This window comes from Anoplopoma fimbria, chromosome 11, assembly GCF_027596085.1.
Source record: "Anoplopoma fimbria isolate UVic2021 breed Golden Eagle Sablefish chromosome 11, Afim_UVic_2022, whole genome shotgun sequence".
Taxonomy (NCBI): Eukaryota; Metazoa; Chordata; class Actinopteri; order Perciformes; family Anoplopomatidae; genus Anoplopoma; species Anoplopoma fimbria.
In genome coordinates, this window is record NC_072459.1 from 19,073,830 (window position 1) to 19,218,008 (window position 144,179).

General features: G+C 40.2%; 5 protein-coding genes and 3 non-coding genes across 8 annotated transcripts; 3 read left to right on the plus strand and 5 right to left on the minus strand.

The window, feature by feature from the left end:
• Positions 1-15,463: 15,463 nt before the first annotated feature.
• Positions 15,464-15,536, minus strand: trnak-cuu (transfer RNA lysine (anticodon CUU)). Its single transcript has one exon. It is a non-coding gene; the product is annotated as a tRNA-Lys (tRNA).
• A 354-nt stretch (positions 15,537-15,890) lies between these two features.
• trnak-cuu (transfer RNA lysine (anticodon CUU)) lies at positions 15,891-15,963 on the minus strand. The gene has a single exon. It is a non-coding gene; the product is annotated as a tRNA-Lys (tRNA).
• Positions 15,964-16,795: 832 nt separating this feature from the next.
• On the minus strand, positions 16,796-16,868 carry trnak-cuu (transfer RNA lysine (anticodon CUU)). The gene has a single exon. It is a non-coding gene; the product is annotated as a tRNA-Lys (tRNA).
• A 2,135-nt stretch (positions 16,869-19,003) lies between these two features.
• Positions 19,004-35,729, minus strand: copz2 (COPI coat complex subunit zeta 2). Its single transcript, XM_054607485.1, has 9 exons — positions 35,629-35,729; positions 30,390-30,458; positions 29,505-29,589; positions 28,472-28,563; positions 27,346-27,401; positions 25,814-25,891; positions 25,484-25,535; positions 23,654-23,692; positions 19,004-20,618 (listed from the first exon to the last, which is right to left on the minus strand). Exons 1-9 carry the CDS (start codon positions 35,644-35,646, stop codon positions 20,571-20,573), a joined length of 537 nt encoding a protein of 178 aa, XP_054463460.1. The 5' UTR covers positions 35,647-35,729; the 3' UTR covers positions 19,004-20,570.
• A 2,737-nt stretch (positions 35,730-38,466) lies between these two features.
• praf2 (PRA1 domain family, member 2) lies at positions 38,467-46,301 on the plus strand. The gene is made up of 3 exons (XM_054607171.1): positions 38,467-38,645; positions 41,139-41,356; positions 43,000-46,301. The coding sequence occupies exons 1-3, from the start codon at positions 38,467-38,469 to the stop codon at positions 43,137-43,139; spliced, it is 537 nt and encodes a 178-aa protein (XP_054463146.1). The 3' UTR covers positions 43,140-46,301.
• Positions 46,302-47,620: 1,319 nt separating this feature from the next.
• nfe2l1a (nfe2 like bZIP transcription factor 1a) lies at positions 47,621-66,632 on the plus strand. The gene is made up of 9 exons (XM_054607186.1): positions 47,621-47,671; positions 50,433-51,096; positions 51,197-51,376; positions 58,350-58,511; positions 60,959-61,027; positions 61,559-61,705; positions 61,827-61,998; positions 62,356-63,069; positions 63,224-66,632. Exons 2-9 carry the CDS (start codon positions 50,815-50,817, stop codon positions 64,234-64,236), a joined length of 2,739 nt encoding a protein of 912 aa, XP_054463161.1. The 5' UTR covers positions 47,621-47,671; positions 50,433-50,814; the 3' UTR covers positions 64,237-66,632.
• A 1,658-nt stretch (positions 66,633-68,290) lies between these two features.
• On the minus strand, positions 68,291-82,446 carry cbx1a (chromobox homolog 1a (HP1 beta homolog Drosophila)). Its single transcript, XM_054607082.1, has 5 exons — positions 82,190-82,446; positions 73,736-74,045; positions 73,246-73,417; positions 72,964-73,058; positions 68,291-71,137 (listed from the first exon to the last, which is right to left on the minus strand). Exons 1-5 carry the CDS (start codon positions 82,398-82,400, stop codon positions 70,987-70,989), a joined length of 939 nt encoding a protein of 312 aa, XP_054463057.1. The 5' UTR covers positions 82,401-82,446; the 3' UTR covers positions 68,291-70,986.
• A 12,799-nt stretch (positions 82,447-95,245) lies between these two features.
• On the plus strand, positions 95,246-108,888 carry LOC129097959 (NACHT, LRR and PYD domains-containing protein 12-like). Its single transcript, XM_054606878.1, has 10 exons — positions 95,246-95,308; positions 95,520-95,623; positions 97,246-99,097; positions 100,833-101,006; positions 101,320-101,490; positions 101,774-101,932; positions 102,323-102,496; positions 102,597-102,770; positions 105,026-105,072; positions 106,698-108,888. Exons 3-10 carry the CDS (start codon positions 97,299-97,301, stop codon positions 107,222-107,224), a joined length of 3,225 nt encoding a protein of 1,074 aa, XP_054462853.1. The 5' UTR covers positions 95,246-95,308; positions 95,520-95,623; positions 97,246-97,298; the 3' UTR covers positions 107,225-108,888.
• Positions 108,889-144,179: the final 35,291 nt, after the last annotated feature.

The following is a 144,179-nucleotide window of genomic DNA, read 5'->3' on the forward strand; positions in this document are numbered from 1 at the left end:
AATTAGAGCCGTGTGCTTGTATATATGTGTGATATTCAACCGGGAAAATGGAGCATGTTCATCCTTTTAATTCCACACCATTGTTTTAGCCTTTGAAAAAAACCCATTGTGTTTCACTTACTGTAGTAGCTTGAGAGATACAAGTTGCTGCAGTAGTGAAAAAATTAGGCAAAGGCTTGATTTGTTTTTTCTTGATTTGTCGATTGTTACCCCTTTATTATCCTCTCATCCTCACACAAGGGTTCGTGTGTTTTTTTGTTGTTATTCGTGCGTTTACCTACAAATGTCCAGAAACACGAGCGATCGGTGCCCCTTCACAAGATCCTATATTGTTTACGCAATAAAACTATTTGGTTAGATTTTAGGAAAAAGATCTTGGGTTAAATTAGCTACTTAAGTACAGTGGTTATGTGACGAATAAGTCACATGGACTTCTGTTTTCCTACATCTGTGTCCTGGCTCAAGATTACATACGAATAGATTACGCAGGGGTATATACAAAATGTAATGCATTACTTCATAGGTACAGCTACAAACAGTGTATGAAACCGGCCTGATGTGTTGTATAAGTACTGTACTGGTACATTGTAAGTTTGGAAGAATGAAGTAGTAAGGACCACTTCCCCTGGGATTGTGATTTAGTCGACATTTGTGACCTCAAATGAATATCAGGAACTGCTTTGCAATAGATACGACATCTGACCCAGGAGACCACATAGGAGTCAACTTTTATTAATTTGTCACGTAACGCTCATACTTAAGTAACGCCACCTCCGTAGTTATTTTAAGCCAAACCACAATCTTTTCCTAAAACTAAGAATAGTTTTGTTGCCTAAACCTAACTAAGTATGTTATGATCCATTCCTAAACCTAACTAAGTATTTTTGTTGACTATAAACATAAATAATTATTTCCTAATCCTTTTTAGGAAAGGTTTTTGCTTTCCTTAACCTAACTAAGTTTTTGCTTTTCCTTAGCCTAACTAATGAGTGGAAATTCACATATGTTGCTGAAGAGGACCTTTTTCATAAGATATCATACTAATAGTTGTATGAGGATACATCGCTTCCCGCTGTAGTTGGTTCAGTATAATGAATACATTAATGGGAACTAACAGTATCTTTGGAAAACATCTAATTTTGTGTAGCAAAAACTGTGTTTTTCTTATCATGTTAATTGGTCTTGTGATGCTGCAGAACCATCTTGTGACTCCTCTGAGGGGGGTCCCAGCCCCGGGACAGAGCGTCTCATGGTTTATGTTATAGTCTGCATATAAAAACACTCACCCACACAAACAACGGCAGACAAACACACAAAGTGATAGGATATGATCACACACAGACAAAATGAAGGAGTACAGTCATTCATGTATGGAGACACACCCATATACAAAACCCTTGTATACACACACACTCAGAGTACACACAGACACAAGGCCGCCAGTTTAATTAGCCCGTAATTCCCCTGGATGCAGAAAAGACAGTTTCTGCTCCCTCAGCGGGGCGGATCATCCGGCAGACTATGAACATCATGAGCATTAAGCTGCTGCCACAGTGAAACAGCCTCAACTCTTCTGGTTCAGGCTTTCCACCAGTTTGTGTAAAGCTAGGCAGACGCCTTACAGATTGAGCCTGATTTTAACCCTGAATTAGTTTGGTCATTTTTTGGAATCGGGATGATTTTCTGCCAGATCGGTCAACACGTTCTCATTCCCAACTCCCAACTGCCAAAAAAGTTGCATTGCAAAACTACAGTCAAGTAAGTCAATGTTGACTTGATTTCCTACGGGAAACAAACAGTGGTTTCCTGGGTGAAAGTCCTGTGTTGGTTCAACCTGGCCAACCTCCCCTCCAAGCGTCCCGACATGGATTTTTTAGCTTTTTTTTCTCCACGGTTTTAGTTGTTTTGACCGTCTAATAATTACGTATGCGGATGAGTATTTTATATGTTGTGGTGTGTGACTGCTGTACTGTAAAACTAAACTTCAGAGCAGAATAGACATCACATTATCTGAAACTTCCAGCTGTCTGCAGCTCTGTTTTCTTTTTTCTTACTGCCTGTTCAGAGTAGAACTGCACGAAATAATAAAGCTTCTCTTTTCTTGTAAACGGCATTGAGGATGTGGCCGTGTTTGAATAAAATGTATTAGAATTGTCAATGGACGATACATTCAGTGTGAGCACCACGTTGTGATCATCAAATGATCGGAATGTTGAAACAGGAAATGGACAAACACAAGTTGGAAGAACACTGCTGTCTACATGGCATGTGTCATCCTCTGCTGTCAAAATAAGATTTCCTGTAAATTAACTAAGGGGCTAGCCTAAAGCATTAAAAACTCCGGCATAAGAATAAAGTTTCATATTCATGAATCATGTTTCAGAAAGTGACCACTTTAAACTGCTGTAGTGAAGATAGCATATGTGAAAATGAAGCCTTTGATTTGTGCAGAATTACAACAACTGTGTTTGCATTGTATTGACGCACATGTGGAAACTCTTGAATTTATTTGGGCCAATCAAATTCCATGGCTTAATGTTGCACACATGTGAGGAGATCCAAAGCATGTGGGGAGTCCACACTATGTCTTTCTGTTTGGACCTAATGTTGTGTTGGCAGGTTCTACAGACAAAAAACACTCTGCCCAACGCCCTAAAGCATTAAGACGTAGACTCCACCAATAAGTGTGTGTGTGCAATCTGAAAGCAGTTTTCCCTGCTTTAAAAAAGCCCCAAACTTAAGCATTTATTTATTGAAAAAAAAATATTTATATATAAAGATAATTCACATGCACTTTCATGCAGGAATTCAGACACACACACACACAGTGACTTTTTATTAAACTGTCAACAGAAGCCATGGTGACAGTGATGGATGGGGGTGGGAGTGGAATGACCTTTCCACCAATGAGGAGCTGGCTGTGTGACCTTTGGACCAATCACAGCACTTCCAGGTCAAATGTGACCGGAGGGCGAGCGCCAGGACAATCCATGTCCATCTGGGAATGAATGGATGGAGGAGAAAATGGAGAGAGGGAACTTCTGCAGCTATGACGAAAACGGGGGTCTGTAAACTATCAACGGTCAGCTCACAGGGGACTCCTTCTGACACTGCAAACTAAAAATTCTAGAATCAGTCTCTATAAAGACAAGTCAGAACAGTTAAGACTATCACATTAATGAAGAAGAGCTCCTGGCTAAAATACAGGCAATACAACCAAGTATTATTCAAAGTGATCCTTTGAATAAAATTCAAAAACGTAGCAGCCATAAGTGTAATACATATCAAAATGATTCAACCTCGTTCGTTACAGTTAATAGTTGCATTAATGAAGCTTTTAACTAACTGTAAAACGTCAACTTCAACCAGCTTAATGTCTTAATATAAACACCGTTAGCATTTCTCAGCTCATTGTTTTGGTTGTGTGGCCCTCCACTTAAAGCTCTTCGCTTCACTGTCATTGTGATCGTCTCCAGCAGCATCAGGCTGTTGTTTATCCTCAGGAGTTGGTGGAGACCAAAATAGAGCTGAAAGTGTGACGGTGAATATTGAGATTTTATTTGATTATGATTGACTAGGTGGCTAAAGGCTATAGCTTGTAGGCCTTCAGAAAGTCTAACCTTGGGAGCAGGGACATTTAGGGGAAGGAACGATTTACTTCAAGCACTCGAAGAGCACAAACGATACACGGATTCTAGCATTTCAGTACCCATATCTGTAAAAAAAAAAAAGCTATTTGATGGCCAACACACAATAGCTAATGGCTAATAGCAAGCTAACTGTACTAACAGCGTAAGCAGCGCTGACAACGGCAACAGTGCTGACAGAGCTAACAGTATTAACATTGGCCACTGTGGGTTGTGGGACAATGTTATCAAAAGAAAACGCTGTATGGCGCCGTGCAGTGTGGCGGCGATTAGCTAGTCAGTGTTACACACAAGCAGCCACCATTAACATGATGGGTATCGACTGAAGGGCGTGGATTCGGTATCACTTTAAGGGTACCTGTATTGGTACTGGTATCGCTATTTTATTAAAAAAAACACTCTGCCCTTCTTGCGGCTGGCACTGAGTCATCTTAACTGCCAGCATTTGATGCCCCTGAGCAAGGCAATTCAACCCCAAACTGCTCAAAAGTGACCAGCTGTGGACCCCTGAACATATGTAGATGTGTGACAAACAAAAAGTTTGACTTAACTGTGTGTGAGTGTGTGTGTGTGTGTGTGTGTGTGTGTGTGTGTGTGTGTGTGTGTGTGTGTGTGTGTGTGTGTGTGTGTGTGTGTTGGTGGGAGAGTTAGCTTGGACACACAGCCATGTGTTAAACATTACAACCAATCAGGGGTGATACGCACACACACACACACACACACACACACACACACACACACACAGATTGAGTAGGCAAATCACGGCACGTGGATTGCAGCACGGTCAAAGTGATGGATAGATGCCGGGACTACTTCCCTGCTTCCCATTCCACACCAGGCATATGGAAATTGCACACACACACACACACACACACACACACACACACACACACACACACACACACACACACACACACACACACACACACACACACACACACACACACACACACAGGTCTGTTTATTTACAGCTAGTGTCAGGCGTTTGAGATTGATTATAAATGAACACTGGCTCATGATTAGCTTGAACATGATGATGTGTGTGTGTGTGTGTGATATATGCCTCTAAAGTAGTTGTACGTTAATGATGGGCTATACATTTATGCTGGGAATAATGACTTACTGTGTGTGTGCGTGTGTGTGTGTGTGTGTGTGTGTGTGTGTGTGTGTGTGTGTAATATGACACAAGAAGAGATGCAGACCTCAGCCTTTAACAAGTGGTTGCAATTAGCTGTGTTTTGCTCATAAATTACACACTCTCTCAAACACACACACACACGCACACACGTACAGGCGCACAAATGGCAGAAGTCAATCAGTTTGCCACACACACACGTGCACACACACACACAACAAATTGACAAATTTGTCAATCACAGTGTCAGGAGCCGCTATCATATCATCATCATCATCATCATCATCATCATCATCATCATCATCATCATCATTGGGACCTGCTCAGGTTACTGTTTGTTTCTGTGGAGTTAGTTTATAATATTGTTATGCATAAAAATAAGTTATTAATTTTTAACTTTGTTAGGAAAGGCCCAGTGTAAATAAAGTTATCTTCATTACATCATCATCATCATCATCATCATTATCATCATCCTACATGTTGCATGCTGAGTACAGGTGGATGAATCATGCTGCCCTGCATAGTAACGCCTGTGTTCATGTAAAATAATGACAAACTACAAAACCCTGTAGATGAGCAGCAGCTGTTAAAGGAGTAGTTCAACATTTCGGGAAAAGATCCATATTACTCTCCCGTGTTAAGTCGAAATGTGTAATAATCTGTAGTTGGAAATCATCCCCATTAAATATTTCTTACAGTTTGAGGGATTCAAAAATGTCAGTGGCAAGCAGTTTTAAGAACTTACAAATTAAAGTATGCAACATGAAGTATGGTCGGTGAGCACAAATTATGGTTTTGGCCTTTGCACAGACCACAGACTGTATATAAAAAGTTTACGTAGTCGATGCGACGTCACCCATTGGTTTGTGGACTGAAGTTATGAAGCCTTGAGTTTGGCAATTTTGCCGTCGCCATCTTGGATTACGGCCGTATCGCATCTGATGAACCGAAGTTACCATATTTGGAATGCGGAGGAATGACGTAGAGACATCGTATACGACCTGTCAATAACAGTAGGCCCGCCCTAAAGCATATTCTGCTTTATGGTCTATTTCACTCTAAATGGACCATAATTTACTAAATGAACATCATGTTGTATTGAAGACTTGAAACTAGAGATTGAGACCATAAACTATTGTTTACAATGTTAACTGAGGTAATAAATAAACCTTTCTTATAGACATCCATTTATTCTGACTTTTGTTTTGCAACCAGAGGAGTCGACCCCTGCTGGTCAGTAGAGAGAATACAAGTTTTAAGAAACTTCCTCATTGACTTGACTCAGCAGAACCGGAGGTATCCGCCTGGATCCCATGAGAAAAGGATTCCTCTATAGTGTTAGCAGGTTTTTAGAACTGCCCCCGTTAATAGCGGCACACACTTGTCCCACTGGGATTGTGCACCTTAGTTTAAGATGCTGGAATACATTCAGTCGTGCTGCTGCTTTTAGCTGCCACGGGCTTTAGACAAACGTGTGCCTTGTCGTAGGCACACGTTTTACAAAATAGTTGCATCAACAACTTTGGTACATGTTGCAAATTCATGGGTCACATGGGTCAGATGGATCAAACCAAAAAGTTTCTTAATCCAGGAGACCGATGTTTGTGTCCCGTGGAAAACGAGAAGTCAACGATGATTTGTTTGGCATGTCACTTCCGTAATCATTTTAAACCAAACCATGATCTTTTCCTAAAGCTTATTAAGTCGTTTTGTAGTTTCCTGGGATGACTGAAGTTTATTTTGAAGAGACTTTATGCGACAGGCGGTGCTGAACTTTTGTAGGAAAACGCACAAACAAATGAGGAGTAAATTTGTTTTTTATTTTACCGTTGAATGAGGATACTTTGGTGGTTGTTCTCATCTCAGCATAAACCTCACTGTCACAAAGAGAGGAAGGCACTTCTTTCAGAATAAAAAGGCAATATGGAGGTGAAATAAAATTAAAGAAACAGTTTGATGTTTAATTTTCCTCTCTGCTAGTCTGTACTGAACAACAGTGCCACACACACACACACACACACACACACACCAGACTCAACTGTGAGGCGGTGCTCCCACACACTCATCCAGCTGCCATCACATGTCAGTCAAAGTCTGCCATGACCAATCACAGAGGCCTGTCACTCCCCCCTCCCCCCTTTGTCCTGGACACCCTTTGGCCACTTTAGACAAGCAGAACTGACAGCCTTTCAGACAAGCGTTTGTGTGTTTGTGTGTGTGTGTGTGTGTGTGTGTGTGTGTGTGTGTGTGTGTGTGTGTGTGTGTGTGTGTGTGTGTGTGTGTGTGTGTGTGTGTGTGTGTGTGTGTCCGTGCGCGTGACAGAGTGGTCACCATTGGATCAAAGCTTACCAAAGCGCTGCGGTTGTCTCGACAACACATAGCAACAATGTGGTTACACCATTGCATTGATTCATTTTACCAGTTTTCCCATAAAACCACTCCCCCTGCCTTAAGGTGCACACACACACACACACACACACACACACACACACACACACACACACACACACACACACACACACACACACACACACACACACACACACACACACACACACACACACACACACACACAAAGAGACATTATCTTACTGGCTCTTTCTCAGTTCTTTTTTTTTGCATCCAGAGAGTTTAGACAGTGGTTTATGAGGTACACGCCTCCATGTTGGAAGAACCAAACTTTGAGAATGTAACAATCCCTTTTCATTACAGTCTGCCTTTTGTCACGTTGGTCAGATGAAGTCAAGAATGGTGGAGAATGAAGTGTCAGAGGAGGCCGAGGTGTTCTGACTGACCAGTCCAGAGTGACATCATCAGGGTTATTTTGTTCAACTTTAGTAGACTCGTTCAGAGTGGAGGATATTGAATAGATTAACTGTTTCACATTTACTAGTACTCCATATTACCCCTATAATAATCAGTTCTTATAATTGTCGTCATAGTTTATTTGTCGGGCCCTAATGCTCACTGAGAACCAGAACTGTAAATGAGTTAGCCTATAGAGAGTGATCATAATATTTCTCTATGCCCGGATAATGAATAGCACCCAAAAATAGAATAAAACATCATGTCTTATACAATGAATATATATAACGTATAACATGATAGATATTATGCACACTGATATTCCTCAAGAAATAATGCCACAATAATAAGGTAATCACCTAAATTGCATAAGGTAGCTTTTTGGTGTTCTCAATAGGGAACGATTTCTAACAAGCCATGAATCTTACTCAGTTGATTGTTACATTAAAACTATAATTTTTTGGTAAGTTTTCTGAAATGTTATCTTAATATCTTATCAAATATCTGCTAATTTGCATACATTTTCAGAAGAGAAACCTGAACATTGGATAAAGACAGGTTTAAAATTATTGCTTCATGTTTTTTGTCATATTAGACTCAAAGGTTTTTACTGAGGGGATTTTAAATATCTCTTAGAATCACTTCATGAATCAAAAAATACTGTCAACAGCCATGAAAAAATCTGAATTTGTTATATTTGGGGGACTATAATGTACTAAAAATCAGGTGATGTATGATATATGAACAAAGCCCACTGAATAAACCTTCAGAATATAGATAGTAATGAAACTGTAAAGTTTGGTGTATGTAAGTGATACTGAAGTGAAGCTTTCTGGATCAGAGTCTGAGAAAAAAACTAATTTAGAGAAAACGGCCTTTAAAGATGTGTTTTGTTAAATTACATACATTTTGAGACACTACAGGTGAATAGGGTAAAAAAATAAATAACAAATAGATATCACCATGAAAAGCTTGATTACGTACATTACGATATAAATTTGTTCTGACGTTTGATGTTTAAATTTGCTAATGAGGCATTAACTAATGGTAACTTTTGACAAATTCATTAGAAATCTACAGACACAAATAGACAAAGTAGTAAATATTACACATTATTGTGTATTTTGGATGTTTTCTTTCAACTAGTCTAGGAGCAGACATGTTATAGAAGCAAAATAGCTCCAAATCTCTAAATTGGTGAATGTTTTTGCCTGTAGTGTTTCACCTTAATCTTTAAATTTAAACTTGTAGCAAAGCCAAAAGAGTTGTGTTTGTCATAGTCATAGTTTCTCTTTATACGTGAGCTTCATGCCTGAAACATAAACCAATAGAATAAATCATTGGATCAATGAACCCAATGCAGTTTGGTTTTCAGAACCCATCACCCAGCAGAAACAGCATTTTTGCTATTTTGTTGAACAAGAAAAATCCAAGCGGGAGAAACAGTTATCACTATGTATTGTCATCTAGAATATCAACTTATGAATATATAAATATATATAATAAAAGTACGCTTTCTGTGAAGATGAACCCTCCAATGAAGACAGAGTTACCCAACCTGAGGGCAAAAAATCAGGGTAAACAGGTTTACTTTGTAAAATCATTATATCAGCCTACTATAACATTTGTACTGTGGTCCTGTGCTTTATTTACAGATCATAAAATAGAAACCCTGCAGTGTATGTCTAGTACAACAGTTCTTGTGACGTGCACAGACAGAGAATAGTGACTCTATGGCTGTAGACTGGCTTTCTGCTCCACCCAGTGTTCAGAAGGAGGTGGTGCATAAATGACACAGTCGCTACACCATTACTGTAGTTTTTACAATTGGTAAGTGTTTCTGTTAGAGACAAATGTTGTCAGTGTTCTGGCTCAAGAGTTTATCCTGAGGTGTGTAAATATCAAGTGTTCTGGGTTGCATTAATGCATTTTGGATGTGAGATTAACTGTTGTGCTGAGCTGCATGCTGGGAAAGAGAAAGTTTTGAAAACGTGAACTCAATATAGAAAATCTACAGAAACACTTTGTCACTCTTTAACGATGACATGAAAAATACTCATGTAGAAGTACAACAGTTCTAGTCGACCCTGCATTTTTATTTATTTTTATTCCTTTGAAGATGCAGATGTATCAGAATGCTGCACATTTAATTGTAATGTACAGTCACTTTGGGTTTTGAAAATATATGCAAAATGAATTGTAAATACACAGATGTGTGGGCTGAGTTTAAATTATATTAGTGTATCAGCTGAATAATCATTGATCAAACAGTAAATAGATCATTTTACAAGCAATAAAGAGGTTTAATAAAGCAATTTAACTAATTAAACTACAGGAACTGCAATGGTAAGAAATGTGACTTTAATTTGCAAGCAAACTAAAATATATATATATATATATATATATATATATATATATATATATATATATATATATATATATATATATATATATATATATTAGTTTGCTTGCAAATTAAAGTCACACATTTTATATATATATATATATATATATATATATAAACGTTGCTCAGGTTATAAAGGCTGAAGCAACGGAACAACACAGAGAAGAAACCTCAGAATGTCCAAACCTGAAAGAAATATTTAACATCTAAAAATTCACACTCGCTGAACAGTATCCATGACTGTAGTTCTTTGTTTCCAACACTGGCCATGATTTTTGAATTTAGAGTTAGGGAATAAAAACATCAGGTGGAGCTCTCTGGCCCCGCCTTCCCTCTCCTCTGTTTTTGCTAACTTGTCTCTACGTGTTTACCTTCACACCGGGAAGAATGACTTTTCTGTCGCTGTAATTGCAGCATTCGTGTTTTTGCTGCTGGCTGGTTTTGTGTTTCTCCAATCAGAGCTCTGAGATCCTGTATGGAACCCCGTTTGTTTTTTCAGGCACAGGGGCATCATTTGTAATATGTGTGTGTGTGTGTGTGTGTGTGTGTGTGTGTGTCTGTGTCTGCTAAATTACTGTAATGTAATGTAATGTAATGTGTGTGTGTGACCCATTTTCTGCTGTCTCATGGGTCTAAAATGTCCCACCGAGTACAGCAGATCCTAAAGAATGATACGCCTATTTAAAGGCCTCATACATACGGTTAGAATTACACTAGATGTGCAGGTCAAAGGTTGAGTGTAAGATCAAGTTTAAAGACGTAAAGCCAGAGGGTTAGGGTTATACTAGGGTTTTATGATAAATAATAAATTCAGGGGGAAAATCCTGTCTACAGTGTGGAGTTGTGTACATTTTGAAGCCATGGAGGGACGTGTGTGTGTGTGTGTGTGTGTGTGTGTGTGTGTGTGTGTGTGTGTGTGTGTGTGTGTGTGTGTGTGTGTGTGTGTGTGTGTGTGTGTGTGTGTGTGTGTGTGTGTGTGTGCAGTGTGTGTGTGTGTGCAGGGTGGGATGGCGTTTAAATAGTGAGTGATTCATCTTGTAGATGGCCAGATGGTGGCATGAGAGGCCCCTCGGTTCGCTCCAGCAGACCTGGCTTATATTTATTTAGTTTTTATATTTATTTGGGAAGGCGGCGCGAGGCCCAGCGGTGTAAAGGCCATGTGTTGTGTTTCTCTTTTCACCGCTGAATGAGAAATGACGGGAGTCCGGTGATGAGGCCCGTGTCCGGCCCGCTGGGCTGTAAGAGTGAACAAACACCAGGTAGAATCTGGTCTAGACCAGATCCAGTCCGACACCAAAAGGGAGTCATCCATGGGGGTTTGTGAAAGAGATTTACAGTACAGGATACGTCTGTTCAACCTTCCTGGAAGTCACTGGAGTTCAAAGTTTTGTTGGGAAAATCGCTAGGTGTTTTTTAGTTATATGAACGTTTTCAAAGACATTCCAAAGATTTACAGATGTATTACGGAGAAATAGGGTAAACAATTTAACTAATAGATATCACCATTAAACTTCACCCGTTGATGACTTACATTTGTGTATAAAAACTGTTCTGGAAACTTTTAAATAAGCATATGGGGCATTCTCTTATGAAATACATACATCTCCAGAACATTAATCTATACATTGGATTAAGCAGGTTCAGATCTTGTTTTATTTTGTTGATTTACTAAAGTCAAGGTCAAAGGTTTCTACAGACAACATTTTGAATATCTCTTGAATCAGAAAATACTGTTAACAGCCACAAAAAAATATATTTGTCTGCCACGTTTTTAAGAGTAAAATGTTGTATAAATGAGGCTCGGAAAGTTTGGTGTATATAAGTGCTACTGAAGTGGAGATTTCTGGCTCAGAGTCTGGGAAGAAATAGCTTTTAAAGATATGTTTTGTAAAATTACAGACATTTTGAGGACAGTTGAATAGGGTAAAAAAAATATTATGAAACTTCACCAGTTGATTACTGACATTAAGACAATCATTTTTCGTATTTTCTGAGGTTTTCTGAGGTATTATGTTTAAATATGTAGGTGAGGCATTATCTAATGGTAAATTTTGATGAATTTAGGAAAAATCTACAGACGTAAATACAAAGTAGTAAAATACACACCTACATTTGTACAGTAGGCTGTTTTTTCCAGTAGCCTAAGAGATGTTATGGAATAACAATAACCTAAAATTTCAAATCTGACCAGTGCATGAAAAACACAGTCTCCCCTTTAGAAGTTTTGAAGGTCTCTACATGTTTTTAGAGGTTCTAGCTTAGCTTAGCACAAAGATGGAAGTTTATGGGACCAGGAAGAGCTGCCAAGCAACCAATGGAGACTTCGGGGTAGTTACTGGTCCCAGCAAAGAAACAGGCTGCCCATAAAAAACGGTGAATCAGCGTTTTTAGAACAAACAAGAAATAACGATTTAATTGGTGAGCTTTGATGCTGTTAAGCCAGTACCAGACTAGCTGTTTACCCTCCTTTCCTGTCTTTATGCTAAGCTAAGCATACTAAGCAACTGTCCGATGGCTCCAGCTACTTATTTACCCTAGAAACATAAGAGAGACATCAATCTTCTCATCTCACTCTCTGTAAAAAGGTAATAAAGCTATTCCTTTAAGGTTTTTACACTTCTGGGGGTCTCTAGGGGTTTTCACATTTGTCGGGGGTGTATGAGTCTCTCTGGAGATCTCTGGAGGGTTGTGGAGGCCGCGGCCGCCGGCTGTTGTTGGCATTGACCCTCCTGCTGTCACTCGACTCCTCATGGTGTCCCGGCTTGGCGGTTTGGAGGTGCTAATTAATTTTTAGAGCCAGGCGTCCAGCTGGAGCCCGCTGTAGAAAAATAACACAATTACATTTCCATCATCACATTAAAGGTGACGGTTTGCAGGCTCAACGTTTTTGCCATGCAGAGACAAGTCTATTAATGGAAAGCTAAAACGTCTACGTAAAGTTACACCACCGGGTCAGTAATAAAGCTTATGTCATAATACCAGACATCATACAACACCAGGGAAACAGAGAGAGGACAATCCCTCACAAGAGTTCCTGCAGCTCCATCAGCCCTGGCACCACACGGGCCAGCAAGCTTAGTCATACAGAGATCCTTTTTGTGTTACTAAGGATGAAAAAAATGTCAATGGAAAGTCAATTAGGAGCCTTATTTGTGCTGGACACAAAAAGACATGCATCCACGTGACCAAGCAACAGTGAGAGCGATTGATGCACTTTGTGTTATCCAAAACGACGACTATTGGTGTGTGGAACGTCAGTGGGTCCAACAAACAGGACTTTCAACTAGAAACCAAGTTGTGGTTTTGTTGCCTAAACCAAACTGTTTGTGGCAGTTTTGCTAAACTTTACTCTTCTTGGTTGAACTAAACCTATCTGTACATAGTTATTCTAAGCCCGACCATGATGTTTTTCCTATACCTAACTATGTGTTTTTTGTGCCTAAACCTAACTTTCATTTTTAACGTAATGTCCTCCGGGAAGAAAAAGATGTTCTGAGTGACAAGAAAAAACCCTGCACAATTCATGTCCCTGTACATTAAACCAATAGATTGCATTCCATATTTCACAAACTGCTGCAATACTGCTGAATGTAGGCATAGCAGCGGCTTCATTTAGGTAGATGCTTACCGACATCTCTATTCCCTTGGCAACATACTATGTCTGAATGCATGGTGGAACCAACTGTTATTGAACCTCCATCAAACTACCGGTAAGACAGCCAGCAAATAAATCCTGAAATCTACAGATTTACATCTTTAAAAAGTACCCATGGGCAACGAGGCAAATTTGACAATATAGAATGAAATAGCTTTTAATGTTGTGGTTTATAGGGAATTAAATATATAGGCTAAATGAATACCTATCAAAGAAGAAAAATAACTTTTGGTAGTTCAAAGGTTGAGTCTGTAAAGATTGTTTTTTTTCTTGGATATTTTACCCCCATTTTTACATAAAATCAAAGTGCAGCCAGTAAACAGTGAGGTAATTCAATAACTTTGTTTATACTCCAGAAAATAATGACTGGCAATACTCCTCTCTCTCTCTCTTTCTTTCATGTAAGTGCCTGGTCTCTTTACCATTTTCATCCCTCCCACTTATCTCTCTCTCTCTTCCTTCGTGGACCTCTCTCTCCCCTTCTCTAGCTCAGCCCACATTCGGTGACATCACACATACTCTACCCAATCACCTTGGGGGGCAATTTGTCACTGTCAAAGCCCTGGCCAATCAGCTGCTGTTTGCTAACCCCACCCCCAAGCCAATGGCAGTGCTTGTTGCTCTGATGGTGCATATATAAACCAGGCCAGCAGTGAAACAGGACACATCAGGGCCGAGAGGAAGCATCACTGTTCGCTCTATAATGCCCGCCCATGATATTTGATTGACAGGGGTGGGCGGGGCGAGAGGAAGATGAAGTGGAGGCAGAGGAAGAGAGAATGGAAAAGTACATTTATTTAGCAACTCATTTCATTCTGTGTGCTGTGGTTATGCCTTCTCAATGAGAAAACTTAACCAAATGACCCCCTCCCTCCACACACACACACACACACACACACACACACACAGACACACAAATTAAACGCCAAATCAAACATGGTGAGTCGTTTTAAATACGACACGCCGGCTGACCCATAGAAAGCCCCCTCTGTGTTCTTACACCTGATCTGATGAAAGCCAGACCATCTAAGAGATGATGATGATGATGATGATGATGGACCTATTTCTTTCTGTTGAGTCAGCACCAATTCAAAATCCAATCATTTCCCTACAGCCCTACCCCACAATTTTTTTTCCTGAGCATTTTTTTTCCATTTTTCTGCAGGACTCAGCGTCATCTGTTACAAAATTTGCTCTATGGAGTGAGGCAGTACAACCTGAGACAGACCCCAAATTAAAGAGCCAGTGTGAAGCATTTAGGGGGATATATTGGCAGGATTTGAACATTATGGTATATGTATGTTTTTCTTTAGAGTATCATAAGAATCATTGTGTCTTTGTTCATCTCTACATAGGGAGTGGGTCCTCTTCACAGAGTCCGCAATGTTGGACTGCCAAGTTTCTACAGTAGCCCAGAACAGACAAACCAAACACTGGCTACACTGGAGTACCAAACCACATGGTGAAACATTTTTCAGAATGCTATTCAGCAGGCCTACATATAAATAATGTAAGACACTTTTTTTTGGATAAAAACGGCCCTTTAATGTCAAAGTGAGAACACTAAATACATGGTTGCAGAAGTTTTCACGGGAAAAAGGATGGCTTCAAGACAACATGTTAATGGCCTAGGGGCTTTCCCTAATTCTCAATACAGTCTGTAACTTCACCAGCCCATCTTACCATAAAACTCACACACACAGATAAATAAATGATGATGCATTATGTTATATATTTCTATACAGCAGCAATCCATGTTCACAGCTTTAATTCGGGAAATTACCTTCATTGGTTCTGTTATCGAGTCAAAACACAGACGCCCAACGTGGGGCTCGAACCCACGACCCTGAGATTAAGAGTCTCATGCTCTACCGACTGAGCTAGCCGGGCGGTGAACATTGCCCTCTGGTTTGAGTTTCAAAACTTTCATTCATGTTTTCACAGAATACTTTTTATAAAACAAAAAGTAGAAATATAGAGCACTGTAAAATACAGTGCAGAAAACAAAAAGTAGAAATAATTGAGCACTGTAAAATACAGTGCAAATGTATTGCAATATATGCAGAAAAAGTGCTACACTCTCACTTTACCTAATCCACCATACCATAATTATAACACAAACATGTAAATGATTGAAAGACTGAATTTTTATATTTCTATATGCAGCAAGTCCCTGTTTCTGCTTTACTTCGGATATGGATGAATATGGCTTCTGTTGCGAATGCTTCCCTGTCAAAAATTTGACGCCCAACGTGGGGCTCGAACCCACGACCCTGAGATTAAGAGTCTCATGCTCTACCGACTGAGCTAGCCGGGCGGTAAACACTGCCCTCTGGTGGTTGTGATTGATGGGTGTAGTACGGTAACGATGCAGTGTACCTTCTAGTTCTATAAAACACCTATCAGATGCTAGAAAAGCAAGCGTATTAATGAGTGTTGAACGTCTAAATTGAGTTTGAAAACTTTGCTCCACTCATGTTTTCACAGAATACTTTTTATAAAACAAAAAGTAGAAATATAATATAATGAAACAAAAAAACAAGTATTATAAATAAGCAATATAAAACAGTAGAAAATCAACAATAACTGAAATATTATATTTACAGACAGAAAAAACTATTAAAGCTATAATTGCGCAGTGTATTGAATTGCACATATGTCATGTGGCCTGCAGGGAGCAGAGCTGGTTGTGCAGCCCGACAGCAGCAGGAAGGAAGGTACCTCTCCTTCACACACCGGGGGTGAAGCAGCCGGTGGCTGAAGGAGCTGCACAGAGCTGCCAGAGTGTCCCGCATGGGGTGGGAGGTGTTGTTCATCAGGGATGATAGCTTTGCCATCATCCTCCTGTCTCCCACCACCTCCACCGTATCCAGTGGACACCCCAACACACTGCTGGCCTTCCTGACAGGAGGATGATGGCAAACCTCACCAACCGTCCACAGTATGTGAGGATAAGGGAGTGTGAGTCAGATCTGGTGTCCTGCTGCAGGACACTTTACCTAATCCACCATACCATAATTATCTAACACAAACATGTAAATGAATGAAAGACTGAATGTTTTTATTTTCATATGCAGCCAGTCCCTGTTTTACTTCGGATATGGATGAATATGGCTTCTGTTGCGAATGCTTCCCTGTCAAAAATTTGACGCCCAACGTGGGGCTCGAACCCACGACCCTGAGATTAAGAGTCTCATGCTCTACCGACTGAGCTAGCCGGGCGATGGCTAACACCATATGGTGGTGGCAATTTATACTTGTAGTGTAACTAGATTTAGGTGTTTAATCAATTTGTTTTCGTTTTTGTGATTCCTTGCCAAACGTAGGTTTTGCTTTATTGCAGGAATATGATACCGGTGTAACCGTGGTTTGATAAACTGAAAAAAGAATAATAATAATTTTAAAAAAAATAATAAGTGCAGTAAATTGTATTTCTGTATATTAACAATTTATAAATCAGCAACATAATAATTATTTACCGATTTCAAAGTCAAGGTAAGCTTTCAAGTTGTCCCATGTGTCCCTGTCAGCCTAGTTGGTGCTGCGGGTGAAGCAGAGGAGGATGCTGACGACAGGTCCTGGTTGTGGTGCCACAGAAGATGACACAGGGACAGAGCTGGAAGGATACTTGTGCACAGAAATGAAAAAGAAATGTTATAATGCAGAGTACAACACCATCATGGCTTCACATCATAAATTGACATAACAAAATACATAGTATAACTCAGCAAGGCATATGAATAACATTTGTAAATCAGCAATTCCAACAAATCTCACTCATAATATTATAAAGCAGGATGCCATCATAGCTTGTATAACAGAGTGTGTTCATTGCAGTCACATTAGTGGTTGGTAAACATGTTCAAGTTAAACCTTGTGTCACAACAGATACAGTAGCTGGACACAGCATACATGTCATTCATAATGCATGCTAAAGCTGCAAGAATATGCTTCTAGGTTTTACTGTACAGTGCAGTATAAAGGACTGTGTACACTACTATAACGTTAAAAGTTCAGTATAAGGATACAAGTAGTTACTTAAGTAGAATAAGGGTGCTACAGTAAGTTATGATACATTGTGATAGTTAATCCCAGCGACTGTATCTGTCTGTATCAACATACATTGACACAGGTTACAACGAGCTAGCTAGCTACTACGGTACCACAAAAAAATAACACGAATAACCCCGATAGCCACTTCTTATCTGTCATGAATATAATTTAGCTCGTAAGCTAGCTAGATAACTCAATGACCAGATGCAACACAATATTTCCATTATTTTACCTTATTATTTTAGCGGTGTAGCTAGGGCAAGCAGAGAGTCCTCCTGATTGGCGCTCAGGCAAAAGATGGAAAAGCTCTACGATGATTGGTCGAGAATTCAGGAAAAGGGCCTTAGCGATTGGCTGTGGATTCTTGGAGAAAGCTGGAAATGCCGAGCTGTGATTGGCTGTCGGTACACGCTCCCCCGCCTCCGACTGGCAGAGGGACTGTTTACCGAGAGCGAATCACTGCTCTTCATATCCATCTTTCTCCAGAATTCACAGCCAATAAAGGTTGATTCAAATAGTTTAAAAAAAAGTTTTTAGTGTGTGGTACGATGGTTTTAAAACCCCAAAAGCTGCTCGTCATATTTCAGTCTTGTTCTATTAGCTCATTGTTGTATGTATTTCATTAATAATGCCTTAAAGTTTGTTATCAACAGTTTTGGTGACTATAGTCTGGCCTCGTTTCCCGGTCAGATGAAGCATTTATTCCAAACAGGCATGAATTCCCAAACAAGTTTGTTTTGTGATATCTGCAATCCAGAATACTCATAATTACTCCACAGTGGCATCAAATTGGGAATTCAACACGGTATATCAATTACAGGATTAAAATATCATACTAGGAAATTACCAATAGAGGTCAGAGGCACTGGCTTCAACAAGTAGCACGTTGTTTCGGTATGTTACTCAGTTCAATGATTGATTGCTGCTATTTTTTAGCAGCGTGACAGATATTTCACATATGTAAAACATTGCTAAACATGGAATAAACCGCCTACATGTCTGAGAAATAGCCACACGTTATACAAACAAATTATACATTTCTATCAAAATGATCACACATCCATCATGTAGGCCCTTCATAGCCTCAGTGGATTTAATCAACATGCTAATCTGCTGACCTGTTGATAGGAATAATTCTTTTTTTTTCTTTTTTTTAAATAGCGACTTAATTACTTTTTTGGATCCGAATATCAAAATGTACAATTAAAGGGATAGGTATTTAAAAAAAAATCATTATCGATCCCTACTTCTAATATTTTATCACTGAGTCAGTCAAAAAAATGTATGTATCAATAGTGGGATATTTAATGATAATTATTTGAAGGTCTTAATGATATGAAATGAATAAATAGATCCTTAATAATCTTTATTTGCAGCCAACCAATCACATCACCCCGGAGGAAAACCAGAACGAACCATTGGCTGGGGGAGTTCAGGCATGTGTCTCCTGACGTTGCCTGATTTCTACCAATAACATCCCTGACCACACCCACCACATTCAGCTACATACACCGAGCTCATTAATATTCATTAGGGTCATACAGCTGAATCCTGATTGGATAATGGGCACACAGAGGGCAAATGAATTGTACTTTTGTAATTATTACACTGTTTTTGATTAAGAATAAATGAAGATATAGATATAGATATAGATATATATATATATAAACCAACAGAACAATTCATAAAGAATACGTTATTCTTTTATTATCTAATACATTTATAATCAGTCTCTCAAATGGTGGAAAGACAAAACTTCATCAGACAAAATGTTTCAACCAAATCCAAATGTAAACAAAATGTCTTTGGCTTATGTTTTTCTTCTACTCAACTAAGAAAATATTTAATATCTATTAACATCTTTAAGTCTCAGAAAATAGACATTATTAAGTATACTCTTTTTTTATAATGTTCAAGGTCCCTTTAATATCAATTATATGTACAAATATTAATTTAACTTCATGAGAGAATTCCACTTAAAGGAAAATTTGTTGTTTTTTGTCGAACAGATAGTGCAACAGTTACATTTTCCCTCTCACACATGGTGCTAACATTTGTTTAGTGTCATTACATTCTTTTTAAATTAGCTTTATGTGTATGTTATTTAAGGAGCAGTTTGAACATTAAACTTTATTAAACTAAGAAATTCAGTGCAGTGTTAGTGTGTGTGTGTTTGAATTTAACACCAACCTTAAAGGAAATGCTTTAAAGGAAATATTAATTTTATTCTATGCTATATTCAGCCTTTTATCTTGCATTTGTAGACATTAATTTCTCTGCCTATCCCTATTTTCCAGATTATCCTTAAAATTGAAAAAAATAATTAGCATATGTAACATTTTATGTAACCTCTTCTTCATGTACAGAAACTGTCATTTCAAAATTGTACACATCAGCAATATGCAAAACAGCTGAAATAAATCCCGCAGTCAAATTCTGTTAAATAAAGAGAGGAAGTTCCTGCTTCACCAAAATAAAAGTGATTGATTATTGATCGCTCATCAGGCTTCCAGTATTTTCATTAATTAGCTTGGTGCTCGATAACTTGCAACCCAAGTTCTCCACATCTCCTCCCGTTCCCTGATGTCATTTGGCCTGTCAGACATCAAACTTTCATGAGTATATGAGCTAACATCGCTCCCACACCATATAAGTTAATAACATGTCACACACCGTGTAACAAAATGCCATCACACAAGAAAGATAATCCTATTACTGGCTGGTCAACTGCTACATAAAGCAGCCTGTCAGGCTTGTAACGACCTTCCCTTTAGCTGCTTACTGTAAAAAAAAAAAAAAAAAAAGAATAGCTTTGGGACTAAAAATGTTCTCTAGAGCTTTCTTGACAATCCTAAATGTGTCTGGTCCGAGTCATTTCAGTATGGACCATTTGATCTGCTCCTTGGCCGACTGCAGAACCTGGGAAACATAGAGAAAGAACAAAAAAGATAGAATGTAGGATGATTTCGTAAAGAGAAAATAAGGTATAAGTGAGAAATACCCCTAAAAAGTAAACCCCATGAAATATAAAGTCTTAGTATTTGTTTACTATGTTTTTGTTTTATGATGAAAATATGTTGGGAGTCAGTGCGGTCATGTCTGTTTAAACCTTTAGGAAAATGTATAGTGGTGCAGTAACACTGTTCACCCACTAGATGTCAGACTGAGCACATGTTCAGCCAACTGTGTGGAGTTCCGGTTCCCATGTTAAAAAAGTACAACAGGGATAAAAAAAACTGTATTATACTGGTTTAACAAAAATAAATAGTATCTCGAAAAAAAGTATCTATATTTTTTAAATTATTTTCATCAAAATATTATTTGAAAAATGTTGACAGGAACTATGCACTACCAACTTATTAATTGTTGACCATATTGACAGCCTCATGTGTATTTGTCAGCCTCATGTGTATTTACGATTATGATAATTTCTCTGACACATTTGAACATTGTCTGGAGCCATCTGGCCCTTTAAATGACAGCTATGTCCACATGTGTTACATTCTTAAAGCGAATAAATCTATAACATGTCACGCAAAGTAAAAAGTAATATACACTCGCAATGGAGCAGGAGAGCTTTGTCTGATTTTTGTTTGTTTTCTTGTTACAAAACGCGTCAGTTTGGGCAATTTGGTCTTTCTATAATCAACATTAGTACCACCATTAACGAGTCCTGAAGCCTTCAACTTCAACAAAGATTTAATTCAAGCACTGAGGTTGTAGTTCCTCATTCTAACAGCAGGGGACACATGGAGCTCAGACAACATTCACTGCAGTGTGGGATCTTGGGAAATGCAGTCACATCAATCCGAGTTCTACTTCTGCTTGCACCTGTTTAGTGCCACTACCTGTATAACAGGTGTACACTGTGTTGTAGTATAATATAGTAATATCGTTTTTCTGTATATGGATAGCCTTTTATTACATTTATGTCTTTGTAGAAATTTCTTTTTAATTTTTTTGTGTCAGCCTCTGGTATTTTTTCCAGAGTGGATATTGCTGGTCTTTCTGGGGTAGCAGCGATTTGAGTGTGTGACGCAACGATGTCAAACAGTGTATTTTTTCAGAACCCAAGAAAGAACAGTGTTTGTACAAGCGGTTTTCCAGAAACACCACATGCCAACTATTCGGCCCGTTCTGAACAAAGATGTTTTCAACGTACGCTGCTCTTTTTAAAGCTTTTATATGATGATTTGTGTGACATGTTCATGTAGATATGGAAGAAATGCAATTCTAAATCAATTTCCCTGACATTAAATGGTCCATACTGGTAGTTCCAGTACGGACCATATAATGTTATGGTATAATAAGCAGTGTTGTGCAGTGCAGTGCTGTTAGTAGAGACTTACGTTAGTGGTCAGCGCCAGTTTCTCTGTTATGTGCTGTCAGGGTTAAAGAAAGAAAGAAAGAAAAGCTTATAGCATGCTATTAGAATAAAAGTGGCAGCAGGGTTCTCTGATCAGCTATGCAGTTTGACAGCAGTCCAGTTTTTAAAGAGCTACAGTGCTTTAGAGGATGTTGATCCATGTAAATATCCACCAACCCACTCATTCATTCATTCACAGTTGTGCTGTCCGGTGCTTTGGAGCGGAAGCCAAGCTAGCTGCTACTTTACAGTGACGTGTGGTGAGCTAAAGCGTTAGCATGCAGACTGGTGAATTTGCCACCATCATTCTGTCAGAGAACAGTCAGCTTCCTGCCATGATCACAGTTGTACTATTAGCCAATGGTAATCAGGGAGAAGCAGCTGGAAGATTCACATGTTAATAACAGTATAGAGACGAGGTTAACATGCACTGTATGCAGCCAGAGTTGTGGGTCCGTATAAGTAATCTCTGAGGGTGGTTTCACACCTGTGGTTTGGTTCATTTGGTGCGGTCTTGGTTCAGTTGTTTGGTCTGCACCAGGGCTTTGATCAACATCTTTTCAACCAGCCCAAATACAACCCTACTAACCGGGGAAATCGGGAACGGAGTTTGTTTTTGGCCGGACCAAACAGATGAGGTGTGAAAGCACCCTGAGTATATGTTCCTGTTAAATGTGAAGTTTGTTATTTGAGCCATTTCTGCTTTGGTTTCTGAACTCACAACCATGACAAAATGAAACACATTCCTCAGATCGCAGATGGCTACTGCCAGAGGGATGTTAGCTTAGCTTCACACAAAGACTGGAAAAAAGAGGCAAAATGCGAGACTGGCTCTATCCAAAGGTAAATCAAAAGGACCAGACCCTAGAAACTTCAAGTCACGTTTCGTGCACATCATGTCACTTTAGGCGGCAAACTCCGGTTCTGCAGAGTGAAAATCTCTCTTGATTTATTCCCTCAGTAAACATTGTAAACATGAGTTTATGGTCTCAATCTCTAGTTTCAAGTCTTCTTCAATACAGCATGACGTTAATTTAGTAAATAACGAACTTGAGGCTTTAAGTCCAAAAACCAATAGGTGACGTCACCATGACTACCTCCCCTTCTATTATACAGTCTATGGTTTAAACAAAAGGTACTGAAGAGTAAGTTTTAGAAGTACAAAGCTAGCTCCACCTGTTTCCAGTGTTAGTTCTAAGCTATGCTAACTGCTGGCTGCCGGTTGTAGCTTCATATATTTACGCTACAAACATTAAGGTGGTATCAATCTTCTTATACAACTCTTGGAGAATACACATTTTTTCTAAAATGTTTAACTATAAAATTAAAAAAGACGATTAACACATTTCCACTTCTGGCATAGACGAGCAGTTAAAAGACAAAATATTGCAGCAAACCTTGCAGCTGGGAATCAAACGAAATTGCATGAAGAAATGCTGTCTACAAAATGGCCGTCTCTGTACGTGTGTGTGTCTGCATGAGAGTATGGGTGCACTTACTATATGTTTGTATGTGATATGCATGTGTGTAAACGGGCATTGTCATGTACATGTGTGTGTGTGTGTGTGTTTGTGTATGTGTGTGTTACCTGGGCAACGCTTTGTTCGGACAATGGGTTTTCATCCGCCTGTAAAACAGAATGAATCAATGTGTTTATGAGTAAAAAACGCAAAAGTCATGCAAACTAACACACACACACACACACACACACACACACACACACACACACACACACACACACACACACACACACACACACACACACACACACACACACACACACACACACACACACACACACACACACACACACACCAAAAGCAGAGCAATGCAAACACCATTGGATCAGTAGTAAGTGATATTCAAAACTCAGCCGATCACGTATTAGAATGAATAGCCTTGCCAGTGGCTCTAGGGCCGGCAGTGTTGGTCTGTCCTCCCGGTGCATCCAGCTGCAGAGCTCCAGGCTTGGGACCAATGGTGGAAAATCACTTGTGTTACATTGTGCTTATTGTTAATATATAAAGTAGCCCACTGAGCGTATATTTTTATCATTGTATCAGGTCAATGCCACACAACCTCCGCCAATAACACCAAAGTAAACATGAAACCTAAATATTTAAATACAACTGTAACTTATTAAGTTATGTAACGTAACGTTAAGCAGTAAAAAATTGTACCCTGCTTATGAGTATGCCAATGTTAGCTAGTTGTGCTAGCATAGATAACTTTGGAAGTTGCACCTGTAACTTCTAAAGTTAGGTAACGTAACGTTGATCAGCAAATACCTTGAACAAACCTTATGAGTATGCTAACATGAGCTAGCTGTGCTAACATACATAACTTTAAGAAGCAATTAACTTGTACTTACCTTGTGAGTATGCTGACGTTATCTAGCTGTGCTAACGTTGTTAACAAACTAACCTAATTATTTTAGTTAACGTTAGTTTGCTAACAGCATTAGCATATCTAGAATATTAGAAAACTTACTTAAGTTATTTGCTGCTTAACGTATGTTAGCTGACTGTATAATTTACAGTTATATTGAAATATTAAGGTTGTATTGTTTGTCTTGATGTTATTGGTGGAGGTTGTGTGGTTTATTCAAAGTAATGAACGGATGCCATCGTTTCCTGGTGTACACAATTTCACTTCCTTCTCCAAGCTCTAGCAAAGGAAGGGTCCTACGGAGGACAGGGCCCGAGCCGGGAGCTCTGCAGCTGGACCCTTCTCGTCAGTTCACCACTTTGGGCCAAATCAAAACACCTGGACAAGTATCGGATGGATTGCCATGACATTTTGCAAAGACAATTGTGGTCCCCTGAGGATACGGTGAAATTAATTTTGTGATCCCCTGACTTTTCCTCTAGCGCCACCAGCAGTTCAAAGCTTTAAAATATAGAAAATATGTAAGCGTTTCTTCTGTAAGCCTCTCTGTTAGTCAGCATGCTCTATCACCATGCATTAACCTAATCTGTCTCGCCCATCTTCACCGTCTCTATCACACTCATTCATTCATTCTCTCTCTCTCTCTCTCTACCTCACAATCTGTCTCTTCATCTCTCTCTCTCACCCCTTCTGTCTGTCTGCCTACAGCAGCTGGCTCTTGTCTGTTTGTCCCTCTACGGTACCGGTGATGTAATCAAACAGGACGAAGCCATAGGCTGGCTCCGACATTAGCTGACACCAATCGGAAGAAGAGAGACAAGGAGAAGGAGAGAGAGAGAAAGGTAAAGCGGGTAAGAGTGGGTAAAGAAGCCGACGAGGAAAGCTGTGGGAGGCTACTGTATGAGTCGCTCTGAACCGGCCAAACAGCTGCTTTAGAACGTAACATTGTTTTCCATTTGACTTTCCATTGATTCAAATCAATGAACAAATTGTTGTGATTGGTCATTGGGAATGACGGACGTCATCTTACCCTGTAGTTGACCTTCTGTAGGACCTGCTGAGGGTCACTCTCCAGAATAACCCTGGCAACAGGATAAAATATTTTTTTAAATAAAGTCTGAGTACAGCAAAAGAAGGTCAGGGAGTATTCTGGTATTATTTTCTGACTGACTAAACATTTATTTTAAAAGATGAATCACAGATTAATCAACGCTAAGAATAAAAAAACTAGTTCATATTTCAACTAGTCTAAATGTGCTGTAAATGTATTTAAAGTTAAATAAGTTGAACTTATAGATGGAAAAATGAGCACATATTGCTCTGTAACTCTAATCAGCTGTAGACATTATTTATCTCTTACCCTCCATCGATGATTTCGTCCACAATCAGGAACGCTCCTTCCATGTTGTCCAGTAAACATCTCCGCTCCACATTTTTCCTTCAAAAAAACAAAACAATCTCGTCCATAATACTCTGAAGCTCCCAAAAAGGGCAATTTAAAATGGTCTTTACGTGTAATAAAAGGAACAGGTTGAAATTTTAGGAAATACGGTTATTCAAGTTAAGTTACCACCTCCTGCATGTTCACAATAAATGCATTGTAATGAGAAGGCAGTGGGCACCATCAGTGTTGACAATTGAGCAAAATTTTACTGATGGTTTGTGTCATAAAGTTTTTTATGAATTTTTCAAGTAAAGAAGTGACCTTTTGTTACTACCTGATGTTAGCTTACACATATCTTAATCAGTCCCCCACAGACTGGTTATACCGGCAGGCTGGCTGTTTTCCCCCTGCTCCCAGTCTTTAATGCTAAGCTAGGCTAATAGCCTTCTGGCTCCGCCTCCATACCTAACACAAAGACATGAGAGTGCTACCAATCTTCTCATCTCACTCTTTGAAAGAGTATTTCCCAAAATGTCCACTGTTCCATTAATATCACAGCCCATCCATGATGTCCACCATTGGCTTACATTCTAATTGAAATGTTATCTTATAGAACATGAAAATATTCATTTCCTAATAATTTGAGAACACTATGTGATAACAGTTGGTCCAATATTATGAACAGACCTGCATGGAGAATATTTACTATTCAACAGCCTCACTGGTTTTAAACTGCAACACTCTGATCGAGACATTTACATTTTGAATGGCACATTTTATACTAGCCTAATCTTTCATACTGTATAATAATATAATCTCTCAATGTCTCCGTCGTTGACACTCTGCATTACTGCTGCATCGGTTCCCATAGCAACCGCATCCGCCGCCGTTCTTGCGGCTGATAATGTTTCAGTCAACAATGAGGGATCTTGTACACACACACACACACACACACACACACACACACACACACACACACACACACACACACACACACACACACACACACACACACACACACACACACACACACACACACACACACACACACACACACCTTTGCAAACTAATCTCGGTGCTTTCTGGAGTGTTAAATAAATATCTAAAAATAAAGACTAGGTGTCATCGGTCAGTCACTCAGCTTTCATTTTCATTTTTCAAATTAAATCACCAGTCTCTTTCAGATTAAAATACACACTGCTGCATTTTAAATTCAACAAGGAGACTCATTGTCCCCCTGAGAGTCTCTGGTGGAGGGATGGCAGTGTTTGTGTGAATTACCATTAGCACTGATGATGCTGAGGCTACATGACGAGAATGCTCTTGTGCAAGGAAAAAAGTACGTGAAAAATGTCATCGTCACTACAGCAAACATAATTGTGGCTGTCCGACTTTAGAGAGCATTTAGAAACATTCTGGAGAGCAAGTTATTGAATATCTTGCGATTGTTTTTTTAATTCGCTTTTACTAATGTACCTTTTTTTTTACAAATCAATGAGAGTACATACCTGAGGATCTGACTGAGGGACTCAAACAGGCAGCTCAGTACTGACACCAGCATCAGCTAGATAGAGAAAAAGAAAAACGGCACTTTATTTTGAAGGTGCATTAATTAGTTTTGGGTTTTTTTTATTGTCAGTTGGGGGAAAAATTGAAGAACAAGCTAAAAATGGCAAACGTTTTATGTGGCATGTTACTTGCATACACAGGACAACATTAGTTTGGAGTGTGCATCAAATATTTTTTTTTTTGCCATTGGACACTGACATATTATATTTTTGGGTGGCTAACATACTAGCACACTCGTTTTAGCTACGTTTTTTGTCTAAGGTTGGAACTTAATTAATTTATTAAAATATGTTCATATATCGAGAGCTAGGGTTGGTAATCTTGAGAATCTATACTACTAGCAAGACTATGTAGATTTTTTTTTTTTAAATCATCCAACTTAAAAACACAGCCCAGTACATTCTCTAATGAAAGAAGGTAGCCGCACCAGCTCCAAAGTCGGCAGCCCGCCAGCGTCGCCAGATGTATGATAATTATTGTAATTTGTTATAGTAGGTTATAACAAAAATGCTCACACTGATGGAGTTATGGACACATACCCCCTTCCACGCATCATAGCTACGTCAGCTTGCTTTAAAATAAAAACATGCAGGTAGATTAGTTGATATGTCAAAAAGTTGTTTTGTCAAAATCACAATTTTACCCCCATTAGTTCCTGTGGTTATGACTCGAGTGTGACCATTTTCCTGTGTGATCATAAACTCATGCATAATTGGTCAAATGGATAGTGCTCCCATTCCACCTTAATAAATGTTAGCAATTACACCTACAATGACATGTCAAAATCACTGGTGTTAAAGGGGCAGATGCTTGGCACACACAGCTGATTTCATGAATTTGGTTCATTTTAAAAGGCGTTTTATTCTGTAAAAACACATACAAACTAACGGATACGTCTGGTGATGAACTTTTTTTAAATTTTTATTATTGCCCCAAAACTCTTTATTTTGACTCAGTCCCACATACTCCATCCGTCTGCCCCAAATGTGTATTAATCCACGGCTAAGTAATTTTCATTTTTTTTATGAGGAAATGATTGGGCCTTTATTAAAAAATGCCCCCTACCTCGTTCTCCTGAGCACTCCCCACCACATAGAAGAAGAGATCTATACTGCTCTTATAGACCACAGTCATCCCCTCCACGAAAGCTATCTCATCTGCAGAGAGAGGAGGGAGAGAGGGATGGGTTCAGGATAAATATAATTTTTCACTTTTCAAGACAGAATCCAAAAGTACATTTAATAGAACAGAAGAAGAGAAGGGAAAAAAATAGGGAAAGCAAATGAGCAGAAAAGAGAAAAGGATCAAGCGAGAGGTGGAAACGTGATAAATGACACAAGAAGGACGGAATGAGGAAGGAGAAAGGGAGGATGAAAGGATATGACAAAGAGAGGGGGCTGAGAAGGGAAAGTTGGGGATGAAGAACAATAGGAGGGAGGTGAAGGAAGGAAACAATATGATAGGAGAGAAGGAAAGAGATATAAACTTGAGAGGGAGGAAGGAACGGAAGGGACAAGAAGAAAAAGGGAAAGTGAATAGATGTTGCGGAATGAGGATGGGTAAGAGAAACAGAGGGAGTGAAGGGATGCTTTAAAGAAGGGAAGAGCAGGACAAAAGGGAGGATAAGGTGGGAGGGAAGGAGAGGGGATATAGCATGACATGGGAGAAGAAAGAGGAGAAAGAAGAGGAGAAAAGGAGGAATGAGGAGGAGTTTAGAACAAAAGGAGGAATATACTGGGTGGGTGATAAGGAGGCCTGGGGCAGAGACTCAGGTATCAGCTGTGTGAAACTAAGAATGAATGAAACTTATGCTGCAGTCCAGAGAAGTGTTTGTTATGTTTCCCGGAACCAATAAATAAATGTGATTCTGCTTTAAAAGTTACATAAAATCCAAAATTCTAAATTTCCGAGGTTCACAGAAACAAAGATGGTCTGGCACTCTGGAGAACAGGCTGCCATTAAAAAAACGCTTTAGGCTGGTAGTATGTACAAGTGTATGTGTAACAGTTGACATTGGAGATGTGTGTGAGTGTTCAGTACAATACACAGGGAGGGCCACATGCAGCAGACACAAGGACAGAGACAGAGAGGAACCTACTGTCTGCTTTGTGCGTCTTGTTGAAGATGTTCCTCTCAAAGTTCTTCTGTTCCTTCATGGAGGGGTAAAGCTCGGGGTCGTAGTACTGAAACAGACACACGGTCATCAAACAGTGGATAAATGTTGGTAATGGGGCTGCTGGGTTTCATTCAATTCTGGGCTAACCATTGGAATAGCTGATGGTAGTGTAAGGAGGGGTTGATGGGTATCATGTCATGTAGTGATGGACCATACCAGAGTGTTTAGATGTTTCAGTTTTGTAATAATTTGTCATAATTTTTCCGCAATAGCTATTCAATGTATTTACACGCAAAAACGAGCAAACACACCCTGAGAGCTTACTTAGACTAAGCTAAAAGTTAAAAGTCAAAAATAAAATAGAAATTAATTGAAAATTTAAATCTATTTTTTACCTTGATTTACACTCCCTATTGTTCATGGTAACTGGCGGAGTCCGCCGTTCTCACGTTGGATTCAATGAGGCATGAGGGATTCAATGGAAACGCTGCAGCAGTGTTAATGTGTGTTATATATTCGTATTGATATCATCCTCAATGTTTACTGTTACCTCTCTTATAACCCTATCAGACCGGGACATGAGAGTGGCATCAATATTCTCTAATAACTCTTGGTAAGAAAACAAATTGAAACCGAACTATTCCTTTAAGAGGAATTATAAACCCCACTTTCATCTGGGTTTGACTATTTCTAACCCCTATGGGGCTTCAAATTGTCTTGCTGTTGAATCCTCGTAATAAAACACAAGTCAGAACACTTTTATTTTCACAAAGAATGAAATGAAACACAAGCGTGTGCTTTGTACGCTGTGTTTTGATGGTCAGCAGTAAAGTAAGATAGGTTAATGTGCATGTCCTTTAACCTCACCTTTGACAGAAGTCTGTTGCCATCATTGTCAAGAATGAAAACAGCTTTCACTGTGTAGAGGGAGGGTTCCTGCAACAATAAACAGAGAGAACATCTTCAATACTTCAGTTTTGCCAAGTCATCTCAGGAGAACATTTAGGAGCTGGAGAGGTCTACTCCATAATGCCACCGCTACAGTAAAAAGCCATTCCTCTCCCATCTGACCAGTGTGTTGTATCAAGCAACACCCTGAACACACAAGAGCCGCCCAGTTCGACCAGTTCCTACAATCGTCTGTTCAAACTGAAGACTTTTGTGCTTTCGTTTTGTTTTGTCATCCAGTTTTCTTTTCCTGATGTGGAAATGACCAGAGACATTATCCATTGTCCTGCTTACTCATCCATCTGTCCGTCCATCCATCTGTGCGAAGAGTTTTCAGACCCGGGACCAAGTTCTGTTATGCACTGACTAGCAAGGATTCACAGTCAGAGTGTATCACAGAACTTAGACCAGAAACTTACAACATCCACTGTCCAATTTTTCCCCAGCTTGCATTACCATGGTTACGGGAGGTTGAAGACTATGATAAGGACGAAGATGTGTTTGTATCAACTACCTTTTGTTTCAGGATATAAACTGGTCTGATAATGAATGAACTGTGTTTACGTCGGTATAAAATCTCTTTTTGCGATTGAGAAATAATGTTTTTTTGATCTTCATTCATAGTGAAAAGTATAACCTCTGTTTCATAAAAAAAAAAATTCTTGATGCTTGCACGTTTTGTTCAGCTAAATAATCTTCACAAATGAACACCCATATAAAAAGAACAGTAGTAGACCAGACAATTTCCCATCAAATCAACATAGCAGGATGGCCAGAGCGGCGGCCATTTTTATCTGTACCGTGCCATTGCGACCGTTCTAGCGGGCAAACTCGACTAGATAGTTTTAAACTGGTCTTTTATAGCATGGGGTTGTACCATTAAACCTAAAGATGTCATAACTAGTAAAAAACTCACTTTTATGTGAGTTGCTAAGAATCATGTAGCAGCAAACTAGCAACATGGATGTGAACAATTCATAATATAAAAAACGCTAAAAAAAAACAGCTTTGCAAACGTTTTTCAGTATGAGGAATGAAATGCACTCCAGAGGTTTGTCGGGCCTCAAGGATTCAAACGATGACAAACTGAATATTATGATAACATCTTTATCTATACAAGTAAAGGTACCGTGTAGCTTTAAGGTAGGCTTGTGCCGATGGGCGATTGCATCGTATGCCGATGACTGATGATTGTTATCTTCCTACAAAGATATTAAGGCAATTTCAATTTACTTACTATCATTATAAAAAAGAATCCATCTAGGCCCTATTTTGCATTTAGACCTGCTAATCAGCACGAGTGACGAATACATTTCAAATCCTTGGATCTGACACCCCGCACGTCCATACGCATGCTCTCCAAAGCTTTGCTCTGCGTCCAATAAGAGTAGTTAAAGTTAAAGAGAATTGGATTCTGAAATTTAGGACGAGGATTATAAGGTTGAACAAAACATGATTGTTCTAAAGGTTTAAATAAAATAATAATAAATGTTTATTAACATAACTTGCACTGTATTGCTTGCAGAAAGCCTAAAGGTTTGATTATTTGAAAGCTCCATCATTAATAAAAACACAAATTCAAGATATTCATTTTTTTCTTTGACACTAACACTAACTCCTGCCATACTGGCATTTCACCAGTGTGCTGTGACATAACTACCCCCAATCCACCACCTACTCCCACCGCCCTCTGGCTCCCTGAGGTCATATTCCATATAGCCTGTTTTATTAAACATTTAGGTCTAATTCTGACTAATTAGCATGGTGCAATGCATATAATTTAGTTAACGCAGTCTGTACTCTATAACTTGACTCGGTCTGACGTTCCAAAGCGCTGGTGCAACCAGCTGCTGATCCCGGGTCCTGCCCTGTCCTCAGGGGAGCAGCTCTTTACATAGGAAGATGAACACACCCAACCACTAAAATGACTTACTCTGGATCAACAGCTCGATGGCTAACATAGCAATGCAACGGCATATTGTAAATGCCACATAGTTGGGAACAGCCGTTAAAAATAGAGGGGATTGTCTATTGTGGTATGATTGGTATTTTTGGAGGTACGAGTCCTCTGCAAAGTGAAATGGTCTGAGTTAAGAGGGGTAATTGTAAAAGGATAGAAGCTTATTAGACAAACTGCAAGTCACTCTGGATCAGCATGGCAAGCTAAATGCCTTAAAATGTCAAAAAAAACAGGCTGTTTGGTTCAAACATAATGATTTTCTCTGGAGTGTATGTTTATAAGTGGGTCACGGATTCAGACAAAACCAGAAGACCAATTAAGACGTCTGGAGACGGTTGGAAAAAAACAAAACATCAAAGCTTCTGGCAATTTGGACTTGGCAGTTGTCTAAACTGGAAATTTGACTTACTTTTTGATGTTGACCACGTTATGGACAAGACATACAAGCAGGACATTTGTAAGTATTTAGCTGATACTGTGATCCAGAATAAGTGACAGTAGCTGCGACCTGTTTCATGTTGGTTTCTCTAAGAATAGTCTCCATAAAAGCATATTACATAATAAAAAATACATTTTTTGCTTCCATCTGTTTTCTAAAAAAGGAAGATGCATTATTCTTCCAAAGTGAATGGAGAGGGAGAGAGAAATGTCTTGGAAGAAGACATTTATTTGCTTTCTTTCCAAGTGTTTGATTAGAAGATTACCACTCTTCCAATCTCAGACTATTTAGCCCTGGGGACAACGACCAATAATTATCGGGTTCTGCTGTAGCCAGCGGCTATCCTGGCCATGACTTCCTCCTCCATGCACTTCTCTGCTCTGTTTGAAATGTGTAAATAACATATTTTCGTTCCTAAAGTTCAATTGATTTTTGATATTTTTTTTGCATGATGATTATCTTTTTATTACTTATCATCGCTGATTTCATCATTCATCAGAAAGCAGCAGAATTTTAAAAGTCTGAGAAAAATAACCCCCTGTCATCTCGTCTAGGACTTATGCTGCATTCCAGAAAACTCAGAACTCGAAAAATATTGATCTCCTACTAGAAAAAAATCACAATGGAACGCCACTCAGGTGGAGGTCCTACTTGTAAGGTCGGGGCAAATCCATCTACCCCAACCTCCCGAACCAGAAGTTGTCTGACGTCACACAGCAATGGAATCGTACACTGTAAAGTGGTAAATCATCAGCTAAAAGGCAACGCAAAGTATATTTGTCTTTTTTAATTAAAATAATACATACCATTGTAAAAAAAACCTGTTCTCCATGTACATTTAAATAAAATGTTTTTATATGCAAGGAGGCTGCACTGCTGAGAGCTAAATTCTGTGTACACTTGCCGAAGAGACATCAGTTTGTCACGGGCGGCCATGTTTTACCGTTGGCACCTGGAACAATTGGACTTCGGAAGGCGGAAATTTCAACTCCCGACCTCCAACTATGACCTGAACGCAGCATTAGAAACCCCAAACAGAAAGCCTACATTTAAAACTCTGGGTGTTTTGACCAACATTTTTCTTTTTTAATCCGTCTCTTGAGAGTCTCTAAACTTTCTGAACGTGCAAAGCTAAATTGCTGAAGTTTTCTTTTAATACCATTTTGAATGCATGTCTTTTGCTCATAATGGAATATTTGTTGAAATGCTATAAAAACAGAGGAAGAATCTGAAAAAGGGTATTGAGTTTTATAGCTCATGATGTTATTTTTTCCTGCAAAAGTTAAAAAGCATCAGTAGTAAATGTCTAATTATGCAGATGAAGTCTTATATCATTTTAACTTTAACTGCTGTATATCAATGGTGGAAAAAAGTATTCAGATCATTTACTTAAGCAAATAGCAATACCATAATGTGAAAAATACTCTGTTGCATGTGAAAGTCCTGCATGTTAATGATTTAGTGGTAGAAAAAAAATTGCTAAAGTACTTGTTAGTGTTCAGAAAACTGGCCCAATAGAGCGTAAAATGTTTCATATCACATTGTTTGATTATTGTTAGTAAATTGTCTAATCGAATTTTACTGCTTAAACTACATTTATGTACTGTTAATTAGTTGAATCTTTACCATGATGATATGTAAAATATACATTTGTAAATAGTAACTATAGTTGTCAGTAGAGAAGTAGGAGTATTATCTTGGTTGTACTCAGTTAAAGTACTGTACTTAAGTAACATGTCAAATTTAAATACACAAGCACAATGGGAGGTAATATTTTTACAGTACTTGATTAAATGTACCGAGTTACTTCCCAGCACTGAAAGATGTGGAAGACAGACAGGAAGATATAGAGACAGAGAATTGTGAGAAAAGAAGAGTGAGAGAGAGAGGCTGAATAAAATAGTGCGCAAGGCGAAAGAGAGAGCGAGAGAGAGAGAGAGAGAGAGAGAGAGAGAGCGAACGGTGGACGTGGCACCTACTCTGCTCTACACGTCAACCGATCTGTGCACATAGCGCTCCACACAAGCGGACATTTAAAAACGCACACACACGCACACACACACACACACACACACACACACACACACACACACACACACACACACACAGTCACACACACTCACACTCACACAAACTGCCACGCGTGCGATCCAGACTCTCGGCCGCAGTGAACTGTCGTCTTCGGGCTCATAGTTGTGCCCTGTTGCGCTCCGCTCCGCCGCTCGGTAAGTGGATAACAGCTGACGGGCTCAGCCAGCTCTACCGTAACGGAGTGAAGTTAACACCCCTAGAAGTTGTCAAGACTGAACACACCAGCACAGACAATCCCCCCCTGTACAAGACTATTTATACACGCATAGAAGAAGAAGAAAAAATACAACTGTGGCTTTTTAAACGCGCTGTCTGCACGTGAAGACACCGCTGTGGTAGGATCGGGCCCGTGCGCGTCCGCGGTACGCATTCAAGACAATCGGGATATATCGCACTCGCGTTCGTGTATTTTAAAGAATGAATCGAACCCGGTGCCCCGATTTATGAACGATCTGTGCAGCCTCTCCTCTCCCCCCCCCCACACACACACACACACACACACACACACACACACACACACACACTCCTCCTCCCCCCTCTCCAGTATCTCCCACCTCCGAAACTGCCATAATGCAACAAATGGGCTCCGTGCGTTAATAAAATCAGTACAGTAAAACAGTAGGAAAAAAATACACCAATGTTCCAGGTGAAACGGCGGAGAGGCTCACCACAGACGCGTAGTCCATCGCCGCCGCCGTGCTCGCTTGCTCGCTCGGTGTGTTGACGTGGACAGCTCTGAGCTGTCACACCGAGATCAACGCTTTTTTTTTTTTTTTTTTTTTTTGCTGTTTTTTTTTTTTTTTTTTTACGGAGCCGCCCGGGCGCGATCCCGGCACCCGCAGCAGCCAACCGGATAAAACCACAGGAGCACGAGTCAACAGCAGAGCGCGCGCTCCCGATAGCCTTTTCCTCCCTCCTCCTCCTCCTCCTCCTCCTCCTCACTCTCTTCATGGCCTTTCACAATAAAAGTCTGTGTGCTTCCTTTCAGAGGCTGCTGTAGCTACTGCTCACTGAGTGTCCATCAATGTTAGATTAAAGCATTAGGCTGTGTAAAAGATTTATATTCTGAATTTGTTGAAAGAAAATCAATGCCTTGGTAGCCAAACCTGATATAGCTAATTATTATCCTAATGACAAAAACATATCAGAAAGACACACTACATTGACTTCATTTAGATGAACTTGGGCACTGTGTATTTTTTTAATTCAATCCCACATAACCCCCCATAACTGCTAACAGGTGTGTATTCATCCGCTTCGGAAAATTGTCCCCAACAAATGCGCTCTTTCGTCCTGTTTGAGCGAGGTTGTGTAAGAAACTACAGTGTTTGGTGTTTTTTAAAGAATCTTTATATATATATATATTTAATTTATATTTCATAAGAATTTGTTAGAGATTGTCTCAGGAGCCGATGGCTTTTGGTCAGAGAGCCACAGACATAGGTATAGGGAGGTGAGAAGTATTGAGAGACCGACTAACACATTGTTGGTGTTGGTCATGTCATGGAATTTGTTGACAGCAAGAAGAATATTGAATAGCATAAGCCTTATAGTTTAAATAAAAGACATGGCTAGTGGGGAGTAAAGACTCTCTGGGGTATGGCATGTGCAGGTTTTGGGTCTCATCAGCATGTGCATGAATTGTACACAATGATCATTCATTGTAGGGTACAGATGACTCATTCCCAACTCAAAATGCTTATAACAGCATGATTTTGTCTCCTCCATTTGAAATAAAAAAAACACATTCATTAGAAAGAGGGAATGCTGAGTAGAAGTAATGGTACTCAGCTCCCCCGGCCCTGCCCTGCACGGTTTGGGTCAGGTCTCCGCTAATGTTATGGTAAGAAGTCCCAATGATTAAAGGTCGGGGACGCAGACTCTGGAGCAGCAACCAGCACTCGTACAACCCTTTGGGGTTCAATGTACCTCCTGCACACAACAGAATGGCTTTTGAGCTAACAAGAGGGGCATTTTTTTCGTGGGGGTCAATCAGGATCAGTGGGATAGGTGAGCCTTTCTGACTAGGTGTGCTGCACACCCCTGTGGTCTCAGAGTAGGTGTCCACCACCCTCTGTAGCTTTGTCTCACTCCTCTACTCCACCCAAACCAAAAGATCAGAACCAAAGTTAAAGTTGATTCAATAAAGGGTTTATAAAATAGAGGTTAAAGAGTTTGGCTTCCTCGATACCTTTGGTCCCTTGGATTAATAAAGGGCACATTTAGGGGGGGTAGTAATTCCACACTCATGAAGTTGGAGGGGGGGGGGGGGGGGCATGCAGGAAATGTCAAATTAGAATGGTTGACGACAAAGCAGTGTAGGCTGTGATATCCAGAGTTTTACATCACTTTCATACCAGTAGTTTGGTTCATATGGCCCTGACAAAGAGGAAGAAAGATACAGATACATTGTTTCTTACACTGGTTCTTTTAAGTTGTGGTCCAGTTCATGCTCACGCTGAACGCACTAACCACTGACAGGTCACCATCTTACTGGAGATGGTTACCAAATGATAAACGTTGCTTAGACACATCATGTATAAGAATGCTTACTCCTTGACAGTAGATAGATTTGCTCTCCATCCTTCAGGAAAACAATAAAACAAGGTGTTTTATTCTTATCAACTTATATTTCAGACTAAAAGATTTAGCTAAAATCATTATCAAATTTGTTTAAAAACATTTGTCTCCTTTTCTGGGTTTTTAAACAATCCGAACACCTCATAAGCTCATTACAATCTTTACAGATATGATCACTGAAAAATCTGCAAAGGTCTTGGCATTGACATTTTTATAAGGATGCCTTGATACTGTTTGAGTGACACTCTGAGGTGGTCTGCTATGCTATCATTCTGAAGTAAAACAAGACGTTTCCTTATTATTGGTTAAGTGATTTGACTAAAGATGCAACATAGCTTACAGACTGCATTTTTAGAGGGCTTTAATTTTGAAATTCCACATCAGAATGTTCTGATATACTGTCTGACTGTCACTCTGAGGTGGTCTGCTGTCAATCCAAAGTTTAATTGCTCGGTGTATTGTTAGTTTGAAGTCAAATTGGTCTTCGAAATGTATTGTTTATTATTAGGTTTGACTAATTACTCACACAAATAAAATACAATTTCCCCTGAAATACAGGTTGTTTTATCACCATTTATAAATTTAAAAAATATAATTTTATCGTTAATTCAATTTATAATTTAATATGTATGATTATTATTATTATTTTATGTATTCATGTTTATTTTTTTGTTTGTTTCTCTTCATTTATTCATGAATCCACTTTCTTTTTATTAATATATTCTTTGATTTATTTATGCTTTTTTATTTACGTTTGACTGAATTACTGACAAACTATGAATGAGTAATACTTGGGAGATAGTAGCTCGAATATTTCGGTTAATATTTCCCCCCATACACTACGGGACCGAAGGCGCGTCACGCCCACGCCCCCCTTTCCCCCGCCTGGCATTCTGGGAAATTGAGTTTATTATCGCTGAGGAAAGATGGCAGGCGTGCAGCCGCCACCCCTCCGGAGCCTGGATGATTTCCTCCTGAGCTCGGCCCGGTTCGCCGTGCCCGATGTGCGCGACCTGGACCGCTGGAACAACCGCATCATCAACAACCTGCTGTACTACCAGAGCAACTACCTAGTGTCGGCGCTGGGCCTGCTGCTCGTTGTTGGGTACGTTTCATTCTACTGACGTGGTCCGCCCGTCACCCCGCCCCCCCCTCTTACCCTCTATGTCTCTCTTAACGAACATACTGGAAGTCTGAAATAAACACTGAACTTACAGGCTCTTGAACACACCGTGTAACAGAGAAGAGAACAGGCTAAAGGCTACGGTAGCTTTGAGCTCATGCTAATGGTGCTCATGTTCATATATCATACTCCCCTCTGTAGAGAGTGTCTGTTGAACAGATGTGGAAGAAGCACAAGATTTTACTTCAGTAAAAGTAGCCTGATACCACTGTGTAGAAATACTCATTCAAATGTTAACCAATTTAAAAGTACAAAAGTATTAACATCATAATATACTTAAACTACCAAAAGTAAAGGTAGTCATTTTTGCAGAATGGCCCTTTTCTAGAATGATATATGTATTATTGTATTATACTATTGATGCATTAATGTGTTCATCCCTGTAATGTTCCAGCTGGTACAGGAGGGGTTTATATCTTTAGTGTACAGTATATACTGCAGGGTAGCTGTTGGATTTTAACCATGGGAGGGATCAATAATGTTTTATCTTTATCCATAATAACACATCATCGTTTATTTGTTGAATATGTTTCAAACTAGTAATCTGAATCTGCAAAGTAAGTAGGAGCTGCGGTTATCAAATACGCAAGTATATTTACTTAGTTACTTTCCACCATTGCTGTAGGACTGTAGTGAATGATGGATTTTTAGTTGCAGATGACGAGTGAAACCAATGCAGTCTAAGTGTCTTAAAACTTGCACACTCTGTACTGACCAGCAGGGGGCGACTCCTCTGGTTGTATAGAAGTCTATGGGAAAATGACTTGACTTCTCTCTTGATTTATTCCCTCAGTAAACATTGTAAACATGAGTTTATGGTCTCAATCTTTAGTTTCAAGTCTTATTCAATACAGCATGATGTTAATTTAGTAAGTTATAGTCCATTTAGAGTCAAATAGACCATAAAGCAGGGTATGCTTGAGGGTGGGGCTACTGAGATTGACAGGTTCCTACCAGAGACATATACAGGGTCTCTACGTCACTCCTCCACAGTCCAAATGTGGTCACTTCCGTTCACTGGTTGCAAAAAGCCAACATGACGACAGGCGTAATCCAAGATGGCGAAATCGCCAAATAGCACAACACCAAGCTTCAAAACCGCTGCCCACAAACCAATGGGTGACGAGATGATGACTACGTCCTTCCCTCATACTACAGTCTGTGGTTTAGAACAAGGAAGTAAATCTATACGTTTTCTGTTACTCAAGTCCACCAACATTGTTAAGAGCAGTTTCATTTAGGAATTTACCTGGGTAAGAGTGCTGGAAAGAGACATGCTGTTCAGTTTTTCAAATGTCTTTTTTATTTGCTGTAAATAGCGCTACATGTAAGAGGAAAAATATGTACTTTTCAGATTTTGGGGTGATCTGTCCCTTTTTTAATAAACACCTCACAAATATGCAGCATCATTTTTATTCTGATATTCAACTTGATTCTTATGGTTATAGTGGGGTGAGTAGTTGTAAATGAATCTCTGCCCTGTATGAAAATATCTCTCTGCTTCCAGATGCAAAACAAAAAAAAAATCTTGCGGAACGCAGAAACTGGTTTTAGACTCCAAAACCAGTTTCTTCCTCCTTTGTCAGCCCGCCTACAAGGCCGGTGAGAGGGGAGTCTCCGATCTCGGGGACCAAAAAACTCTCATTGACATATTTGCATTGGCAATACTGTTTTCTCCCTACTTCAGGGATGGCTGACACCAAAATACCAGTGTACTTGGACAAACACTAATTCTATGATATAATGTTGGAATAAAAATATTCAGCAGCGCGTGGAGGAGGGAGGAGGCATGAAGAAAAAACAAAGGCAGTGGATATAAATCGACAGTAAAACACATAAGTGCAGTAATGTAACTCATTCAGGCTTTAGCCAATATTGTATGCTCTTATGTTAAATATAATACATTGTATAGATTGGTAACTTTAGCTTCACAGTAACTTCAAAATTAGCATGAAAACTAATCTTAGAGGCAAAAATGACTCTGAATGGATGATTATTATTTATCATTTTTTACATTCCCTGTTCCTTTTTTTCAGACAATGTGGACTTACAGAATATCTACATGTCCTGGATTTTGTTCAACAAGAACAAATACTTGGACCAGACCACTTTTGTCTTTTTCTCTCACTTCGCCGAAATTGAGCATGTTTGTGCTGTTTCAGAGAGAGAATCAAGAGAGCTAAAAGGCTTGTTTATGAAGTTATGCACAAGTAAAACTAAAACTAGGGAATAATATATTCTTCAGTGCATCCATGTGGCTCATTGATGTGTTTTTAATCGTTCTTTGGGGGGAAAATGGAACTATTTTACACAGAGGAAGGAGATAATCTCAGGCTTTGATGCATACTTTTAAAACTTTGGATCATCATGTCGGGATTTATTAATAATAAGAACAAATGTGTCTTTTTCTCTCAGGTATTTCCGGCCCCTCCAGTTGCTCGTCGGGGCGACGGTGGTCACCTTGTTGTTCCTGGGCTTTGTCTGGGTCGCTGAGAACCAAGCTCCCATTCGCCGTTTCCGTAGAAACCACCCATCGATCTCTGTGCTGGCCATTCTCCTGGCCAGTTACCTCTTCATGACGGTGCTGGGAGGTGTGGCCGTGTTCCTGTTTGGGATTGCCTTCCCCGTACTGAGTAAGACAGGAACACACATACATTACATACATTACATACATTACATACAGTACATACAGTACATACATTACATACATACCACACCAAAGCATAAACCGAAGTTTACCATCCAATCATGAATTTGAAAATGTCCACACTGCAACGCTCATCAGCATGGTTTTCATTTGCTGACTCTTTCCAATCTCTTTTACTTTGCAGTTGTTATTTTTCCCATCGATGCTAATCTACCGTCAGTGTAACAGCAAAGTATATGTGAGAGTGAGAGTATCTGATGTAGTTCAAAGACCGACATACATTTTACGTGACATGAAAAACACCGCTGGTCATGTCCTGTGTTTTACCATACCTTTGTTACGTATGCTGTTTTCTTAAGTACCATAACAAAAACACTTATTTTAACCCAAACCACAATCTTTTTCTAAGCCTAACCAAGTAGTTCTGTTGCCTAGCGCCGGGGGTTCACACTGGATGCAAACCATATACATCATGTAAACCAAGTGGGCTGTCCAAGCCGGCAAGCCCTGAGATATACAGCAATAGTTTGTGGCGTGTGATCTTTTTTCTCTTAGAATCTGTCAAGAAAACACACTAATAATCTACTATCAACAGTAAAAGGGATAGCTATAGATATATAGATATATATATATAGATATATATTAAAAATGATTTAGGTAAGTAATAAAATATGCATCCCACTCTTTCCTCCCCTCTCTCCCTGCTGTTCTCTTGGAGTTTCATTTCCCCCAATGTCCTCCCCTCACACATTCTAAAATTTAAAAATCCGTCCACATTATATATTAGAAATAACCTAGTGTAACAGCTGTTTGTAATTGTGTTTTTTTAAAATTACGTCCTTATTCCACATATTTCCACAGTTTGTCTAAACGGAGAGCGAGCGTGACAAGCAGCCATACACACAAGCAGACAGAGAGACAGAGATTAGCTCTACAGAAGCAGAATAACTCGCTGACCGGTGTGGAGAAATGTGCTTCTGGTGTGAACAGCCAGGCTACTGTTTACAAAAAAATTGGCGGCAACCTCTGGTTCAAGTTAAGCCAATGAAGAAGAGTCTTAAACCTGTCTTGCAACTCCTCTGGTTGCAAAAAGAAGTCTGACTGTATAGAAGTCTATGAGAAAAAATGACTATTACTACTTGATTTATTACTTGATTTATTACCTCAGTAAACATGAATTTATGGTCTCAAACTCTAGTTTCAAGTCTTCTTCAATACAGCTTGATGTTCATTTCGTAAATTATGGTCCATTTAGAGTCAAATAGACCATAAAGCAGAGTATGCTTTAGGGAGTGGCTACCTTGTGCTCCGTCCAAAACTGACACTAGATGGTTACAAAGAGCCTCATAGTATGAAGCAGAGGGCCACTAACCAAGCGTCGGTACTTGACTTTTTCGGAGTGATAATGTGTTGGTTGGACATGACTGTTGTGGAAATACAGCGCTTTATGCTGAATTTAGCAATACAACAAGTTTACCTACAAACATCTCAAATATAAACCTGGTTCTTACGGCAGTTGAGGTAAATATAGACTCAGACAGTATTTGAGAAATGATGGTGATGTGAGTAACCTGTGCCACAGTGAACTGATCCCTTCACCCCTCTGTGTCTATCCCCCCCTCCTCGCAGTGGTTCTGGTCCATGCGTCGGTGAGGCTGCGCAGCCTGAAGAACAAGCTGGAGAACAAACTGGAGAGCATCGGCCTGAAGAGGACACCCATGGGACTCCTGTTGGAGGCATTGGGTCAGGAACAGGAGGCCGGATCCTAGAGGGGGAAAGAAGAAGAAGAGGAGGAGAAGATGTGCTGGTGTGTGTTTGGGGGAGGGCAGATAAATGGATGTGAGGTGGGCGGAGAATGGGAAGAGCAGGGAAACACATAGGAGGAGGAGAGAATTATTGCAGAAAAGAACGTAGAAGTAGAAAGAAACAGTCAGGAACAAATGAACTAACCGTAGACTTGTTCTGTGGTCCAATAGGAAGAGGACAGATGAAAAGAATAGAAATCATCATAACAAACAAATGATCGAATCATCCCCGATCTGCTTTTTGCACTCTAAGCACACATTGTGTTGTTTCATTTATTTAGACATGATACATTTCTATGTTAACTGTAAGTGTTCGGTGTCATAGCCAAATGGGCAAATCCATTATGTATGTCCACATTGACTAGTGCTCTTTATTTTTTATTTGTGCCTACAACTCTCATCTAAACGTTGATCTCAGATCTGTCTGAGCGCCTGTGGAGCTATTGCATTGATAAAGCCCTGCGAGAAAAAGTCAACGGATTGCAACAGTAGTCGTAATTTAATGTTAGAAGGTTTAATGTTTTGAGAATAAAGTCGTAATTTTACGAGAAAAAGTAACTAGTAGCTAGTAGTAGTGACTGCTCTCCAGTCGGAGCTTAAAACACATCCAGTTATGGACTTACAGGTTACGTGTCATTATCCTTCCAATAATCACTTTATTCAACTAATGGCTTATTGGTTAAAAAACAACAACTATAACTAATTGCCATCCACATCTCTCATTCTGACACGTTAAAGCTGACTGATGTGTTTACTACCACATTTAAAATCTCTTAATTTTACTACTTTGTTCTTGAAACATTATTAGGGGGGTTATTCTAATCTTACAACTTTACTCCTTAAAGCAGTACAATGTACAAATTACAATTTTATTTATAAAGTATTTGTAGAATTGTAGAATTACAACATCTTATAATTGCATTCCTTTTTTATGTAGAGAAACAACTTGATTCTTTAAATATTTCAACTGTTTCTCAGAAAATTATAACGCTACGCTCAAAATTAAAAGTAGTAAGACTTTGTTTTTTTCTTAAAATCTCTGACCCCCCTACTCCCTATAGTGCCCCTAATGCACAGTGGCCTGATATCTTCAGATTTATTATCTACGTCACCCCCAACAGGGTCTCACATTCATGTGCACAGCAGGAAAACCAAAGTAATGATCCTCTGCCAAGGATGTGGTAGTTATACAAGTATTAATTAGCCTTTTCCTTCTGTCATCAAAGAGAAACAGAATATTAATCATGTGGAAAAAGCATGTTTTCTCCCAGTGTTCATACTTTAAATACAGAACAAAACTACAAGTACAACCAAAGTATCTGAGAGGTCCACTATGTTCCACAGACCACTGCGCTAGTTATTGCTACTCCCCCCCATGTCTTAATTTTAAAAAGGATCGTTTTAATGGACAATTTCAGGATCTTGTCACTAAAATCATCCAGCCGCATCGAAAATAATCAACTCATCTCAGAGAAGACTTTCAGTGATCCAATGACTAGTTCAGGTGGTCGTATTCAGCAGAGCAGATGGGAAACACATGAGTCATTTCAGTTTCTGACCCACAGCGCTGCGTTAACAGTCCTCTGCTGCTCTCCCATGTGCTGGAAACTGGGAGAAGCTCTACTGGAGCATGAATGACTTTGTACTTTTACCCTTAATTTCCTTTTATAACTTAAATCCTTGTTACCATGGACAACCACTCATCAAGTTTGTTGGTTCCTGTGCCAACATCTGTGGTAACTGCAGTTTTCTCCTTGTAATTTAGTCTCGGTCTTTAGCCATGCTAGCAATGTGGCAATGTTGCTCAATTATTCCACCACTGGGGTCCAAACTGAAATATCTCCACAAATATTAGATGGATCAGAATGGGATCTGCTTACAGACAATAATGGTGCCCCAAGAAGCCTACTGACAAGTCTGATCTAATGACTTGTTATTGCGTTATTGCGAGCATATTAGTGTTCTGACATTAGCATTTAGCTCACAACCCAGCCGCCTAGAATAAAATGTTGGCTTGTACGTTTCTGCATTGAATGTCAACATTCCTGACCCCAAAACGTGTTTCATTTCAGCATTCGCTAGCATGGCAGAAGACTTTTAATCTTGTTATTTATTAATTATTATTTATCTATAATAAAGGGTGACTGAAGAGTCCACAATGGCCACCAACTAAACTAGTATCAAAATGGTTGGTTCCCTGCTTTGTAGGCATGATGAAGGACAGCTGTATTTTGAAGAAAGACAGCGCGTGTTGGTTTTAAGCTAACGAACATTTAGAAGAAACTCTTATTTAAAAAGGGTTTGTCTTCAGTTTTATGGCAAATGATTTTGTAGCCTAGACGGAAAGCAAAGTGAAGGTATTTGACTAATAGAAATTGTTTAGCTGCCTGTTGTGGGGACCATGCATTGTATTGCTTTGGTTAAACCGAACATAAATAATGAAGTGTTCTATACATCTGTATGTGGTAACCCTCCTCTCCATTCCTGTGCTCCTTCTGTATTATTTTCTTTACTCCGGTGGTTCCACAGACAGATTTTTTTTCTGTTTTGTCCAAGTTTGAAGTGAAATTGTCTATATATAACATGAGCAAAGCATTTATTAAGATGCAGAGGAGGCCAGCTTTTGTTTTTAATGTCTGCATTTTTGATAATTAATCAAATTGCTGACAATTTAAAACTCTGATGGCCTCAGTGCCATGCAGAAACAAATTATTTCCTTATTGTGCTATATGTGCCATTGTAGTATTCACATTTGTCCTGTACAGTTATGTTTTAGACATTTGGCTGACGGACTCATCCAGGGCAAAGCAAGGAACGTGGTCGTAAAGGGGCTCGAACCTGTGACCCCTCTGTTAAATGGCGGGAAACACACTTAAATCTGAGCAGAAATAAATGCTTTTTGGTCTACTTTAAGGGTTTGTGAATTACTAGAATGTAAACTTCAGGAGAACTTTTCTGTATGACAGTTGTATTTTAATTAACTGTTCCGTGTTGCCTTCCATTCAGCTAAACGTTTGAATTTTGAATCTCCAAAACCATATCTTTGGCTGTTTTGCCAAACGCTAGTAATCACATGTATTTAAAACATTATTTTTTTTTATAAATAAACAAGAATACAGAACTGCAGTGTATATTATCTATCTATCTATCTATCTATCTATCTATCTATCTATCTATCTATCTATCTATCTATCTATCTATCTATCTATCTATCTATCTATCTATCTATCTATCTATCTATCTATCTATCTATCTAGCAGCTAGATAGCTAGCTAGCAACATTTTAAAAAAGTATTCTTTTGAGGTGTTTGTAAGCTAAGTATTTCCATTTTATGCTGTTTCATACTCCGCTGCACTTCTCACTTTATTTGATAGATGTACTTTTCACAATATTTTTTTTATTAAAAAGCTTATAAATACAACACTGTTATTATCAAACCAGTGGTTCCTGACTTTTTTGGGTTGGGACCCCTTACTTAAAATATAAACCTTAGGGGCCCTTCAGATGTCTATGACTAGCAGCTCCACAAAAGACACATTTCTTGCATCGGTATTATAAATGTCTCATTGAATCAGATAGCAGATATCATCATTTTCACATTACCCCTCTGCACTGCCTGTATCTCATAGAACTTTTATAGTTGTTTACTCACATCATCTAACCTTCATAAGTCAGCCACTGCATTTCATTTGATGTCTAAACAAGTCTCAGATCTTCCACTGCCACGTCTCCATAACGTGTCCCACAAGAGATCTGGAGGGGCCCCTTTAGTTTTTAAGGCCCTGAACTGTGGAACAGAAAACTCTTGGGAATCTTAGAAAGGAAAATCTTTTTAATTTGGCTTTGAATTTAGTTACATTTACTGGTATCACTGTTCATGTTTTGTTGTATTGTGATCAAACCATTTTATTTTTTTCTGTCACTATTGCTAATGCTTATTATAGTTTATTTTCATCTACCTATCATTGAATGTAATGTATTATAAAGTTATCATTATAAAAAATAGAACATGTTTATTATAATAATAATTATAATAATAATACATATTATTAATAATAATAAAAAACAGTCCAAAACACAGCATCGAAAACACTAAATATAATTATTTTTGTTCTTATCATTCTTATAATTATTATTTTATTGCGCAATCATTTACTCTTGCTTCTTCTTTACTTTCACTTTAATATGATTTTGAAAGCAAAACTCGTATGTGGTGGAGTGATACTAGTACTTTGAGTGAGTAGGGTCTACTTCTTCCACCACATCAATAGATTTAAATAGACACAGTTCTTATTCAAACACTCGCACCATAGACTGTACATAAGACTCACACAGACTCCTCCTATCGCGCACAGTTGCTTCGTTTTTCCCAGGGAGGAGCGCTTCTACGTCATCACTGGGTGTCGCTTTAAATAGTCCCACACCCTCCCGGCGGAACCGGAGAGCAGACTGAAACCGGGACAGAGTAGTACGCACTGCTGAACACTCTGAACTGGTAAGACACATACCGATGATCATGATTATTATGATATTATTAATAACTGTAAGATGATTGAACAAACAGCGCTTTGTCATGAACGCATCCTGGAAGAGATCTGCTCCTTAAGGCTTTGTTCTGTAGCAGTTGTTCAGAAGTGATTTATTAATATTTAATCGCGAGTTGAATCACTATAATAGCCCTGTTATGTTTCTATAATAACATTTCTATATTGTGCCGTTCCAGTCTAGTGACTGTGTGTTTACTTTCAACAGAGCGGTTTATTTAAAAAAAAAAAAAAAAAAAAAAAAAAACATGTTGTCCAAACGTTGCGTGATATTTCTGAAGCTTCCTCCTCATGAATATGTGATCAGTATCAGGGATGAAAACATTGTGTAATCTGTTGCTCCAGCTCATCTACAGCTTGCTATCCTTCATATGCTCACACGGGGGCCATCAGGGAACACGATCACCATGTAATAATGCATTTAAATGGACTAGAGAATATTTGTACTTTACATTACAGACTAATATCAATGCATGGCGTGCTCGTGTAGGACAGTGCCAATTTGTGATACTTGTACTTGACTTTTAATTTGATGATACGGTCACTGCACTGCAATACAGTTGTGAATATTGTACTTTTACTCCACAACACTTATCTGACAGCTTTAATTCATTTACAAATTGTATATAAAACACAATGAGGTCATAAGATCATATGATGCAATGTTACAGATTATTCTAGTCTCAGTAAATAGAAAAAATATAATTAACTTCACCTCCACCAACTACAACAATAGCATGCTACTGACACATTAATGCACCTGTAGTAATAATAATAATAATAATCTGCAATAGTACAACACACACAGGGGGCACTTTTGAGTATGTTTACTTTGATCCTTGAAGTACAGTTCTTTGAGTAACATGGATATTTCCACACCCATCACTGTTACACCACAAGCTGAAGCAGCCTATGACACAACACAACAGGCTGCACTATCACACTGCCTGGTGGTTTATATGGCATTAATGTTGGACCAGAGTGGGTGGATACAAAGGTCTGGAGCCAGGAAATAGTTTAACATTAATAGAATATAGAATGTAATATAACTTTAATATTTACCAAGATGGAAAATCAAGACCAAGATGGTCTTTTAGTTTTTGTTTCCATTAGTTCATTAAAACACACTGACAGGAATAAACAAAATGCACACAATGTAAGCAGACAAAACAACAACAAAAACAAGCCTAATGAACAAGCTGGGTCTATCTCTGGTTCTTAAAGGTGGTGCTTAAAAGTTCCAGTCAGCTGTTCCACTGCAGCCTCTGTCAACAAGTTAGCACAAAGGGAGGGAGGAGACAGGGAGAGGGGGGTTTTCCAGGCAAACACTGCCAATTACATCATGCGGCTGCAGTGAGTAAACCAAGGCAGTGTGGGGCGGGCAGGTGGTTACCAAACCCTTTCTAGAAGTAGGTCGAAGTTACTCAGGAAGAGAGAGAGATAGAGAAAAAGAGTGAGAGAGAGATAGAGAGCAGTGATACCGCCCCGTCTGTCAGCCTTATCTCGTCACACAAACTGTCAACCCTCTTAACCGCTGCCTCTCAGCAGGTCAGCCTGCACTGACAATGTAAGATTAGCTCTGATAACTTTAGTGTCGTTATTATTATCTCCAGTACAGTGGTGGGGCTCCTATTGTGCTAAAGCAGGTCCTATTAGCAACTAGAAATGTGCAAGCGGTAGAGTGCAGCTCTCTGCCATGTGTGTCTACAACGACCACTGCTGTGTTGTGTGATTAAATTAATACAACCCCAATTTGGCTAACCCTCTCGTCAAGACACAAATAGGGTAAAGCGTCATAAAACCCACTTTGTATAAACTAAAAAACAAGCGGCGGTGTATGCAAGCGATCGACTCCAAGCTGTCGTAGAAGACATGTCATACAATGTAGCCCAAAACAAAATTAGACTTAGCAAGGTATCTGCCTGCTTAGCTGAGTGGCAGGCGATGTACTCAGCAGTGTGTTTGCTGGTAGCTCAGTTAACTGTTAGCTAAACACACCGTCAAAAATACTAAAAGTGTTAAGTACTCAGCTACCCACTCAAAATATAATGCAGTTTATTGCAGCGCAAAATTGTGCGGGTGCGTGAACGCACACAAGCGACTGATCGCAGGATCTTCCTGGCAAATAACTAACAGATCGATGCAGCGGTAGACCAGTAACTCCAAAGTAAAATGAATGTTTTTGTCAATGAAGTCTTGTGGCTTACATAACGTATTAAGTTGCCCGATGGAAAGGGCTGCCTGACTGCAAATTAAGTGGAGAAAATATTCTAAATATAGCGCACATTACTTAAGATTTTTTAAGCAGGTTGTTTTTTTAAGGTGGTTAAAATAAGTGTTTCTGCTGCTGCTGACAGTCCTATCTGGGGTACTAAAGTTGTTCTATTGCCCCCATGCTACCCCATAACAAAAAAATTGGCACTGCTAACGTTGACTCAGCTAGTGCTAGTGTTCACATTACCTTATGATAAGCTTACTTTGGTAACCTACGTCACTGCTTTTTGCTAACAGCCTAGTTAGCGTTTCCATTTGAAAAACCCCGAAAAGAAAGCAGATGGATTTAACCTTTAATTTCAGGCCTTTATACTGAGTTCAATACATCAAGTATATTAACATCACAAATGATATTTGCTTTAACCTGTGTAATATTGTCCTGTGTCGTCATTCTTCTGCTCTGAAGTAAGCTGCTCTCTCTCTCTCTTTCATTAACAGGAAGTTGTGTGAAGTTTTCCTTGAAGAGCAACAAGAGGTTTTTTCGGATCAACCTGTAAAATAATTCCCTCTTTTACACTTAGCAGCTCCAACGGAGCAGTTAGGTGAAACCTTGTAAGTCTTCCCTACCAGAGCAATTTTTACATTATAATTTAAGAGAGGGAAAGTAAAGAATTTCCCAACCAGGTTATTTAGGGTACCAAGGACATTCTTTTGGGGACCCAGAGGTTTTTTCTTTCGAGCTCTTCCCCTTCCTCGGGGAGGTCAGCAGTGCCTGACAGATCTTCTTGGGACTTACCACAAAGACAGCCCAGACACCCCTTGTGGTGGTGACTGAGCTGAGCTTCGGACTCTTTGCACGTCCTCTGACAAACCAAAGACCATGCTGAACCTGAAGAAGTACTTCACGGAGGGCCTCATCCAGGTGGCCATCCTGCTCAGCCTGTGTGGGGTGAGGGTCGACGTGGGACTGGAGCCTCACCTGCCTCCCTCCTGGAACGAGATGATCCTGGGGCCAAGCTCGGCGCTCACCCAGACCCAGTTCCACAACCTCCGCAACCGCCTGGGGGACGGCCACGACCTGCACCCCAAGAGCGTGGACCTGGACGGCTTCTTCACAACGCGAAGGCTGCTGGGCTGGGTCCGCTCTCTGGACAGACTACAGGTGGGGAAACATGTCCATTTCCATCTTTATCCGAATGGTCCCAGTGAGATGGAATCCGAATTTTCCACCAACCCCCTATCTCATCATACCTTGTCCACAGGTTCCTCATGCAGAGCTGGAGACATGGCTGGTCCAGCGGGAGCCGGATCCTCTTCCCATGGTATGTCCAGACCTACTGGAAAGAGCACCAGTTGGGGTAGAAAGAGACCGCACTGCCCTGCCTGTGGAATCCAGAGATGGACTTGGTACCCAGCAGGAAGAAGAGGAGGACGATAAAGAGGTACAGCGGATTCATTTTCTGCTAAACAACATTTAGGATTTGTGTTTTAGCTTGTTCTTGAGTATCCTCACAATTTGGTCAAGACTGAAACTACTTAATCGGACTACCGGCCATATTTAATAGTAAATCAGTATAGGAACCTTTGCATTTTAAACATTTTGAAATGCTAATATAGATTTGATTCCCACAAGAGAAAATATATTTTAATACAGAGCTTTGGAGCTCAGTTCAGGTAGGGTGGACATGGTTATGTTTACCTCAGATCATCAATCTCTGTTGACCTTTGTCCATGCCATAACCCTGTGAGATCAAGAGCAAAAATCCTAGTTCATGCACCATTTGACTGGTTTCACAACTGCTGTTAGAGCTTAAAGACAAAAGTTGTTGCCTTTCACCTCATGAAAGTTTTTTTCCAACCAATGGTCTGCTTGAAACAAACTAGTTTTTACTAGTAGAAAGTTAGTTCCTACTTACTTGTTCTTTTAACAAGAGCTCATGTGCAGTCCGATTAGTGCAGTCCGGAACTGATATTAAAATATAAAGGAGTTGCTCCTAGAAAGTCAAAATCATTTGGTTTCAACAGCTGATATTGAGCCACTCCCAAGTCTGTTGGAAGACCACTGACCTACCCTCATGCCACAAAAGTAGCAGTTGAAATAAGTATTTATAAATCATATGCATCAGTGTAGGGGGATGACAGTGCTGTTTTTTGTTGTGGCTCTCACCAAAACTGAGAGTTATGTCATGTGAGATTGTGAGTCAGAGCTAGATGAGTCAGCAGGAAACCTCACCTAACCACAGCCAGGAAATGAAGCAATACCATCCGTACAGTTGAAATACAGTTGGAACATCCTGCTGGAGAGAATACACCTTTTAAATAAGCACACATAAACAGGAGCAGTAGCCTGGGAGACGCAGAGCTTTACAGTCAGTCTATGTGCTTACACCTCAGTCACCTGATTACTGCTGGTTGTATGAAGTAACCTACTTCCTTCAAACTTAAAGGGATAGTTTGGATGTTTTTGAGTGGGGTTGTATGAGGTACTGTTCAATAGTCAGCAATAGTAGATAACCTGGAGAAGCAGACGGGGGTACGGGGGCAGCAGCCAAACGTACTTTAGCCATTAGAAAGAAAGGCCCACCTAAAAAACAAAACAGTCCGTTTTAAGTGTGCGCTATATTTAGAATGTTTTTGCCAGTTTACCTTGAAGTGTTTCCGATCGGAACTGAAGAAGTTTTCTATGCTGCAGCAAGAGCCACCACACTGTATTGAAAAAACTGTAATTTTTTACTCCTGTGATTCGCCAGGAAAAAATACAGCTTTTTTTCAAGGGAGTCTGGTGGCTTTGCTGAGAGCAGAGATGGATATAACGGTTTCTCTCACCACTCTCATTGTGTCTCTTTTGGTCGCTGCGGTTTTCAGTGAAAAAGCTCCAAGTTCTGCAAAAAGAAGCTAAAAAAAGGCAGATATTTTTTTCGTGAGTTGGTGGAGAACAAAACAGAGCTAAAAGAGAGTGAATACTCGACTTGTGTTTGTCAACTGGCCAGAAACACAACACTGAATAAATGCTAAGGTTGCCTCATGTCTTCTCAACTCTTTGGCCACAACAACTTTATAGTGATAACATATCAGTGTTGTTTTTATTCCCCTGAAGAGGCCCAAAAGAAATGACTTACACTGCTTTAAAAGGCACCTGAAGTATCCGTTCATGTCAGGGTTTGTCTATGTTGTAAACAAGATCATTATGTTAAGCAATGAGATTTAGAGCTGCTGGTCGGGAGCAAGGTGGTTGTTTTCCAACTCTTCCAGTTGTTGTGCTAAAGAAGGCTGATCACATGTAGCACAGAGACACAAGATAATGCATCTGTCATCTTGTCTCACTCTCATAAAAGAAAGTGAAAACAAGTATTTTCTAGAACTATTTATCTACTAGTTAGCCAACAGAGGAAAGGGGAATTTGCTGAGGATCTACTGATCTGGGTGGCAGCTCTGACTCCCTTGTTTCAGCCTGCATGAACATTAATGGCAACATCTCAGACGTGCCCGGTCAAGCTTTGGCCCATGAGACAGACTTAAGCACACATACATTACCTGGCTGTCGGATCAAATGCAAATCAAAATTTATAACTTTTATATAATGTGATTTTCTGGATTTTTTTTTTTGATATTCTGTCTCTTAATGTTAAAATAAACCTACCATAACAATTATAGATCGTTCATTTCTTTGTCAGTGGGCAAACTTACAAAATCGGCAAGGGATCAAATAATTATTTCCCCCACTGTATACCTTTTGTGAATGTAGGCACTTTTAGGTTTCTTAAAAAAGGCGGTTGCTATCAACTGGCTAAATGAATTTACACTAAATGACTAGTCCACCTTCATTGCCTCGTTGTGGATTAATTTTGACTTCGTAGTTCGTTTGTAGCTAATGTGATTGACTTTTTGTAGAGGGAACCAGTGCAGTGCTAACTTCCGAGTTTGGCCTACAAAAATACGTCATCATTTAGCACTCCATTGCACATTTATAAATGCGGGACGATTTGAATAAATCCACAGTTTGTTTCTGATTTGGTGCATTTAGCAAATTGTAATAAAAAAAAAAAGAGATTTTAGGGTAAACATTGTCAGTCTGTTGGTCAACCACTTTGGTCCTGATTAAAGTCACAACAACTATTGGATGGATTGCCATGAAATCTCGTACAGGCGTTCTTCGGTCTGCAGAAGATGCATCCCAATGACTTTTTGTCTAGTGCCGCCATGAGGTTCACAAAACATCGTTATGTTAGCATTGTCATTTTGAGTATATTAGCATATAGCACGAAGCACCAGGCTTGTATTTGTGGCCGATAAACATGGGGCGGGGGAATGACAAATTAACACCAAAAAACAAAAATGCGAAATACTTTGCAATGCATACAAGCAGCGATTCAAAGTTTAGAATAGATTCACGCCAGCAGAATATTAACTACCAGGATCCTTTTGACCCTGAGCAGCTTCTGGCAGTCTCTCTGAGGTAAAAAGTTATATAGCCTAAGCTACTGTACGCTAATTTATAGAGTTTCCTTTAAGCAAAGATGCTTTAAGCTATTTGCGTTTCCTCTGGTAAACAGTTTAAAAAAATATATATTAACCTACGAATAATTGCACATAATAGTCCTGGTGTGTAAAGGCCTTTTTACCCACAGAATCAGATTAAATGATGCAGTAGCTGGTTGTTGAGGCCTTACTGGGTTTCTGTGTCTTAAACTAGTCAGTTAGAGACTTTGATTTAGGAGTAAACTTGTTTAGTATTTGATAGAGGAATATTTGACAGGACTCAGTTATTATTCATAATGTATCAATAATATCTACACATTTTGCCAGTTATGGTATCGTTGACAGACTGATGAAATCACATCTGACAATTTTTTTTATGTCACCTGCAGCTGCTTTATTGCATGTTAACATGCTTAAAGGTGGAAGATTCCATCAATTCTTTTTGAAATGGACATGTCGCAATCGTGTAGAACAAGACCTTACACTCCATTTGTCTTTATTGACGGCAAAAAAAAAACAAAGATGCTCAGACACTGCTTTTTTTGTGTAAATCTGCTCCCATTGACTGAGAGTCACTTTATTAACCCAGGGATCAGCTGAGATTCAGTTTGTTACCTGAGACATGTGTTTTGTTAAATGTTTTTGATTTATTTTCAGCACACACACACACACACACACACACACACACACACACACACACACACACACACACACACACACACACACACACACACACACACACACACACAGGACATTACAAACTTGTTATAACACATAGAGATCTATATAAATATGCCGGACCGCCTCATTCTTTTCATCAATCGGAAAGTGAATGCAACATTGTTTTTGAATTCTTCCTGTGTATGAAATGGCTCTGGTACACACAAACACACACACACACAGCACTTTATTAGCTTGTGCCGACTGGCTTGTTTTGAAACCTGATCGCAGGTCATTGCGACCTGACACACATTCAGCACCGCTTCAGTTTTGCAATCTCTTCTGTTTACTGCATCAACACACACACACACACACACACACACACACACACACACACACACACACACACACACACACGCACAAGCATGCATGTAAACAAGTGCATGCAAATGCATGAAGTGCTAACTTTGGCTTTGTTACACAGCAGTGTGCACTTATTAAAAATGGGGGAGATAAATCAACAGAATGTGCCACATAGAAGTGGATACATCGTCTAAAAAGCTGGGGACCTGAAGAGTAATTTGAGATGCAGCTTGTTACTGTGTCAAGTTTTTTCAGTCATAAATCTGTTACAAAACAAGGACCTCATGCAGGCCCTTGTGCGTATTCTTATCCAAACGTTCTGTACTTTAACTGAACGAGTGAGCCAGGTCAGATTCAGCAACTGCTCCTAATATCAGATAACTGAGTATATAGGCAGCTAAACCTGATGAATGCCACCTGTTCGTAAATGAGCGCATTTTCTCGAGAATTGTAAATAAGTATGATTAATGCCCCAATAGTCCTATATTTAAGTTGTGCTTTTAGAAATCCATAAAGGTGAGGTTATAATTTGAAACAGCGTCAGTAGCAGAATTAAATAATTTAAGATTTTCTTATTGATATTGCAGTGTTATATATTTGCATTGATAGCCATTTTAAATGAAATGTGATATTGTTAGGCTATATGAAGTCATTTAGAATTGTCATTTAGAATTGTAAGTAATGAAATGTTTTATATAGGGGTTTCCAAACTCAAAATTACTTCAAAGGTATCAGATATGGAATCAATTAGTGAAAAAAGTAGACTCTGATAACAGCGGACTAATTGCACATGACTCTTACCACAGGTCTGGACCACGCCTAAAATGTGTTCAGACCTTCATTTTTCCAAAATTCAAGAAAGTTGGTGAATGTCAAAGTTATTTTAAAGTTTTTCTCATAAGCCCTTAAGAGCTCTGTTTGTACGAGTGGGTCTTGCTTCAGGCCCAATGTGCTTTGGTTTGGGGCCAATTCAAATGTTGAAAGTTTGGAGTGAATAAGGGCTTCAAACATTGGGATGGAAGTATAGGAAGGGCAATCCCGTGCTCAATTATGTCTCAAAAGTTGTTGCAGCAACTTTTTTGGGTTGATACCATTTCATGGTACAAACCGTCTTTGACCACTCCAGAATTGTAAAAAAATGGTCAAAATATTTCTGCAATAATACATTTTTTGGCATCTGGATGGAGATGGATAACAAACCTATGAGTTCCCTTACGTTAGCTAGGTATGCTAATGTTGTTAGCAAACTAACGTTAACTGAAATGATTACATTAAGCTTTTTGTTATTTCTACCCCGTTGTTGTTGTTGTTGTGTTAATGTTAGTTTGCTGAATGCATTAGCTTAGATAATGTTAGCATAATGTAATAGATAACGTAAGCATAACGTTAGCTAATTTTAGTGAACTCTTATGTCAGTACAAGTGAATTGCTGCTTAACGTTAAGTTACCTTACTTCATAAGTTACAGTTGTATCAAAATATTAAGGTTGTATTGTTTACCCCGGTGTTATTGTTGAACGTCGTGTTGCAGCTGACACCATGTATTAAATATACGCTCAATAACGATAAGCACGATAAAGTAGTACTGCGCAACTTAATACAGAAACATGTAAACATATTTATTGATAAGGAAGCACAATACACATTTTCACCTGATTTAAATTAGTGATTTTCCAACAAGGGTCGATGGAGATGGGTCCCACCGTCGGAGGTGGCTGGAGAGAAGTTAGTATTGTTCAGAGCATGTCTTTATTCAAGAATCTGTGACATCTTTTGAGATGTTACTATAGTGGAGGGCTATTCAAATGCACTTGACTTGCCTGAGGTCACGGCTATACATATTTCATGTGGCCCTTCAGTTCATTAAACTATGCTGTCTCTCACCCCAGCATGACACTTTGGCCCTCGGTTGCACTCATGTAGTGAAGTAAGGGATATGTGCACAGGTCTGACCCATTTATGTTCAAAGCTACATACGTGTCCTTGCCGGCCAGCTGTTGAGGGTCTCCGGGTTTGTCTGTAAGCCCCCAGCCAAGTCAGGAGAATGTTAAAGCTATTCTGAGCCTAGCTGTCTGTCTCTGGGTTTAACAGGAGACTTTACGTTCCGTACATACAGGCTGGCAGCATTATACTCCTCCAGTGGTTAGCATGGTGAAGTCTTCACTGCTTCACTATCTGTTTCTGTTAAATCTGTGTCCCATCATATAGTGGCCATAAAGGCAAAAATCAAAATAAGAATACTTGTTCTATACCGAAACCTTATGTGCCTAGGTAAGTCTTTCCACTAGCTAATAGCAAATGTCAAATTTATGTCCAAAACATGATACATTAAACATATTTATATATGACCATCGAACATTTTTTCCTTTATTTTGAGTGTACCGTTAGGAAGAGGGGTGTATATGAAAAATACCACCCACCAAAATGTGATCAACTCCAACACAACATGTCCCATGAGGCCTAGCTACTGGCACTTTGTCAAAGCCACATGGAAGCTGGAGTTGCTAGTAAAATAATTGTTGTCATTATCATATTTTATTGCATATTATGGCTGATTATTTATGACAAAATCCTGACGGTTGCGGCTTATTCCAGTAAAGACAATTTACGGTTGCGTTATGTACTGGACTATGTCTTGGCCAAGGCCAGTTGCCAAGCAACCAGCAGGTACTCCAGGAAGTTACTGGTGAAGTTCCATTGCCCCAAAGTGGCCCAAAACCCAATAAAAAGTCACGTATCTTGAAACTGAGTCGTGTAGTGGTTATCACATCTCTTTACAACCACTGCGGCCTTTCTATAGAGACAATACAGTAGTGAACATGATGTGTTAAGGCGCTTGGGAGAGTTTTCAGAATCCCTGTGGCATAATGGCTCCTCTGACTCCATTGTTCTTCCTCTTTGTCTCTGCAACCAGGAAGAAACGGATGATGTTCTCCATCACGGTGGCACTCTGGAGGAGCCAGGAGAGGAAGAGGAGTTGGAACACCTGGGAGGGAGGACAGAGGGAAGAGGAAGACTTGGAGGTTCCTTCAGCCGTGCTAACAACCGAGAGCTAGCTCAGAATGAAGGAGACCAGGTAAGACGTAGTAAGACTCTGATTTACTGTTATTTAAATCTCACAGCATTTCATGTGCTTACTCCAGTGAATATAACAACATTTGGGAAGACACACTGAATACTTCAATTTTCATAAAATTGGCCAGTTTCACTAACGCTTTGGTCCAGGTTAAAATATCACAAAACTACTGGATGGTTGCCTTTAAATTTGGTACAGTTTGTAGTGAGTTTAACAGTCTCACATGGCCACAGCCTTGTAGTACAGTAAACTTTAAAAAAGTTCTCAAAAATCCCACAAAGTATAGTTAAAAGAATAGACATTTTGGAAAACATAAATGTGTTCATGGTAAGTATTTTAGATGAACCAGCAGCCAGTTAGCCTAGCATAAAGACTTAAAACAGGTGAAAAAAAAATCCACCCAGCACATTTAAAGCGCACTAATTAGCACTGGAATTGTTTATCATTCCCCAAAATGTTAGACTGTTTAAAACTCTTTAATGATGCTAACTTAATATTCACCTCAGCACTTTTGCACTGTTAGCACTGTTAGAGCTGTTCGCTCCGTTAGCCGGGAGCCTCCAGCTCAGTCGTCTTCATGTTGAGAGGCAATAGAAATGCACCCAATCTCGTATGTGGCACCTTTAAAAGGAAGGTTTTACCATATGTCATCCGGCCTCGTTTGTATTCTGTGTGAAAGTGCTTATGACAAAAACAACAGTTCGGAAAAATATATCGCTGTGCAGATTGATCGCAAGAAATTGACCCCCCCAGTGTGCAAAGGCATGAAATGGGTATAACAGCACACACTTTCATCAGTTTCTCATTCAGAGTGTTGCACTCTGGTATACACACAAAAGGTGACAGCAGTAGTTGTGTGAAGAATACAATTAAGAGAGCTTGATGGAGAATTTGACTTCAGCTAAAAAGTGACTGACTGCATTTCAGCCCAAATTCCTCAGGACCAATATTGGCCTTAAAAGTGCAATGTACATTTCCAGAAATTGAGATTTTAAACTTTGATTAAATTAACTAACATTGTCAACAGAAGGTGAAGAGGTTACAGTGTTGAAGGAGATATCTCAAAAGAGATATCTATGAAAATAAGCTAGCCCCGACCCGGCCCGTCCTGTCTTGTAATACCAATTGTTCTTCGAGAGTCTGTCCTCAGTCCAATGTGGGAGGACAAAGAAGTAAAGCTGCCCGAAGGCTTGTTAATAATACATCCATGGTCGGTGTGCATTTTGATGGTTTGCTTATTAAATTAAATACAAATTTGCAGAAATGAGCGAAAAACTACATGTATTCCTGTTTCGTCCTCACTGCCACCAGGGCAATACTTAGCCAGGAGGAGGCTGGGTGAGTGCTCCGAGAGACAGGCCTCCAGGTAACGGTTAGCTGTAGCAACTAGCATTCAGCCAGCACCAGGAGTTGCAGCAGGCTGGTGGAGCGCTGGGTCTAACCTTTGTGATAGCAGCAACAGAAAATTTGCTGATCCAGCTGGGAGTCAGGGTTGTCCCCCAGTATCAGACTACCAGCGCTGACTGAATACCTGTTGCGACAGATCACTAGCTGAAGGTCTGTCTCCTGCTGCTGTGGCGTCTGTCATGCTTGGAATCTGAGCTAGACGCATCATTTTTAAATGCAGGATTGCTTCCAGCTCAGCAGAATTTGTAAAGCATTGGAGGCACACAAAGGGTTCCTGTTACACGCAACTTTCTAACACAAAGCGTGCACAGATGTGTGTGTGTGACCAATGGAAGATCCAATAAAAGTGAAAGTGAGGACAACTAGCTTATTTCAGTTTATTTTCTGACATACTGTATTTCATACTGACATTAAAATATATCAAGGTGGCACCTTGAATAGTAGCCCCTGCCATCAGTGTTTGAATGGGTGTGAATGAGGGAATGACATGAAGTGTAAAAGCACTTTGAGTGGTCAGAAGACTAGAAAATAACTATACAAGTACAAGTCCTTTTACTATTTACCATTACCACTGCCGAATGTGTAGTTTGTTTTCGCATTCATCTGCTGAAGGGGATGTTTTTTTGTTATAACTTTAAACTTTAAAAAAGTGTGGACGGAAAATGATACTGCAAAGCCTGTACGACAAGCACCTTGATATGTTCCACATCAAGTTCACTACTTCAAGGAAGAACATCCTACAGAACCCCGGGGCAATACAAGCACAAGAGCACAAAGCAACATGAGCGGTCAGCTCAACGACATATAAATATCTGTTCAAAGTTTTATGGCAATCCATATGATCATTGTTGAGATATCGCAGTCAAGAGCAAAGTCTTGGATCAACTGACTGACCGACATGGTCATCTCTAGAGCTGTACCGCCAGCATGGCTAATGCAAAAACATGAGTTTAACTGAAGAAGTCAACCAGCTGGTAGAAACTATCCTTAAGACAAATGCAACTCAACTCTTCTCTCTCTCTCTCTCTCTCTATTTTCAGACTTCTTTCTCCCTCCAGGATTGTTTGAGGATGTTGGAGGAAACCTTTCCCGTCACAGAAGAACAACAGGTACAGTCCCTTCTTTTTTCTTCAGTCCATTCTGTTTTGTCCTTCTTGACCTTGAACAGTACACAGCAATTTTTACCCGCTTAGCCTTTTACACACCGTAGGTTTTTTTCCCCGCGTGATTATTTGAAAGTACTCATGTTATTATCATGAGTACTTTCACACACACACAGGCAGTGAAAACCAGATCCAGTTTTTTTTATTGTAGACAAGAGGGAACTGAAATTCAGACAGGGCATTTAGCCAAAAGAAAACTCAATAAATAGCTTACAGTAGTTTTGGCTATACAACAATTTACCTCAGACACACGATCCACAAGATCCTTGTCGTTGGTCCTCTACCTACGCAAATCTACAGTATTTGAAGCTTTTATTAAAAAATGTTTGCAACTGTCACAAACTCGCATGGCAGCCGGTATGAATGGTTTTGATGGGAAATATCTATATCTAAATATATTTTAGAATTTCAGATTTTTGTGTCGTTTATTTATCACGCCTCAGGTGTTTTTTACTCAGGCTTTTACTTTTCCTTCAGTTTCTTGATGTTGGTGGTAGAAGTGGAGGTCTGGAGCCTCAGCCACCAGGCAGGGAGCCCTTGCTGTCCCATATCATCCCTACTGGTAACCCTTCCTTGGACTTGGAGCTCCACTGGCAGGACCTGTTGGCTATCATGGAGCCTGAGGTGACTGGGAGAACTGAGGAAGATTAATTTACGCTTGGCAAAATACATTAAAATGGAATGGCACGATGAGTAAGCCAAGATACAATAAATCAATATGAATTTGTTTATCCTTCCTCTCCAGAACACAGAAGTTGACATGATGACTTCATTTTCCCCCACCCCAAATTCAAGAGAAACTGAAACCCTCCAGGGTGTTCGGTCTGAAGCTCTGTACCAAAACTGTCGCGCCCATGACGACAGCCTGACAGAGGCTGAGCACGAGGTCCTTTTAATGGAGGCTCCCCTGCAGCACGGTAATTCTTTTCAGAAGTTGATATTTGTTGTAAGGTTTCATAGAGAGTACTTCCACACTTCTCAAAAATGGAGCCTGACGGTTGATTCTTGACCTTGGAAACAGCAGCTGGACAATAAAATGATTTACAAAAGGGCCAGTTACTTGTTTACGAAGCTACAACCACATCTCGTAGACTTAGTCAGTGGATTGAGTTGACTTACTATGACAACCTTAAAACTGTTAAATAAGGTCTGGTTGTCGTAGAACCATAACATCTTTTTTTCCCTGAATGTTCTAATAATGATGGCACCAAAGTCTCTGTTGCATATCCTTCAGTTCTTAACATCTTGCAAACATGCCCACTCTTTGTCTCTAGGTTTTTGGGAATCTCCAAGGCAGCCAGAGCAGGAGACAGCCCTGCTTCCCCTCACACCCAGTGCAGAGTTGGATGACCACAGTTCAGCCTTAAACACAATGGACACTTTGTGTGGAAACTCAAATTGTAATCCCTTGTACAGTATTCCAAACCACACACATCTGCTTGCCCAAGATCCTTCAGAAGACTTCACTTTGGGACTAAATGCAGATGACAACTCGACTACCCTCAACATAAATCTGCTAACACAAGGTCTTGCGGATGCAGTTGAAGGCCGTCCAGGTTCACAGTTTTCTCCCCATCCCGACAACCATCCTAGCTTTGATGCTAACTTTCATTCACGTGACTTGACACCTTCCAGTTCTACCTCATCACCGGAGGGGAATGGTATGAATCAAGAGCCTCTGACGACTCTCTCCAGTTTCTTTCTTGTCGATGAAGAGGAGGATGTGGATGACGAAGATGGTCTCCCTAGCCCACTTTGTGACCTCTTAGAGGATGATGTCATCTTGGATGAGATGAGATTGTTGGACCTTGCTCTGGATGAAGGATTCAGCCCTGAAATGGCAGCCAAGCTGGAAGAGGAGGGTTTCCTTGAGAGTGAAGCCTCCCAACAGGAAACTGTTAGAGATGTTGAACAGTCAAGCTCTGGCGTCTCAAGCTCTGGCGTCGCAATCACGGACGATCAGGGTCAACCAAGAACACATCAGCAAGGTAATTAAATGCTCAGCAGACCTTCTTCAACTGTTTTCTGACAAAATGTGCAATTATGTACCTTTCTTTTTTTAGAGCATACTAATGCTGGACTCAAGTACGTTCTATTAAACTCTGGAGCTTACTTTGACCTTTCTATGTTTCCTCCTCCTAGACGGCGCAGATCAGGCAGACTCAGACTCTGGTCTTTCTCTGGACTTCAGCCGCAGCCCTGCTTCTCCATGTGCTTCAGAGGCCTCCTCTTATTCCTCTTCCTCAACCTCCTCTTCATCTTGTATGTCAGCTGTGGGAAGTCTCTTCTCTGAAGATGAGGACGAAGACGCTGAGGATGAAGACACTGAGGATGAAGACGCTGAGGAAGGGTTAGTTGATTCAGATATGGAAGTTGAGGTGACCATAAAGCAGGAGGAGCTTGAAGAGGAGGAGTTGGGGGCCGTCGGAGGAGGTTACCCTGAAGATGTTAAGAAACCCTTCCCTCCCAACTATGGAGATCACAAGCTGTATAATGGCTTGCCTTGGCTGGAGCATATCGACCACGATCACACGTACAACCAGCCCTGGTCATCCGCCTCCTCTCCATCCATTGGCAAGATGTCAACCAAATCCTCCCTGCGAGATGACAATGCCAAGCCTTACCGCCGGTCCTCTTCCAGACACATCTCCGAGACCAAAATGTGGTGCCGGGATGAACGACGTGCACGAGCCCGGAAGATCCCTTTCTCCAATGAGCTGATTGTTAATCTGCCAGTGGAGGAGTTTAATGACCTACTGACCAATTACCAGCTCAGTGAGGAGCAGCTTATACTCGTCAGGGACATACGACGCCGCGGTAAGAACAAAATTGCAGCCCAGAACTGCAGAAAGAGGAAACTTGACGTGCTGTTGGAACTGGGAGACAATGTGTCAGGTTTGAGGCGCTACCGTTCGCGGCTGCTCCGAGAGAAACAGGAAGCCTTGAGGAACCTGCAGGAAATGAAGCGACGACTGGGTTCGTTGTACCAGGATGTCTTTTCCAGGTTGAGGGACAAGGAGGGAATGCCGCTGAACGCTATGGAGTTCCATCTCAATTTTGAGTCCGATGGTAGCGTCTCGGTAGCTTCACGGCAACAAGGGGCGGCACTGCCGCTGGCAAAAACCAGCAAGAAACAGAGGGACAAGAAGAAGTGAGCAGGGGAATAAGCCATATTCTGGCTTCTGAAGCTTTGGGCATTAACAGGAGTGTGATCTAACCACAGAAGAAGCAGGAAATACCGATGCGCTGGTTACTGAAGGTACACAGAAATTCTTGATCTAGTCTCAGTGGAAGGTGCTGAAAGGTACCATAAAATCCTCAAAAACCCAAACGGATACTCCTGATACTGACGTTTTTTTATTCAAAGATATGGTGGGTGGCTTGATGGATAGAGGAACTTTGAAAAAGGTGGTGATTATCATTATGGTGATGATGGTGATAAGAAATGATTTACTCCAGGATGTATTGCTCTCCATTCTTCATTATGAATAATTTCTACACTGGAAAAGGACTTGGGTTCATCTATTGTAAAGTTCAAACCACTCTGCGGTACATCTCTGCTACTACATAGTGGGATGAAAACAACAGCCTATAGATGACCTGGGACCAGCACTTTAAAATGCTTGTTCAATGCCTATGCACAATGCTGCTGGAAAACACTGAGCTGTACAAGACAGCAGATTGATGGCAGGCTGGATCCTGGCTGTCAGCTGATATAGCTGAACAATCACAGACACTGCAATGACTCTGGGTCATCAAGGAAGAGTTGCTGAAACACAGAAAGGGAAGTTGTGATCATGCCCCCCTCAGCTGGTAGGGCGTCTCACTCAAAGACACTTCAGCAGGTTTCTAGATGGGGCAGTAACCACAGACTGCCCTGCTGCCAAAACGTACCATGATATTTGCCAAAGCCTCTCCGGCCATCTCCAGCAGAAGCCGTTCAAATTCGACGGAGAGAGGAAATATGCCACCTTGGCCATTTGCTGGACGTCTTGGATTAGCAGAAATAAATGAAGACTGGCTTCACGTCTGGCAGTTTTCCTGGAAATTGACCCTTGTTTTAGACCTTGTCACTGACTTTGAAGGTATCAAAGACAATTCGCAAACAGCAAAACTTTGATTTGGCTATATAAGCTATGATTTGGCGGATAGTGCACTTGGAGCTCCACCCATTTTCACACCTGTGTAAACCTGGCCTGAAACTCACCAGAAAACTCAATACATAAGTCTGTTCTGAATATGATTAACTGACTGAGGAGTAAGAGGGGCCTGCACTGAATTTTTTTTTTTATGTTCTGAATGCATGATAGTATTGAGCCTGTGCCTTAGGCAGAAATGTTTTTTTGTTTTTTTTATTGTATTTTCAACACACCTGTGTAGCTGTAGAATTGAGTACTTCAAATAATATGGTGGGAATCTGTATACCAATGTAGCTCAAGGTTTAGCCCGCCCACCACCAAAATGCAAAACACAGGATTGGAACCTGTTGTCAGATCTTATATACATGAGTAAAACCATACCAACAGTCTCTTTTTTCCTTACTGTGTTACTCCGTTTTTTAACATCCTCTTATTTGGCCATATTGCTCCATTAATTTGGCCAACATAGCTTTTGCCAGCTAGCAAAAAATGCAATGTTTAGTTCAGGAATACAGAGCGAACTAAATCTTCTCCCCCTCTTTTACAGCACACAAACATATCTAACAGCCCTCAAATTTATTCATTTATATTTTTTTGATTTAAACAAGCCTCTAAAACTTGCTTTTTCTGAACAGAGAACTGTTTTTTTATTGTGCAACAGAGCTCCACTTCATTTTTATTTATTTTTTATCTGGATTTACTCATTTCAAACATGGTTTGGTAAACTCTGATTAGAAATATATAAATAACAAGGCTGATCCAAAGGTATCTCAAGAAGGCCGCCATTTAAAAAAAGTGTGTTTATAGTACTTGATCACATTTAAAATTGGAATTTAAAGTTTTGGTGCAACAGAATGAAATTTATTTAAGGATAAGAGTAAAAAACTAAACTGATTCAAACAGGTTCAAAATGAATCTTTGAGCTAGTTTTAAACTTTTGGTGCAGCATGATTTAATCTGGTTTAAAAAGTAATCCTTGTTGGTGCACCCCAGGCCTTAATGTTTTAAGAGTGGTAGGTCAAAATGTCCTCTGTTAAAAAGAAGTGGTTTTGATGAAAACTCATGCAACTGTTTTGTTGGCAAAGCAAATTTAGAATTTCTCAGGAATGAGCACAGCCAGAAGAACATGCTCACAGTAACTACTGTGTAGTCAGACCTCCGACCTCCGACAAACACATTATTTTCAGGCTAGAAAATGTGTGACACCTCAATGGCAGATAAATGCAGTGGACTGAAACTAAGGAAATCCTGTCCTTCACATTTATGAAGACTAATAATAACCTGCCTATCACTAACACTGACGGAACAAGCTTTTATTATTTGTTTAAGTGTTTACTTGTTGTGCTTGCTGGTATTCAAGGAAGTGGGACCTTGTCTTCTTTAATTCAAAAAATAAAAATAAATAAATTGTATTTCTTCAGAGTCAATTTAGTTCCCTCTTTGGTGTCTTCACAATCAGAATAGCAGATAGAGGCTACCAGATGTGGCCATTTGAAGCCGCTCGTTTTAAATCAGCATTAACAGTCTCACAGTAAAGAATGAAGACAAGTTGCATTTCAGTTTGGTGGCTTTAAGTCCCTCTATTTAGAGATGGTGCATACAGGTGATGACTGCCAACTTGTAAACCTGGGAAATATTGTGTTACCATGTTTTTTTCATGATCAGGTGCTCATTCATTGACTTACCAGAACATGCAAGTTAACACCTGACCTGGACCAAAGTACTAAGGTCAGAATTGTTGTTTTGTCAAGTGTTCAGTTCTACTTGGTATGTAAAAAAGAAAAAACAGTAAACCATAAAAAACACTTAATTAACAAGTGTTAATTTAGGGTTTTATTAACCAACGCAACTGAAAAGGGAAAAACTCGCTAAAAACAGCTTTAAGGGAGAGGAGAAGGAGAGAGGAGCTCAGTGTATCCTAGGAAGTCCCTCAGCAGTATGAGACTATAGCAGCATAATTATGAGCTGGTCCAAGGCAAACCTGAGCCAGCCCTAACTATATACTTTATCAAAAGGAAGGTCTTAAGCCTACTCTTAAAAGTGGTGAGTGTGTCTGCCCCCTGGACTGAAACTGGAAGCTGGGACCACAGAAGAGGAGCTTGATAACTAAAGGCTCTGGCTCCCGTACTACTTTTTTGATACTCTAGGAACCACAAGTAACCCTGCATTCAGGGAGCCCAGCTCTTTAGTAAGGTACAATTAGCTCTTTAAGACAGGATGGTCCCTGGCCATTTAAACGGGCCTATTATGCTATTTTCCAGGTGCATATTTTTATCTCAAGTTACAGTTACAACATGTTTACATGCGTTAATGCTCATAATCCTCCTTGTTTTTCTCACCCTGGCTGTCCTGCAGCACCTCTTCTCACCCTCTTTCTGAAATGCTCCGTTGTAGCACTTGCTCCTCCCTCCAGAAAGCAAAGTCGGCTCCTGATTGGTCAGCTAGCCCGCTCTGTTGTGATTAAAAAAATGTTTTCTTCAAAAAACACTCTTCCTCCGGAACTTCAGCTCCATCTCTCTCTTTTGTTGTTTGAAGGCCAAAATAGCCAGAAGGAGTTTTACGTCACTTCTGTAACATTGTGACCTCATAAAGTTATGGAAGTGAAGGAGATAATTCAATGGAGCCGTTTCAGGCAGCTCAGGAGCTTCTGAGGGGGAGGGTAACTCCTTTTAGGAGTGGACTTCAGGTTTTACACTCTACGGACCTTTTACATGTACAAAAATATATAAAACACACCAAAGAAGAGGGAAAAAGCATGATAGGACCACTTTAAGGCTTTGTAGGTGAGAAGGATTTTAAATTCTATTCTGTATTTTAAAGGGAGCCAGTGCAGAAAAGCTAAATCAGGAGTAAAATGATCTCTTTTCTTAGATTTTGTCAGATCAACTGGAGAGTCTTAAGAGATTAATCAGAGTAGGCTGATAATAAGGAATTGCAATAATCTAGCCTACAAGATATGCATGAACTCATTTTTCTGCATCGTTTTGAAACAGGATGTGCCCTTATGTCCATTGTGTGGTAGTAAAACAGAACAGGACCAATTGAGACACGGACGAACAAACGTTTACGAAAACCCTTTATTGTTCAAAACAGACGAGTAAAAGTAGATCGGCCATGACAGTGACATCGCAAAGGGAAACCGATAAACATGCAACAGGACGACACAAGCCCATCCGCTAGATACAGAGAAACATTTCATGAACGATATAGAAAAGCTAACTAGCAGACCCGGGTGCAACTGAGTCCATCCCTTCCTGGCAATAGGGAAGTATAACATAAGGCAGTCAGGGTGGAGGACTATACTCATAATACTGATGTACATGGTGAAGAAATAAGAAACGTCCCAAAGACCAGACGTCCAAAAAAACCTTCAGGTTTTTGTTTGAAAACAAACAGTAGAGAGGGCAGGCTGAGACCCAGTATAGAGATGCTAACGTACAGCAGTAACAGCATAAGCAATGCTAGAGGCTTTAAAATGCTAGAAGCTATTCACAGCTGAGCAAACTAACTTTGAAACTAACTAAAACAGCCTCTGAAGGAGACGAGAACATCATAGACGTGTTCTTGGTAAAGTGTGCGTGTTTTTCCTTTCAACGCCTGGCCTCTGTTGAACGATGTACTTGGTAGTTTTGATATGTTTACCGTCCTATAGTCGCCACTTTTAAGAATTGGACCCTTTGAGTTTGTAAGTGTCTTTCATCCCATGTCAGAGTTAGTGGCTCATTAAAATAACACAAAAAAGGCAAATATTAAAAAAAAAATATGCTGCCGTGTTAAGAGTTGAAACATGATAATATCCAGTGGAAACTAATGGATCCATTACGATAGAATTTCTCTGTTCGAGGTCAGTTCCAGCAGCAAAAGGCCACCCAAAGCAAAAAGGGTGTCTGAACCAGCTAACCCCGGGTCTGCTAACAGAGGAAGCTACTATGCTAGTTTGAATACAGTATACATAGAAATAAGCACCGCCGGGCAACATTCAACACACGGACATCAAGCAGTGGAGAGAGAACACTCATGTGGTAATGTTAATCATGCTTAGTTCAAAGTTCAATGCCGTTTAATTATACAGATGCAAACACGCATGTTAAACATAGCGAGCCGGGGAAACGGACGAATGCTCCGAGCGTGCTGAATGCTCATGTCTTGAGTGTCGCCCGGGCCGGTGCAAGCTAAAAATAACAAAGTCTAGAAAACGTAACACACACATGTAAGCGGAGTGTGTGCGTGAAGGTTTTAAAAAACCGAAGAGTGGAAATGAGGATATTTCCCGCGCTCTCGATTGCCGCCTCTTGACGTTAGCAGTAAAAACCTAGTTAGATTTGTTTATCGTCGCTTTCTCCGTTGGCCAAGCGCGATCATTGGCTCCAACATGACTGGCAGAGCAGGTGAACGCACAAACTAGAGCTGACAAGTCCCCGACACACGACTCGGCAATTTGCCACACCGACGGTTCTCTTGTTCAGACTCCTTTTAATGCGACGGTTCGCTTGAAGTTTAAACTGCTGAACTTGCTGATTGGGCACCAGAAAAAGCTTGTTAACGGCAGCTCATTAAATAGATCACGCATTGTTTACCTTCTCTTGCAGTTTGGAATCATTAACAAAGGTTCCACTTGTAAATAAAAAAAAAAAAGGAGACATTAACTCTGGCTTTTATATTACACGGTATCTCATTTCCAGAGGTATCGCATAAAATAAAATAAACATCAGGGATAAGGAACCGGAAGGAGAGGCAAAAAGCCGGAAGGATTTCATTAACCATAAGCGCCACGCAGACAAGCTCCATGTTTGGAGGTGGAGACCTGCAGCACGATGTCCACTCTGGCTGTTAGATGTCATTCTGTCTGAATGGTGATAAAGGTTAAAGGAAGACCACTTTTCGCCTCAAGTCGTCCAGTGTGCTCGTCACCGTCGGTGTGGGAAATGATAACCTGCTGGATGCTGATTTTATACACCTCTACGGCCCGAGTGTTCAGCTGTCCAACCAGCCTTGGTTCCATTTAAAAAAGAACTCGATAAAATAGCTAAAATGCCTTGAGAGGTTTGGGAGTCAGAACAACCACAGCTGCTGGGGAATGAACAGTCTGTACACGCACATATGGTCATTACTTCTGTAGGATGTCATTTTGCTTCCTACTAAATACTGCGGTTTGCCACAGGTTTGCCTCTGAGCCGCCACCAAATAAGAACAAAACCTCAAACTAACGGCTCGATAAAATACAGACTTGTTTTTAAGTTTTAATAAAAATAAGTAAACAGGAAGCGAGGCTTTCTGGTGCGGGCATTTAGAACACTGGCTGGTTGGCCGCCGCGTTGGCTGGTAGGACGCAGGGACAAAAGTCTTTTCAGGTGGACTATGACCTGTCTCTGCCGACGCGTCCACGTCAAGAGTGAATGTACAGACCATGTTTGGCGTTTGAGAGTTCCGATTGGAGAACGGCGTCACGTAGAAAAAATAAATGAGAAACCCGGGTGGCACAAAGAGAACAGATTTTTACATTTTCAGTCGAGATACGGGTGGGAGGAAAGTACGGCCGTCTCCTCTCAGGGCAGGAAAACAAACGTCTCTCCTTGGTCAGCTACGTTGGCGGTTCGATCCCAGCCGGGTGGGATTTTTATCCCAAAGTGGCTTCTACAATCAATCCCCAGCAATTCAACGTTAACCAGCAAATTGTTGATTTCCTGCCCCGCACCTCAACACTCTCTTTTTCATCTTTGCACTTCCTCCTCCTCCACCTCCTCCTTCTCCACCACCACCACTCATTTAGTCCTTTTTCTCCTCCTCTTTCTTCTCCTCCTCCTCTGTGGGGTAAGAGTGCCAGGTGAGGCGCTCCTCGTAGAAAGAGATGACCACCTGGGGACATTTGACGTTGGCCTCCTTGGCGGGGACCAGGTCGGCCTCGTCAGAGTTCTTCCTGCTCATTTTAATTCAAGAGAAACAGTATGAAAGGGAGGAGAGGAGGAGGAGAAAGGGGGAGACAATGTGACAAGGAAAAGCAACAGAGAGACAAGTGAAGAAGGGGAAGGTAAAGGGATGAAGAGCAAAAGAGAAAGAAAAGGGTTAAACAACGGCCGCTCTTCATCTATTTTCTCTGTCAATAAACACAAACAGTTTTATGTGCTGCCGTTTCTAGCCCTCCTACCGACGATTGCAACACAGATTTATTTATTGGGATATTGACGTTTGTTAAACACTTAACACGTCTCTTGCTTGTGGACATATCAATAATTTGCTGCATTCATTGTCACTTTCCTTCTCAGCTCCACCTTCCCTCTTTCTACTGGACAGTGAATTTTTTCCCTCCACACTCTGTGCACTAAATGAGCTTTGTGATGATGATGAGCAGAGATCCTAGCATCCGGTGAGGTTGTGAGTGACTGGAGCTTGCCCCGTGGAGTTATTTCTTTGAGTTACACATTTCATCTAGCCTTTTCAACGCGGTCCCAGCCAATCGGCTGGACGGCCCAAAAGGAATTCTCCCAGTGGTCGGTCCTGCCGTATGTGCAATGTGTCTGCTGCCACAAATGGGCTTTTTTGATCTTTGTTATTATAGTGTCTGTCTGATATAAAAAAGTTCACGATAGACAGACAAAACAGGCTCCATTTACTACAGAGATGTCACTGTTTTTTGTTTTTAAAAGACTCTGGATGAAGCGCCTTATCTCTTGGGAACAATTGAAAAAAGACACTGGAACTCAGAAAAGGGTACCACATGGACACAGGCCCCTAAAAAGTCGATATACCGCACCACTGTAGTGGCAAGATAAGATACTTTGTTAACATGGCCCAGGTGTCTAAGGAACATTTTGGGCCATTGAGGCTTGACCAGTTGGGAACCACTCCACATCAAGTCATTTAATAGCTTTTAGAGCTCTGAAAGCAAAAACAAAAAGACATGTACATTAAAAGAATGTGTACAATGTCTGGTAGCACAGTAATTGTGTGAGAGAGGGAGAAACCACACCGCTGGCAGAGCGGTTGTTAAGCAGTCAGTGACCAGCTGGTTTTAAGTGGACCGACTGAGAGCTAACTGGCTAGCTTGAGCTAGGTTGTCTTCATCACGACGAACATAGTAACGGAGGAAAGGAGGGAGAAGCTGAGTGTTTACGCTGTCCCTGATTCTCTGGATGACAAGAGACAAGTGAGAGAATGCCATGTGAGGACTGCCAGCTGCTCCAGAAGGGCAAACAGAAGCATAACTAACCTCCAAATGAACATCTGTAGACTCCTGAAGGATCTGAAAATAAAGGATGGTCTCTTTTCCACCTTCATTGAACACAACTCTGCTCAGGCTAAATATAACTGCTATATCTCACACCATTCTGTGGGATCCAGGAACACAAGACTCTTGTATTGATTTTCCGACATGTGTCACTTTACACACCTCTACCGGTTCGACCGGGAGTTATTAATTATAAATGTATCAATCATTAATGTGTTGTTGCACCTGGTAAAGGAGGAGCTCATTCTAACCACTTAAAATAGACTTAATAATCATATGCTGATTTCCCACTGAGATGTAGTGGCGCACAAGTAAAAAAAAAAACAGAAATACAAGTACCCCAAATTGTACTCAGGTATAGTATTTGAGTAGCCTAAATGTACTTAGTTAAATTCCACCACAGCTAGAGCAAAACATTCTTTACAGGAGCACAAAGTTCTTCAAAGATCCAGCCTCTTCCGTTTGTTCTCAAAGTGCATCTAACTTCAAAGTATACAACATGAAATACAAAGACTCACCACTTCATGAGGAACATCAGCTCTCCGCTGGAGTCCGTCGCTCCAATGATCCTCTCTGGCTGCAGACCTCTGCCAAAACCTCTGGCCTTCTCCCCCTGGAGACAGGAAGTCGATTAACACAAGAGAACACGTGACCAGAGAAGGGAAAACACGTAGGAGATAAAGCTGCAATGATCATAGAAGCATCTGTGTTTAGATTTTGTATATGATAAGTAACAAATAATGTATTATTTAGGGTTTTTTTTGGTCTTCAGCCTGGAGCACCCTCCTTCCTTCGCTCACCTCCTCCTTCTTCCTCTTGCTCCCTCGCTCTTCTGAGTCTCCGGAGGCCTCGCTGACGACTTTCCTCTTGCCCTCCTTCTTCTTCTCTTCCTTCTCTTTGTGTTTCTGCATGTACTCGGCGATGAGGTCGGGGCAGTCCAGGTTGTCTTGCGGCTCCCATGTGTTATCCTCACTGGACAGGTGGGTGCCGACAGAGGAAGTGAATTGATGTTTTAGTTCAATGAATTCACGCTCTGAATTACCTATTCTTTCTGTCGCTCTTTTATTTATATGCTATTTTCTAAGGTTATTTGCAGACTGTTACTTAATGGCGAAATTCTCAACTTTCAGCTTTGAGTACATGACACAACGCTGATACTTTATGCCGTACAATATTCACAAATTTGAACTATAATGTTACATTTGTAAACACGAAACTAGTCCCTAAATCAGCAAGATAGATGTCTATCACAGGACCAAGAACACAAGGTATTATTAGACTCGTACTCACTCTGAGAAGCCCTTCCATTTCAGCAGAAACTCTACTCTGCCCTTCACCACCCGGCGGTCCAACACTTTCTCCACCACATACTCCTCCTCTTCCTCCTCCTCGGGTGCTGCAGCAGCTCCTGCTACTGCTGCTGCTGCCGGTGCTGGTGGTGCTGCTGCTGCTGTTGCTGCTGCTGCTGGAGCTGCTGGTGGTGCTGCGTCTGCTGCAGCAGCAGCAGCTGCAGCAGGTGCTGCAGGCTGCTCCTCCTCCTCGGCCTTCTTGCCCTTCTTTCCTGCTACGGTCGCCAGCTTGACGTCTGCTGAGGGCGCCTCTGGTGGACCCAAGAGGAAGCAGACAGAGATGATGAGGATGATTATGATGATGATGAAGGGTTAGAATAACTACAAGGGCGAGAGTTGAATCACAGTTTGAGCCAGAGGCTGCATGAACGGCACTGTGCAGCTGTTTTGTCTTCAACTACACTGGCTGTGCTCACAAAGACCCTGACAGACAACAGGGGGATATTACATATATCCACCCTCTGATCAAACGTCCAGAATAAGTCAAGAACAAAACACTTTCTGATAATAATTAAGTAACAACATAAAAAAAACCACAACCCCCTGTCATTTAACTTCCAACAACAACATCCACACACATTAACAGGGGATGTAACTGCTGAATGATACACTGACGGTTCTACAGCAGAGCCGCAAGACTAAAGCTTAGTTTATAGCCGCCTTAGTGCCAGAAAATGAAATAATCGCGGCCGGCGCGTGGGGCACGTATGCTCCACAAGTGGCGGCGGCGCTCTATGGTGCAGCTCTGACTTTGTGTAACTTGGTGTGCGTAACCACGTGGCTGTCAAAAATATTTCACCTATAAAAGCATTATTTACATATCTAGGGATTATACAAAGAAGGTCAATTCACTTTAAAATGCATGCAAAATATTCACTTCGGTGAAGAAGAGCGGTGAGACTCTGCGCATGGCACTCAAAAGTTGAGAATATTTTTACTTTTATGCACGTCTAAAAACTAGAAAACACAACGCTCAGTGCAACAGAGAAGCGCACTCCAAGCATGCTGTACCATAGGACTACAATGGTAAGATGCAAAGCTGAAACAGTACAGGATAAACTGTGTTGTTTTTTTTGCCACAGGCCTTGCCACTATACCAACATAGTGGTACTTTTTTTAGATGAACAATATCCAGCACTTTCTGACACAGTACAACTGTTTGATCCCACCCAAGAGTAGTATTTATGAACGGTAATGGCAGCCCCAAAGAACACAGAAAAAGATGACAAAGTAAAGGAAGATTTGGGTTTATTAATGTAATTCCAAATTCTCTCTTAAATAACTCCTACATAATGATGTATTAAAAAAAATTGAATACATCATTTGAGATTGATTGGACAGCTGAAAAGTGGGCAGGCTTGGACTGTAGAGCTACAATTTGCAGATTGATTGATGGATTATTGGTTTAAATAGTTAGGTACCAAGCTGTATAAGAACACTTCATATTTGGTTTTAAAAGGAAGAAAGACAAAGAAATAGATTTTTTTTGTAATTTTCGTTTGTATATTTTTTTCATTGGTTCACAATATGACTGGGTATGTGATCTAAAAGGGATAAAAGGGCATTTTTCATTTCATCTCCACTTTAATGTTACACTAACATTGATGAAGAAACTGTATTTAATGTAAAATGCTTAAAATGTCAGTTTTGGTGGCAAATTACTTTTTGTTTTGAAAATGTTTTAATTGAAATGTTCAGTGCCAGATTACTGCTAACTGTATCAGTGATGGATGGAACACGTTGAGAAGAAGCAGGGGTTTCAGACCATCTAAATTTGATTCTTGGACTGACAGCCTTTCAGGAGTCTCCAACGTCCTCAATTTATGATCGGAGAAAACTAAAGAGTCCACTTGGACTTGTAGACTCAAAAGCTGAGGGGAAGCCATGTAAAGGCCGGGAGAGGGAGAGAAAAGAAGCTGAAACCAGAGCATGCAGGGAAAGAAAAGGGGGAGGGGTCACCAGATTAGGAGCTGAACCATTCAATGGACTGGCTCTGACAAACACTGTGAGGGCCTTTAACCGTTGCGTCTGGAATGTGTCTGCTGAGTGGTTCAACCCCAGCAGCCATTTTGGCAGGTAGAACAACCGAGGAGTGTGATCCCTGCTGTCTAAAAGCTCTCTCTGTCCCGAGGTTTTTACAGTCACGTCTGGGACTCTTCACGGCCCCGTCTCGCTCAAGAAGCCGCATCCTCTGTCGTTTACCAAGCAAATGTTTAGGGTTTATGGGAAATGGTGTCTGTTTATGCCTCTAAAATATATTTTTATTACTAACCTTGTCTACCCTGGTGGTTCTCCAACTCTGTGATGTTAACGTAAAAATAAATCTCATTTGTGGGTTCAGGACATTTCTCAAAGCTAAAGCACCAAGTCCAGGAGTCTAAATTCTGTAACAACATGTAACGACACGTAATTGAGCCTCGTCATCGTAAATAATAATAAAAATATATTCAAACACTAGGTTTTTTGTGTGAATCGTCTATTGAAGATGCAACGTAGCCTCTATAAATATTTCAATACAGTACATTCAATAATAAACACACATTCTACCACCACGGCAAATCAATCTCAAATTGAACACTTTGAAAGTTTCTCTCTAAATCTACTCTCTGCACATCGCCATAGAGACCAAGGGTTTTTACCGCAAAGTGGAAAACACAAATGGCATCCCGGAATTTGATGATAAAAGAATAGAATCAGCTGTAAAACCTGGAATATCCTGGATCTCCGATAATGTGGATGCAATTTATGGAAATCAGGGTTTCACAATTTTACCTCAGCTTTTCTATAGCAGAGTTTCTGACGCCTTCCAACAAAAGCCCCAGATCAGTGCCAAATTCATGTTTGCTCTTCGCTCACTGTTCAAAGATGCAACACCTAGCAGGTTCAAAATTAGACCAATCAGGGAGCTGCAGCTAATGACAGTGTATGACACGAGAGGAGAAGGTAAATTATAACATTATAACTCACATGATTACACTTTTTCTGATGAAAAGAAATTGTTTAGAAACGTAAAAAAAAACCAACACAAATCAGGAAACACGGTAAACGCAAAAATAAAACTGATTTCATGGGGACCTTTTTATTACATCTACAGCACTTAGTTGAAATTAAATTTGTCACTATTAAAGCTGATTCACTAGTTACTCCTGTTATTTCCTTCTTCCAAAACAGTGGGGTTTTCATTCAAACTAAATGATCCTGCAACCACAAGGTTGGTGGTTCGAACCCCTCTACAGTCAACATGCCGAGGTGTCCTTGAGCGAGACACCTAACCCCAAAAGTTGCTCCCCGGGCGCTCCGCCCACTGCTCCTCCGGGATGGGTTAAATGGACAGAATTGGAATTTCCCCATTGTGGGACTAATAAAGGCTTAATTATCATTATAACTGGTTTGTTAACTGCACCCCAAATGAATCAGAGAACACATGGACATAGTGCCTCCTAAGTTGATTGGTTGCTGAAAAGCAAGAAAGTATTTAAAAGACTTGTTTTTTTTAAAAGAGTCTGGCCCGGTGCTAACTTTACATAAAACGCACACTGATCATATCACGGTTTTGAGTTCACAGATCGGATCATTTTTCGGATAAGCAAAGAAAAAGGGGGACAAATATAACTGCCAACCATTTATTACTTAAAGAACTTCAAGAACACTTAAAGCAAAGAGTTTTGGGCTTAAGTCTAACACGAAAACAACAACAACAACATTTAAGATTTCCAAAGTGAAAGAAAATGAAATAAATAATAACTAAAATCTTAAAATAAAACATCCAAGAATACCTTATAAAGACGCACTTGGATTTGGCAAAAGCTTTAGCACGTTCTGATTCTGCCGCGAACAGTTTCTTAAATTGTGCGGTGATACTCTGCCGTTGTTGTGCCCTGGCCCCCCCATTGCTGACAGACTGGGATGGTGGCGCTTCAAATGTAAGGCCATGCCCGATGTATTGCCGTTGTCATATGGCTTTCTCGCTGTACAATGCCTACATACTGTAACGTTTGTCCCCACCAACTTTATCCCGTTATTATAATTCACAAGGGAGCCAAAATGCTCCAAAACATGCAACGTATTCGATGGCGGGGGCTTCTCAAGTTCCTCCACTCACCATGACTTCCACCTTCACATGCTTTGAACACGCTCCGTTCACCTGAACAAACTTCTGCTTTGTATCTTTTCACTGCAACTCTGCATCCATATTCAGGGACCTTTTACTTGAAAAAGTAACAGCGGCAGTAAAACTCTATAACACACTATGATGATTAAACTGTAAAAATTGTTGTGCCATGTGCAATTAATCCGCAGTTCACACGCCTCCCAAACCGTGAGGGGTGGTCCATACAGATAACTGATCAGCTGTGATCCCTTACACCACTAGCTGATAGAGATTCAAATAGCTGGATCGGGTATCTGAGACAATAATACCAATCTATTCGATTCAATGCTTATATTCGCAATACATTATATACTGGAAGTTATATTCCTGTTTAAGTGGAGAAATCTCTTTAGGAGAGAAATCTATGAGTCCGGCCTGACAATTCCTTTTGTACAAAGGAACCCAGATCCCAGTCGCTTCCACACAGTGAGCCGGGAGGTTGTTAAAAAACTGGTATCGGATCGGTACTCTGTATTGGCAGACACCCAAAGCTAGTGATCCGTCAAGGTCCGGCACGCATTTACCCATCACAGTGTGAAATTAAATTTTACTGACGATCGTTATCCGACAAATTTCAGTAAAATATGCGATCAGGACATAATTGATGCTTTTCACAGTCGCTGATCGCTGATGTGAAATTGTAATCAAACCAATACGTGTTTAAATTGAAAGGATAAGAGCTAGTAACGTTAGCAGCACCGCCAACGGTCAACGAATGAAGGTTCCATTCAGTGACATTAGGATGCGTTCAGGCTCTGTTCAGTGAAACTTAGAATGATACATGATGTGTTCACATTTAATCCCCAAAAATGTAGTGTTAACATAAATAGATACTAGAGATGAATAATGAGCTGTTTACACTAGCTCTAAGTGGGATTAGAATACATCATTAAAATACAAATGACAAGACTGTATTAACCAATAAAAATACATTATTTCATTTCTTTATCATTGACTTGTGTTTTTATTAAGAAAAAAAAACTATAACAAAGACATTTGGAATTTTTGATGGTTTACACTGACTTCAAAGCAGTTGAAATAATTTTTAGGATGGTGGTAAAATATTCTTGAGCCTATAGACCAGCTGCTATAATCAAACAACAAAGGGATCTGTATCTCACAATATAGATCATCAATGATTGGCAGTTAGTATTGCACCATTACCCAAAGCCTGGTGTCGGGACAGAAAAAGTTGGATGGGTGCGTCTCTAGTTTTAACCAAACATTCTCTGCACTTCTGAGAAAACACAGATATGTGTGCAATGTTTTGAATGTGCAGAGAGATTCTTTAACAGGAGTAGAAATGAATTTAAATCCACTATCGACAAGATGGACAGATGCTACATACAAATTTGTAGAAGTTACTTTCCCAGGTGAGAAAAGAAAAAGAACCAAAAACAGATTGAAGAGGAACCATGCCTACATGACTGAGCAGAGATGAGAGAATTTGATCTAAAAGGGGAAGAAATATTTCAAAGCAATACAGAACGCCCGAGAGCCTTACTGCATTCTATTGCATTCAAAATATAAATATATATATATATATATATATATAAATAAATAATATATATATATATATATATATATATATATATATATATATATATATATTATAAAGTGTCACTTGGCTCCTGAATCCTGTGTTTACCTAAACGTGCATACAGTCATTAACATTGAAAAATGTATATGAGAGTGCTAGAAAAGAACTGCTTGACGCCCACAGTCACCTGAGTGAGGCCCCCCTCCACCCCTAATGTTTACTGGTTTTGGTAGGAGGTTAGGAACCCCCCCTCCTCCTCCTCCTCCATGTCTACCGAATAACCGTGAGCTTGATTTGCAGACAGCACCAGCAGAAACAAAACAAAAAAAACATCACTGCAGCCGCAACTGTTGCACACAGGTGTGCAAATTAAACGATTCCTGAAAAAGGGGTTGCTGCGCCTACAAGTTGCAGTACACAAAGCCCGTCTTGCCCGGTCCGGCAATTGCATAAGAGCAGCGTCGAAGCCAGCATGCTGCACATCGGGGGGTTTTTTTCCCCCCTTTTTTTGTACATCACGAATGCCACACCATTATACAGGCAGCAATTGCGAAAAAAAAATCTATATTTCGGGACAATGATAGGACTTGTTATGGACGCAGTAGATTGCAGTTTACCAAACGCCGGAGCAGGCAAACGAGCCAAGGCGGCCCAGCCCCCTACAACCACAGGGCAACATGGCTGGCTGGCTGCTGCCCCCCCTACCCCCCCTCTCTACTAGCTAGCCAACGTAACGTGAGCCTTACCTTTTCGGAGAATGCTTCGGAGCGGTTGTATGGGCTCGCGGTAGGCCCGGGTGAATGCACCGTGATTTGACCGTCTGCCCCTCGATGAGTAGCAAAGCCGAAGACGCGCCGGTAGCGACACACAACTGCCCCGGGGATGAGTGGCGTGCGTTGGGTCGACTTTTCCCCCAATGTGTCTCTGCTACTGGAAAACACAATAGCCTCGGCGTCGCTAACAACCAGCACCGACCCCGTTCTGCCCGCCAACAGCACCGCCGGACGCTACGTCAGCGGATAGTTTGGTTGGCAATGCACTGTGGGAGTTGAAGTATTCTTCTTTAGTGTAGCGTTATATTGGACGGTTAACAAACCAGCCTTCGGTGCCTTTTGTGAATTTAAAGATTCTAAATTTGATTTACCCAACGAACGAATTATTAATATTAAAACAAATAATTTTACCGCAAATAATTGTATTTTGTGAAATTGAAAAGTAATGGTTTGGAACATGTGTTTTTCTATTATAATTCAGTGCAGCCATATGCAGAGCTGACTGTGAAGACAGTTACATATGATGTTTGCATCGAAAACAGAAACATATTATGTTGTTAAGTTGTTATAAACATAATGCAGATGGCCCAGCTTGAATCATTGTAAGTATGAGTTAAATCTCTTAAGTAAGTCACTGAAAATTGTTAAAAACAAGAACACTCTAAGGTTGTTTTCATGACTCCATAGCTTTAAGTTAATTTGAGGTAGCCCTGTTATATAATTCTATTTATTTTTGTATTTTAGTTTTATTTCTATCATTGTTATATTTGATTTGATAATGTTCTCGCTCAAATTGAGGCAGTGATTTTCTTTTGATGAAGAGGCCTTGATTGTTTGAACCTTTTATTTTATTTGCCCTCTGAGGCAAATTTGTAATTTGTGATTCTGGGCTATACAAAATAAACTGAATTGAATTGAATTGAATAAAACGTCACCCTGTTTTCCCCTTCCTATTGACAGATGAAGGTGATTTCTATCCATCGTTTTTCTACAATGATGTACATGTTCGACAGTTTCTGGTTCTGCTATCTTATGATCTTCACATGCGGCGCCAGGATAAGTATCCATTAGCCTTCTTAGTGTTTACTGTGCCGCTAACCAGGGCTGTAGTGTGTGTACATTTTGATACATTGTTTATTGGTTTGAATCAAAAGTGGGAGAAAAAAAGTAACAATGCCTCTCCTGTTTAGTTGTTTTGCTGTTGCAACTAGCGTCCAGCCAGCGCAAACGTGTTGGGTCAAATCGCAGCATTAGAAAGTTGGCTGATCTGGCAAATTGACAAACATACATAGACTGCATATAAGAAGTGGAAGTAGTCATCGTGATGGCATTCATTGGTTTGTCAACTACGGATTTGAAGCTACGAGTTCTACATTTTGGCTGTCAGCATCTTGTTTTTTAACAACCAGAAGTGACACGAGAGGGGTGAATGTTGAAGACATTTCAGGCGACCAAATGTTTTACCTTTCAGTACCTGAAAACACTTTGTGAAAGGGTTAAAGTTATCTAAAACACAGACAACGCTCAAAACGGACAATGTTGTGGTAGTGTCCTGTCAATCACAAGGAAGCCCTGCTCTAATGCTTGCCTGCTTTATGGTCTATTTGATTCTAAATGGACCATCATTTACTAAATGAATAGCATGCATGTAATTAAGAACAAAACTAGCAATTGAGACCATAAACTCATGTTTACAATGTTGACTGAGGTAATAAATCAAGAGAGAAGTAGAGTCATTTCATCATAGACTTCTATACAACCGGCCCCCTTACGGCCATTAGAGAGAATGCAGGCTTAAGACACTCCTGCATTGACTTCACTTTTCACAACAGGGGATTTCTGCCTGTTGATAACAGCATCTTCGTTGACCACTCTTGTCAGTTCTACTTGGTCTTTCTCTCATGTTGGACTGAGGACAGACTTGATACTCACTGTCGCCTCTTGAGGTACAAGTGGTATTACAATGGATGGGCGTGGGGCGGGGCCAGCTGGTCAGCATGTTCCCTTCAATAGATATCTCTGCAACACAATAGGTTCGTTCGAGATAAGCCAGTCCTGCGCAGAATCGATCACCGGCGACCGCCGCACAATGCATGCCGGTTAGATTTGTGTCCGACTTGATCCCGACTTGCTCTGACGTCATGAACACGTGGGCAACGATAACCTCACGAGAGCGAGGCGGCTGCAGGTTTTAGAGCCAGGCGCCGCAGTTGCTCTCCACCGACTGCATGGCCCAGTGTATGATGGGAAACACCTGGCTGTCTCCTGATCAAAGACCTGGTTGGCTCTTAGTTTTGACAACAAACACCACGTTTTGTAGAAAATTCTTATTTTCTGTGTAAATGTAAGATTTGACGCTAGATTGTTGGCTAATGGACTCACGTTGTGCATGATGTTGCTGATAATAATTATAATTATTATTATTATTATTATTATTAAGGAACAGGATGTTTTCATTGAAGGCGGCTGAAAACACTGCGGTCAAGCCAGCCGCACCTCAGGTTTGCCTGGTCAAACTAGCCGCCGCTGTATTCGGAGTGTGCGATTGCTCCAATACTTACGGTAATGCAATGGACTATATATCAGCCTTTTTCTTCAACTTTGATGTGGGATAAAAACACTTTCTTCCATAAGTAGTTCATGACCCCTATATTTTTTGATTAAGTACTTCTTAACCTGTATGCACAAATAATATGAAGTATTTTTACTGTGTACTTTTTGAATAATCCAATGTCAAAATCCCCTCCATAAAACAAGAAAAAGCCTTTTCTTGTCCACCAAGCAAATATTGCCTGGACTGGTGGAAATACATTTGTAGGCTGGTGGAGAGGGTAGAGCAGGGATGAGGGTGAGGGTGGCTGACAAGATGAGCAGGGAAGCTGGGGGGCTCTGCCCTCCCCATATCAGGTGTTCTTGGCTTTCCTTGATTGCAATTCTTTACGCCAGCGTTGCAATGCTACTATCTAAAAAGGTTGACTTTCCGGGCCACTTGGGTTGAGTAAAATATTTTTCTTTTTTGTGAGCATTTCTTTTTAACTATGACATTGTAGATCTATATTATTGAAGCATCACAAAATGGGGTTACAGCAAATCATGAACATGAAGTTGTGTGATGACATAGGTGTTGTTTTGCTAAAACGTAGTAGCACATGTGCCATTATTACACTTTTAACATGCATGTCCATTTTAAATTAGAAAGATGTCTTTCAAAGACAAATTTACTATTGACATTTTTATAACATTCACAAGTAAAATAATTATAAGATATATATTTGAAAAAAAACCCCAATATGAACACCTCTAACTATTTATTCTACTAATTCAAAAATGTCAGTGATACTTATTACTCAATAAATAATATATGTACATAAGCATATGAGATGAGCAAATATGATAAAAAAAAAAGATTAAAAGTATATTTTGGCACATGTGCTACTATGTTTTAGCTTTATTAGATGTATTAAGTAAAAATATCCCCTTACAAAAGATCCCAAAAATATTTGATTGTGTTCTATTCAAATTGGCAATGCAGTACAAAAATGTAATGAACCAACCCTGTTAATTTCCGCTGGACAATGAAAAAAACAAAGTGTTTAAATACCACATCAAAGTTGGAAGAAAATGCTGAATCTTGGTCTCCTGAAGAGACTTTGACCTTGGATTACTCAAAAAGTACACAGTAAAAGTACTTCATAATATGTGTTCATATAGGTTAGGAAGTGCTTATTCAGAATATATAAGAGTCATAAACTACTTATGGAAGAACGGGTTTTTATTCAATGTCAAAGTTTGAGGAAAATGCTGAATCTTAGTTCCCTGAAGAGACTTTGACCTTAGATTTTTCAAAAAGTACACAGTAAAAATACTTCATAGTATTTGTGCAAACAGTCCAAGAAGTACTCTGTCCAAATATATAAGAGTCATAAACTACTTATGGAAGAACGGGTTTTTATTCAACATCAAAGTTTGCCAAAATGGCATATTCTTGTTCTGTGGGGGGATTTCGATTTTGGATTACTCAAAAAGTACACAGTAAAAATACTTCATAGTATTTCTACAATCATTGCAAGAAGTATTCTGTCCAAAAATATTAGATTCATAAACTACTCATGGAAGAAAGTGTTTTTATCCCACATCAAAGTTGAAGAAAAAGGCTGATATATATGCCATTGCATTACCGTAAGTATTGGAGCAATCGCACACTCCGAATACAGCGGCGGCTAGTTTGACCAGGCAAACCTGAGGTGCGGCTGGCTTGACCGCAGTCTGAAAACTGTCCGACTTGATCGCAGTTTTTTTTCAACGTCCCGTGCTGCTGCTCGAACGAACCTACTACATAAGACATCTTTGACACAACGTCAACCCGGTAACCTCTTCATATTCTGTTGATAGTTTGTCCACTTTTCAATCTTTAAAAAAATATATTTTGCGGCTGTTAGTACTGGTACTAATGGTCAAAATGGTAAGAAATTGTCTATCTATGTTTACACAAATTTTGGTTAAATAACCAAATGGTCATCAGACCAATGGCATACTATTATACTATTATTGCCTGTACTATTACGCTTATTGACTTGCTTGTACCCTGGAGTCTTTGTGCTTTCTCGCTTCGCAGGCTTCTATAAATCGTGGCTGTACCTGGACCGTGGTCGTGCATCCTGCTACGGCCCTGCTGACACCGACTGCTACCACCATTATTATTACTAGTCACATTACTATTACTATTACCTGTACCATTAAGCATTTTAGCTTTACTTCCACCCTGAAGCCCTTTTGCTTTCTCGCTCTGCAGGTTTCCATGAATCGTTGTGGTACCTGGACCGTAGTCGTGCCTCCTGCTGTGAGCCGACTGACACCCACTGCTACTTCGATTATTATTATTAATCACATTACTATCCCTATTTTCACAACTATAATTCTACTGTAATATTTGCTGCTGTTATTATAAGTAGTCTTATTATATGAATCATTTATGTCATATACATTGAATGTGTTGTATCTCTGTTATGCTGTTCATTCTGTACACATGACATCTATTGCATTCTGTCCATCCTGGGAGAAGGATCCCTCCTCTGTCGTTCTCCCAGAGGTTTCTTCCTCTTTTCTCCCTGTTAAAGGGTTTTTTTAGGGGAGTGTTTCCTGTGCCGATGTGAGGGAAGGACAGAGGATGTCGCATGTGCACAGATTGTAAAGCCCTCTGAGGCAAATTTGTAATTTGTGATTCTGGGCTATACAAAATAAACTGAAATTGAATTGAATACTAAATACCAGCCTGAGGTATGAGAACAGCCAGTTTCCTCAGTTAAGAAGAGTGATGATGTTGACACAACGGAAATAATTGAGGCAATAGCCCAGATTTACTGACTCAGTTCCCCATTTGATGATTAAACTTCGAATGGTGCACATGTTATGTCTAATGATGTGACAGCGGATTGCAGGTCAGTGACTATTTGTTTCTATTAAAATATATATATATACTGTCTCCAATAGGGCGGAAGTAGCTGGTAGAAATGCGGCTGCTCTGGGTAGATCTACACGGCTGCCGATTGCAAAATGATTGTGGAAGATGAACTTTTAAACTTTCTCGTCGTCAAAATGAAAACAGGATTTGTTTCAAACTACTTAACGAGGCCGTATAAAGCATCCTTAGCTTTGTGTCTCATTACATAGACACATTTCCGCCTGTGTCTTACAACCCAGTGAGCACCAACCAAAAATTGAACATTTAAAAGTTGATTTCTGGTTGAAAACTGGGTGACATTGGGTTTGAACGTCTAAGACCTAAATTCACCGTATTTTCAACCGGCTAAAAGGCAGTTACAACATAAACGTGTCCCGAAACACTAGTTTGTTTGAAAATGTTTATGATTTGTTTAATTGTAGGTTGAAAGAGAGATGATATTGCTTATTGTGAACGTATTTCTCCAAAGTCATATCGTTGAAATGTGGTCTTACGCGGCGATGTGATTTTAAACGCTTTTAATGTTTCACATAAAAAAATGCATAAATATGGAACTATAGACGTCGTGCTGCTCAACAAGATGCTCACGGGGCATCGTAACGGGAGCAGTGTATGTTCTGTCTGTGCGTTCGTGTAAAATACAAGTGAGTGCGTACAGCTGGAATACGCATGCGCAGGAACCTAGACGCTTGCATTTACACATCTTTGAAAGTAGCATCCGGTCGGAAGACTCGGCATCGGGCAACGAGCTAAAGGTGAGGCTTCACGCCAATTACATTACATTACATTACATTACAGTCATTTAGCAGACGCTTTTATCCAAAGCGACTTACAGGAAGTGTATTCAACATAGGTATTCAAGAGAACTACTAGTCACCAGAAGTCATAAGTGCATCTCCTTTCTTAAACAATCATCTTAAAGCATAAACCAGAGCAAAAGTATAGTGCAGAGGCAAATTACTACGAAAACAATAATTGCAACAGACTAATCCGAATATAGTAAGTGCTACAAACTACTACGAATAGGATAAGTGCAGTAAACGAATACAAATTCAATAAGTGCAGCGAACTGATACGAATACAGTGAGTGCAACAACTAATACGAGTGCAATAAGTGCTACGAGGAAGGCTCAGGGTAGTACTTCTTGAAGAGGTGAGTTTTCAGCCTGCGCCTAAAGATGGGCAGCGACTCTGCTGTCCTGACGTCAGTGGGGAGTTCATTCCACCACTGAGGGGCCAGGACAGAAAAAAGCTGTGACCGGGTGGATCGGCCGCAGGGACCTCTGAGCGACGGGGCAACCAGTCGCCCCGAGGCATACTTTGTAAGTACTTGAACTACTGGGTTCCAATTATTCAAAGTGAAATTAGCATCATAAATATCATTTTAAGCTGCAGTCGAGGCTGCTGGCTTGAAGCCTTAGCTCAGTGGCGGTTCTACATGGAATTACACCCCGGGCGAGACCCCTCCGAGTCCCCCCCCCCGGCCCCCGCGTTTTTTTTTTTTTTTTTTTTTACTAAATAAATGAAAGACAAACTGTGCACAATTGCAAAAAACCTTTTATAGAACTTTAAATAGGGAATCAATGTGCACAATTATGCACAACACAGTATAAGTTACAACATACAAGTGGAAAAAATATCAGATATAGAAAAAAATGAAGAAGAGCAGAGAACATTAAGAATACTATACAAAAAAGAGCAGAGATACAATAATATAAAATATTAAGGATAATATAATGTATTATAGTATTGCTCTATAGCCTACAGTGGATCCCCCCGTCCCCCCACTTGTCTGTTCCAAGGTGAACTTTTCCCCCGCCCTCCCTCCCCTTCCCCGTTTTCACACATAGATGTCACCTTCTTAGCAAGCAGGGGCGCAAGCAGGAGCGCCTGCAGCCGCAGGGGGCGCCAATTCGCCAATTCCCCACAGTGATATGATAGATAATAGAAAACCGCTTCGCAGCCCAGATTATTATTTATTTATTTACTTGGTCGTTCCGCCCCCACGTGGCTTGAAAAAGTGCCGCCCGGGCCACCGCATCCGGGTGGCCCGTGTCTAAAACCGCCACTGCCTTAGCTTGTTAGTTTGTAGCGTACTGCACCATGGACCAACAGTGAACATTAACATGTGCGTAAGTTCATGTTGGCGACTGTCTTTATGGGCTGTAGCTCCTTGATATAACGTGAGTTGTAGGCCATTTTACGTGTAAAATAAATTACAGAAAGCTAGTGGGGCTGTACACAGTTTAAATGGGGAGGAAGTGATTAAAACAAATGTATGTACAAACAAGAAGACAGTCAGAACATTGTTGTTTGGCATACAGCAACTTACAAATATAAGTATATAGCTAATGTGTAATGTGCCAGTGAGCATCTTACAGGTGAAAAGACGTTCAGAACTGGTATTAGAGTGAATATGTTTTTCTAATATATCTTGTTTAATTTACAGACATCCATCTGAATTATGGCAGACCCTCTGAAACTGGCTCCTGGGAGGCTTTGATAACGACATTCAAAGAAGAAAAAGGGGATATTTTGTTGTTTTTGCATTTTCAATTTCATTGTAGTTGGTCTTCTTTGTCATGCAGTGCAAACTGTTAATGTGTTACTATGACTACGTATTTTAATTGCTACATATTTTACCGTGAGCAGTTTGAGGTTCATAAGACGTTTAAAATACGGTGATGGTTAAAAGACGTTCAGAAGTGGTTCAAAAGTGAAAGTTTATTGACAGACTATTTGAAGACGTTGATTAGACGTTCACGTTTGGACCATATTTCACCGGGACACTGCCAATCTATGGCCTAAGAAGTATGATCCACTGATCAGTGTGATTAGGCTAGAGGTGGACTGGTGCATAGCAATTAAAGTTGTACATGATTAGAGTGTTTTTGTAATTTTAAATGTTTACACTCCTTATGAATCTAACCAAAACATACATATTTGTTGTGGGTGATTATGAACGCTGATATCTCAGACAAAAACTCCCTGTTTGGTCAACACCTAATGCAATTTTGTCAAGATAGCAAGTTGGTTCTTCCAGCAAAGTGCTTTACCAGTAAATAGCTACACATATACCAGTGAAACATGGCATACAACATCTTGGCTGGATCACTGTATATGTACAGCTGATGCTCATGACTGTCTCAAGGATGTTGTAATCCTTTATGATCTGGCTACAACACAAAACCACAACAGTGATCTATGCATTATGTATGATACAATTGTGAATTGTCTAAATAATAGCAGTGAATCATTCTGCCAAAAAAGGGCTAAACAACATAATCTTAGGCCAGGATGGAATGAATAAGTGTCTGAACTCCATATAGAGGCCAAAGAAGCTTTTAAAAAACGGTGATTATCTGGAAAAGCTAGACATGGTACATAGTGTGAACTCAAGAAACACGTAAATGCTAGATTTAAATATGCTGTGCGCTTTATTAAAAGAAATGAGCAGGCTATGAAGTCAAACTCCATGGCCAAAAAGCTTCAGCAGAATAAAGTCTAGGATTTCTGGAAAGAAGTTAAGCTGGCCAATAACATTAAGATGCCCTTGCCATCTTATATTGGTGGGGCTACAGGTTTATTGCAGATCTGTGGAGTAAGCATTATAGGGTTATTTTAAACAGTGTTAAGAGTGATGAATTTAATGTAGGTGGATCCTAATAATGGTGGTGTGTTTATTAGAATCCCTTATGTGAAGCTTCTAAAGAACATCTGACGTCTTTGTTTAGATGTCAGTACATTCTTAAATATTATTTCTAACCCCTCCTGTTTGGTCAAGTGACGAAAGAAAGGATCTGGATGAATGTGACTGATTTCACGAGAAATGTTATCCTGTGTAGAGTATTAAAATCCAATTTCTAAAAAAGCACAGGTACAGATCTTTTTACAGTGCAGTTTCTTTTGTTTGAAAATGTTATACATGTAATATAAATCACACCCCCTACAGCAGGACAACCCAAATTTAGTGGGTCCCCAAAGGCTACCTTAGATTCTAGATATTCAACTTTATTTGGTTGGTTTTGTGTTGTTCAAGTTGGTGACGTTCAAATCAGGAAGTAAAAAGTTAAAATAAATACCCACAATTAGTACATAGTATGTTTTTACGTTGTCATGGTAACGTAATATGTTGCAACAAAGTGCTGTCCCATTCGTATTTACACCATTCAAGCCTTATTGTCTCTCTCACTCAACCATTCACCAAGTGACGTCAGTAAGTCCCTGATTGTTCAGGGTTAAAGACCTGAGTAGGGACATTGGACCAAAACATTTTTGGGTCTTTTATTTTGAAGCCCTTCTGGCAAAAAAGGAAGTAGATGCACATGTCGTCTGAGAGTTATCAACTCAATTTGGCATGGAGAAAGACAAAGGTCAATTGCCAGTGCATAGGGAAGGGAAAAGTAACTGTGGTTATGGACGGTTAAGCACATAGCTAAAACGGAACCAAGGTATTTTGTGTTTTATTGTGCTTTATGACACAGGCTCTAATGTTGAACTAATGCTAATGCAAGATTTTCAGCCTTTCATGTGCGTTTGATAAGGATATGTGTCATAAAATGTTTGATTAATAACCACATGTGTTGGTAAATGGCATTTAATTCATGTTTATGTCGTAAAAGCTCATTTATGGGTTTACCTGTTTCGTAGCTCTTGATGTGTTTTCTAAAGAGATTGGTTGTAAAGGAGGGGGAAGTAAATTTATGTTCCAAATAAGGCTGACCGTTGAACATGAATACATTATTTGCTACACTTCCCAACATGTCAGCACAAGCCTGAGAGGGTCTGCTCCATCTTTTCAAGTCTAAAAGGGGTGGTGTATGATCTGTGCCATATGTAAACATTGTAAACATTTCAAAAAACTCTTCCTCTGGAGCTTCAGCTCCGTATCTCTCTTTTGTTGTTTGAGGGCAGGCCAAACTAGCCGGAACGAGGTTTACGTCACTTCTGTAACAAGTTACGGAAGTGAAGGAGAGAATTCAATGGAGCCGTTTCAGGCAGCTCAGGAGCTTCTGAGGGTGGGGGTAACTCCTTTTAGGAGTGGACTTCAGGTTTTACACTCTACGGACCTTTTACATATACAAAAATGTAAAAGTACACTACAGAAGAGGGAAAAGTGGTAAGCATAATAGGGCCACTTTAAGAGGTAATAGTACACTTTCACTGGATTCTTGTTCATGATGACCCCTGACATTTGTCGATGTCAAATTTCATTATTATTTCAAAGGAAGGGCAACTTGCTCCCTTCCTGTTTCTACATAACAACAAGGAGCGTTTCAATTGCGAGTGGACTCGTTTCCTCAAAGCAGACTCCAACGTCGTATCCAGTATGTTTTCTCCATCGGCTGTTTATGAGGGGGGAGGAGAGTTTCCGGTTTGGGGACCTCAGAATCGCATCCCTGCTTTTTGCAGATGATGTGGTTCTGTTGGCTTCTTCAGAACGTGACCTTCAGCACGCACTGGGGCGGTTCACAGCCGAGTGTGAAGCGGTCGGGATGAGAGTCAGTACCTCCAAGTCTGAGGCCATGGTTCTCTTCCGGAAAACGGTCGATTGCACCCTCTGGGTTGGGAGTGAGTCACTGCCCCAAGCGAGGGAGTTCAAGTATCTCGGGATCTTATTCACGAGTGAGGGTAAAATGGAGAGGGAGATGGACAGGCGGTTCGGTGCAGCGTCAGCAGTGATGCGGGCGTTGTACCGGACCGTTTTGGTGAAGAAGGAGTTGAGCCGAAAGGCAAAGCTCTCGATTTACCAGTCCATCTACGTTCCAACCCTCACCTATGGTCATGAGCTTTGGGTAGTGACCGAAAGAATGAGATCGCGAATACAAGCGGCCGAAATGAGCTTCCTTCGTAGGGTGGCTGGGCTCAGCCTTAGAGATAGGGTGAGGAGCTCAGACATCCGGAGGGAGCTCGGAGTAGAGCCGCTGCTCCTTCGCGTCGAAAGGGGCCAGCTGAGGTGGCTCGGGCATCTGATCAGGATGCCTCCTGGACGCCTCCCTTTAGAGGTTTTCCAGGCACGTCCAACTGGTAAGAGGCCCCGGGGTAGACCCAGAACACGCTGGAGAGATTATATATCTCGTCTGGCCTGGGAACGCCTCGGGGTTCCCCAGGAGGAGCTGGAAAGTGTTGCTGGGGAGAAGGACGTCTGGAGGACCCTCCTTAGCTTGCTGCCCCCGCAACCCGGCCCCGGATAAGCGGAAGGAGATGGATGGATGGATGTTTATGAGGAGGTTCTGACACTATTGACATGATTGTTGAAAACGTAACAATGAGGCATTCACAAGGACAGCTATGTGTTCTGTTCCTTTTTTCAACACCTGGCGTAACTACGACAACCACAGACGCATTTGGGCTGAAAGTCGCTAGTTAACAGGGCCGCTTAATAAACTGAAACACCGGTATTGGAGTTTTCAGTGATTTCATCTTAAAACTTTAACCCTTTCACAGTGTGTTTTTAGTTCATGGAAGTTAATTCTAACATTTTGCCTACCTAAAAATAGCTTATTCAGCCATCTGTTGTGCTAAGCTCCACCTTCTCAGCTCACTCCTGGTTGCATAAAACCAAGATGACTGTGGCCAAAAGCCCAGATAGCGACGTACAAAATGCCTTAAACGAGGCTTCAAAACTGTAGTCCACAAACAAATGGTTGACTTCACGGTGACTATGTCTCCTTCTTATATATATTCTTTTTTCAATAGGAGCAATATTCAGTGGACCGTTCTTCAAGCTATGGCCTTTTATTGGCAGTAAATTGGAATAGTAATCTTTGAATGCATTTTTAATTAACTCATTATCATCAAAGTGTTTCCTACGGCGTCGACGGGAGAAAGCAGTCTCTTCATGCAATATTCTCTGCACTGCTCTTCTTGGCAGGACCCGCCCTCCGTAGCTGGTTGAGTCACAAACTATTGGTTAAGGTTAGGCATTGACCTCGAGTGGTTAGGGTCAGGATAGGACATTGGTCTGGGCATAGGACCCAAACAAATCATGTTACCAGTATCTTGGCGAGCATGGATGGCTAGCGAATCGTAGCGCTTGAATACTGCACAGATGAGCAGTGGGATTCATAATAATGCTGCATGTCCACTGTTATCAGTTCCGTTAGTATTGACTGTAGATGAGTATGGCTCTTTGGGTTTTTTTTCTGGTGTGTCATGTTCGACCTCACGGACGGGTAGAAGCAAGGTTAGTAAACAGTAAAAATCTTATTGGTACTTCTTTTTTTATGTATCTGTTACTTATTCAGTCTCTTCTTCAAACACTGAGACTATAGTTGGTGATTGTTGGCACACTGGGAAGATTAACCAAGATGGTTTTGTTAAGTTTTATTGAGTTGAGTTTGAATGAAGTGCGTTTCACACGGATCAACGAGTTGAAATTACTGTAGTCTAACTCGAGTCTCCTGGCTTTGAGTAGCGCATATTAATTGTATGTTTTGTACGTTAATAAATCATATCAATTGTTCAAAACCCTGTTGATTCCATTAATTATATATTCACTTCAACAGGCATCACTTTGTATTGCATCGTAAAAGGGGCAACAATCAGCATGTCCATCTGAGTGTCATGTTTCCATCACCGCCAATTGGAGCTGGAGCCGGTGAATACCATTGGCTACTGCTGAGATATCTGTCCTATGTATGAAATCCAACTGTATCCTTTACCAAGACAAAAGCCAGAAGTAAGTATTTATTTTAAGTTTTTTGTCTAGTGAAAAGTGGCTATATTAGAAGCGTATGCAAATGAAAATACAGACAGTGAGATCAGAAAACATAATGAATAGATAGAATTAAATATAAAATTGCATGTTTAAAAGACCTTGGTTCCAGATTTTGGCATAGTTATCTAGGTAGCTCAACAAATCTGCTGCATGAAACTCTGAAAAATCTAATAACTGGAGGTACGTGACTGATTGTCAAACTTTCCTCTCATGTGAGTAGAGAGCACTGATGTCACATGTGGAGCTCCTCCTTGGAGTTCTGCAGGACTTGGGAAATGAAGAGTTCGAGCACTTCCAGTGGCTCCTGAAGCAGGAGGAAATCATAGAAGGCTTTCCATCTATCCCAAAGAGCCGACTGGAAGAGGCCAACAGGCATGACACGGTGGATCAGATGGTTAAGACCTACAGCCTCCCTGGAGCTCTGCAGATCACAGTGGAACTTCTGAAGAAGATCAGGAGGAATGATTTAGTGGAGCGTTTTTCCAAAAGTGGTTCTCAACCAAACAGTGGGTCCTAGACAGATTAGAAACCCAGTTTCACATTATCCTACTGCTAAAGAAATTAACATTGAATACTTTACACCTTCAATTTATATGATAGGTCATTAGCTGGCACTATGCCAACAACTGAATTTTTTCCATCATGAGGAGCAAAATAAGGTCTCTCTAATTATCCTCTCTCTCTCGCTCCCTTTATATCTCTGCTCGGCTTCCTCAGACGATGCCGATGATGTTGGAGAGACTTCAGAGAACACAGGACCTTCTTCAATTAAACAGGTCCAGGGAGCTTCTCACCCCCCTACGCCTGGTGCTCAGGCTGAAGGTGAAGCTATTTCTGTTAACAGTTTGGACAATAAATATTACATCCATTCATACCTCATAAGTAAGAAAAAAAAAATTAATGGCAGCATTGTGTCCAGAGAGCCATTTTGTGCAAGTCCCTGGTTGGGAACCATACATATAAGCCCTTTCCCACTGGACAAAAAAACCACTTACACCCACTTGCATCTGGCTTTTGCCTTCAGTGGGAAAGGTTACATTAGCCTTGATTCCCCGGGACAGATGAATCTGCAGTAGTCATGGGTATTTATGAAACGTTATGAAAATGTAAACATGACACTCGGGTAGACACGCATATTAATGTCCAGCGCAGTGCTAGTAATTGGTGTTGAAGTGAATATATTATAAATAATATTCTAATATCCTCCACCCTGTCAACATCCTCTCCGAGGATACACAGAGGTTGTGAAGCCGTCCTCTTCCTCTGGCTCCAGTATTACCAATCATCATTTTAGAGAGAACACTCCTCAGTCGGAGGAGCCAGAAGTAAGTATTTATTTTAAGTTTTTTGTCTGGTGAAAAGTGGCTATATTAGAAGCGTATGCAAATGCAAATACAGACAGTGAGATCAGAAAACATAATGAATAGATAGAATTAAATATAAAATTGCATGTTTAAAAGACCTTGGTTCCAGATTTTGGCATAGTTATCTAGGTAGCTCAAGAAATCTGCTGCATGAAACTCTGAAAAATCAAATAACTGGAGGTACGTGACTGATTGTCAAACTTTCCTCTCATGTGAGTAGAGAGCACTGATGTCACATGTGGAGCTCCTCCTTGGAGTTCTGCAGGACTTGGGAAATGAAGAGTTCGAGCACTTCCAGTGGCTCCTGAAGCAGGAGGAAATCATAGAAGGCTTTCCATCTATCCCAAAGAGCCGACTGGAAGAGGCCAACAGGCATGACACGGTGGATCAGATGGTTCAGACCTACAGCCTCCCTGGAGCTCTGCAGATCACAGTGGAACTTCTGAAGAAGATCAGGAGGAATGATTTAGTGGAGCGTTTTTCCAAAAGTGGTTCTCAACCAAACAGTGGGTCCTAGACAGATTAGAAACCCAGTTTCACATTATCCTACTGCTAAAGAAATTAACATTGAATATTTTACACCTTCAATTTATATGATAGGTCATTAGCTGGCACTATGCCAACAACTGAATTTTTTCCATCATGAGGAGCAAAATAAGGTCTCTCTAATTATCCTCTCTCTCTCGCTCCCTTTATATCTCTGCTCGGCTTCCTCAGACGATGCCGATGATGTTGGAGAGACTTCAGAGAACACAGGACCTTCTTCAATTAAACAGGTCCAGGGAGCTTCTCACCCCCTACGCCTGGTGCTCAGGCTGAAGGTGAAGCTATTTCTGTTAACAGTTTGGACAATAAATATTACATCCATTCATACCTCATAAGAAAGAAAAACATTTTTTAATGGCAGCATTGTGTCCAGAGAGCCATTTTGTGCAAGTCCCTGGTTGGGAACCATACATATAAGCCCTTTCCCACTGGACAAAAAAACCACTTACACCCACTTACATCTGGCTTTTGCCTTCAGTGGGAAAGGTTACATTAGCCTTGATTCCCCGGGACAGATGAATCTGCAGTAGTCATGGGTATTTATGAAACGTTATGAAAATGTAAACATGACACTCGGGTAGACACGCATATTAATGTCCAGCGCAGTGCTAGTAATTGGTGTTGAAGTGAATATATTATAAATAATATTCTAATATCCTCCACCCTGTCAACATCCTCTCCGAGGATACACAGAGGTTGTGAAGCCGTCCTCTTCCTCTGGCTCCAGTATTACCAATCATCATTTTAGAGAGAACACTCCTCAGTCGGACAAAATACCTGTCAGGTAGTCCTATAGTCCAGGAGATGGTGGAAGTGTCTACTCTCATTGCTTGCAACTTCTCCCTCGGTAGCAGTGACTGGATGGTGTTGAACGCACTAAAGAAATTAAAGAATGTGATTCTCACAGGCCAACCCAGATACGAGTGAGCTTGCTGCAGCAAGTAGTTGATAGCATTGTCCACTCCATGATGAGGCTGGTAGGCAAAGGGTCCAGCGATGATTTCTAAAGTGGGCCAAGACCAATCTGTCTGGCACCTTCATCACATGAAATGTGAGGGCAACTGGTCGATAGTTGTTGAGGCCAGATGAAGTTATCATCTTGGCGACTGGTACCAGGCAGGATGTCTTCCACAGCTGGCTGACACAAGTCCCCAGAACCCTGGGGCTGACACTGTCACGGCCTGCAGCCTTGCCTCTGTGGAGTCTCTCCTGCTGTCTTCTAACCTGACCAGTAGTCACAGTCAGGCAGACGATGGTGCTTGTTATCTTAGTGGAGGAAAGGCACTTGAAAGGTGAGGGAATCGGGTCTAAGGAGCTCACCAGGGGGGTTTAAGGTGGGAAATGCAAAAAGCAGAGAGGCAAACCTGTTGAGGAAACAGTTTAGCTCATTTGCTCTCTCCGACTGCCCACTGAATGTCCGTGTCTCACTTTTAACCCAGAGATTTCCATCATTCCAGTCCACAGATCCCTTGTGTTGTTCTGCTGGGGTTTGGCCTCCAGCTTCCTCCTTTAGTAGTCCTTGAAATCCTTCAGCTTCTCCCTCAAGTCATGCTGTATATTCCTCAGTTCATCCGTGTCCCCAGACCTGAAAGCATTCTTCTTCTTATCAACAAGCACTTTCAAGTCACTGGTGATCCAGGGCAGTGCCGCTTTAGTCTCCTCACAGTCCTTCTGGATAAAGGCTGCCGTTGGAAAATAGGGACATACTTTGGTGCCAGCAGGAACAGGTTGCAATCAGATCTGTCAAGGGGGGAAAGGGCAGTGGCACTGTATCCTTAGTGATTGCATACAGGAGGTCTAGTGTTTTACTGTCTCTAGTGGGGCAGTTAACATACTGATAAAATGTTATGTCCAGAGTGATATGAGTAGCCCCCAGTAACGGCTTCATTCCATACAGATTTGCTGGTTCCAAGACCAAATCCTCCACGATCAATCTTGTCATACCAAAGCATGCTCCAGTCAAACCTCCAGAACAAGTTTATGTGTATACCAGAGGGGTCTTCAAAGCAGAAGGATAAAAAACGTCTTGATGATATCTACACAGAGCTCTACATCATAGATGGGAATGAGGTTGGTGACAACATGCAGCATGAGGTCAGACACATTGAGATGACATCAAGAAAACCAGAAGGAACTGAGAGATCAATTCACCACAACAACATTTTCAAACACCCTTCTGGAGAAAACACACCCGTAAGAACAGTCTTGACAAATGGGATTGCAGGAATCGGCAAAACATTCCTTATTTACAAGTTCATCCTGGACTGGGCTGAAGGAAGAGCCAATCAAGATTTGCATCTCACATTCCCTATCACTTTCCGCCAGCTGAATTTACTGAAGGGCAGAAAGTTTCGTTTGGCAGAGCTCATTCACAAATGTATCAGGGAAAGCCAAGATATTAAAGAGGAGGCTCTTAATTACATCTTCACCAAACTACAGGCTTCAGGAAACACCAACTTTGACAAGAGCAATTTCAAACTTCTGTTTGTGCTTGATGGGTTGGACGAAAGTCGCTTTCAGCTCAACTTCAATGACAAGGAAGAATTCTCTATTGACGAGCCATTGTTGGTGAGTGATCTTCTGGCATACCTCATCCAGGGTAAACTGCTCCCCTCTGCACGCCTTTGGATTACCACACGACCGGCAGCGGCCAATCAGATCCCTCTCGACTTTGTTGACATCATTACAGAGGTGAGAGGGTTCACTGATCTACAGAAGGAGGAGTACTTCAGGAAGAGATTTAAAGATGTGCAGATGGTCAACAGAGTCATGTCCCATATCAAGACATCAAGAAGTCTCCACATCATGTGTCACATTCCAGTTTTCTGCTGGATCGCTGCTACAGTTCTGAAGCAAATGTTAGGGGTAGACGACAGAAAAGAAATCCCTCAAACTCTGACTGAGATGTATGCAAAATTCCTCGTGTTTCAGATCAAGCAGACAGCCCTTAAGTATGACACAAAGGAGAACATCAAGATCATTGAATCACTTGCAAAGCTGGCTTTTCACCAGTTGGAGAGAGGCAATCTGATCTTCTATGAGAAAGACTTGAACAACAGTGGCATTCATCTTAATGAAGCATCGGTGTACTCAGGGGTGTTCACACAGATCTTCAAGGAAGATGATGGGCTGAACGAAGACAAGATGTTTTGCTTCGTGCATCTGAGCATTCATGAGTTTTTGGCAGCTGTTTTTGTGGTCCTGTCACTTTTTAATCACAGAAAGGACGTGATGACTGAACCACAAACAGTTCTCCAACATCTGCAGAAACTTTTCAGAAAAGTATCTGAAACTGAGATCTGTATGAAAGCTGTGGACAAGGCCTTGCAGAGTCCAAATGGACACCTCGACTTATTTCTCCGCTTCCTCCTGGGCCTTTCGTTGAAGTCAAATCAGGATCTCTTAAAGGGCCTGCTCAAACAAACAGGAAGAAGCTCAGAGACCAACCAGCAGCTGGTGAAGTACATCAAAAAGAAGATCAGGGAAAACCCCTCACCAGAGAGATGCATTAATCTCTTCCACTGTCTGACTGAACTTAAGGACTGTTCCCTGGTCAATGAGGTCCAATATTACCTGAGACAGGGAAGCCTGTCCACAGCCAATCTCTCCCCTGCTCAGTGGTCAGCCCTAGTCTATGTGATACTGTCATCAGAACAAGATCTGGATGTGTTTGACCTAAACCAATACTCCAAATCGGAGGACGTTCTTATGAGAATGCTTCCATTGGTCAAAGCCTCAACAACTGCACGGTAAGTACTTGTTTCAACCTGTTTAAACAACTTACATTGAACATTTTGTATCACTTAATGCAGTATCAATATTTCGAGGGAATTGGAAAAAGGAATACATTTTATAAACAACTACTCATGTGGCACTTGACACATACAGCCAACCTATGGATGCTTTCAAGGATTCAAGTCATAATTAGTTGTTACTCTGCAACACAGGGCTGCACAACGCAATGCAGTTGTAGCCAATTGAGCTTAGCTTCGATCTGGGCCCCCTCCCTCGGGCAGTTTGGTGGCGTTTGGTCTTGCAGGTCCATCTAGGTGATCGGCCATGGGCTCAAGCTCAAGGTCCGCTAAACTTAATCCAATCTGGACGCTTCCTTCTCCTATGTGATGAATGTATTCTGTCATAGGCCATAAGTGCTCCAGTAATAAACATGATAAAACAACAAATTAAGACAGAAAATGTTCATGGGAGCTACAGACATGCACATGCGGCGTCGTTGCCATAGCAAACCAACATTTAGTCTGTTTTAATTGTACTCTGTTGTGTATCAAAAATACAAGTTGCGCAACCCCTTCTCACTCCCAATGTATCAAATACCACTGCTTGGTCAGTGCTTTCTGCGTCTGACACATACGCACTGAGGAACTCATAGGTGAGTCAGTCAGACCAGGCTTGCAAGGGAAGGGTTGGTTGGTTGGTCAAACAAACACAGGACTTTAGCCTAGGAGAATGCTGTTTGAGTCCCATGGGAGAAAAATTGTTAGTCACGTCAATACAAAGTGCCTAAACCTAACTTCCTGTGAATACGGAAGTTTAAAGACACTATGCATTTATTGCTCAAATATTAACATGCCCTCCGTGCCACGTCCAAAACTGACGCTAGAGAGGTACGTAGAGCGTCATAGTTTGAAACGTAGGAGCGCTGACCAAGCAAAGAGAACATAATGCGACCCGATTGCAAGGGGTGAACCAAACCACAAGGGGGTTTCAGGCTGCCTACGCTGGAATTTGTTGTGATGGAAACAGGTAAAGGACAGGTTGACATGAGTGGAAGAAGCCTGACTTGGACTTCTGCAAAACTGCGATTTGGCTTTTCGTCTGGGCTGAAGCGAACATACAGAATATTCTCTAAACAGTCCACAAAAATAATGCCGTTTATGAAGTAATTTGAGATAAACTGGAGGAGAAAGGATATTTACGCACATTAAATCTGTGTAAATGAACCAGACCCAAAGCTTCAGTTTCACTCTGATTGGGACTAGCCAAAAAGACTATGGCTTGTGAAAGGCCCCAAGGTACACTGCAACTGCACTAAATCACTATCACAACAAGGGTTTTAGTATTTTATATTACGAAAAAACCTTTGTAATGGTAATAACATAGCGAAATGTTGCTGAAATTTTGTAACGCCTTGAATGTGATGACTGGGTCTTGGTTTTCTATATAGATGGGGTATTTTTTTACCAACACAGTCCAACGCTCTGCAAAGGGAGTTTGGAATTAAAATAAATCAGTGCCTGCCAACATTGACTATCTCGCACTGAGTCTATGTTTATTATGTTAGATTCCCGTGTATCCAGCTTCCCCTGCTGTCTTGACCCAAAATATCAATTCAGTAAATGCATCAGTCACATAATAATCCATTTTTAATTAGAAAGCTGACTCACATAAAGGTATATTTTGTGCACCTCATAATTTATTGAGCTTCTAGATACAATATCTGATCATAAAACTTTCATTCTAAATCAGACTGAACCAATGTGACCTCTCACACCTCTCGTGTGAAGCCCTGGCTTCAGTTATCAGCTCGCAGTCCTCAAGCCTGAGAGAGCTGGACCTGAGTAACAACAACCTGCAAGATTCAGGAGTGAGGCTGCTCTCTACTGGATTGGGAAGTCCCCACTGTAGACTGGAAATTCTAAGGTTAGTATACCTGAACCAATTCAAAAGATGTGCAGAATTATACCTACACCACTCCACTTTAGTTGCTCTCGTCAATGCACCTGTTTTCGAGGTCTGAATTTTATAAAGTCTTGATACAGCCAATAGGCGCCAAAGTCAGAAATGTGTACATCCATATTTAATAAATATGTCAACATTTCTTTGAAAAATTGAAACATATTCTATCTGAACAATGGATATCAATGCAAAAGAAGCCAGTTGCCACAAATAGTTAAAGAACAAGTGTTAGCAACGTAAGTGCAGATTAAAATGAATGAAAGACTGCCACATGCAGGTTGTCAAGCTGTGAGGTCACAGAGGCAGGCTGCACTTCTTTGTCCTCATCACTGAGCTCCAAATGCTCCCGTCGGACAGAGCTGGACCGGAGCTACAATCACTGGCGAAAACCCAAATGGATGTCAATTGTGAAAATGACAGCAGAGCGACATGAACCATTATCAGTAATGTACGGTATTTTTTTTATCGACTTACTCACATTTATCTTTAGTGGCTTTAAAAGTGAGTGTATTCATTAGTATTTGACAAAAAATATTACAATTTAAATTGGTTCTAATTTATTTAGCATTTCAGGAAAAACTAACAATACAGCACTGTGACTTTAAATATATTGGTGTGTTGCTGTTTTAAATTAACTTAATCCCACAGGATGTACTCACTTTTGTACAGTATGTTAAAAACCTTACTATGAAGTATGTGTATGGACTTTTTTTATTGCCAATTTTTCTTAGAGCAAAATACTCTGGGCTAAGAGAGGGCTGCTGTCCCAATGTCGGACAATATAGCAGTCTGAGAGAGCTGGACCTGAGTAACAACAACCTGCAGGATGAAGGACTAAATCTGCTCTCTGATGGACTGGAGAGCCGCCACTGTAGACTGGAAAATCTCAGGTCTGTCCACTGTTCTGTTACTTGGTGGTTAAAATGCAGAGCATTATTTTAGTATTAGACAACTGTCTGCTATGTGAAGATATAGTGGAATAGTAGCACTGTTAGCTCAGTAAGCACTGTTGCTGTCATAAGCATCGTTGGTGCTGTTAGCACTGTTAGCACTGTTAGCTTCTAGCAGGCGTCTCAGCCGTACTCATGTTGAGAGGCGTGTGGAGGCAATCCCTCAATCATATGCTCTGAATTGGAAATTTAGCATCTTAAATAATACGGTTGTCTGCTTCTTTGTTGCTCTCTATAATGCCTGTCATGGTGATATATTGCTAATATGTCTCAACCCACCACATATATTTTTCTCAGACAAATTAATTGTCATCACTAAAAATTCTTCAGTCTCAGATGGTGTAACCTGTCGAAGAGTAGCTGTGTATATCTGGCCTCAGCTCTCAGCTCTCAGTACTCCAGTCTGAGAAAACTGGACCTGAGTAACAATGACCTGCAGAATTCAGCAGTAAATCAGCTCTCTCTTGGACTGGAAAGTCCAGATTGTAGACTGGAAACACTTAGGTCAGTAATCCTGAACTTTTACATACAGATAATTAAACCTTTATTCCAGCACACTGGCAGGAAAGTGGTCAGTGGGGTATTAAGCATGTTCTCTCAGCAGGTTGTCAGGCTGCCTTGTCACAGAGGAAGGCTGTGCTTATTTGGCCTCAGCTCTGAGCCTCAACCCCTCCTATCTGAGAGAGCTGGACCTGAGCTACAATCATCCAGGAGACTCAGGGCTGGAGCTGCTCTCTGCTGGACTAAAGAATCCACAGTGGAGACTGGAAACTCTCAGGTATAAACACTTCACAAGCCGATTGCCTCTGTCTGGTAGCATAATGAGCTGCTCAGTGGCTCGTTTGGAGGTTCTTGATCAACAGTTTCTCTTTTTTAGTAGAAGCTGTTATCGTGTTAGTTTAGCTCATCATTGCTTTTCTCCTCCAGTTTTTGTTGAGTCACCTCCTGTCCGCATGCCAGGCGGCAACCTCCTCTTCTGCAAAGTGAAGCCAATGCAGAACTGCCTTAACTTGCATTCTCCCTGCTGACCATGAGGGGCGACTCCTCTGGTTGCCTGATACGTCTCTGGTAGGGTAGCAACCTGCCAATCACAAGATGGCGATGTCCTTAAGCATACTCTGCTTTATGGTCTATTTGACTTTAAATTGACCAACGTTTACTAAATGAACATCATGCTGTGTTGAAAAAGACTTGAAACTAGAGATTGAGACCATAAACTCATGTTTACAATGTTTACTAAGGAAATAAGTAGAGAAGTAGATTCATTTTCTCATAGACTTCTTTACAACCGGACTTCATTTTGCAACCAGAGGAGTCGCCCCCTGATGGCTGTTAGCGAAAATGCAAGTTTAAGGCTCTTATATATTGGCTTCACTTTTCAGAACTAGAGGTTGTCGCCTGGTTTCAATGAAAAATGAAAACAGTGGCTCTATAGGCTTAGTGAGGTAAAGCCAGACAAAGTGGCATGCCTTCACTGAGATATTAAACAGGACCTATTATGCTTTTTTCCAGGTGCATATTTTTATCTCAAGTTACAGTTACAACATGTTTACATGCGTTAATGCTCATAATCCGCCTTGTTTTTCGAATCCTGGCTGTCCTACAGCACCTCTTCTCACCCTCTCTCTGAAATGCTCCGTTGTAGCGCTTGCTCCTCCCTCCAGAAAGTAAAGTCTGCCCTGATTGGTCAGCTAGCCCGCCCTGTTGTGATTGGTCAACGTTTCACGTTTCAAAAAACTCTTCCTCTGGAGGTTCAGCTCTGTCTCTTTTTTGTTGTTGTTTGAAAGCCAAACTAGCCGGAAGGAGTTTTACGTCACTTCCGTAACATTATGACCTCATAAAGTTACAGAAATTAAGGAGAGAATTCAATCGAGCTGTTTCAAGCAGCTCAGGAGCAGTGTTTCTGAGGGGGAGGGTAACTCCTTTTAGGAGTGGACTTCAGGTTTTACACTCTACAGACCTAGCATAATAGGGCATAATAAGACTGGTCTGTAGTGTTAGGATAATCGTATTGTTGCTCTTATATTAGTCTAATTCAAGTGTCACAAAAGCCTTAAAAGTAACCATGGGAAAGGAAAGCGTTATTGGTGACCACAGTAACACATATACAGTGAGGACTTAACATTTTGTCCAAGGAAAGAATCCGGATCCCAATGAGTCAGCAGATGTACTGATCCCTGCTACTTTAGGAGGACACAGCTCAGCTTTACATCAGGTCTGCACTCTGCTGACATTTTATTCATGGAAGTCTTTTGTACGCAGTTCCTTAGTCAGCTATGTTTTTATTTTTATTTTGAAAAATAATAAGTAATTTACATAAATTCTTCTAGGATAAGCTAGCAGTAGCAATTTTTCCCCAAGAAACACTTTTACCAGCGGTTTGGTTTACAGCAATATCCTCGACTGATGGACACATTGAGTTGATAAATCTCAAAATGAATCTAAAAAAAGGGGACTTTTACGGTTGGAGATAATTCACACTGTCCTCGATGACGGCAGTTTCTTTCCTCTCTTAAAATAAATAGTAACTTCTGCCAACTACGAGCAAATGGCGACAACAGTAACATTAAAATAATAGCCAATCAAATTGAAGCAAGGGCAACAGGCAATCAGCCTCACTTTGCATCAAAATTGTGCCGGCGGCTTTCAGTGCTAAAGGCGTTGGGCATGCATATTGTTCTTAGGGACCTCTCGAGCAGAGCGCAATTAAAACACCATTTAACATTCACCCTAAATTGTATAATAATGATAAATAACAGCAGCAATCGGGATGTCATGCATTCATGCAGAATCATTTTCATTTCTAAGTCACTCAGTAACACAAACCTGTGCCTCCAGCCCTAAATGACCTGTTGCCTCTATCGATGCCGACCACTTGCATACAGTGCATGGAGTGTACACATGGACAAACATGTGGAAAGATGTCTGTGTATGCCGACAGTCAGCTATTAACAGAACCACTGTCGTGCAAGCAATGGTTTCTGTCAAACACAGGCTGAATTGACTGTGATATCCTCTCTTTTTCTCCTCCAGGGTTGATCATTGTGGAGAGTTCAGGATCTTACCCGGGTGTAGGAAATGTAAGTACTTTTCCCCCCATCTATCACTCTCACTTATTCCCTTTACACTGGAGCAAAAAAACAATGTCTGCTCATGATCACTTGTGCGGGGTCACTGGAATATTTCTTCCATCTGTTGACTATGTGCGGTCCCCTCTCATCCCTGACGTCCTGACTCCAGGTTAAATGATACTCTAAACAATTTGAAACTTGACGTTTTTTCCTTGGTAAACCTTGTGGGTCTTTTTTTCACATAATTAGATCTGTTTTTATGTTGATCAAAGAACACTTTTAAGGCTATGCGGTCCCCTCTCATCCCTGGCGTCCTGACTCCAGGGAATATAATAATAAAATAATATCTGTTTTTATGTTGATCAAAGAACACTTTTAAGGCCATTCCACCATCAACAGCGTGTTCAGAGAAGAGTAGCATATACCCTCCGTTTCCCCCAGGGGTTAACACTGTTAACTCAGCCAGCACTTTCACCGCACTGTTAGCAATGTTAGCATCGTTAGCTATGAGCCGCTGGCTCACAGCCGACATGTTGAGAGGCAATCGAAATGCTCCCAATCTCGGATCTTGCAACTTCAGTGCTAGTGTCAGCCCACAAACATGCTCACAATGACAAGCCGTGTTCAGCAGGTCTAATGGTAACAATTTTTTTTTAACGTATTGGTTTAAATTTGACTAATGTTCCGATACGGATTGCTGTATCGGAAACGCCTCAGATACAGCCTACTGGATTGTCTATAGGCCATAGACTGTAAGTTAAGGTAGTCATCATGACGTCACCCATTGGTTTGGGGACTGCCGTTTTAAAGCCTTGAGTCTGTTGTTTTTGCCATCGAAGGAGGAGAGCTAGTTAACGTTAGCTGTTAGCTGTTAGCAACCAGTGGTTAGCACAGTCCTGCCTTGCTGACTAATGGAGCCAACAGCTAACGTACGGAGGTTACACTGAGTTACAATATGATGCTTTCAAGCTCTATTCAGTAAAAATGAGTATGGGTGAAGGTAAATTATAATGTTATCATGATATGTTCAAATGTAATCTTATAAAATAAAGTTTTTGGGTAGATATTTGAATGAATACAGTTGTTTGATGACGTCGAACGATTTCTTCAATAAGCAATATAAATACATATTAGAGGGGGAATTATGCTGTGTTTAAGGTACTGGCATCTGCCGGTACAAAAGGCCAGGTATTGGAATCGATATTGGGAAGGAAGAAAATAATATCAGAACAGCTCTACATTTCAGCATGCTAACTAAGATGGTAAAGCTGGTAAATATTTCCTGCAAAACACTAGTATGTTGATGTCATCTATGTGATCATGTTAGCATGCAGACATTAGCCTCAAGCAGAAAGCGTCACTGTAACCAAGTGACGCTTTACAGAGCTGCTAGCATGGCTGTAGACTTTGATGGCAACTGTTAACCCCAGGTTGCTCCCATAAGCTGTGAACCTACGGTGTGTGAATGTTCTGATGGGCGGGTGGAGGCACCTTGCATTGAACCCCCTGTCCCCATATGAATCAGGAAGAAAGACTTGAGTGTGATCCTGAAGAACTCCTCTGCAACTGAAATTACTTGTCTGTAAATAAAGTTGCACTTTAATTACCAACTGTGTCCCTTTTCCTCCTGGCAGATGCCTGTGAACTCACACTGGACCCGAACACCTCGCACAGGAATTTCTTCCTATCTCAAGATGACAAGCAGGTCATAGTTCGAAGGCGTTTTTCCTGCCCTGATCATCCAGATAGGTTTGAACACAGGCACCAGGTCCTGTGTACAAGCGGTCTGACTGGGCGCTGCTACTGGGAGGTGGAGTGCGGAGGACCAGCTTACATAGGCGTGACGTACAGGGGAATTGGCAGGAAAGGAAAAAATAATGACTCTCTGCTCGGTTGGAACGACAAGTCGTGGTGCCTGGAGTGCAACAGGAACACCGCTTGGTACAATGGGAAGGGCAGAGTCGCGTCTCCATCATCGTACCACGGACCCAAAAGATTGGCAGTGTATCTGGACTGGCCCGCCGGAAGTTTGTCCTTCTACAGAGTCTCCTCTGGCGCACTGATCCACCTCCACACCTTCAACCACACATTCACCGAACCGCTCTACCCTGCGTTTAGGGTTATCGGTACTGGTTCATATGCATTACTGCTCAAGTGTTAGTATTCTACGATGGGATCTACATATTTCATATAAATTTACTTGATTTGGAAAAAAATGTGACACATTTGTGATCGGAGCAGATGTATTTTCAAAGAAGATACATTTGATGTGTTTTGCATACCCAGAAACTATATTTCAAACTTTTAAACTGATGAGGAATCAGAGGGGTAAATATAGGCAATGGTGTCAAATGGGGCTGGGTGGCCTTGAAGACAATATGAGCTCCTTCACATGGGAGAGATTGCAATATGAGGAACAAAATTATTACAATGTTATTAATATGGTAAAATGTCACGTTGAGCAGTACAGCATCATTTGGTGTTCATCCCCCGTGGAAAAAGCAAACCCACGATCTTTGTCACGGTTTCAATTTCTCTTTTAGTTTCGATAAACGGTCAGTAATATTAACAAAACCATAGGCTTATTCTACATAAATGATACTGATACAAACTAAATAAACTATTAAAAATTGATTCAATTCAATGAATAATTAAATTTCAGTCATACAGATTATCCATGATGATTTATGGGTAATATGTTGATATTGTCCAATGTTAAGTTTCTATTTGATCATCTGACGAGACGATAAGATAACGTGTGTTTGTGTATGCTTCATAGCTAGCTTGCGCGCACCAGGGCCCTTTTTAACAACCTTGCATCACTGTGCAGATAGAAGGAAAGGAGTTATGTACATGGGAGAAAGACTAAATGAAATGAAATAGTAATTATATTATTATAGGAAGTGGTTGACATCTGCCTGTGTCCTCTCCCTCCATCTACTATCGACAATGACAACAGACCTGTTTTCAAACTAGCGTTTATTGCCAAAATCAGAACAGAAGCCCTGTAACATTAAGGTCAAGTTTTCAGAAACATCACAGTACACAGATAAGACCGCTTAAAGCCACGTCACAGATTTGAATAGTTTTCAGACGAAAGTCAAAAACACGTTTTCATGCACTGGCTAAATCATAGATTTTGCTCCGATAACACGTCTTCTTTCAGAATAGTGGAAAGAAAACATCCAAAATATACATTTGGGTGTTTATTCTACTACTCTGTCAATTTGAGTCTGTGGATTTCTGTTAAGATCCGGCAATAGTAAGCATTACATAATGCCTCATTTGCATATTTAAACATAACATTTCAGAAAACTTTGAAAAAAAAATTGTCATTATGTGAGCGATCATCTAGGGAAGTTTTCATACTCCTGAATTAAAATTATTTTTTTCTCTGAGCCAGAAATCTCCACTTCAGTAGCACTTACATTTACCAAACGTTCCACTTTCATTCCTATCTATATTCTGAAGGTTTTTTCATATATCATTTATAAACTGATTTATACAACATTTTATTACTGAAGACATGGAGAAAATTGATATTTTTCCCCTATGGATGATGACGGTATTGTCTGATTTATGGATTGATACAAAGAGAAATCCAAATATTTGTGTTCCCTAACAGAGTATCCCACAAATTACTATCTTCTGTTAAACAACCTCTAAAAATTAATTTGAATCTGTTAGCCTATAAATAATTTGCATGTATCTTATGCCTGCTATCTTAGTATGTTTTACAAGCTGCCACAGATTTGTTTATCTTCTGTCCGATATATTGCTTTTCTATCATTGTTGTTTTTATTGTTTGTTTTGTGACTATCACTGTGTTGTTACTATGTGTGGTGAAGTTAAATACTTTAATAAACACATAATGGTTAAATCAAAAGTGAAATGTATTATGTTTCCATACTGTTTTATAAATATTAAAATAAAGATTAAAGTTCTGCATTATGCAGCATGTCTATTTATCCCGTAAATATCATGATTCTACGAATGATTTGAATATTCATGATATTAATTTAATATCAACTAATTAATTCCTATAAGACAGAGTAAGTGCACACTGTTGCAGTCTTTGTCTGAATTAAATGTATACAATACCGCCATCTAGTGGCCAAACAAAAAAGGTGCAGATTTTAGTCAAAGTCTGCAGCCTCCCTTAATCGGGGCTGTGATGTAATTTTGGGAAAAACTCTGAAAAACTGTGTTTTTGCTTTTACTTTTGTGTCCATAAAGTTATAATCAAAGAGAAGGATTTCAAATGGTTGTACAAAGAAGCTGAAAGTAACTTTTTTTTAGCAAAGTCTAGGTATGATTCTTCAGTGGTGACTGCAGTGAATCTTTATTGCAAAGCAAGGACTACAAACATGTCCTCCCTCGAGGATCGCCTATATAAAGCCTCCAAAGGTGGCCAACGTGGCATTAGTCATCGCTTGTAATTATTAGGATTATTATAATAGGTATGATGACAGTTACAGATACAGATATGCTATTTGGGATATTATTAAAATATCTGTATTAAGTTGAAATAGGACAAATTACATATTTTTTATATTATGAAATTGCATATTTTATAGTGAATGGATTTCTAAATCAGACATTACAGAGGTCAACCTAAACATTTGATGAAACAATGTTTTCTACTAATATAAAAAATGTATTACCGATATATAATGCATTACTGATATATATACAAAAGTAGTAATAATATTTTTTAGTTCTGTTGAATCCATCGTGTCATTTTATTTAAACACAAACCCGTTGACTCTTTCACTGTTTGTGTAATGCTGCCATCTGCTGGCGACTTGGAAACTCCTAAATCATTAAAAATATCTCAAGTTCTAAAACTTGAGACCTCAATTTTACCCTCAGAAGCTTTACAGGCTGCAAACCGCCCCATGGTAAATATTAAAGGAATGCTTCAACCACAAAATGCTCATTTGTGTATCAGTTACTTTGAATCCTTGAAGAAAACGTTGTTTTTCTGGTGAGAAGTCTTAATGAATGGAAGAAAATGGGGGCCGCGTTTAACAACAGCAAAACTATGTGAAAAAAACCATCAGTCTACAAACTCTCACATGACTGGAGCAATATTTTACTAGTGTCATGTATCCAGTTTTGTATGCTTACTACTTCACACATGCATGCATTTGATAGAGTTTTGCTCAACCCGTTTACTTCAAATCATCGAGACTTCTCTCGTTTTTTTGGGTCTTTGTTCACCGCGGATGTGAGAAAAACTACGTTATCTTCAAGAATTCAAGGTAACTGATACACAAATGATCATTTTGTGGTTGAAGTATTCCATTAATGTTGGAAACATAGTGCTGCAATAGAAGTTCTAGTAATAGCGATGATAGATTACATGACAGAAGTGGGAAGCAGGGGCCACCTAATTGGGTGATCCATCCTCTTGCATGGTGGGAAATGTAGGACCACACTTGGGATGGAGAGTCAGGATATCTCTGCCACTGCTGTCGTAATTTTGACCTATTATATATATATATATATATATATATATATATATATTTATATATTCATCTGTCTTTTGTGAGTCCCTCAGTTTTATGGACATGCATTACTAAATCACTGGTACCCCTCTGAGGTGAGCACTGATAACTACAATGTAGTATCCTTTATGAACAATTTGAGGAATAAATATTATTAGATATTTATTAGGGTATTTTTGATTATTTGTGTTAAATGGTCATTTAAAAGTAAAGCATGTTATAGCGCGCCTCTATAATACTGGTCAATATGTTTATATTATTATATATGGTTATTATGGTCATTATGATATAATCTCAATTTTGATAAAAGAATAAAATAAAAATAGTTATTATTGCCTCACCTTATTTTCTTCAAGCTATTTGTTGATATTAATAGGTAATGTTCACATTGTGCCTGTGGCTGCAGTACTGCTATTAACCATCAGATGGGGCTTGGGAACCTGTTTAACTTCCATTCCAGGGTGATTCAACCGTGAAGCATATTCACATTAAAGTGAATTCTGTTAGATACCACCACTGTCACCACTAGCAACTTTGGTCCTTCCACCACTGTCACCACCACTGCTACTAGCAGATATACTGCTATAGAATGAATTATTTTAAGAAACTTTATTTACATAGCACCATTGTGCAAGTGTTTACAATACAAAAACAGAACACACTTAAGCTGAAAGAGGATGAACTAATGGCCAAAAACTACACTCACAAAAACACACAGAGTAAAATATACTAAAATGTCAGAAAGTATACAGAAAATCACAGAAAAGCAATTCTAAAAAAGTGATTTTTTTTAAAAAGTGATTGCAGCTCTGATTTCATGCAGATTATTATTATTGAGGTTCTCAGGGTGCAGGGAGGGACATAAGGCAATTAGAGATCTGATAAACATCTTCTTGTGAGGCCTTTCAGGGCCTCTCAGGGCTTTGTACGTAGGAAATGACTCTTCATGCCCACCTTTTCTTGAGTGAGTATTTGTTTGGATGCTGAACACACTGACGTAATAAAGCCAGTGAGAATGCTGAGCACTAAATAACTGCTGGAACCAGAGGATCAGAAGGGGATTCTACCTGAATCAAGTGTTAACACTGTGATATAAGGCCTCTTTAAATGATGTGGAAATGCAGGAACATAATTTGGTCAAAGAAATACAATATGATAACTTTAAAAAAGAAAAAGAAAAAAAAAAGACGATGTATATTCGACTCCGGAGGAAAGTATGGGTAGTATATTTTCAGTCGTGCTCCCGAGTGGAGGATGAGATGACATACAGTCTGCAGGTGATATGATGTACTGTGTATGGCACCTGCTAAACACTCGTGTAGTGCCATTCTCTAGCAGCAGAGGTTGCAGTGGTGCAGAGGTCTGTTGTGTTTGCCCACAAATAGTCAAGGTTTCAGCAGAGGGACGTAAACTTCAGAAGGTTGTCATAAGACCCTTTATTAAAGTCAAAGCAGAAATACCACAATTGAAAAAAATACTACTACATTACAAGTAAAAAGCATCTATTGAACATTTTATTCAAAGCTACTGTGAGGAATTTTGAACTGGTCTGAAAGAGTCTTGAGGTAGTACTGATGTCTCTATATGACCTACATAAGTAAACGAAGAGAATGAGGGTATTTCTCTATTGTCATTCATAATGGTTGTCGTCTGTGCCACCGGGTTTGATGCATTGAAACCAGACGAATATATGACGGTTCTCATGGAACTCAGCTAAGACTCCAGAAGGGCCTATAGCAGCGACCAGACCGCTGCATACAGACCCAAATCCGGCTCCACTGCAGCCTTCGACCTGCAGTCGGAGCTCCTGAGGGAGGTGGAGAGCTCTGCCCCCTGCAGAAGCGCCTCCTCCCCCTGCTGGGAGCCTGCACCACGCTGCTGGAGGCCCAGGCCGTACTGCTGGGCCCGCTGGAGGGGAAGGGAGGCACAGGAGAACCAGAACAGACTGTCAGACCATGATGCTGGAAAATGTGAGAGTTTCTATAGGGACTCTGAAGCTCGGAAACACTGACACTTTTATCCACAGGAGCTGCTAAAATCATCACAAAATGAAAGTTCTTGATGATGTTTTAAGTAAAAGTTCAGAAGTAATATCAGCAAAATGAAATCAAAGCATCAAATGATGGATTGTCAATTACATTAGCCCCGCCCTAAAGCTTTATGGTCTATTTGACTCTAAAGGGACCATAATTTACTAAATGAACATCATGCTGTATTGAAGAAGACTTGAAACTAGAGATTGAGACCATAAACTCATGTTTACAATGTTTACTGAGGGGAATAAATCGAGAGAGAAGTAGAGTCATTTTCTCATAGACTTCCATACAATTGGACTTCTTATTGGAACCAGAGGAGTCGCCCCCTGATGGACATTAGAGAGAATGCAGTTTTAAGGAACTTCCACATTGGCTTCACTTTTCAGCTGCTGCCTGGTTAAATGACAAACTAATATCCATAATAAGAGACTCAAAGTCATAGTAGCATACAATGGAAATGGTCAAGTACTGAACCTCAATAATTGTATTTAAGAAGTACAATTGTGTAAATGTAGTTACCTGCAACACACACACACACACACACACACACACACACACACACACACACACACACACACACACACACACACACACACACAGAGACACACGGACACACAAACACACACATAAACAATCATTCTCACTCAATTGCACATATGTGACCTCTAACGGTGTGATCGATATTAATGATCAGTTTGACGATCAAAACATCATCTGCACCACACACACACACACACACACACACACACACACACACACACACACACACACACACACACACACACACACACACACACACACACACACACACACACACACACACACACTTACTGTGTAATATAGAAAGAGAGGTGCTATAAATATTGACATGTGTAAAGTAATGGTGGGTATAATTTAAAATGAGTCTCTATAATAAACACACACTCTCCGTTAGATTAGGCTGACCTATCAACACCAATCAGAAACTCTCTTGTTTGGCAGTGCAGTGTTATTTTTTTTTGAAGCTCGTTCAATTTCTGCCAATTTCAGAAGCCGATAAAAACAAGCCAACCAATGAAAGAGAATAATTACTTTTGCCCACACTAATTCTAGAGCAGCAGAATAGAGCTTAATGCACTTGTGCATCATGGGAACTCGTTCTTTTGAAGCATACACTCGCCTTAATTCCACCTTTTGCTTTTGACTAACAACTGACATAATTCACACTGACTCTTATCGAATAAACATCAACATTTTGCAACCAACAAATAACCGAGGCTATTAGATTTCACACCTTCACAGTTCTAATAAAAGTGTTTTCGACCTGGATTTGTCTGGGCCACTCTAAGTTCTACCCCAAAAAATGCGGAAAATCTAATCACTTAAAAACGTTTCATAATTTTCACATATTCTTGATCATCCCTTCGGGTAAAAATACGCAATACATCTACGTTCGAAGCGACTTTGAGGATTGTAAAAAGTGTCACGCAGAGAGGGAGAGCTACAGTACAAGAACGAGAAGTATCGGAAGAAGAGATCAGAGAAGGGGAGGAGTAAACATGGGAGATACATGGGACATGAGAACACACGGGGAGAGAGTGATGGAGGGATGAGAGAGAGAGAGAGAGAGAGAGGGAGATTGTCATCAGTGGCAGAGAGGCGCCTCATTTTTCCTCTCGACCTCACAATGACCCGACAATGGATGGAGATAAGGGAGGAGGACGGATAGGTAGGGAGAGAGGTACACACACACACACACACACACACACACACACACACACACACACACACACACACACACACACACACACACACACACACACACACACACACACACACACACACACACACACAGGTAGTTATTGTTTGTCATTTTTTTCTCCCAATTTCCAACCCTAATGAAGACACTCATTGGTTCGAAAATGTTGAAGAAAAAGAGAGAGAGAGAGAGAGAAAGAGCTTTGGGGGCGTGTCGGTCACAAGTCACCATGACAACACTTAGACGTCATGTGTTTAGCCTTGTGGAGAAGGTACATGTAACTGTGTTTGTGTGTAAGCTGATTCTGCGCATGTCTGAACTTTTATGACATGCTAATCAGCTGCTCTTTCGTTCCTCCTCCTCTCCTTTGCTCTCCTTTCCTTGTTTTGTCATTTTTTTCTTTCAACCTCATTTTACTCTCTCTCTATAGTCTTGTTTTCTCCTTTGCTTTTGTTTTTTATGTTTCCATCCATCCAAAGATCCCCTTTATGTTTTTTCTCTAAAGATCAGCGTGGACTTAATATCTTGTCAACAAGCTTAGTAGTAGTGTTTGGTTTAATTTCAAACCAGATTCATTTTTAGTTTAGAGGATGTGATTTAAATGATCTGCCAAAGATCTTCCTGAATGACAGTGTTTTATGAAATCTTACTTGAAGACGTAAAAACAACAAATTATGGTTTTCATTTTGTACTACCATATAATGTGCACGTGCTTTCATTATATCAAATGTTTGTGTATAAAAATACATTTTATTTCACTTCTTTACTTTTAAGAAGGGATAACAGGAAATAAGGACACTGCTGTAAAATGTTTAATAAAGAATAAAAGTAAAGGTTGACATTTCTGCATGTCAGTTTCCAGTCATGTGAGTCGTCAGTGTGCAGTGTACGCTCTTTTATATTATTGAATTTGCTGTTTCAATACAGCTTTCTATTGCAGGACTTCAAATGGGCCAAAGAATTCTGGAATGGATTACATACATTGAATAAGTCGGTTTCTTTTATCCCCCATGACCTATTTTACATGAAGCATTCTCCACAGCCGTTCGGATCCTCTTCAAGATCACTGCTTTTCCCATCCTTGTGGACGGTATTTAAGCCACACCCTCTCTCTCAATCAAGTAATTAGATGAAATAATTCCACCCAATGAATGTTTAAGTTGATATGGTGGACAGTTTAAAGATAATTTATTTGAAGGGATCCCCATCAGCTAATGCCAATGGTATCTTCCTTGTTTTCTCAACATTCATTCCTTGTACATTCACATAACAGTTTCAATTCAGTTCAATGCAATTATATTTGTACAGCCCAATGTCACAAATAACAAATTTACCTCAGTGGGCTTTACAATCCGTACAACATGCATCATCCTCCGTCCTTGGACATTCGCATCAGATAAGGAAAAACTCACTTATCATCTTTAATTAATTAGTCCTCAAATTGGTCTATGAATTAGCCTCTAGGGCCATCACTACAGAGCAAGAACAAAACATTATGCATGACAAACACTGAACTACCGATCGACTGCTAAAGTAATTCATTCTTCAGTGATATTTGATCATTCTAAGTAAATGAGTGACCCATGCAGACTGGTCTCATCCAGGATACCTACGAGCTATACCTAAGAAAAAAATTATGCAATGTAATTCCTTGATATCCCTTGAAATCATTTTGTATGTTATGCAAGAAATCATGAATACCCACAGGGTGGGTGTATGGGTTCAACAAACAAACAGTAGTTTTGTTGCCTTAACCTAGCTGAGTATTTCAGGCAATTTTCCAAAACCCAACCAAGCAGTTTTGTTGCTAAACCTAGTTGTTGTTTCCTGTGAAAGTTTATTTTAAAAATACCGTTTGCATATAACTCATATTGTATGAGGGTACGTTGACCCATGACAGTTAACTAATTAATCCCAGTAATATAACCTTATCCATTTCTTGTATAGGTTAACCAGCCAAGTGCAGACTCTATGTAGGCACAGAATAGAGTTTATGACTCGCACTCACAATGAAAGGTTTAGTTTTTGAGATACAACTTTGTCTAGTTCTCCACTAGTATTTGCTGCATAATACAGCGTGGAATCATCGGCGTACAGTTGTATACTTGCTTTACGCAAAACAGGATTGGTCCAAGACAGCAACTGAGTGGCTGTTACACACTGTATTTATATTATTCTACTTTCCTACATCCTGCTCTCCCCTCTGTTCCTTCTTGTGCCCAATGTCTTTTACCTTCCTCACTTCTCCTCTTCTTTTTTTCAGTGCTGAATATTAAACCTAAGTTGCTGTAAAGGAACTGAATGTGTTCTAACATTGCATGTTTTTCAGTTTAGTAAATTCCCATAGGCGGACACATCTTCCTCTCTGCTGCTTTATTTTATTCTCTTATCCTCGGCTCATCTTTTGCTCTCTTCTGCTCTCTCTCCGTGTTTCTCTTTTCAAGCCAGAGCGACCAGAAGGTGCTCATTTGGTATATCTGCACACAAACACACACTCACATCCACACACACACACACACCTTAATGCATGGCGGCATGCTGTGCTGCGTGCCCCCAGGGTGTGTGTTTGTGTCTGTGTATGTGCGTGATGGAGAATGGGAAGAGAGTCGTTGCCCTGCTGTTGAACCCACTACATTTCTGTCCTCCTCTTCCATCTCTCTCTCTAATGCCTGATGTATGCCGCTCAGCGATCGCAGCCCTGAAACCTTTCTCCACGTCTTCATTTCTAAAACCTCCAAATAAACTAAAGGAATTTATGGAATAAAGGGGAATATAAGCCCCGTGGGTGTGTGTGTGTGTTCGGCTCTCACTTTCTCTCTTTCTCTTGACACCAATGTAGAGCTGTCTTCATGCATTTGAAAATGTTAATGTATCCATCTGTGTTGTGGAGTATCATTAAGCACTCAGACCAGCACACTAACTGTGGCTGGAGCTTCTGCTCTTGAGGGATAGTGATCAGCTTGTAGTTTTGCACCTGCTCTCGTTGACACTGCCAATAAAGTATGTTCAAAGCAGTGACCACGTTCACGCCGTGGTTGCATTTTCAACCATGAAACCCAGTATGTAAATAATTATTCCCAGTGTTCCAGGTGACATGCTTAGATGACAATGGCATAATGTTTACCATGTTCACCATCTAAGTTTAGTGCGTTAGCATGCTAACATTAGCTAACTAGTGCTAAATGCAAAGTTCAGCTGGGGTTGATTTGAATGTCATTAGCTTGGAAGGTATTTGGTCATTGGACACAATAAAAAGTGACCTGATGGTGGCATTTAAGGAAAAGTTAAGAGATGACCATAGTATTAAAAGTAATTAAACAACCTTGGCTCAAGAACCTTTACCTTGAATTACACTGTGGCAGGTAAAATCAACACGTTCTCACTCCCAACTCGTCAAATATGGCAGCTTGGTCAGAGGCCTTATGCTTCAAACTATGATGCTCTGCACAACCTTTAGCGTCAGTTTTGGATGTGTCAGTTTGCGCTCTTATGCATACACTGTCCTTTCAAAATATACTTCTGTGTGTTATGAAATGTCTGTCACTCATTGATTTTGAGTGGAAGAAGCTCTCATTCTCACAACAATTACACTGAAAACTTTGAACAATGGGCCAAGAACAAATGTCCAATGTGATGCTTTTGAATGCTGGTTATTCGTGACATTCCATATTGACTAAACCCATATTACATGTAGGAGCAAAATGCTAAAACTCCAACGAGTTTTCACAGCCAGCTGTAATTTGTTGGTTTTCTCTTTGACTAAGCAGACTGCCTGGCAGAAAACAGCCATTGTGTGAAACCAATTCAACTTGAATTGTGGCGGCGATGTCGATCAGACGCAAGACAATATGAACTTTGGGTCTCTCCGTGCTCTGACCTGGATTTGAACCCAGACTGAACCTTTGTTGACCCGCCCCAAACAGGACACAATGCAAGTCAGTTAGTCAGCATTTATTTTGCTTGCGGCAATTCATTGTTCTGAACCCTGATGAACAACCCTGTCACCTAAAAGTGATTTTATATACTGCTTATTTGTTTTGCCAGATACATTCTGGAGGAACCAAAATTGCTAGATTATGTTTGAGTATTTTTTTTCCCAGTCCAGATAGGGTTATGAGGTTTGGTATGACAAAAGGTGTCAAATATTTTTGACCCATTCAAAAATAATGCAGCGGATATGAAATGGAGATGAGGAGGAGAGGAGCTCTGGGGGGAAAAATAGGGATGACATATAACAAAGTCACATGTGAAAACCACATTTAAACACCCAACCTAAAGTGTACACATGTGAACGGAAATGTGATTATATCACTTGTAAACACATTAGAACCCCACATTTAAAAAATACATGAAAACATGTAATTTAATTTGAAAGATGTTGTTTTCCATCTGATATTTTGTGATCTGCAAACTTCATGTGTTTTTTTTTTCATGTGGGGTACCAAAACATTTACATTAGAAGTATCACATGTGCAGGTCACAATTTCTTTTACAGGTTTTAATGTATTTTTATTAATTGCATGTGCTTTCAGAAAAAAGCTACACAAAAAAAACACAAACTTCCCACATATTATCACATGGGAAATAATTACATGTGCACAAAGTACAAATAAATTAAGTAGCAAAGCTGACATGTGCATTTGAACATATCTAGCCATATAAAGAAGCATAAGATTATGCATATTTAAAAAATGATTTTGCTGTGCTGTAGGGTGGTGTAACATTCTTTATTATTATCATGCCATGACAATAGGACAACGCATGAACATAAGTATACGCCACATTGTTCCATACAATGCAAAGCCAGTATTATGTCACTCATCAGAGGGCTTCATTTGTTGAATAATGTTGGTTTAAAAGTAAATGGGCAAAATTATGTCTGCATGAATTTCTGAGGAACAACACACATTACACCCTCTTTGTTAAAGGTGCATTCTTCATTATAGATTCAGGACCAGTTCTTTTAACTTAAAATCAGTCAGATGATTGAACCTGGAAACAGTTTGCTGAAATGTACGTTATTAGTCTTGACTTAAACGAGACTACAATTCTGACAAAAAAATGACCAAAACTAAAATGACTAAATATGACTAAAATACTTCTAATTTCATGAATCTGACTAAATCTCAAAATTGCTGACAAAGTTAACTAATAGATTAGACCAAAGACTTTGGTTAAATTTTTAGGAAAGAACGTCAATTTGGTAAGTGAACACATCAAGACTAGATATTTATCCCAACCTTATTCAAGTCCTTTACGTGGCCTCAATAGAGCCAAACAAGTGTAGTTGCTCTTAATTTTTGAGAGTTGTCTTATCATCACCACCTCCAACGATGTCAATTGGAACAGAGAAAACGTAACTTTTAGCCATCTAGAATTCTTATGGTGATGATCCTGTAATGATGGTACAACATATGTGCATAAATACCACATTGATTTGGATTTGGATTAGTAGAGGATACCATGACGGTGAACTTTGTCTGAACCCACTCTGACCCTCCCAGGCAGGACGTGTGTCCACAGTGTTCCTCTTTGACATTAAATGATAATTTTATAAAAAATAAAAAAACACAATTTCATAATTTATTTATTATTTTTACTGATATGAACAGTTGTGAGCACAGTTTTTTGTGATATTAGGGCAACATTCTGATCATTTTCTTGGAAAAAGATTTTATTGGACTATTTATATTCTGTCGATGATCATGATGGGGACAGCGAGGTTGGGTTTTTTATTGTTCGAAAGTAATGTGACTTATTTCCTTAAACAAGCCTTTTATCTAATAGAAGCATTGTGTTCTATAAGCATTATCAAACAATGACTATAAATGAATATAGATGACCATTTAACAAGTTCTGTACAACAGAGGACGTGATGACCTTTGAACTCGCTTTGCAGTGACCTGCATTCGACCCCAGACCAACCTCACCACAACCCTGCGGGGCAGGAAGTGATGACGGTGTTTGCCTTGGACGAGACTGATTTCTTTGTAAGAGGCACTTTTGAAGAGTTCATCAATGGCAGAACTGAGATCAGCGACAGAGAAGCGGCTGGAGCTCCTTGATGAGCCTGCAGCGCCTCGCCTAAGATGGCTGCCGACGCTTTTCGTTTTCGCCGACTCTTAAGATGTCTGCCGTGTATGAATGGGATCAGTGTGAAAGGTGATATTGCATGCATCCTGCGTCATGTTTCTTATGTCTTTTTTAATGTGATCAATACATAACAGGCCTCATTCATGGAAGACATGTTACCATGTCGCAGTATGATTTTTTTTATTGAATTTTTTAGCTGCTTAAGTTTTAGTCCAGATTGTTCCTTCTGGCTCACTGTCATGGCTTACTGAGACACTTAAAGGAACAATGTGTAGCATTAAGGAGGATTGGCAGTCATTCTATATTAATATGATTTTAATAACTATGTTTTTATGAGTGTATCATTTTCAGAAAATAAGAATCATTGTGTTTTGCTAGCTTAGAATGAGCCCTTCATAGGGAGGGGTCCTCTTCACAGATGTTTCTACGGTAGCCCAGAGCAGACAAACCAAACACAGCCTAGATAGGGCCATTGGCGTATTTTTCCGTTTTTGCATCAGTCACCGTGGTTCTCCTACACGCTTGGAACATGGGGGGAGTTTCAGTTGGTTGCAAACTGCAACCTCACCACTAGATGCCACCAAGTCCTAGACACTGGCCCTTTAATGTTCCGAACATGACAAGTGAAAAAAGTCTGCTGTGAGCAAGTCTATTGTGTTTTTGCTGCCCTAGTAAATGTTTATCTATTAACATGGGTCAAGATATTTCTAATGTCAAAGTTTTTGCTTGTATCAAACTGACTTTGCAGTCCCGTTAGTTCCAAGGAGCGCTTTAGAATCTTTCAGCTGATTGTTTTTGTTTTTCTGGCCCGTATGTTGCCTGTTTTGGTTCATTCTCATCTGTTTTTGGGTTGAAAAAGCACTGGTAAACCCACTGCACACTACCAGTTCAGCAGCACACAGCGGTTGGACACAACTAGTCAGGGAACATAGTGGAGCATTTAGCAGCTAAAGAGACGGATACAAATAGAGCTAAAAGGAGACTGAATATTGAACCTACGTTTGCTAAGTACATACCAGAAAGAAAACTACAACAACAGCTAGAAATTTATTGGAGCTTTTTAAAGAAAAGAAACAGCCGCTGCTTGAGACCAGGTTGATAAGAGCCGTTGTACTGAACCATCCTGTAAAATTGTTGGCCTTAAAACCAAAACAATGAGCTGAAAGACACCAAGAAAGCTACACCGACAAGGTTGACGAGAGTGAAGTTTGTCGGATGAAAAACCAAAACAATGAGCTTAAAGAGGCCAAAAAAAACCTGTTACTATAAAGATATTGTAAGTACAGCTTTATGGTTGATGGATGACAACAAACCAAACAAACAGTTTCCTGTGTGTGATAATCATACACTACATAAAACATGGAAGTAGTCATCATGAAGACATATAGTTTCTGAACTGACGTTACGAAGCCTAAATGTTGGCGGCTCCGTCCGTTGCCATCTTGGCTGTGACGACACACCTTAACTCCCGACCAAAGCAAGATGTAGGCAAATAGGTGGATGGTGGAGACGGCGCCCACTTGTCAGTCAACGCGGCCACGCCCTTTATTATAAATTACTTTAAACTTTGATATGATTTAAACAGGTGAGTTGTATAATAAATACAGGGAAATTAGCTATGAACCAGAACATTCCATGTTTTAAACTTATTTTTGCAGTAAAGTCTGACATTTTTACATGGGGGTTTATTGGGCTTGACTCGACTTTGGCACTTTGGCGTAGGTTTTATTTTTCAGCACCGGAGGTTACTGCTTGTTGGTATTTTTTTGGCTCTAATCTAATCTAATCTAATCTAATCTAATCTAATCTAATCTAATCTAATCTAACATAATATAATCTAACCTAATTTAACCTAATCAAATCAAATCAAATCTATAAAATTGATCAGAAACCAAGAAAAACAGGTTGATGTCGTAGCATTCATTTGAAGTTGTCTGGTATTTATTGCGTTTTATAAAGTGCATTTAGCCGCACTGGAATCGGAGCAGCGTTTGGATCATTGCGGAGGCTCCTGACCGCTCTCTGAACCCGTGTGCTGGGTGTGTGTGAGAGCCGACCTCGGTCTGAACCCCCAGGCTGGGGTCGAAGGTCAGGGTTGAAGGCCGGGTCGCTGTGCCTAAGAAGAGGTCTTGAGTTGAAGGCCGGGTCACCGTCCTGTGGAAGAACACGCTGTCTGTCAGAGCAGCGCCTCCTGCTGCACAAACTGAGTTACTGCCAACACCATGGTTCAATAGTCTTCAAACATTGTGGCAGCCGGTGTGTGTTGCTGAATTGCATTTTAGTTTCTAATATATTCTTAAAAAGGTGAATATTTTTGTGATTCAAGATTCTCCCCTGGAAACAGCAGCATTTTCAGTTTGCTGAGTGTAAAATATTAATCTGCACAATTGACTATAGTAATTGCAAACAAACATCTCCTAAAATAGAAATACTCATGCAAAAAATACCAACGGCTTAATTATTTAATGACCTTCCTTGGGATAAAATACACAGTAAAATGTGACCATAAATGCACAGGAACTAGTGTACCTGACAGCATGTGTTCATTAAGGACTGAGCTGGCCTGAAGAAAGAAGCTAATCAAACCCAAAAACCTGCACCTAGAAAATATGTTGCGCGCAGGTGTACAATCTAAATATATATATAAAAAATTTGAGAGAAAATCTAAGTAGATGTAAGAATATTAAAAATATTATGATAGGTGTGTATTGTTATTATGTGTTTATGCCATCACTCAAAAATAAATATAGAAACCACTGAATTACAGGTAATGTAATTTCTGTTAAGGTTATAAAATAAAATAAAGTAATTTAATTTTAATAATAATTAATATATATTAATATTAATATTAATAATTATCTTAACCAACACATTGGAATAAAATTAAACAATCTTAAAAAACTAATACATGGTTGATATTTTATAAGCTGACTGCAGTTTTTTAGACTTACAAAATCAAACACAACTCTCCCCCAGTACATTATGCTTTATTCACCAATTCTTTTCAGCTACTTCTCCTTCCCGGGGCTGGCTTTGGTCTTTCATTCTAGTGTCTTTCATACAGTCCATTGATTAGTCATGTGACCAATATATTGAATTGAGAAGTGTCCATAAGAGAGATTTGCAGAAGACAGAAGAGTCATTCTGGATTTTCTAAATTGGGCATTTTAAACCAGAGAGTGTTAAATGTGGAACAAGACCTAACTTACTCTACTCTGTTCTCTGCTCTATTATCTGATCTATATTTGTTCACACTATAATCACTGGGAGGCACCAACACCAAACTTACCCAGCACCAATGGGTAACCCACCGAATACATATCTATATATATTTAAATCCAGTAAGAGTAACATAAAAATAACACAACAACATTGTTTGGGTCAATTTAACCCAATATTAGGTTGGTGGTATATTGACCCAAACTGGATCAGTATTTAACCCAGTGGCTTTTTTGGGAGCACAAATACATTAAGCTCAGGGATATATATACATATATATATAGAGAGAGATACATACATATATATATAGTATGTAAATATATATACACTGACACTGAGAAATAGACAAACATTTATATGTATATAAATGTTGGTGTATTTCTCATCATATCAGTGTCACAGCCCACTTAACTGGGTTTTTCCGATATATATATATATGAAACAGGTTTATTGGTGAGTGCTAAAACAGGATTTATGGGTTCATGAATGGAAGTTGACAAAAATAGAACTGTTAATCAGTTGATCAGTTAACGAAATAAATGAAATACAACAAATTCAATTTATATAGACTCAGCATTAATAACAATATTTATTTGGTATGCTTTTATTGATTCACCTCATTAAAAGAAAAAGATTTAATTCAATTTGTTTATTCAGTGTTTTATCAGTATTATTACTTTACCTCAATATTTCTGAAATCCTTCCTAGCACCCTGAATGTGCAGAGTTTGCAAAGAAACACGAAATGTTAAGATATCCTGGTTCCGATTAAGATTGCAAACATGCGTATTGTGCAGAATGTAGAGCTAAGATCTAAACATTACTGTCATATGAAGACAAAGTTAAAGGGATAAGAGCGCACAAAATAGATCCAGCAGATCCAGAATTTCTATTTTTATACAGACAGAATTTCTAAGAAGAAATTCTTTGACGAGGTCGGTAAAGTGTTCGAGTGGTCTGGTTTTGGGTTGTATACACATGTCTACAGATATGTTCTAATTTCCTGCAAATTTCCTGATATGTTTCCTTTAAAATATTTCTAAAAGAAAACAGAGACAGTTGTCTCTTGGTCCATGTCCAGTTATTCATTTCAAATTGATAACATGGATGGTCTTCCATTCAGTTAACAGCAGCCCAGATGAATATGTGAAACTAAGAAATGTATCTACAAAAAGCAGATTTACTTCAACTTCTACAAGGAATGAAGTCGCCAATCATAACTGAATAGTTATTTTAATATTTGCTTAAATTCAGCAGTTTTTCCAAGGTTTTTCTGGAAATCTCAACAATACAAGCTTAATATTAACTTTATTAACAGTCCCAGCACTTTGTCTCTTTTAAATAGTTCCAAATTGAATAGTTCATTCCAGCAATCTTCCATGGAGATCATTAGAGATATTAGGACATACTTTTAGAGAACTTAAATAGATTTCATGATTGGTATGTCAGTTTTTTCTCTATATTATTGTCCACATCATTTTGAGAGAGCCGGCTGGTTGCATAAGGCATCGGCTGGCATTAGCTGAGAGAAGAGCGCCCTCACTAGGGAAAAAATGACCACCAAAATAAAACACATTTCCTCAAAAATGTAGTTATGAATGGAAAGAGAACCTGCAACCAGTGTCATGAAAAAAAAATCAAATAAAAGTAATAATATCTAAACGATTTATAAATATGAAAATTGTTATCATACAAAATATAATTATAGGGAGGACACTTTTTAATTTAAGCCTTTAAGTGGAACATTGCACTCAGATAAACCACATGCACACATCACCATGACCACTGGAGGATTTTAAGGGACAAAATTACAATATACAAATCCATAACTAATTATATAAATAAATGTTTAAATAAATAAACAATTGTGTAATTTAATGCTTAATATATTTGTATACATATATTTATATACTATGTATAAACTATTTATATATTATATATATATATATATATATATATATATATATACATACATACATACATACATACATACATACATACATACATTCTTCTATTCATTATTTCAATTACTTATTCATGTATTCCCACCTTTTTTTAATTTATATATCTATTAATATGTACCTTCATTTATGCATAGTGTAACTTGCTCCCGCGAAATAAATACATCTCTAAACTTCATCCAACAAAATTAGGTTAATTATAAAATTTGCTATGTATTTAAATATTTGATATTGTCCCTTAAAACTCCATAGACCACAGCTATGTATATGTATATTATACTATGTATAATAATTATGGTTCAACCAAATTAAAGTGCTCTTAAGGGTGGGTGAGGTGTTTTTCAATGTGTTTGTGAAAATGTAAATATGCGGCTGTGTGACAGCAGATCTGTCCGAAAGTGTGTTTGCCAATGTAGAGGTTTAATATTGCGTGTGTGTTTGTGTGTTTGTGTGTGTGTGTGAGGAAAATCCAGTCGCTGTATTTGACCATTCGCTGACCCGGGCTGAGGTTTAACCGCTGACTGACTCTTGCCTCCGTTGTCAGGGTAACACAACGACCCCAGACTGACCCTTGCACCGCTCGCCATGACCACCGGCTAACCCTTCCTCGGGGCTTGTGTGTGTGTATGTGTGTGTGTCAGATGACCACTGAGTGACCACCACTTGGCTGGTCAAAGGGACTGTGTGTGTGTGTGTGTGTGTGTGTGTGTGTGTGTGTGTGTGTGTGTGTGTGTGTGTGTGTGTGTGTGTGTGTGTGTGTGTGTGTGTGTGTGTAGACGGGGGTACCTAGCAGCTGGTCAAGAGTTCAAAAGTTAACTGAAAAACATATAACAGTGAGAGTTTAATGTTACATCATGTAACATTTAGCAATAATATTTTTTCCGTCTGATAGTGAGATGAGAAGATCAATGTCTGTACAGTAAATATGAAGCTATTTTATATGTTTTATCTTGTAAGTTGAATTTGTACAAAAACCGATGGGTAAAACAGCTCATTGTGTTGAAGGAAGGGGTTACGTTCCACACTGTTCCTTGGCTGAGAGCAGTTAAAGTTCTGCTGGTTGCCTGGCAACGGCTCCCAGGAACTGCTTAACTGATTGATCAAACAAGTTAACTAGAAAAGAGCACTCAGTAGAGTGCGGATCTCCGCCAGGTGTGTTTCCCTCTCCCCTCCCAAACAAAGAAAAGTTGAATCTCACTAATTTGTCCCTCCAGGCACCCTTACAGTCAAGATGGCAGGGAATATAACAAAAAGTAACATACAAAATAACAATTTTAGTGTAGTGACTCTTTAAGTTTTTGAACAGTGACAAAGGCCAAAATGTGGGTGGGTAATGTTTGCTCTAGGCTAGCCCAATGCAGGAAATCTCTTTTGCTACCGAAGCAGTTGTTTTTTACTTATGGCCTCTGCAGGCAGGTTAAGAGGAGGGAGGAGCCAGCAGTCAATGACAGTATAAGATATAAAATATATATAATTTTTATAAATTTAAATTGAGAATCACTGCAACCACACGCACACAGTCATAAATTCGCACAAAAAAATATCAGGCTGATGGGTCCAGTATTATTTGAGATTAGCCACGGACAGACAGAAATATGCACACACACACACACACACACACACACACACACACACACACACACACACACACACACACACACACACACACACACGACCAAACACATGATCTCCTCACAGGGTTACGCCTCCCGTAATCAGTAAGCTTTAAAGATGCTGGTACATGCATTTGTAATCATTGCATAAATCAAGGCTATATGTTTCCAGTCTTCTCTATGCTAAGCTAACAGGCTGCAGGATTTAACTTGATATTCAAAGCTTGGACGAGTTGTATCTACTGTCTTCCTATGTAACCCTTCAAGGAACAAAATACTCATTTCTATTCCTTAATGCACAGGGTTAGAGAGAGAACATGGTTAGCTTAGCATTGAGACTTAAAACAGGGGTTAACAGCTAGCCTGGATTTTAACCAACAGTGTGTTGGTCTGTCTCTCAGTACAATCCCTCCGATTCAAGCCAATTGGTTCTTACTGAACATGTAAAAAAATGATTCACAAATATTATAGTTTGAGTAATTTACTAAAAACAGTTGGTCACTGTAGTTTTTTATCAGACATTACTGCGCAGGATACGTTCATAATTGGTTTTGGTCTTTTTGGGAGATTTATTTAAAAAAATAATATTATCACCCGACTTATCATGAACACACAGATATGACTCAGATATGAATCTCGCTCTAAACCATGAAGCTAATAAACATATTTCCCACATTGACCCATTCAATGAAACGAGTAATTATCCGTGTGAATGTATGACCTGACAGAAAAACAACAGACAAAGGAAGAGCCAAGTGTGGAGAGCAGAAGAGATGAGAGGGGTTGGACGGAGAAAGTGAGACAAGCTAGGAGTCAACAGGTCAGAGGTCAGCAAAGAGCCTCTTTATGTGTGGATGTGTGTGTGTGTGTGTGTGTGTGTGTGTGTGTGTGTGTGTGTGTGTGTGTGTTGAGGAGGGGCGTGCTCTGAGACCTTTGGCCTCTGGACTTCCCTCCCTCATAGAGAGAGTGACTAAATACACATTAAGACAATATGAACTCAGTGTCCGACTGGCTGTGTGTGTGTGTGTGTGTGTGTGTGTGTGTGTGTGTGTGTGTGGGTTTATGTTTCCTTGACAGCGTCTAATGCGCACTGACACATTCTGAATCAGACGGAATCATCTTGAATTCCAGCAAGACTTAGAAACCAACCGTGAAGAGGACAAAGGTCAAAGGTCGCAACAGGATCACGGATGATGATGAGTCGGCGTGATTGGTTTTTTCGGCCAGCAGATGGTGTCAGGGAGCAGGACGGAGGTGGAGGTTTGTTTCCCTGTCTTTGTGATGTGACTCCATCATGGAGCTTCAGGCGCGTCATCCAGCCTGATGAACAGAGCACTCTAACAAACCTGTGAGTCTACACAATATTTTAATACCTGTGTAATGTTACAACAATTATGTCGCTTTTTTGTTTGAGAATGTGCAATGATATCCTTTACAAGATAAAAAAAAAAACCTATTGATATATACATGAGTGCTAGACTTTTTTGCTCTTCTGTCAGACTAGTGGACAAAAAACATCCAAAACTCTCATTTAGGAGTTTATTTACTACTTTGTCTATTTGCATCTGTAGATTTCTCCTAAATTCAGCAAAAGTTACGATTAGATAACGCCTCATTTGCACATTTAAACATAACAATTCAGAAAACTTGTAATACAATAAAACAAACTATTGTCTTAAGTAATCAACTGGGTAAGTTTCATGCTGATATCTAGAAGTTAACATATTTATTATTTTCACTCGTAGTGTCTCTCCCCAAGGGCATTTACATCCACCTGTTTTTATATTTATATTTTCTTTAAGAATATCATCTTTGAGAGATATTAAGGCTGGACAGAAGTGGAAAAGTTTCTCTATTTATAAAAACAAATTTTGCACAAATTGAAATGGGCTTAGCGAGTTTGTGTTGGCTGATAAGAAGATTGTAACCGTCACCTCGTTGTGTCTTCTTCCTCTGCTGTAGTTTAATGGCATCGACTGGAGAATCAGCTCCACTACATTGCATTACATTACATTACAGTCATTTAGCAGACGCTTTTATCCAAAGCGACTTACAATCAGTAGCTCAAAGCTTATATTACATATCATTACATATCATTCACCCATTCACACACTGATGACAGGGCTACCATGCAAGGTGCCACCTGCCCATCAGACTCTAACTAACATTCATACAACATCCAGTCCACACCGATGGCAAAGCCTTCGGGAGCAACTTGGGGTTAAGTGTCTTGCCCAAGGACACATCGACTGCCGAAGCCGGGTATCGAACCCTAGTAGCCGGGTATCGAACTAGTATTCACATTCACGGTAGTAGATGAAACCATGCTGATCTTCTGGACATTTGGCTTAAAATTTGCACCACATTTGGCTGGAAACGTGGCTAGATTTACATTATGCATGTCACACAAAGCTGTCATTTCAACAGGACTGGTTGGACAACTCGTCTGAAGGAAGTAATGATCCGCTCAGGTTTGACTTATTCAAATGTTTATCCAATATTAGTTGTGAGAGCAAATTGTTTCCACATCATTATTGAAAAACACACACCAGCACTTGCCTGATCTTCCCATTACTTTTGTAAACTAAACTAAATACTTCTAATTATTGTCAAAATATAGGACAAAGTGAGACATGGTCCAACAAAAACACGTTGCTGATTGAAAATTTTACAATTTATTTTATTGACAATGCAAATACTTACGTTTTGGTAACAAAACAACTTAAGTTAAGGTTATTATACTCAAGTAAAGTGACAATTGATTCAACATTGACTCACAAAGTCTCACAAGGGGAACGGGCTGTGCTCTCCTGGTAGAAAGATCGCTGTTTGTTGGGCTTTTGGGGTCTTTATACTTCTTCAGTCATAATTAAATGGATAACATATGAAATGATTTTGTGGTATATCTATGAATAACAGTGCATTCTTTTCCCTAGCTATAGCTACGAATGCTGGATGAGAGTAGCCTGTGCAGTGCAGGTTCATAGTGTTCATAATTTTCAATGCCAAAAAATGTCTTCCTTCTGAACCTGACGAAGCCAATGCGAAAGTGTCTTTAAACCGGCATTCTCTTTACTGATCAGCAGGGGGCGACTATTCTGGTTGTATAGAAGTCTATAAGAAAATGACCCTTGACATTTGATTTACTCCCTTAGTAAACATTGTAAACATGAGTTTATGGTCTTAATCTCTAGTTTCAAGTCTTCTTCAATACAGCATGATGTTCATTTAGTAAATGATGGTCCATTTAGAGTCAAATAGACCATAAAGAAGGCTATGCTTTAGGGCGGGCTTACTGTGATTGACAGGTCTCTACCAGAGACGTATACGGCGTCACTACGTTGCTCCTCCGCCTTCAAAATGTGGTAACTTCCCTTCATTGGTTGCAATAAAACCACATGGCAACAGCTGTAATCCAAGATGGCGACAACAAAATGCCGAAATCAAGGCTTCAAAACAGCAGTCCACAAACCAATGGGTGACGTCATGATGACTACGTCCACTTCTTATTTACAGTCTAGGGTTGGAACAGAAACTCTTTGTGTACTTTCGTCATCAGGTTTAATAACCTGAGAAATATTTCAACCTCTTGTTATCATTCGCAGCTGTTCACGGTCAATTATGAATATATAAGAAATGTTTTCTAATGTTAGAAAATGTAGATTTGCTTGGCTGGATTTCATTAATAATTCCCAGAATTTCCCACAATTGTGTAAACTCATAGACTAACCCCAAACTCACACGGTGCTACACATACTACACATTGCAAGCTCACAACTTAACTGAAAATATTAGAGGAACAATGTATTTACAATGTATATAAGGAGTACATAAAACATTTTACTTCAGTTTGATAAGCTGTCTATCTTTTCATGGTTCATTATGACAGATAGTATTTCTATGCAGCCTGTCTCCTAACAATGACGTTCAAATACAGCAAAACTGCATTGTCAATCACGTTTAGAAAAAAAACTACGTTTATTTTCCGGGCAGAGATGACACGATTACCATCAAACACAGCTTGCTCTAAAATCAGATGTTTAACAGGACTGCCAAGGTTTAGTCCAAATGTCTAACCCTAAAGAATAATGCATTTTTGGTTTTGGGAATTTTATTATGGAGTGGACAGAAGATTTCTCTGATATATTCTACAATGAACAATGTAATTGAGCGTCTGTCGAGCATTTTTGGCTGAAGCTGTTTGAGTGCTGAAGTGGCCCTCGTTATGTGCATGGAGCCCCCACGTAGAACGCCGATGTACCTCCCCCGGGTGATTAGCGGCGGTAGTGCAGCAATCGGCCGCTGTCAGAGCCAAGTTTGCCCAACGGGGATAGTTTGCAAAAAATGATCCTGCTGTTGTCATCATCGTTGCACACTCACATCTCTCTACAAATGTGCAAATGCACAAAGAGGACCAACCTATGCCAATCCAACTTAACTTGAATGAGTCACACCCTGAACGGATTCATGTCCTATAGGTTGTTGTAACTGTCCTGTTTGTGCTTTTGGTAATATTTGTTCATTCAAGTTATTGTTTATTGATGCATGTCTTGTGTATGTTGACTGGTTTTGCATGTTTTATATGTAAATACACCATTTTAATTAACCGGTTTTCAACCAGTAAATGCGTCCGGCATCAACAAGTTAATGTTTCAAATATATAAAGTATAAACTCCTTTTCTGTTACTTTGACCCAAATGCTACAGAACAGCAACAGGTGAGACGATATCAGTCTGTTGTTGTTATGGAAACAAGCTGTATGGTAAAGGCTTTGCATTCCATCTCACCAGCATTTTAAAAACACTGCAAAACAAGTCGGAGTCCGTTCTTGTTTCTTCTGTCCATATTCGTCACATTACAGAGACGGAAGGATGAAGTTTGGTAAAGAGAAAATGTGATTTACTGTAAGGTTCCCATGAGAGAGAGAAGACGAGATAGGAAGGAAAAGCAGGGAAGAAGACATGCTGGTCGTGAAGGACCGGGCAAGAGGAATAGTGATGGAAGAAAAAGGAGGGAGGAGATGAGGGAGTAATGATGGAGGGATGAAGAGAGAGGAGGGAGGGAGGTGTGAGGAAAGCAGATGGATGATGCTATTGGACGGTATTTCATGTCCGACTGTGCCGCCTGCCACTGGGCACGCAGCAGGGTGTGTGCCTGTGTGTGTGTGTGTGTGTGTGTGTGTATGTGCTCATTCTCATGGTTGTCTTTGTGTTTCAAATGGAGAAGCGTGTGTGTGTGAAAGCAAGCATACGTGTTACCCTTGGGTTACAAAATCATCGCGTGTGTGTGTGTGTGTGTGTGTGCATGTGTGTGTGTGTGTGTGTGTGTGTGTGTGTGTGCTCACTGTGAGATTAATTCAGCCCAATTAATTAGGTGGAGATTGAAAATGAGACGAGGACACAGCTGAGCTCATCCCCCCATCTCCTTCCTTTCCTCCATCCCTGACTCCCTCCTTCTTTCTCTCCATCCCTGCCTCCACATCTTCCTCCCTCCTTTCCTCCTTGCCCTTATTTTTCCCTGCTCATTTGAATCCATCTCGTTTAGCCTCTCCGCAGTGTGTATTTTGCACAACGCACACATCTGCCACCCCAGGGTTCACACACACACACACACACACACACACACACACACACACACACACACACACACACACACACACACACACACACACACACACACACACACAGATGGTTGGTGGAATTACAAGCTTTCTCTGTAAAAAAGCTGTCTTCAGAGGATGACATGCAGAGAGATGTACAGTGCAGACGTGATAACAGATGTGTTTGTGTCTGCGTTAATGCACGAGAGGGAGATGAAGTGTTTAACTGTGACCTTTCCAAGAGAGGAGATGGGCCAGTTTAACCCTGATGTATCAGCTAAGGGTGTGTGTGTGTGTGTGTGTGTGTGTGTGAGGCTGTGATGTTTGGCTGTATGTGTGTGTGTGTGGAGGATGGCCTTTCTCTCTCTCTCTCTCTGCAGGGTGACAAGAAGAGCGCTCATTGGTCCTCGGTCTGTTGAGCAACTCAATTATTCCCGTTAATACCAGTAACACCATGACACCTCAGAAAGCCAGCCTATTAAAACACAACACACACACACACACACAACACACACACACACACACACACACACACACACACACACACACACACACACACACACACACACACACACACACACACACACACACACACACACACAGGCATGTTTCTATCACTTTAGAGGACATTACATTGACTCACATTCATGCGTTTTATGAAACCGGACTGAAAGGAGACTACAAGGTGAGGAGACCTAGTTCTAATGTCTTGTCTCCTTTTGTAAGAAAACTAAATTTTTGACTAAAACGATCAGAAATATTCATTTGTAACATTCTGACATGTAACACAATGTAAAAGGCTACTCATATTGGGTTTTTATGCATCTTTGTACAAGAATTTACTTATTTCATTGCATTGTATTCAATTTGTGTGTTAATTGCTTTCTGGAGCTAGTGACAAACAAATTTTGCTTCACGTTGTGCTGTGAATGATTGTTTTTGTAATAAAAAGGATTTGAATACAGCAATTTCTTTCTTAAGATTGCGAATATTAGCCTCTATGTTACTGGTCATACTGGACCCAAAAAAAGTAATGAAAACAATTATAATGACTTTAGGCATGGTAGTGTTTCACTACTACCCGGACTTAAACTTTTTCATTGACAATTCAGGATTGTGTTTTTTGTTCTTTCAAAAAGGTCCAAAGTTTCACGTACAATCTCCGTGTTGTTACTACATTTCCAATTTTAACCTCTTCTCTTTGGATTTCACATCCTGACGTATATTCATGATGTTCAAACTAAACTACAAAAAAAATACTATACTGTTCAGAATCAACCTCAGATAACACATACAGTACTTGGAAAGAAAACAAAAGCTACTGTTGACCAATCTGGGGTCGGGCTTCACCTTAATCACCGGAGTATGAATGTTGCTTTTGCTGCATAAATGTTTGTCTGTGTAGTTCAGGTCAAAGGGTCGGACGGAGGGGAAGGGAGGAAGACAAGGGGGGTTGGGGGAGGAGGGATCCCTGTGGAGGAGGACAGGATGGATGGATGGCTGGATCGCACGCCACACAGAGGAGAGGAGGGAGGGAGGACAAATGGAAGGAGGTGAAGGAACGCAAGGCGGCGACAGGGAATGAATGGGAGGCTGTGTGTGTGTGTGTGTGTGTGTGTGTGTGTGTGTGTGTGTGTGTGTGTGTGTGTGTGTGTGTGTGTGTGTGTGTGTGTGTGTGTGTGTAGTGTAGTAGTGGGTACAGTCCAGTTCCCAAGCCATAAAATTGTAGAGGATGTTGCCATTTGTACACGCACACACACACACACACACACACACACACACACACACACACACACACACACACACACACACACACACACACACACACACACACACACACACACACACACACACACACACACACACATTGTGGCTCAACAAGTAAAAGTTAGAGCTTTTTTTCAGACTGTCTTTTCTTCTTTGTTCCCAATGTGAAGAGAACATATGTGGCTGAGAGCACTTCAACTATAGCATCTTTTTCAGACTTCTCCAACTTTTTGTTTGTGTATTTAGATTACTATGCTCCATTAGCTACTGTTTTGCAACAATTTAGACGTTGTTTCATTTACTTGCAAAGGGGTTGTGCATGCAAGTATTATATCACAAATGTCCCTATGTAATATACAATGAGTAAAAAAAAAGCCACGCATGTAGCATTAGCAGTGTTGGTCATAAATCAGAAGTAATTTACATAGTATGGGTGATAGTATTGTTATTACTCCGGTGTTAACCCATTTGCTTCAAAATTAGACGGTCTGAGCAACTGACGTAGTATAATGGATATAATAGATGAAGAAAGTTGGCATTGGGAGGATAGGAGGGGAGGATGGGAGGGGTCAAACAATCACAGGACTTTCAACCAGGAGGCCGCAGTTGGTGTCTCTTGTGAACCAAATTAATGTTCACTTACTCTACTTTAGTTTCCTTACTTATGTACTTTACTAACACCAGTTACGTAACAAAGAAACCCAAACCTTGATCATTTCCTCAACCTAAACAATTACTTTTGTTGCATAAGTAAACCTAAAAACCAAATTGACCTACATTGACTTTATGCATGTAGCAGGTGAAAATTGTACTTTCCTGTGAACACATTTATTTTTGAAAGACACTATGCATGTAACGGGTGGGAACTGACCCGCTGTCCATGACCGGTCCAAAACTGAGACTAGAGGGGTACCTAGAGCGTCTTAGTTTGAAAAGTTGGCCTGACCAAGAGTCGTGATTTTTCCAAAGAAAGACCCAGAATATGTATCTTGCATTCAGAATAAAAAGGATGTATTGTGTAAAAGACATATAAAAAAAAGTGCAGTTCCACTTTTTCACCTTTTAATTGCTATTTGATTAAATGAAAGGAAATACCAATAACTGATGTCCCAAAAATTGTGAAATAACACATTATCCTGTATGCTGCAGTTATTAGCAGGTCACGGTACACTAGCAGTTTGGTGAGTTGTGATGTCTAATGTAAACAAAATATGGCTGACTGTAAACAAACTGATATTTATTTGCCGAATACAGACACAGTTGAACTCTCAGCAGTGCAGCCTCCACATTTTTATGCAACTTTGAATAAGAACTTTTTTCCAGAGAGGATAACGTTTAGAATTTGTTTACCTTAACTACATTCGGATTAGGTTTTACTGTAGAATAGTATGTGTTATTTCAATTAATGTAAATATACTTAACCTTGCCTTTTAGTTAATGATTTACCATTTCTAATTTAGTTTCCATCCTTGTCTGACGTCAGCACCTTCATGCCTTTGTGACTTAAGAGGCGTTCCATTGTATTTTTTCTATCAGGAGGTCGGAGATGTTGGAGTTCCAGGTTGTCTGGAAGCAGCGTCAGCCGCTTAAATGCCACATATGTATTTTTCTCAAGTGTTGGTGAAGATCAAAAACGGAGATATTTTATATTTAATTTATAGAATTAAAAAGATGCCTGTGTTGTTGTTGTTAGAGTCGTGTTGTTAAGGATAAGACCCTGACAAAAACACAGTTGACTTGAGACACTGAGCTTTAGAAGTGTTGTGGAGTCAGGGAGTGGGCCTTAACCCTTTGCTTAGACGCCTTCAGGTCTTGAAGGTCTCTCTCACTTTCACAGGTTTTAAAGATGCCTCATATGGTACCAAGGTTGAAGACATGTGAGGAGGGCAGACCAGCCTGAAGAACGGGGGACGTGGCAAGCCTCTCTGGACGAGACTGTTTGGACTCAGTTCACATGGACTGATTGACTTCATCGTATAAGCATATATCAGCCAGTCACTTGCTTTCTTGGTTCCGATCATCACTGATGACCCTTTTAAACTCTTTGCAGCATCCAACCAGAGGTGGCTGTCCTTGCAGTCCTATTGTCTGGATAATTTACTATGTCAAGTGGACTGTCAACGTGATGCTGTTTAAGAGTCCTGCCCTCTTAAACAGCTTTCTGATTTGTACTACCTCACTTTTCTGACCAATATCTTATCTTATCTTAGAATATAGAGAGCAAACCAAAAGAACATTTACTTTGCATTGAGTTATACCTGCTAGTGGAAGAGCAGATAAGCAGGAGGCGATGTCAGGACTTCAGCTTTTATGTGCTAACTGTGTCTTAATAAAACAAAGAGATGGTTGGCTGAGTAGGTAAGTGAGCTAGCTTGTCATCCTATAACTGCATAATGCTTTTGAGACTCCATTAGTTTACAGAAATATCAACTTCTAAAATGACCGCCTGAGGAGGCATTATAGCTGTATTCAAAACCACATTTTACTGCCAAACGCAGTATGCAGTATACTACATACTGCGTTTGGCAGTAGTTAGTAGTATTAAGCTAACTATTTTGCAGTATGCTAGGCTATGCATGTTTTAAGACTTTAGCCTGGTGTTTTAAGACTTTAGCCTTAAAACAAGCAACCTAAAAATGTATAATGTATATTGTTGAGCTTTAAATTTTCTTCTGGTGTCTTGAGAGAACCCGAGTTGTGTGAGCGCGACTGACTTGCTGGCTGTTTAGCCGTCCCTTGCAGGTGCTTGCTTGTTGTGTTGCTTCTCATCTGAGAAAATTTTCTAGAGGTCATCATTTTTTCTGGTCCGATGATTACTGGAATTTTTTTCCCAATCACTCGGACATCTGGGCAATTTTGGCATATTGTAGATTTCGCTTTTGTTTTCATACATACTATATGCAAAATTTTGATATAAATTGGTCTAGTATATGGTTTTGAATACAATCTATTTCACCTGAAGAACCTCCTTAACCTTTTTCATCACATTCTGATGTTCCCTCTCAACGTTACATTTGAGGAACTGAAACAGCTCCGACATCGGTTTGACTAATGTCCGAATGATAATGCGATACTTTAATGACACCCAACGGAGAGCCTGTCTTTTCTTCCCTGAAAGAAAGGTGAATGAGTGACGGAGAAAAAGACAGAGGGAGATGGAGAAGCTGGAAGACAGGGTGAATAGAGAGAGAAAGTATGCAACGGAGACAGATAGATGTATTCTAGCCCGACCCCGTGCTGCGCGGAGTCGTGTTTGTACAATTCTCGTGGTGTGAAAAATAGTACCTGGTGTCTGAGCAGGAGGAGAATTATCGTCACGGAAACGACCTTCCTGACACCTCAACTCTGACCTCTGCTGTGACCCCTGGGAGGAGTGGGGGGCTACGGAGGATATGCCTGTTTCCCAGAGAGACAGTTACAACACAGCAGGAGCTAAGAATAGTCACACACACACACACACACATGAATGGAATAGTTATGCAGGCTCAAATACACATACATAATGCATACAAAAAAACATATAACAACATCAATTCTTGGGAACTGCTGGTGATGAGGAATGTTGGACTAATTTCCCTTTGCTGTTTTACTGTGTGCGTGTGTGTGTGCCAACATGTTTTCACTACCTTGTGAGTTTAAACCTCAAGTACAAGGATTGCTTAAAGTGTTAAAATTGGACAAATAGTGGCATTGAAAAGACCATTCATGCATCCCATCCATCCATCCATCCATCCATCCATCCATCCATCCATCCATCCATCCATCCATCCATCCATCCATCCATCCATCCATCCATCCATCCATCCATCCATCCATCCATCCATCCATCCATCCATCCATCCATCCATCCATCCATCCATCCAGCCATCCATCCATGCAGCCATCTATAAATCCATCCATCCATGCAGCCATCTATAAATCCATCCATGCATCCATCCATCCATCCATTGAAGATGTGGTTAATTATCTACTTGAAAGTCTTAATGTGCCATGGAGCTGCTTTTACAGGTATGAATGCCACGCTGTGTCCAGTTCTCTTCATCCACCATGGAATAGCCTCACAGAGCTTCTAGCATGGCCATAGACCAGTGCCTGGTCACCCTCAAGGGGCCAATGAGTCAATTTAAAGAAAATAGCAAACATGTATGGTGGAGTTCGGCCTAAAAAATGCATAAAATGTATTTTTTTTAAACGTTTACTTTGAAGACATCAAAAAAGTTGGCGCTCTTTAGAAAAAGGGGCTGATTATCAGCTACTTGATGCCCAGTAGACATATTTCTGCATGTAGATTGTTTTTTTGTATTTCCAACTGCTGCTCTACTCAGTGTTTCAGTTGCCTGATTTCACCCTGGACATCAATAAAGTTGAATGTAACGTAATTTAATTTAATCTAATGTGTCAAATCTATTGTAGTCGTTATTGTAATTTTTAGTTTGGTGCTGAACGACATAAATTGTGACAAAAAGAAATGAACACAGAGAAAGCAGAGACTGAGAGAGTGAAAGCAGAAACAGCAAGATGGGAAAAAAATTGAGAAAAGAATGACATGAGAGACACAGAGAAAACATTACAGACTAATAATAACAGCGGAGAATTCCCAGACAGCGGGAGTTTCTCTGGGAATGTTGGGGTGAGGGGTGAGGGGGGAGAGGAGAACTGAAATACCCAAGCAAATTACCTCCATATGGGATGGTGCCAACCATTTTTTCAATGCCTGCGAAAAATCAATGTGCTGTAATTCGTAGATATCCCACAAAATCAATTTGTATGTAATCCAAGAAATCAGGAATGAGGAAGTATAAACACAGCAAAAACCCACAAGGGTCAAACAAAAGCGGGTCTTTTCGTGATACGAGAAGTCAGCGTTGATTTATTTGTCATGTGACTTCTGTAATGCCACTACCGTAGTTATTGAAACCCAAACCACAATCTTTTCCTTAACTTAAACAGGAAGTTTTGTTGCCTAAACCTATGACGACAGAATTTTATTTTGAAAACACGTATGCATATATGTGCGGGAAATTAAAGTGGACTTTTGTAGGAAAACAAAAATGATGAGGAACTTATTTGTACCATGTGGATGCTTTGTGGTAGTCTTGTAATTAATACATGGGGGCCTATTACAGAAATATTTAAACTCCATCGACATTTTGTATTTATTGTTGATGTGTACTTATGAATCACACATTAAAGTTTTAGAACCCCTCTATTTTTCATTCAATTTAGTTGCACTATATTTTTGTCGGAAATACTTATATACAGCATGGGAATATAACGTGTCGATAACAGACATACTTTTTTTTCCTATTTCCTGTGCTTTGCACTGCGAACAAAGCCGTCAGCCAATCATGTTGTGCGGAACAGGTTGCACATCTAATCATGATGAAACAGGGGGGCTCCGTAGTCCGAACCAAGACATTATTCCTTCAACCTTGACAAAGGCAGCACATACCTGCACACTATCTTACCTTTCATAATAAAAGTCATTGACATATAATATTTGAAGGAGAGAACTTACAAAACTGCCCTACATATCACGTTATGAATTAAACTTGTGATCACTATCCAATACAAGGATCAATAGACCCTCTTTTCTGTCCCTTCTGTTCTTCTTCACTTCACTTCCTTTTCCAAATCGACTGTCAAAGTGACTTTGGGAGATTATTTTGCTCCTCTTCCTCTCTATCTCCTCTCTTTCATTCTACTCACTTCCTTTCTGCCTTCCTTCTCTCTCTCTCTCTCTCTCTCTCTCTCTCTTCAAAGTGACTTTGGTGTGTGTATAAGTCTCTGTTTGTGTGTCTTTATTCTGCTCCTAATGGAGATTCATGACTATGTCAGTGGGGAGTTAAGGGAGAGAGGGACCCTGGGAGACACTGAGGAGAGAGAGCTCGACGTCCTCCATGGATGCAGCGGTTTAAATGAACACGTTAATGTCATGTTTACATTTAAATTGATCTCACTTCTACTTTCGTCTCTATGTAGGAAATCATATTTGACAGAATTCCTTTCTACCTGGGATTTTAGCATCATTTTTTTCATTTTCTCCAAAATTAAGTTCAATCCATCGGATACTTGTAAAGACGTCAAACTATAGAGTAAGGTTTCTCTGTCTGTCCGTCTGTCTGTCCTTCGTATATCTCAAGAACCGTTCATTTGATCCAATCCACACTTGGAGAGTGTATCGCTGGAGAACCAAGGACGTGCAGCGTTGAAGTTGGTGCAATTTGGAAAAGCGGCATGTCAATATTAATAAACTTTGAATAAACAAGCAACATTGCTCTGTGAGCAGCGGGGGGCAGGGCTTCAGTAATTTGCGGAATGACGAGCATGTTGTGCACAGCGGGCCTTTACATGCTCATTGATTTGTTGCTGGACGTTTGAAATGCTAACGTTACGTGAGTAACGCTAAGTGTAAAAATATTTTGGTTCATTCTGAAACATTGATTCATAATTTTTACCTCAACAGTCTTTCCTGGGGACAATAAGCATTTCTACGGCAAAATGGGATGTATAATCCCTCCAGGGTGTTCGGGGTTTTCCCTATGGTTTTTTCCCAGTAACTGAGTCAGTGTACCTCTGTACCTGATGAAGTGCCCATTTGGGCTTGAAACGTTTTACTTGTATACTTCACATCAAGAGTTTTTGTCTGAGGGACAGGGGCGAGAACAAAAAAAAGTGCACCATCTGCATGCGATGGGGAACCATCGTACAGACATTTTTCTTGTATGTAGGGCAGCCTATGTGGAATGGTATCACATTCTCTCCATTAAAGGGAACCCATTAGTGCACTGCATCTCGTTTACTCCACTTAGAGGGTACCCTAGAAGGAACTTTATCAGGTTTTATCTACCATAGAGGCATCCAAGAGGGCCATTTTGCTGCACTTTTTTCAAACATGGGCGCACCGAGCTCTCCCCCCCACACACATACACAGTCCACCAGGGAGCACCGCACATTCCGCTAATTGATCTTGAGAGTTGACCCTTACTCATAACAATATGGATAATCAATGATAAAAAAAAAGTTAGTGCAATTCTGGATCAGTTCGGCACAATTGAAACCGACCACTACAATGCACAATGGAACGAATAGAGCCATGCTATGTAAGAATTTTATTTTGAGATTGGCCATAAAAATTAGGATATTGGAACATCGGTGGTAGGGTTGTTTGTATAAGTGAAAGACACCTGCAGCTAATTTGTCAGCTGTTAGGGACCTCACCTAACATTTTGCACCCTCAAAGGAACCCCTAAAGGAAGTCTTGGACAGGACATGCGCTGGCCACATCGAAACCTCAGAAATATAGCATCCTTGTCCCCAGAGGATTTACCATCATCAGGATGGGTTCCATCCATTCCATCCATCCATCCATTTTCCGTAACCCGCTTATCCAGTTAAGGGTCGCAGGGGTGCTGGAGCCGATCTCAGCTGTCAATGGGCGAAGGCAGGCAGTACACCCTGGGCAGGTCGCCAGCCTATCACAGGGCTGACATATAGAGACAAACAACCATTCACACTCACATCCACACCTACGGGCAATTTAGAGTCTTCAATTAACCTAAGCTGCATGTCTTTGGACTGTGGGAGGAAGCCGGAGAACCCGGAGAGAACCCACGCTGACACGGGAGAACATGCAAACAGAAGGTTGTCCAGCCCGGGAATTGAACCCAGGCCCCTCTTGCTGTGAGGCGACAGTGCTAACCACTACACCACCGTGCAGCCCTGGGATGGGTTCCAAGATTGAGAATTAGGCCAGCTATTTTCAACGACTATTTCTGAGGTTCCGGGGCCTACTTGTGTGAAATGGTTCGATTGCAAAAAAGAAATTGGTTTTATTTGCAAAGCGAGTTATTTTTAATGTTAATTAATGTGCTAAAGAATTAAGATAAATAAAAAACAAGTAATTCAACCTAAAAATAATCTCAATGACCAGTTATATGTTAATGTCACCACGCTAATCACATATTTTGACGCTTTTAGCTAGCTAACTTTCTCTCAGATGCAGTGACACAAAATGTAAAAAGATAAAATGGGAAACAACCCTTTGCCAATAAATGCTCCAAAGCCTGTGGTCAGGAAATATGAAGCTGAATACAATGAATTTCAATTCACACTGGCAGGTAGTGATGGGTTAGGGTAAGCAGAATATCTATTGTAGTCATTACAACTGATGCATATTTACAGCCCGGTTTAGATTTACATCTGTTTTTTTTCAAAAAAAATTGGGAGGATGTTTCTCAGGATTTTTTTTTTACACTTAGAATTGGGTCTTGAATTACAAATGTTTGAGAAGTCCTTGATTAGGCAACATGAGTTGTGCTTGAAATAATTTAAAGAAATTACATTTCCGTTACATACATGTTCAAGTTTCAGCCTCATTACAACTATGGGATGGATGCAACAACAAAAAAGAAAGAAGGGGAAGTAAAACGGGGGAAGGATGCAAATATCATAACAACATAGCTACTAGCCCGTCAGACCTGGAGATGATACAAGGGAGGAGAAAGTGAGTAGTTGAAGAAGTGAGGGAGGAGGGGAGGAAAAGGGGGAGGAGGAAGGTGAAGCGAGGGAGGAGAACAGACTGTTTGAAAGAAACAATTTGATTCAATTTTCCACTCAATAAAATTCAACCATCAGCTCTGCATACGCACACACACACACACACACACACACACACACACACACACACACACACACACACACACACACACACACACACACACACACACACACACACACACACACACACACAGTGTCTGTCTCCAGAGTGGTGTTTTAATTGAAGAAGGTTATGGTCGTGTCTCGATGAAATTGGAAAAATTAATCAGCTGGAAAACGGTGTGTTTTCCTCCCTTCAACCATCTCTCTCTTTCTCTCTCTCTCTCTCTCTCTCTCTCTCTCTCTCTCTCTCTCTCTCTCTCCCTCTCTTTCTCTTACCATCAGTCTGATATGAGTTCACTGGCAAATTAATTTGTGGGAGCCAACTTTGTGTGTATGTTGGTTTGTTTGACATGTGTGTTTGGATAGACTGTGTATGTGTGCTTTTCAGTTTATGTAAATCGACGACTGTGTGCATTTTGTTGCAAGCGTGAAAACTGTATGTATCGAGAACGTCCATGTATGTATGTGTGTACCTGTTTGTGTGTATGTGTGTGTGTTCACCTGTGTGTGTGTGTGTTTATGATGTCAAATCTTGGATCCCTAGAAGACGCACAGACACTCACCCATCACCACTCCTTCATGTGTGAAGTCTTAACAGTAATGACGACTGATACGTTCATTAATTAGCTTGTTAGGGGTGCGATTGTGACAATAACGGCGTAGAGTGGAATGATGCAAGGAGAGCATTATTTAGTTCTACTGGTTAATAGCCTGAAAGCAGTCAGGGCTGGAGCCAGAATTTTCGGAAACACTGAGGTCAGGAGTTCAAGTTCACCCACACTCAGAAAAAACACTCTACAGCTACAAGAAGCTACATCCATTGTTTGAATGCTTACGTAAAAAAATAGACACAACAATTTTATTTTATATATAAAGCACCATAGCAACTTATTGTTATGCATTTTTTGTTTTGCCGGCCT

What these genes read in the sequence shown, in the direction of transcription:
- LOC129097959 (XM_054606878.1), top strand. Translation starts at nt 97,299, where the DNA reads ATGCTCCAGTCAAACCTCCAGAACAAGTTTATGTGTATACCAGAGGGG. An exon ending in TGTAGACTGGAAACACTTAG is followed by an intron (nt 102,497 to 102,596) that starts GTCAGTAATCCT and finishes TTCTCTCAGCAG; the next exon opens with GTTGTCAGGCTGCCTTGTCA. An exon ending in CTTACCCGGGTGTAGGAAAT is followed by an intron (nt 105,073 to 106,697) that starts GTAAGTACTTTT and finishes TCCTCCTGGCAG; the next exon opens with ATGCCTGTGAACTCACACTG.
- nfe2l1a (XM_054607186.1), top strand. Translation starts at nt 50,815, where the DNA reads ATGCTGAACCTGAAGAAGTACTTCACGGAGGGCCTCATCCAGGTGGCC. An exon ending in CCGTCACAGAAGAACAACAG is followed by an intron (nt 61,028 to 61,558) that starts GTACAGTCCCTT and finishes CTTTTCCTTCAG; the next exon opens with TTTCTTGATGTTGGTGGTAG. An exon ending in ACCAAGAACACATCAGCAAG is followed by an intron (nt 63,070 to 63,223) that starts GTAATTAAATGC and finishes TCCTCCTCCTAG; the next exon opens with ACGGCGCAGATCAGGCAGAC.
- praf2 (XM_054607171.1), top strand. Translation starts at nt 38,467, where the DNA reads ATGGCAGGCGTGCAGCCGCCACCCCTCCGGAGCCTGGATGATTTCCTC. An exon ending in GGCCTGCTGCTCGTTGTTGG is followed by an intron (nt 38,646 to 41,138) that starts GTACGTTTCATT and finishes TTTTTCTCTCAG; the next exon opens with GTATTTCCGGCCCCTCCAGT. An exon ending in GATTGCCTTCCCCGTACTGA is followed by an intron (nt 41,357 to 42,999) that starts GTAAGACAGGAA and finishes CCCTCCTCGCAG; the next exon opens with TGGTTCTGGTCCATGCGTCG.
- copz2 (XM_054607485.1), bottom strand. An exon ending in GCAACAGACTTCTGTCAAAG is followed by an intron (nt 29,590 to 30,389) that starts GTGAGGTTAAAG and finishes TGTCTGTTTCAG; the next exon opens with TACTACGACCCCGAGCTTTA. An exon ending in TACAGAAGGTCAACTACAGG is followed by an intron (nt 23,693 to 25,483) that starts GTAAGATGACGT and finishes TCTGTTTTACAG; the next exon opens with GCGGATGAAAACCCATTGTC.
- cbx1a (XM_054607082.1), bottom strand. Translation starts at nt 82,400, where the DNA reads ATGACGTCAGAGCAAGTCGGGATCAAGTCGGACACAAATCTAACCGGC. An exon ending in TTGTACCTCAAGAGGCGACA is followed by an intron (nt 74,046 to 82,189) that starts GTGAGTATCAAG and finishes TGGGTCCACCAG; the next exon opens with AGGCGCCCTCAGCAGACGTC. An exon ending in AAATGGAAGGGCTTCTCAGA is followed by an intron (nt 73,418 to 73,735) that starts GTGAGTACGAGT and finishes CCACCTGTCCAG; the next exon opens with TGAGGATAACACATGGGAGC.